Raw genomic sequence first — 144179 nt, forward strand, 5'->3', positions numbered from 1 at the left:
CATATGAACAGCTGCACTCATAAGTAATGATAGTGATTATGACACCCTCAATAAATAAGGACAATTATAATTCACATTTGGCAAGGGGTCTAATTTGCATTCTGTTGAGGGTCTCTATTCAATTCTTTTAAATTGCATTCAGTCGAAGACCTCTGCCATTCCTTTAAAGATTTCAAGGCATTTTACAGGCATTTCAAAATTCCTTATTACATCCTTATTATACCACTATAAAGAAGGCAAGGTGGATTATTTTATATCAATAGAATTTTATTAGAAGGTAAGTGCCTTTTTATGTATGATGAAGCACTCTCTAAGGTGTCTTTCTTCAGATCACACAGCACGATGTTAGTAGAACTGGGAAAGAAAGTCCTAAATGGGTATTTTGCTTCAAGGAACTATCTAGAATAGGCCTTTTGTGCAGAGAAGTCTGTCAGTCAGTAATAAAACTGCACTTGAACTCTTACAGTCCACCATTTGAATACAAAAGCTCTATTTTGAAGTTCAGTGGTGTTTCATACATGTAGAGTGGGCAGAATTTGGACAAGAAACTGTAATTAATGAATTTATAGAATGCAAACATGGCCTCTAATTTCCATGAAGATCTGTATAAATCTCGGTTTAAATAAAGTCATATGTCTATATTTGAAACAGAGATGTAATAGCTTGGTTAAAAGCCCCAGCTACGAATTACTGCAATTTTTGAGATTAAATTTTGTTTGTTTTCAATTTATCTAAAATATTAATAATAAAATTGACCTATATTTCCATTATTATACCTCTTTTGTGGCCAAAATCAATATAGCTTCAAAAGAAGCATGAATTGCTTAAGACCTTAAGTCCAAAATTTTGAGGAAGCCACCTGACTGAGAGCACTGCAGTGGCTCTCAGAGATCTCGACTCCATTCTTGACTCTGGCTTTGCAGAACTTAGGAAGACAACCTCTGGGTAGATCACATATTTCATATATGAAAAAATTACTGTGCATCTCTCCAATGGGCCTTATAATAAACACACTGGTTAATCAAATGGTAGATGTTAAAATGTCCGAGGAAGAAAAATATAATTATTACTCAAATTTCAGACTTTAAATTATTCACTTTATCCTGTAATGTAAAGTTATTTTCATTAAATAAATATTAATAATAGCATGCTAACTTGTGAATGGGGTACCTTTTGTGATAAATAGATCTGTGGTGGCTAATTTTTGTTTAATAGTACACGGTGCGTTTTTATTCTGTGATCCCAAACATTCTGTCAATCTAATGATGCTTTTGTAGTGACACTAGATTCGTCGTTATTGTGATGTGACATATTACAATGTGTGCTGTAATTTTAATAGATTGTTACATATTCCAATGAACAAATAACCAATTTGGATTTGAATCAGCAGTGTAAGAGGCACGATTCATTGTACAATCAATCTGTGCCTTAATTGCAATATTATATGGGTAGTGACTGCTATGAAGACAGACTTTGATCAATGACAGTACTGTCTCTTGCTCGTATGTAAATATTGAAATTTATTTGTAGGTATTTTTATATTTAAAAGTTTTTCATTATAGTATTCTTACAGTAGCATTTAGAAGTAATCCATTAATTAGAGAAAGGGAAGCTTAAATTGACTTGTCCCAAAGAATAGGAATCTATTTGACAAGGTTTTTCAATTTGTAATTTTATTTACTAGCCACGGTTAACACAAGGATCAACAAGCAATCCATACATCATTTATAATTCAGAATAAATCAACTAAAATGTATACATGCCTGCCACATACATACAGTCATTCGCTATTTGCTAACTATTTTATGAGATGGTCCCATTCTTTCATATAGTTATTACAACAACTTCATGTTGTTTCATGGTAGTTGGTGGTATTCCATTACTTCATACAGACAGTACACAGCAGAAACATACTATGATATGAATTATAGGGACTCTCAGTATCCCTTTTTTTAAAAAAACTTAACTTTGCTAATTTAGGTACACATTTTTGGACTTTACCTTAATTTAAAGGAAAAGTGAAAATAATGTGTATCAATACCTAGTAATTAGCTTTAGTAGAGATACTTCCTAAGTGTTTCATCATTTCTGTAATGTCAAATGTTTTCTGAGAAAGTCAACAGTAGAAATACATTTAAATCGTCAATATATAATACTACTTTTGTAAAAATTATAATGATAAAATATATATTAAACTGATCACTAAATAGATTTATAAATAAACTGTCTCTATATTGATGTACCTTAAAAATATCAAAGACATTATTAACTACCAGGAATTACTGTCACAGTAACTTGAATACAGAAGGGTCATAAAACAATATTTTTGAATACATATAGTATACTTTTTTTCTAAAATAGAAAATGTCCCGAGTAGTGGGTTTTTCTGAGTTTTTGAATAATTATTATTTTATATTAGTAAACCAGGAGTCAAAACAAGCATTATATACCTCCTAAAAAAATCAATAGTAGGCGTACCTGGGTAGCTCAGTCGGTTAAGCATCCCATTCTTGATTTAGGCTCAGGTCAAGATCTTGGGATCCTGAGATCAAGCCCTTGTCAGGCTCTGTGCTCAGTGGGGTATCTGCTTGAGATTCTTTCCCTCTGCCCCCCCCCACTATCTCTCTCTCTTTCTCTAAAATAAATAAATAAATCTTTAAAAAACCAATAGTAAAAAATACTAAAATGGTTCCCTTGAGGAGTAATCATTTCAACCCTTTCATGCATAAGTTTAAGGATACAAACCCATTTGCCATATGAATTTGTTATATAGATAATTTAAAATTGAAGATGGCATAACACAATTTTCTAAATTTTTCCAAAGAATACATACAATGAGATAATATCACTACTAAATTAAATTTCCGAATAATTGGTAAACCACTTAAGTTCATGAAAATATTAATCACAAGTGATTAACATTTGCTACATTTTATTTTATTATTTTTCAACGTCTGACCTTAATCTTATTGGTCATCCATGTCTATTTTTATGAATGCCACATGAGTATCTCCATAAAACTCAAAGAAAATGTTTGAGTTTTTGGGTATGTCAGTATTTCCTCAACGTAAGTAAAACTGGACATGGAATGATTTGACATAATTACGAATCTTCGAATATTGGAAGTTTATAAATATTAGATTCATCATTGACTATTACTTCATCTATTTATAACTGTGCTGAAATAAACATATGTAGAAAAAAATACAAGTATCTGTCCACGTGAGCGATTCATGATGTTTCTGACCACCTTCTCCTAATATGCACCCGGAGAGTCTGCAGCAACATTTGAAAATGCATCTTGGAGTTCTTCCAGAAACTCTGAGTCAAAGAGCAATGTCTGCATTCACAAAGAAGCATTCACAGCTGTCAGAAGTTAAATGTCCATGAGACTCATAGTACAGCTGCAGTCCTTCCAATACACTGACAATATCTGTGGAAACTAGAATTTGATAACTAGTTCTTCCATGGGAAAAATATCACAGAAGAATGATTAATCTTTGCCTGACTGATAATGAATAATTATGCATTCACAGTACACGAAGCATCATTGTCCTACATTCCTTAGCCTGCAGTGCTTTTGCAGCTATTTTTCACTACCAGAGAAAGTACTCTCGCTACAATAAACCGTCAATGAACTTCTTGTAGGCAAACACCTGCAGACACCTGCTAGCAGCGGGTGCGTAAGATCCAGGATCACAGAGACTGCAGCACAAAGTCTGCAAGGCTGCACTGACTGTGAGTGAGTGTGTGCGAGCGTGCATCGCTACAGAAATGCATGCACAAACAGGTGTATTGTGTTTCCATTCATGCTTAACAAAATGCATAAACTGAATTTTTTTCCAGAAATGTGTGATACAGTTGAGCAGGGTAGTAGAAAAGCAAGCTACATCTGCAAGTAAGGTTTTCAATTTGGAATGATCTATCCCAATTTATTATCAGGTGTTTCAGGACAAATGGTTACTATGCTGAAAATGTTAGCCATATATGCTCTATGGCCATATGGTGGATAACAAGTCATGCAGAATTGGATTACTTTTTTTTTTTTTAAAGCTTAATACAAAACTTTTTGAAAATACCTGAAAAATTCTGAAAAAGTTATAAATCTGTTTCTGGAAGGGTTAGGTGAGGTCCAAATGGAGGCAAGAGGACTAGCTCATCTTTGGCTAACTATTCAACTTTACAATTGAATGGAGAAACCCATTTGAAAGTGTATCAGTTTTATAACTGTTGAGTCACTTAGAAGATCAATAGTCCCTAAAAATATAAAGATCTGGTTCCTGAAATCTAGTGAATTATTGAAGATGTACTTCAAGGAACATTTTTAAAAGCACATCTAAGAGCAGAAACAGGGGCGCCTGGGTGGTTCAGTCAGTTAAGTGTCTGCCTTCAGCTCAAGTCATGATCTCGGGGCCCTGGGGTCAAACCCGAAGTCAGGGCTCCCTGCTCAGCAAGGAGTCTGCTTCTTTCTCTCCTTCTACTCCTCCCCCTGCTCGTACTCCCTCTCTCAAATAAATAAATAAACTTTTTAAAACAAAAATAAAGCAAAAACAATTAGAAGCTTTTTTATGTCAGTTTTTGAGTATGTTTTTAGAGTTGTGGGAATGAGAAATAATGAAGAAAAATGAAAAGCGAATCACATTAAATTTTAAAGTGGCAGGAAAACTCGGGGTACTACATCCTTATTTAAAGGACCCAGACAGTGTAAATGTTTTAACCAAAGTGCACCTCTGGTTATTGGAGAATTAGACGGGTCTCCCAGTTTTCTGACTCCTTAGTGTCCATCAGAAGGAACAGAAGCGTGAGTTAATTTGATGATTAACTTATTCTGGAAAGCCCAAAATAAACACTAAACACCAACAACCACAGATTTCACGCTACTAGGGCAGCATTTCAACTCATTTGCGTGAGACCTTCATCCACATCTACTGAATGGATTTTCGTCAAAAAAGCTTGAAGAACTTCAGTATACAATGGGACCAATAGGTAAGCTATTATGTTGTATTCTTACCAAGTGTGTTCACTGGCAGAAAAACGAAGCCAAAAGATGCGTTAACTTTATGGGGATCAATAAAGTTGGCCTGTGATGAAGGTGTCCCACAACTCTGGTTACAAGCCCGTTAATGTATGTCTGTCGGAGTGTGCTCTGGGTACTTATTCCTATCAGGGGACTCATACTGTATATTTCTAATACCGACTAACGTACTACCAGGACGTTATATTTTGGAGGTTTTTGTGAACTTGATAGCATTCTAATGGAAGACATAATTAAAATGCAGAATATTTCCCCAAACATCATTCAGAGAGGTACTTTGTATAAGGAACCCGAACAAAAATCTGAAGTGTATTTTCTTTTATTCCTTTCAAATCATTGTTTAGGAAAAAATGGGTTGAATTCTTTTAAAAAATACATTCACTTAATATTTTAGAGCGCAGAGGTATGGGTCCTTTTGGATTGCATTGATGCCTTTTACTGTGTGATGGTCTTTTTCACAGATAACCCAGGGACTAGAAACAGGGAATTGAATAGACATTGCCTAGGATTCTGGTTCCACGTCTGCCTTTTAGTGACTGCCTAAAATACTGGTTAATTTATTCATATCAGCTAATACCTACACTTGTTGTGAGGATTAAATGAGTTAGTTCATACACAATGTTTAGCATACTATAAGCACTGAGTAAGTATTAGCTGGTTTGTGTCATATTATTAGTTGTTAAAGGCTCCGAGTCTACTCTATAAAGCGTCTACTCTATAAAGCAAAGAGTTGGAGAAGGCCATACGGGACAGCAGTAGAGTTTTTCCCCCCAGAATAGAGGTTGGTCAAGACACCTTGCGTTCATTCTCAGCTGATCCTGATTAGTTATGGATTTACAGCACCCGGAGCTTGCCATAGATTAAGTGGTAGCTGACTTGCAGATTTCACCAGCTCTTTTTGGCTACTGGAATAAGAAAATGGGAATCATTGCTAGACAGAACTTCCTAGTGTTGAGTTTTGTAAAACTCATGCGTGTACATTGTTCCAAAAGATCTGGAGGATAGAATAGAGGAGAAACTACAGGTTGTTTTTTTTTTCCCCCTCATCTAGAATTTACAACATAAATGATGAAAAATTCTAGTAAAATTGTAAGGAAAATTAAGTCAGGTTTGTATATGAAACATATTTACTACCCTAAAGAAATTATAAAGCAATTTTTGTAACTGTCTTCATGACGAATAAATAATTTGGATATATTTAAAATAAGTCTGTAGTTATACAGACAAGAAAGTAAAAGTTGCTTTTATAAACAAATACGGGACTGTCAATTTAAGTTACTAGGAATATTAAACTCTAGTGTAAATTAGTTTATCATGCTTTTAGAACATTATATATGCATACCATTAATTCATATTAGTGCTCTGCTGTATTATCTATTAATTTTTGATGGTATTATGCAAATATATATCAGGAATATGATGGTTTAATTGCTACTTTAAATATACATATTAATATACATACTTTTTGCTTGTATATTTTGAATGATTTCTATCATCCCTGAATTTTATTTGAAGCAAACCTTACTAACTTTGAAGTCTATTATTTAATATGTTTTTTTTTTCTAAATGCCCCTATTAAAGAAGTACTTTTGTTAAGGTGCAATTTTGTAACCCAAGATTATGATCTTGAAAGTCACATATAAGGAAATAACTTGTTCCTTCTTGAAGAAAATATTTTGACCATAGGTATTTTGTTTGATTCCACAAAGATTGATTTTGGTGCATTTCACTGATAGATACTATTTTTGATATGACAGCAAACTGTGTAATAACATAGCTGTGGAGATGCGTGGCTTAGTTTACACACACACACACACACGCACACACGCATTCTAGCAGAGAGTGAAAATGATAAATGTATATACTATACGTGGTGTATTCAATTTTCAAATATCAGAACAACATAAAATGCACTCACCATGAATGTCATCCTGAAAACAGTAATTAAAAAAATTGCTGCCAATTTTAAAAGACACTTGCCACATGTATGCAAATACACGGTTCACGTGTTCTCAATAATTGGTAATTTCTTCGATGGGAGTTTAATATTTAATAATAATTAACTTAGTAATAATTTAAATTTAATAGGTAGCAACTTTATTGTGCTAATATTAATATCTCCCAGTAGCTAGGTTACTTGTTGACTTTCACATGAAGATTGTGATCTGCTTGCTATATCTGCCCGTCATTTCAAATAGCAATTATTAATATATCCAAATATTAGTTAACGGATGCTTTTTGCTGAGAGAAAATCTAATGACTCAGATTGTACTGAGTTCTGGAAGTTTAGATGTTATAAATATTTATGTTGCTCTAATATACCAAGGTCATATGTTAGGGCCCTATTCAGAAGGCATGTTTAGACAAAGTCCCCAAGGCTGTTTTATCTATCTCTTGCTCTTTCTTCAAACCTGAGTGGAAGGATTTGTGTGTTTGCTTTTATTTTGCTGTTTAAAATTCTATTCCCTATACCCCCAGCTGTATTCTTGCAGAATGCAGAACACCCCAGGGCTCAGAGCTTGATTGAGCACACTTGAGAGGAGGAGCCTGGGGCCACAGTAGCTGCAACTCTTGGGGCCCAAGGACTCCTCTGATCATGCAGGGGGCTTCGGCCAGAAGAAACCCTTCAGAAATAGAGAGCTACGTAAATCCTGAATGGTTGACCAGGCAGGTTGTAGCTGACCACTAAAGCCGATCTGTGCTAGCTTTGAAAGACTGTAGAATCCTTCAGGCCGCTGTTGTAGAGCAGTTATTTCTAGAAGCCCTTTCGTGTCTGTAAAGGTGGTTCTCAAGTGCTCTGTGCTCTGAAGTTCCTGAATTTGCCCTGTGAAGTGTTAGGAGAGTCTGATGAATGTTCTCACAAAATAAAACTCTGAAATGGGTTTTAGTTTGTTTGTGTTTCTTTGTTTGTTTTAAAACCCTTCTGACAGTGAGATCAAAATAAGAGCTGGGTGTCTACCGACACCTGGAGACTTTATAAAGAAATTTGTACTTTAAGAAGAAGCATAGTGAGTAGGTGAATATATTATTATTTTAAAACTATCTATTGCACTCATATTAGCAAAAGATAATGAAATTGAAGAGGGAAATGATTATTAAAGAAGGAATTGTGGGTAAATTCACTAGTCAAATTCAAGAAACGCTCAAAAATTAGTTGCTTTCCCAATGATAAATATTTAATCTTTCTAACCTAATATTCCTGAAGTGTTGGATAAATGCTACCCAACTTAGAACAGGATGTCTTGGAGATTTTACTTTTTGCCTCATTTGATTTTAATATGAAACTCTTAAGCTTATCCTCAAATCTCGATAGTTCACCCTTAATCTGTCCTCATTTCATGTATTTGCTTTTGAGCAGAAATTATACAGGAACTTCTCTTGGCATACAATGCCACTTGTAGGCCCCCACCCCTCAAAGATATGTATTTCATTATTCCACACATAATTATTTCATTTCCTCAATATAAATCTTAATTGACAGGGTCTTTCTTTATCTTTTTTCTTCCTTATCTTGAAAATTATATGTTATGTTAATAATACAAGCAAGTTTTATTGGTAATTGTTCATGAGAGCAATGTCAAATCTACATAATCAACGGTCCATGTGCTATTTTTTGTATTTTGTCTTATTCCATTCCTATTTTGTAATTAATTTAGATTGTGAAAGTTTTGGGGGCACCTGGTGGCTAAGTCGGTTAAACAACAGACTCTAGATTTCACCTCAGGTCATAATCTCAGGGTCCTGAGATCGAGCCCCATGTGGGGCTCTACCTGGGCAGGGAGCATGCTTGAGATTCTCCCTCTCTCTATGCCCCTCCCTGCTTTTTGCTCTCTTAATAAACACATAGATAGATAGATAGATAGATAGATAGATAGATAGATAGATAAATAAAATTGTGAGAATTTTAAATTTAATATCTGTTTATTTACTATCTGTATGTCGGACTCAGATATCTTTAGATATGTTTCATATTAGGTGATTTGATTAGATATATATTGTTAATATTTGTTTATGGGTTTTAATTTGTGCAATGAATGAGAAAATATATTCTCAATCTGAATTTATGAATCTCTCAACTTTGGATATGTTCTTTATCAAGTAACACTGTTTATGTGTGTTTATGTCTTCAAAAATTAAATTTTCTATTATATTTAAACATTTAACAGTCATTTATTAAACCCTTAACATGTGTAAGGTTCTTTGTCAATTTTCAGAAACAGATAGCATTGAGAAGGATAAAATTTCACTTTCAGATGGAACATACGAAAAAGAAATATTAAAGTGTAGTGAGTTTGTACTTATAGTTCAACTGTGACAAAAGACAATAATTTTGAGAAGACTGAGTTAAAAGCAAATGTGGATTAGACCCCTAATCACTAAAAACATCTTCCAATAATTTATGAACTGATGGAAGAACCAGGAGAGTCTCTTCTGCTTTATGCTGCTATAAATTTAATGAGAATAAATTCTGGGGTTGGTATTTCAGGAAAGCAGAGCCCTTGCTTTTGACAGGATTAGAACCACCTAGGATTTGATGCATAGTGAGCAGAAGGAAATGTGTCAATTGTTGATTACACATACACTTATAAATCAGCATTCTGGAAGGGACAGAATTTTCACTTGCACCTTAAATTAATTTGTGATTTATTTTGTAGGTTCAATTTGTGATTTATGCTTTGTTGAGGGTACACCAAATTCTTCTCCATAAGTAATTTAAGATGAAAATCATACTCAAGTCCATCAGGAAGTGTTAGAAGCTATTTGTAGATGGTAGCTGAAAAGTAAACCAGTGCAAGTAAGAAGCAACAAAAGGAAAATAGGAGAGAATTCATAGAAATTCATAGTGAGGCACCAGATACCTCCTCTCCTTCTTCCTTCTCTCTCTCTCCCTCTCCCTCCCACTCTCTCTGCCCATCCCCTCCATCTCCTTCTCCATCGTTTCTGTCTATCTGTGTCTCACCAAATCTAAGATGCATTGGTCTTGGCTCTTGCTTCACCTTAACAGAAGACATCAGTGGAAGTTTTTATATAACTTTCTAACAATAGTCACCTGACTGACAGTCATTATAAGACAGCATTGACTGCAAAATGCACCCTCATTTCCATGATGTAAAAATGTGAAAAAATATGTATCTTAGAATTGATAAAAATTGTAACTGTCTAAGTGGAATCTAGGCTATGAATCAATACTTGGGCTCTGAAGGAAGGCTTTCATGTCTTTTCACATGCTTTCTGCTTTGTCTGTACTTTCTCTCTACATCTTTACCTAGCAACTCCTCCTTTCAGATGTCCTTCAAAACTTAAAAATATCAGCTCCCTTCGGGAGACTTTCTCTGACCATTCCACAACATTTACTATTGCCTTTCCTTTGTTTTAGAGAAACTGTGCATACCTTTGGGATCATACTTATCACACCAGGACATAATGATCTGTTTGTCTTACTGGCTTATTCTAACATAAATTCTTTGAACTTTAAAATTTAATGACAATTGTGTCTCCAAAATCAAGTATCACATATAAGCAGTTTACAATAAAGGATCAATAAATGTTACCTCGATGAAAATCCAATAAATAAGTGGACAAGCTATGAATGTTAAGTATTTTTATTATTATGTCACAAAAAAGAAAAATGAAAACTTAGGGAGGTTGAGTGACTTGTCCAATAATGGTCAGGCCTCAAACCTACTTCCTCCATATTCTAGCCCCAAAGCTCTCTCCTTTGTTCAAACCTAATATTGTGCCTCCTCTTTGCTAATTATATGACATCAAGTGAGCACACACCAATTAATGGCTTAGAAACAAGGCACGGCAAAGAAGAAGCCATATTGAGAATCAATGTTTCGGCAAATTAAGTTGTGCATGAATGTTGGACAATTATGTCCACAATAACCATGGTAATAAACCCGGATATTATACAAACAGTTTTAAATGGATAGATCTTTAGAAGTTACTCTTAGTGGATTCCATCATGTAAGGCTTATTTTAGAATAACTTTTGGGCCAAAAAATCAGATATTAGAATATATTGACAGGAATATTTGGGACTTCTTTTAAATAATAAACAATAATTTTAAAGCCATCCTAAATGTTTGATATTACTTAATACATTTCCCACAATTTAACTTAGGCCTAATTTAAGAATTCCTTGGATCAAAAATCTATGTAAAATTGCACAAATTCACAAACATTTGACTTCCCAATTTCTCTCTCTGTTTTTATTTAGAATTCTTAGCTCATAGTGTATGTCAATAACATAAAAATGCTATCATTAATATTGTATTCCTGAGCAAGCAGTAATATCTCTTTGAAAACTCTTGAGGTTTCCATCTGCATAAAAAAACATGTAAATTACTAGAAGAAAAGTGAATAATTTTGCTTTCATGGTAAGTTTCATATAAATTATAAACATCTTCCATCATAATTATTGCTTGAGACAAGCAGGTGCAACCCATGGAACCGTTGTAACATTAGCCTGGCTTGTCTTTAAGGAATTAATATACATGGGTCCATAATACATTTTCCAACATGATTATCATCGTCTTATCATTAATACAAGCAACAATATTAGTATAAAATTATATGATGACATGACAAAATGTTTAAAAAGTATAGATTGATTAGAACTTGTAATTTTGGAGGTTTGGTATCTAATATATAATTTCAAAAATTTGAATAAAGCAACTTTTCTCCAAAATTTAAAAACATTGTCACAAAAAATGTGTAATCTCCAGAAGAGGTAATTGGTATTAATGGGATATTTTTGTTTATTAATATTATATGTTGACTTACATTTTTAAAAAAAATTTGTTACATCTAAGTTATATAACAAGATATAATGTATAAATAAAGCTGTCAATAAGTTAAGTTAGAAAAAAATTTAGATAGGCTTTTGTACAAAAGTGAAGCCGTAATATTATTTGTAAGTAGAAAGATTTCACTTGCCCCTGAAAAATAGTTCTGGAAACTATACCAGAATTTAAGTAATAAAAATGAAACCCAGTTTGCATTTCTGTATTAGCAAATATGCAGACCCCCTAGGGATCCATGAATTTTTATTGAATGAATGTGAGTGAAAGAATGTAGCCTTTCTTGTTTTGGTTAAGTTCAAATCTATGATTACAATTTATATCTTGAGGCTGTGTAGTAAAGTTTCTCTGGTTATATCCTAAAGGCAGTAAAGGATTCCTTGGGCTTTTCAGAGGAAGTGTAAATTGAGATTAAACAGGCTAATAAAGAGAAAAATAAACACGATATGTAAAAAGTCATGTTCAGTATATGGTCAATGAAATCTGAAGCACTCAAAATGCTGACTACTTACATCAATGCTTTATTTGTGCCAAAGGACCTTGTCTTTTAAGCTGTCAATTTTAGCATATATGAATCAGGTTTAGCATATATAAATCATGTATTAAACTAGATTGAAATTATCTTTAGGGTAAAAATTCCATGTACTATCTTTATCAACAATATTTACTTTTAATGAAGTAGATACATTTTAACATTTATTATTGAAAATTTGAACATATATCCATAACTCATGGCCTTTCATAATTTTCCTAACTTTCATAATAAATTTTTCATCTTTACCCCTACCCATTCAACCCCCAGATATATATTGTGGTAAATACCACACAACATTTCATATCAGTCAGAATATTTCAAAGTGCACGTGTAAGATAAAGATTCATCTTTTAAGTAGAACAATAAAATCATTTTATGGTTTAAAATTAACGGTAATTCCTTAGTGCTATCAAGAAACCCGAGTTCAAATTTTCTTGATTTTTTTTTCACAAATTTTATTGTTGTTTTTCAAATTAAGATCTAAATAGTGTTCATACAGACTTTGTTAATATGCTTTTTAGCCTCTTCTAATCTATATGTTTCTATCACAGCATGTTCATACATGCTGCCTCCTCCCTCACCTGCCCCCCACCCCAATCTCTCTCTCTCACCTGGTTTTATTCTTGCAAAATATCTAATGAAGAATCTGGATCATTCCTCTGATCTGGATTGTACAGATTGCATTCTGTGGTGTCATTTAAAATGCTCCCTGTTTCCAGAGCACCAGGGTGGCCCTGTTGATTAAGCATCTGACTCCTGATTTCAGCTCAGGTCATGATCTCAGGGTCATGAGTTGGAGCCACAAATTGGACTTGGTGCTAGGCATGGAGTCTGCTTAAGATTCTCTCTCTCCCCCTCCCTCTGCTCCCCCCCCCACTGCCCCCACAGTGCATGTGCATGCTCTCTCTCAAATAAAAAAGCACAATTTAAAAAAATGCTCCCTGTTTCCCTACATTTTTGGTAGATCAGCAGTTACATTGAGAGGCTAACGTGGGTATTTTGAAAATCCACCAATACCATGACAAAACGGAAGGAAAAGTAACCTGTAGATTAAAATATTTTTCAGATGCAAATGAGATGTATAATCTAATCAACATTTTTTATGATGATGGTACGAGATCCAAAGATATTTTAAAAGTCATGAAGCTTGTACATAGCATAGTTTCTAATAGAATCCAGGTGTCCCGAATAGACAGGACAGGAATGAAAGTTTCAGGACACAGAAGGTGCCCCGCACCTAATAAAGAGCCATAGGAAGTATTCACAATCAAGTAGCAGTTGGAATCAGATTTTTGTCTTCCTTACTATATACTGACTGTGTAAAATGAGGCAAGCTGTTGATTTCCTGAACCCATAGCAGGTATCAGAATAGCATGACTTTTTTTTTCATAGCAAAAGCACAGAGATACAAATATTTAGCCAAACAACATTTAATTGGGCGTTAAAAGATGCAGTGAATTCATCTGGACCATAGGGGCCTGGCTGGAATTTAACCTCTGTCATTTAGAGGGGCAGCTCTCGGAACACCTACACCGGCAGAAGCCAGAGGACAGGCGTCTTCCTGTTGGTTTTCCTTAGAGGCCAGAAAGACAGAATTGTTCGGTTTTGAGATGGGCGGGGGGGGGGGGGGTGGCTGCTCGCTATAGCTCCGGTGCAGGATCCTTCTGTCATTCTCCCCTATTAAATGTGTTTGTAACAGGAAATCACTTGTGCTAAGCAGTTTGTCATCTAATGATTAAGAATTGTCACTTAAGGCTGATAGAATTTCTCCTTTTAGGTTTCCTATTGAAAGGAGGAGCTTTCTTAGCTGGATAATCATTCAGGAAGTTGGCCTTCCTCAGACATCTCCACTGCATGAAACCGCCCCAAGGAACCCTGCTTGTGTTCCTTTACCTGCGCTGGAGGCCGGCAAACTGAAAACACCCCGAGGCCTCTAGTTGTGACAACACCTGTGCTTTCTCACCAAGTGAAGAATACACTTTATGGAATACAAAATAAAAAAGGTAGGGACCAGTGCTGGAAAGGCGAACGCTGGAATTTGAAAGGTCAAAAAGTTCAGGCTGCCAGATATTTTCCCCAACAACTTAGATTGCAAGACTAAACATTTCAATAATTTATGTTACAGTGTTGTTTCCAAAAAAAACCCCCATTAAAATTATAAGTAGTCACTTAAAGCTCCTTGTCATTGTTTGTATCACAATAATATTATTGGGAATTTCAGATTAGTAAGATGGTATACATTCGACCCCTGGGGACCCAGAAAGTAAAAAAAAAATGACTGAAAAATGAGATAATCTTATACCCTGAGTTCTCCCTGTTGACATGAGAGACGGTCAGGTAACTGAACGGCACAGGGTGTGAGTATAAGGTAGAGCAGAGCTGTCAGATGGCTGGCCAAAGTTGATAAAGACAAGGTACATGGGTAATTTTCATCAAATTTGCCGCCTTCATATAACATTTTTATCTAAATCCAGGCTTTACCTTTCTAGGATCCCTTTAGTTAAGCAGAGCTGACTTCATCGACAGCTTGCTCTGGTTAATTACTGAAGTGTTTTAACGGAATGCCCCAAGGTATTGATGTATTCAACCACCACTTCAAGGCTCAGAACCCGAGAAATCTTGGCAGAATGCTGGAGACAGCTTTTTAATATCTAAGGTATTTATTATTTTTAAAAACCTACACAAAGTCTATAGATACATGGGTAATGATACTACAGTGTTTAAACAGTATGGTTTAACTGAAGAATTCTTAAAAAACTGAAAATCATTCTCTTGCTTATACTCAGGCCATGTACTTTGAACAACTATTAACATACGCCTTTTACAAGATAAAGCTCAGATGAGTATTTCATGGAGCAATTCTTAGAATATTATTTTGTTTTTTTATTTTCTTTATTTTTTAAAGATTTATTTATTTGTTTGAGAGAGAGAGAGGGCATGCACGAGTGGGGGGAGGGGCAGAGGGAGAGACTCTCAAGCAGACTCCCCGCTGAGCGCGGTGCCCAAGGTGGGGCTGGTTCTCACAATCCATGAGATCATGACCTGAGGCGGTCGCTTAACCGACTGAACCAACCAGGCACCCCAACAATTCTTAGAATTTTAATATGATACATAATACTTTATTTTTAACAGTTACTTGGAACATTTAATTGGGAATCATGATTCTCAGAGTATACGAGACACATCCTTGGTCTGGGCTTCAGGACGTACCAGCTTGTAGTTTCAACCACCTGTGATCTGCGTGGCTTTGGGGAGATACCTGGATCACTGTGAGAGGGACAGGTTTTTCTGCCCTATCTGTGAAAGCACTTTGTTCCCCTGCTTGCCTTCAGGTGCATCTCTTCTCTTGCCACCAGCCATCCGCCAAAGTCCAGGCCATGGTACTCCAGGCTCATAGTGTGACTTGCGTTGTCTGATCTGGCAACGGGCTCTCTCGCTTTTAAGCCTTTATAGCTGCTAACCAAAATATATAACTTAACAGTTAAATATAATATTTTAATAAGTATGTTGTTCTTTAATTCTTTATGGTTATATATAATTACATGTAATAGATTCTACATATGTGCATCTATTATACATAATAGATGTACCTGTAGGTTATTATTAGGGTATGCATATATATCCCCTAATTCTTTAGAAGGCATTGAAATGGAAATCAATTTACAATTTATGCAAGCACATTAGAGTATTTTGCAGAACTTTTATATAATATTTTGTGAAAGAACTGGAATTGACAGCAACCATAAAGAAAAGAAATCTCCGTATAATAGGCATTCACAATATTTAAGCTCTGAATCCAAGAGAATTTGAAAAAAATGAGTTGTCGTTTCTTAACTTGATCCTTTCTCTGCCCACCTCCACTGCAGAGACAGAAGTCTGAATGGCTATTAATTTGCTACTCTTCCATTTTACAATATGGTCTTCATTGAATAAATGAAAAATGCTATCCAGTTTTAAACTGACAAAAGAAGGATCCAGTATGACATTTCATTCAGGCAAAGTAATTGCATAGTAATAATAATAATTCTAGGATTTATATTGAATTTATCAGTGTAAACTTTTTCTAATTATGATATGAAAACATATTTCGTTATTATGTTTAGTTTATGTTTAGTCTTATAAAACATTTACAAGTATTTGAAATGATTCCTGGGGTAGCAAAACAGATTACATGTTTTATTTATCAATATATTTAAAACAGATACACTGTTTTAACATCTTCACATTTGTACTAAATAAATATTAAATTATACTGAAATTAGGTCACTATTACTATTTATGCTGAACAATATAAATACATATTTTCATCTAACATTGCGTACAGGTAGGTCACCATTTAGGGCAAGCCAGCAGGGTTTGAGGAAGTGTGCCAAGTTCTTTTTTATTTATGTATCTACAAGACATAGATAAATGTGTGCTTAGATTAAAAGATATATTTGTTCACTGTCTGCATTTCAGTTACATGTTTAACTTAAATTCATCCTTCATGAAAAGCACATAACAAAGGACATATGGAGCATGGTATGCTTTCTTCCTTCAAAAATTTCGCACATGTTGCTTTAGCTGTTCTGTCTACCACTGCTTCTCCTAACTTTCTCTGAGTCTACATTTATCATGTTCTTCCTGAAATTTCTTATATATGGATGGATTAAATGTGTGTTTAAAAAACAAATTTCTCCATGGAACTCCATGCTCACGAGAGCATTTCTGGGCTATACATTATGACGGTTGTGCACAGATCGCTGTCTTCCCTCTTTCTAACATTCCATATATGTCTCTCTATATGTCCTTACTAACGAAAATGCTCTTCTTTCTTCTTTGGGCAGCTACACTTTTTCTTAGCCCTTGATTTATCACCACTACCGTTCAAAAACCATCCCCAGACTCCTCTCATCTCTTCATTTGAATCTTACTGTGCCCTTGAAAAAATGTGACATGCACATTGTAAAGAATCTAGCTTTTAAAACTTGGGAAGTTAAAATCTGATTTCAATATTCATGATCTCTTTAGCCTTGAACCATTACCTTTAGTGCGTAAACACATTTTTCCTTATCTTTAGAATAGATTTAGGAACTCATGACAGTTAAATAAATGAACGTATTTAAAACACCTACCACAATAGTGGCACAGAGGAGTCATTTAGTAAGTGAGAGTTTACTCTAAAATTTAAAAAATATATAAATTTTCTCCGCTCATCACCATGATCTATGATTATTCATTAACCACCATAACTTCCAGACACCAAAGTAGATACTATAGTCAGAAAGCAAGGCACATCATGTCCTTGACCTTGACCTTGGGCACTCATATTTTACTATATAAGCTTGTCTAAAACCTGAAATCGGATTTCTGTCTGTCCTCTTTTATTTAAAGTTATCCTCAAAAGTCACTATGAGATCCCATTTATTCAACATATTTATTATCTGTTGAACATAGGCATGGCAAGTGCCCTCACCACTTCCCTTGACTTTGCAGCATTTGACATTGATCTGTATCTCCCATTTTTAAATTCTCTTCTTGGGACCTTATGGCACTTTGAACCACATTCTTTTCTTCATGCTTCTCTGACTGATTTTTATGCTCTGCCTCACTGTACTTGATTCCTTGCATCACCTCTTACATATTTTTGGGCCCTGAATTCGGTTCATACAGTTAACCCTTTCATCAATTGCTTTGCTCTCTAATTTCTCATTGAGCTTATTCCTGCATTTCCAGCTGCCTGCTGGATATTTCTATATTTCATTATCTCAAACTCCATGCATCTTTAAAAGAATTGCACATTTCCCTTGACATTAATTCCTTGCAATTATGATTGTCTTTCTATTATTAGCACTTATCTCAGATAATCAGCCTCAGTCCCTGTCTGTGATACTCTAGAATTTATGTATCTGAGGGCGTTACAGAGAATGTCTGGCTGACATTGGAGGAAAGAGGAACATAGGTACAATTTTTTAGTTTTCCATAGCAACCATTTTATATATTATTATTAAAAAAATAAAAGTTAATACAAATTTAATAAGTTCTTTTCTTTCATAGTTTATATAAAACTATGAAAATGTAAATTACCGTTATATTATTATTAGGAATATTATTACTATTAGTACTTCAGATGACTTGAGAAAGTTGGTGGATATTATAAGGAGCGAAAGTGTCCTGCCATCCCCACCTGAACACACCCCGGAGGACCATCAGGGATACAGGTGACTTTTCTCTCTGCTTCTATTTTCAATTGCTCACAAAGCTCACTCAATTTATTTTACACAATGCCTCAAATCTGTCCCTTCCTTTCCATTACCACTGCCACAAACGTGTCTCAAGGGTCCCATGAACTTTCATCCAGAGAATTACAGTAAACTTTTATATGATTTATTTGCCTTCAAACTTTTCTCACTCAATGTATCCAATATATTACTTTCAGATGAATTCTCTCAAAGCAGGATTTTGATCATATGAATTTTGGGGTCAAAAACTGTTATATCTAGTTTGACCAACTGATAAATTCCAAGTATTTTCTGGAATTAGGAACCCTACATAATCTGGCATTAATATCTGTAATTACTTTCAACTACTCACATGTACGAACACATCACACTAGTGTACTGAACACGGTAAATGCACTTTTTGTCTTCCTGCTTTTTTACTCCTGCCCATAAATATTTGTTCCTCTTTGTCTCTTATCAAACTTCATTCACCTTTTAAAACTTAGGGAATATTTTTTTCCTGACCAGTCTACTTAGAACTTTGTGGTCTCATAGGACAGCAACAGGAAATCTTATTCTCATCAGGATTTTATACATTTGACATCATTTTTAAAATATTGTAGAACATTAATGCTAAATGTGTATACATACATAAAAATAACTTATATAAATTACATACATACACAAGGGAGTATATAAATTAAAAATCACCATATAATCAGATCATCCAATTAGTGGTACAGAGGTTTAAGAAAGTGTTGATATTATTTATGGAGGCTGCAATTTTATAATACTTATAAGCATATCACAGACACTAATCCTTGCAGTATTTTTAAATAATAATTTCTCCTTCGCTGCTGCTTCTTCATCTTTACAAAGAAGAATGTGGATTTGAAAGGAGAACTACAGTAGAATAAAATGAAGTTCATCATTACCTTGGCAACAATTGTGTAAAATTCAAGTATACAGGAAAGCATTACTAATGGCCCTCTCAAATATGGAAAACTGATGTTCGGTATATCCTGATTCTAATTGAGATTAAACATTGAATAAGTATTTTATTTTATTTTATTTTATTTTATTATTTTTTAAAGATTTTATTTATTTATTCGACAGAGATAGAGACAGCCAGCGAGAGAGGGAACACAAGCAGAGGGAGTGGGAGAGGAAGAAGCAGGCTCAAAGCAGAGGAGCCTGATGTGGGGCTCGATCCCATAACACCGGGATCACGCCCTGAGCCGAAGGCAGATGCTTAACTGCTGTGCCACCCAGGTGCCCCTGAATAAGTATTTTAAAAAAGACTTCTTGATGACATTTTAAAATATTTAAATTAGCCAAAGGGATATATTCTCCAACAACCTATTTTAATTACAGTCTACTTAATTAATACTGTTAATAGATTTGGGGCTTTTTTGCATATCATTTTACATACACCTATTCAGAGAGTTAGTCACATTATCTAATATTCAATACTTTACATAAAATAATGTCATTACTTTATTATTTTATTCCTCTTAATACATATAAATTAAATTTAATTTATGAAATATTTGTTAGTCTCAATATGTCACTAAAATTGACAATATATCATTTTCTTGTCTTTCCTGAATTTGTACAACTAAATTTCCTTTTTATTACACTAAGCTTATGTACCATACAATTAAAGTTTGCTAAATGTATGAAACATTTCAACGTTCATTGGGTTGGTTTTCAGTAATTTTCATATTTGTGATAATCATCAAAGTAAATAAGTTATTTTTTCTTTTCATGATCAAATAATTATTTATCATGTATAAGTTTCCATTAACATAATGAAATACCTGGATAAAATATTATTTCATTAAAGAACAGAAGGAAGAAAGAAAGAAACTGAGAAAATAAAAAACAAGCAAACAAAACAAACTGAAGCAAGAAATCATTGTCTCTTTTCAGATCTATGTTAATGAAAAGCAAGTAGGCAATATAGTATTTATTTTACAATTGAGACAACAAAGTTTTTCTTCCAATTCTTCAAAATAAATAAATCTAGTTGGATTTTTCTTGCATTAACAAAATATTCAGTTTGTTTTGAAGAACTCTCAATGTCTTTACTGACTGATTTTCATACCTATTATATTTCTATTATTTTCTAATTTTTTTATAAACAGAGCTCTCTTCCCCAACTTATTTTGATAATGATGATTATCATGGTAATGTTTAATATATATTATTACTGATTTCAAGATTTAAATAAGAGTAAGATTTTCAATTTGGGGGTAACTTCAGTATCTGATATGCTCTCAGCTAGCTTACAAATACATTTAGTTAGAGAAAACAATCCTTACACCACCTATTATTTCGAGATAATCACTTCAAATTGATATGAGCCCTTCATTTTAAGTTTTATTTTACTCTGACACGGCCAAAATAGAATTCAAATGTAGTGAAAACTTAAGCCAGACTTCTGCTTTCAACTTCTACCCTATTTACAAAAAATAAGTTATATTCATTCCTCTTTTCATCTAAAAAATTGTTTTAGTAAACATTTAAAAATTTTTTTTGTTAGTATCAGACCCTGGGCTAGGAGGTTAAAGATCTAGCTTGCCTTCAAACCATTCACATTCTAATAGAGAGACAAAGTGAATAAAAATGAATTACTAGTTCAATGCAATGTGGAGAATCATTGATACATTTTATCTAGTTTTATGGAATGATCAGATTTGATTATTAGGTAAGTTACTGTTGTAGCATTCTCTGAATAGATGGACACCAGGGGAGATAAAGAAAACTAGTTCAGAGTGTACTATAGTAATTCCTACAAATAAGAACATGGACTTGAATTTAGATAGATCTGGGAATGCTTTGGAGTGAATTGATTAGGGAACTACTAAGAAGATAAAATCAATAGAATCTGGTAGAAGATTTGAATATGAGGGTCAGAAAAGAGGAACTTCCAGATTTCTAGCTGTGGCAATGGGTATTCACCTCATAGGAAATACAAGAAAGGGGCAGATTTATCCATTTTGAAGGCTAGGCAATGAAGTGAAATTTGTACATTAATTTTTTTTTTTTTGGCTGTGATGCATGCAAGTGGAGATATCTTGAAGAAAATTAAGTGGCGCAATGTTAGATTAATACATAATTTACATCTATAAAAACAAAATTTAGAAATTGATTCAGTCGCTTTTACATTTGTTTTTTGTTCGAGATACATGTTCCTTTTTTTTTTTTTTTAAGATTTTATTTATTTATTCATTCGTTCGACAGAGATAGAGACAGCCAGCGAGAGAGGGAACACAAGCAGGGGGAGTGGGAGAGGAAGAAGCAGGCTCATAGCGGAGGAGCCTGATGTGGGGCTCGATCCCATAACGCCGGGATCATGCCCTGAGCCGAAGGCAGACGCTTAACTGCTGTGCCACCCAGGCGCCCCCGAGATACATGTTCTGAAGGAAAGATTCATGGCAACCCTATTCTCTGCTTTGAAGGGGAAAAAACACTTTACTGATATTATAAAAATCTAATAGAAACAAAAAGAAGAAAAGGGAAATCTCCACGTAGATGAGGGCAATAGTAAGCAGTAAAGGAGAATAAGACAGAGTCACATCAGATCAGATACTTAAACCTCCAACCTCATTAGCTGGGGCAGCCCCGTGGAGACAGCCTGGCTGGAATCCCGATGGAGAGGGCTGGGCGACGATCCTCCCCTCCGGTGAGACTTCCAACTGACGATCCATAGAAGGGCGGTATTTATCGGGCAAATAAATGGGGGTTTGAAGTTCGACTTAAGTTTGCCTCTGTGCAGTTTGGAGCGAGCCACATTCCGATATTATCGTGTCTTTACATATTCAAGGAGCCTGGGCTAGGTGGGCTTGCCTCGCCTCCCGGATTCCATTCCAGGGGGCCAGCCCAGCCTGGAGCCGGAGGGAATGCAAGGCAAAATTTACAGCTCTTGGTATCCAGACCCCCAGGGCCAATTCTGACCTGGAGGTGGGCTAAGGTCCACTAACCAGGCTCCCCAGGTCACTTATGCAGCACAAGTCTCACGAAAAACATTCCTCAGCCCGCCTACGTTCGTGCAGCGCAGGGTGGTGGGTTATGCAGGACAGATCACAGAAACCTCCTTTCATACAATATAACACAGTACTTAGCCTCAGCATGCTGCATTTCGTTCATGTGTATTCCAGCAGTCTCATGGATAAAGATCATTAATTTTATTAATACAATTAATGTGTTTCAAACAGCCCTTGCAATGTATGTGCTCAATGAATGTGAGCTAAAACAACAATAAAAAGTGATGTCTCTATTTACATATGGTCTGGGGTGAAATTTTGTTCTAATTAAGTTGTTCTGGAACCAGATGGTCTCAAAGGAATGTGGAGCAGCTTGTAAGAAGGAAATAGAAAAATTATCATAAGTTTAGGTATCTTGCAAGAAGGCCAAGTCCTGGACTCAACTGATGGGAGACAGGGATGCAGTAATGGGATATGAATGCCTACAATTTGTTCAAAACCATGTAGCAGATAAAGAGAAGACCAAATTAGTTCATCTGATTCAGAACTATATTTAGAAAAATTTAGTTCTATATGAATCCAACTATGTAAAAGTCATAGGCAGGTTTAAGCAACCTATGTATTTTTGGTCTCTATTGTTCCACTGACCTCTATTTTATGCCTATTTCAGGGTCCTGATTATTATAGGTTTAGAGGTACCTAGAAAAAAACAGAATTATTTTGTATGTACTCTACCCGATTTAAGTTGTATCTAAATATTATATACATAGCAGAACCTAACTCATTGTTCCCTTAATTAATACAATTTTTAAGCCTTTGTAAATGTATGGAACCATGTAGCCACAATGGAAAATTATATAATATCCCTATTTTACTGTTAAGTCTGAGTAAGATATTGAGGTCATCAGGTGACAGGAAAAGCTGACAAATAAGTGAGAAATGAAGAATATATTACGTTTTCTGTTCAATCAGGATCCATTTCACATACAGTTTTCATACTTAAGATGTGTCACATATAGCTTTGGAGAAGCTGCAGGGAACAGGAAGACAATGTCTCTAGCTCATGGAGGTTAAAATCTAGTAGTAGCGACAGATAATAAACACATACGCTAATGCAGTTCATTTCAATAGTAATACGTGATATAAAAGAATAAAATTGGGCACTGTAAAAAGGAGGAATTGCAAGGGGAACAAATTTAACTAAAATGATTAGGTAAGTCTTTTCCAAAGAGGCAGCATTCAAGCTAAAAGATGAGAGGGAACCACATAAATCAGGGAAAGTGCATCCCAGAAAAAAAAAAAAAAAAGATAAGAACAAAGGCCCTGAGCTGGAGGAGTACTGAATTGACTGAAGACCATAGAGAAAGCTCTTGGACCTGCAAAGTACTGAAAGGTGGTAAAAGTGGAACTAAATGAGTTTGCAAATGTGACCAGAGTTCCAGTCAGGAAGGGCTTATTAGGCTCTGGTAAGTAATCTGAGTTTGTGGCTTGTGTTTCCAATTCATCTGGAAATTTTTGGAGGGTTGTAAGCAAGGACATTATGTGAAATGAGTTGTTCTCTATCACACCACCTCAAGCTTATTGGCATAAAGCAGCAACAACGTGTTCTTTGGTTTACGAATTTGCAGTCTGGTGAAAGGGGAGCTGGGTCAGCTCGATGGGGAGCTGGGAGATCCCTTATATGGCTGCCAGTTGATGCTGCCATTTGGCTAGAAACTCAGCTAGAGATGACAGCCAGGGGCTTCTGTCCCTCTCCATGTGAATTTCTCTTCACAGCTTGGGAGTTGGTTATAAGGTGACGGTCTCAGGAGACAGTCCTGGAAACTGGCACGACTTCCCTTCTACTGTAGACTATTGGTTTGTGTATACAGCCCTGATTTCCGGGAGAGGCATACACTATTTCTCAATGACAGGAGTAACAAAGAATTTTGGGGCTACATTCTCCCTTTTGGCCACTGATAATTTATATTCCTCCCCCATGTCATATATATTCATCCTGTTCAAAAAGTCCCAGAGATTTCACCTCATTATAGCATCAGGAACAAGATCAAGGAATATCTTCATCAATAGAATCATGGTATTCAGGGGCGCCTGGGTGGTGCAGTTGGTTAAGCCTTGGACTCTTGGTTTTGGCTCAGGTTGTGATCTTGCAGCTGTGATTTTGTGGTCCTGGGATCAAGCCCCAGGGTCAGGCTGCATGCTCAGTGGAGTCTGCTTCAGAATCTCTCTAACTCTCCCTCCTCCTCTCTTTCCCCTTCTCTCTCCCTCTCCTTCTCCCTCTTTCCTCCCCCTCCCCCCTTCCTCTCTCCATCCCCCTCTGCTCCTCAGGGCACTGCTCTCTTGTGCTCTCTTTCTCTCAAGTAAATAAATAAATAAACTATTTCTTATTTATTTATTTATTTATTTATTTATTTATTTATTTATTTAACTTATTTATTTGGCAGAGACAGAGAGAGAAAGAGCAAAGCAGGGGGAGCAGCAGAGGGAGAAGGAGATTCAGGCTTCCAGCTGAGCAGGGAGCCCAATGTGGGATTCGATCTCAGGATGCTGGGATCATGACCTGAGCCAAAGGCAGATGCTTCACTGACTGAGCCACTCATGGGCCCAGTAAATAAACTCTTTAAAAGAAAAAAACAACAACAACCAAGAAACACATTAGTACTGCTTTTAGTATTGCCCTTAAGCTTGCCAGTGGTCTAGGCAAAAGGAGTGCTGAAAGCTTTACACAGACTAACCCAACTCATGAAGCCACTGAGCCTTGGACCAAAGCCATAGCCAGTAATATAATCTGGCCATTACCTGTTTATATCTAGTGGCTAGCTCCTTTTTTTTTTTTTTTAATTCTATGGCTCTAGAAAATAGATGGTTGAGGATTCAGAAATTTTACATAGAAGTCAAATATGGTTTCAGTGGTGAATAACATGCAAATGTTTCTGTAAACCTAAAGAATAAGGATTGTAATTCACAATCTCTAAATATCTCACGTAGTCTACTCTAAACTTAGTGATACATGTGATGTTAGACTAGGAAGTAGAATCTGTTGGGTACAAATATATGTGGTCTCCATGTTATATTAATTTGCTTTTGTGGCAACAAATGATCGCATCCATAAAAAAGAGCCTTCTTTTCTACTCCAAATTGTTCATGGTTGGACTTGATTTGAGAGAAAGAAGCATGTCCTGAGAAATCAGAGCTGAAGGAGGTACGGCTTTGTGACAGATGGCATTTGGGTACGAATGGGAGAGAAAGATGGATTTTCAAGGTGCTGGAGGTGTAAAAGGCAGGTGAAGGCTTATAGCACCAAGTGAGTAACTCATCCCCTACCTGCCTACTGTGGGTGGGTTGAGGCTCTGTCATAATACAAGCACCACAGGCACGAAATTCCTCTAAGTGTCATTCCTCTTTCTTTCATGTTTTACTAATGTTGCTGCAAAAGGTATGAATTTTACTAGTGCATAAACAACACGGACTCGGCTTGTTTCATAGACTGGCTTGACATAGGCCTGGCAGGATTGTTGTAGCCTTATCTTGTCTTCCCCTCTGGGAAAGAACTGTTTACAGTAAATGTTGTTCAGAAATTTTCTTTTAGGATACTCCTAAATACATTGCTCACAAATTTAAAAAGATACACATGCAGACTATAGTAAAATAAGACTGGATTCTGGTAGACCTCGATTTTTTTTTTTTTAGCTATTTCTTTCATTTTTCCGACTTTATCAAGATTTATGTGCTTTTCTCTCCTGAAGTGAACGCTGTATCTCTCTTCACAAATCAAGGGTGTGAAGCATGGGATTCACTACAACCTGCCTAAAGTATAATAAAATTGACCCAAAGAAAGCCAAAAGTTCACTTTGGCGAAATATGAATAATGTTACAGAAGAGAGTAACACTCATCCAGGCTCTCTTTCTTACAAATGTCCCTTAAAGAATTTATTACTCACGTGGATGACTAGTCTAGTGGGATGCAGTTTTCCAGGCTAGGATGTAAAATATCCTAAGAACATTTATAACTGCTTGACTGCACCTGAACCTCTTTCAAATGATAGGTCTGCAAATCAGAGGTATCACGTCGAAAAAAATAGTTTCTATGAAATTTGGAGGATAATATAAAATGAGATTAACCTATTTGAACTATCATTTATATTTTATCTGATCGACTTCATACCCTCTGAGAATTATGAGTACTCTAGCTAAATATACACCAACAGTGGCCTTAAACTGAGAATGATATTCATTTGGTTATGCCGTTTTAGTTCTTTCTTAGAAATGCTCTTTAATGACTGCTATTTCCAGAAAGCGCTTTGACAATACTACAAATCTTTTCAGATAGGGTTCCATAATAAATATGGCTTAGATGACGATTCATTCCCTGTTGATACCTCTAAAAGAAAAGAGCAAATCTACATGATTCAACCCTTTACAATATTTACTCTAAAAGTAGGAGCAGTTCCCAACTTAGCCAAATAATTCCTTCTACCTTTCACTTCATTTTGTCTGTATATTTGCAGACATTGCATGGCATATGTGAAAAATGTATGTATAAAGTTAGCATTTGAAATATTGTGGAAACCAGTGAGGGGACATTTATCAAAATGTACATGTATTTATACAAATGGCTAACAGACACATGAAAAAATGTTCAAAATCATTAGCCACCCGGGAAATTCAAATCAAAACCACACTGAGATACCACCTCACGCCAGTTAGAATGGCAAAAATAGACAAGGCAAGAAACAACAATTGTTGGAGAGGATGTGGAGAAAGGGGATCCCTCCTACATTGTTGGTGGGAATGCAAGTTGGTACAGCCACTCTGGAAAACAGTGTGGAGGTCCCTTAAAAAGTTAAAAATTGAGCTACCCTATGACCCAGCCATTGCACTACTGGGTGTACCCCAAAGATACAGACGTAGTGAAGAGAAGGGCCATATGCACCCCAATGTTCATAGCAGCAATGTCCACAATAGCTAAATCGTGGAAGGAGCCAAGATGCCCTTCAACAGATGACTGGATTAAGAAGTTGTGGTCCATATATACAATGGAATATTACTCAGCTATCAGAAAGAACGAGTTCTCAACATTTGCTACAACATGGACGGCACTGGAGGAGATAATGCTAAGTGAAATAAGTCAAGCAGAGAAAGACAACTATCATATGATTTCTCTCATCTATGGAACATAAGAACTAGGATGATCGGTAGGGGAAGAAAGGGATAAAGAAAGGGGGGTAATCAGAAGGGGGAATGAAACATGAGAGACTATGGACTATGAGAAACAAACTGAGGGCCTCAGAGGGGAGGGGGGTGGGGGAATGGGATAGACCGGTAATGGGTAGTAAGGAGGGCACGTATTGCGTGGTGCACTGGGTGTTATACACAACTAATGAATCATCGAGCCTTACATTGAAAACCGGGGATGTACTGTATGGTGACTAACATAATATAATAAAAAATCATTAAAAAAATGTAGATGTATTTAAATAAGTTACATAGATATTCATGTTGCACCTATACAACTAATTTTTTAAAAAATTATAGTTGCACTCAATTACAAATGGTTGAAATGTTGAAAAAATGTATCCATTTTGTGCATTATAATTTACTGGTTGGTTGAGTGCACTTTCATTTAAAAAATATACATTTGTAGTACTGTAAAGCCCAAAGATTAGATAGCAAATTAAATTCATCCCCTTAATTAAAATATGCAAAAACAGATGCCAAGTTTGACCTGCACACCATGAATAGCCAGCTGCATTTTAAAAACTCACGTAGAGAAAAATAGGCTGTTTTGCAACCAGGTTTTCCAGAATAGTTGCATTGTCCCAATATATTAACAATTTGTTCATCTGTACCTTTCCATTTTTGTTATGAATAGATAAAACCATGAAGCAAATACAAAAAGATTAGGAGATTAAGAAAACTTGAATGTATTTTGTGACGTTGCTTTAAAATAAGTATTCAGATTTAGACAAATATATGCAATGGACAGTTATAAAATTATTATTTGGGTTGAAACCCCAGTAATTTAACTTGAATTTTATTTTTATCTATAAAGTGAGTCTCTTTCTACATTTTCTTTTCACAGGAATTATTCGGAGTTAATTTTTTTTATGTTTTACTATTTAATTTTGATCTAAGTGAACAGCTCTATTTCTTTAAAAAATATGATTTCTTATCAATTCACAGTAGGGACAAGTATTTTTAACATAAGCCAAATAGAAGTTAATACTGTTAACCTACACATAACATTATAAATTATAAGAACTGAGTGATGTTCTGGTAAAGAATGTGTTTAATAAGGGAAAAGACAATTATGAAAGAAGAAATGTAAATGACCAATAAAATGGTCAACCCTTTCAACAATGAGATATTGTTTTTTACCTATTATATTAACCTTTCAAAAAATATAAGATCCATTGTTGGAAAGGTACATATGAACACTGTAAGCAACGTTGGTAGGGATCTATATGTTTTGGTGGAAAACACAAATGAATTTGTATAATTTCCTTTCTTTATACATTTGTAAATAACCTAAACCATTTAAGCCTCAGTTTTTCAGTCTGTCAAACTGGGGTGATAATATTTATGTAGTGGAACTATTGCATGGAGTAAGAAAATCAGTCATATAATATTCTTTGTGTAATGCCTATGTGTAGGAAATTATATAAATGGTAATCATGATAACGGTGATAGTTTATGATCATGTCCAGGTTTTCTAAAAAGGACTTTGGTAATCTTCATTTGGAAACTTCAAAATGTTGAGATCTTTGGCCCAATAATTCTATTTGTAGGAACTGACCTTAAAAACATTATCAAAGTTTCTCCCTCTCTCCTCACACAGGTCTATAACATCAAATTTTATGATAAAGATACGTTGAGTTTATAAAAATATCTATCAATAGAAGAATAGTGAATATCTCCAGGTTTTTATCAAAGCTAATTTTTGTATATTGTTAATAGGCTAAACTATTTTGGTATAAGTTTCAGGGGAAAGTAGAATGCTAACCCATGGGAATTTGCTGATCGTGGTCCTTGGTTAGCACCCCCCACCTTCCCTTCGGTTGGGGAGGTATCTACAGAGCTCCCCTTCTCATAGTTTGTTGTAGAGATGGCATTTCTTTCTCCTTTATTCTCATATGCTTCACATTTATTAAGGAAACTTTAAATTTTTTTCTTTCTGAAACGGCTACTTTATTTTTCTCCTCTTTATGTAAATATTTTCTCTTCCATCTCTTCTTCACATTTACTATAAGCATGAATATTTTTACCTGCTTAAAAAATACAATGAGCAAACAAATATCCAAAATCTGATTTCACAAAGTGTTGCTATTTCCTATGTTTGCTTCACTAGCTATATATGTATATTTACATTGTAAAATAAATTATAAATACCTTGACGCTTCGTTCCTAAATACCTCAAGCATGCATCTCCCTTGCAAAAAAATCTATTTTACCATAATACTGTATCACAGTTAACAAAATTGAAATAGATTACCTAATATTATTTAACATTAATTATATGTTTGAGAATATTTAGATATTCCAAAAGTGTCTTTTATGGCTGATATGTTCACATCTGGAGTCAAAGACAACACATTATTGCACTTCATTGTTTTGGCTTTTAAACCTCTTTTAATCTAGAACAGATACAATTTCAATCTCTCTCTTTCTCATTTTTTCCTTTTATGAAATAGTGTAACACTGGGAATGGTAAATGTTCAAAATTTTGACTTAGAATTGCTGTCCTTTTCTTTTTTGAAGCATATTACATTGCCATTTTATATGCCAGCTTCCTTAATTTATTCAATAAATATATACTGAATGCTGAATATATCTCAGCCATTGGATACATTGTAGGTATGGCAGTGAAAAAGACAGAAAAATCCTTTATTCTTTCTTTAAATATGACTTTTCTTCCTTTTAGAATGCCACTTACTCACTCAAAATAGCTGTTTGGATATAAGACTTTAAAGGACTATAACTTACGAAATTATATTGGTGGGTCCTCTCTTTTCTTAAGAAGAGTACATCAATAAATTCTGAAGAAACATACTAGATACATTTTTAAAAAGCTGAAGTCCATTCCAAACACTTCCAGTTCCGTTTCCAAAAAACAGTTTTTGAATGAGGTTAAGACATAGGAATCTAAGGCCATCAACCAAGGATGGATGTCTGCTGACCAGCTAATTATTTATGGGACAAAGAATAAGAATTTAGAGGGTCTGTGTCTGGCCTACTCATAGGTAAATGGGAGTGGGTGGCATCTATGAATCTTATCTAAGTCATGTGAGGAAGACTGGTTCTTGCGGTGAGCCATTTCCTGAAACACAAAATGTGGGGGGAGTTTTAAATCTTCACTGTTTTCTAAGAGTACAGAATTCAAGCCAAATTCAGCATTGTCAAAAAAAGCCATGGTGATAAGAATAACTTGTATATATGACCACCTTTAATGTAACTGGTGGCTGTGTCTACAACAAGCAGGCAGTGACTTCTCCCTAAAATCTTAATCTTCCCTTGAAAACATGGTACCTGCCGGGAGAAGCAATAAACGAGTCCAGCAGGTGTATTCTGCTCAGGGGCTGCCTTGCAGGTACAGCACATACGAGCTGGAATGGTAGCTTCCTAAACACATTTGTGAGCACCCAGAAAATATGCCTGAGTTAAACCAAACAAAACAAATTAAAAAAGCAGGGATTTACAAAGGTATAGACTTCCTGGAGAGCTCCTGGGAGCAAAACCCAATAAGACATGGATTATTCTATAAATGTAACTTGATTTTTATAAAGTTTGGAGAATGACCTATGGAATTCCATAACCTGCGGAAGTATAGGCGGCAGTCACATAGAAAAAACTTACCCCTTACCTGAAACACATGGAAATTGTGATCGAGAAAAAAAACCCCAATATTTACTTATTTCATCTTGGAATGACTTGAAGTATAATGTATGATTGAGATAATTCAATTCATAAATGGTAAAATTCCATTAATTTAAAGCTCTGTTTATATTATCTGCTGTTTTTACAGCAAGCATGTTTTGCTTTTGATATTAGGGGAAAATAACCATTATGTAAGCAGAAATATTTGAGGCGTCTAAAGGAGTAAATTCTCCCTAGTGACTTGAGGAAATGACAAAGTGAAAAATGGCACACACTACTTCTCTTCTTTTGTTAAAATAGGAACTCAATAACAGATAATAAGCTTCAATCTAGTGCTAAGGAGATACTACCCTTAAGGAAAAATGAGTTGCTAAGTAAATGGGACTAACCAAGAACTAGTAAGGTGAGTATTTATGGCTCCAACTGTACCCAGTAGGTTTTAGCATTTTCACAGAAGTTCTGAACTTGCTACTTCAATAATTAAAACTTTTCCTCCAGCACCTGCATTCAACATTAACTTTAAAAATACCCAAATATTACTCTTGAGCTTTTGTTTAATTATTATTATTGCATTACTTAGAGAAACTACTGTAAAGCAATTTACATAATTTATATTCATATACCAAAAAGAAGATAGTGACTTTGCTTAAGTAATTTCTATTATCTTTATGAAAATGCAGAGTTTTCAGCTCAATTATGAAGTAAGTTAAATTGTTTTGTAAAGGTTTGAGTCCATAACAATTATTTTATCATTCTCTTCTGGGGAAAAAAAAACAAAACAAAAAACAAAGTGGATCCAGATTTCTAATTAATCAACTTACAAATGTTCTCTGGTAAAACTAAATGGTTCCTAATACCATTTGTGTGACAAATGGTGTTTTTCCTACTGTATAGTGTTTCTCAAACCTGTTACTCTAGGCACATGGAGATCTGTTTACATATTTTTAGGTCCCACAAGTTCTTTACTAAACTTTTTATTTTAATCACATCTTTTCATTTTAATCATAATTTAATTATAACTTTATATAAGTATATTCAGTATCATTTATGTAACCAAGTACAGGTCAGTTATTTCATGCCAAGATTCCCTTTAGCTTTATGATTTCATCGGCTCCAAGTAATACTTTCATCATGACAATTTCATTAAAAAAAATGAGATAGAAAAGTCACAGAAACAATGTGTTTGTCCCCTGCAAAAGGTCAAATTACATGCACAGGACACTATAGAAACAAAGATTTGGTGGTACCTTAAGGTGAGAAAAAAGAGAAATTGAATCATTGCATGGCTCAAGGTTGACTACGCTTGTGAAACTTGAGAATTTTACCGTTGAAGTCCTATCACATTCAAACGAGGCTGGAAATTTACTGGTAGCTGTACAACATGATCCATTACCCTAAATTTATGTTGTTAATTTAAATTTTATGTGTTTTATAATTGTGCTTGTACTTCATTTGTAAATTCCCTTTGGTTTTATAGTTATAAATCCAAAGCATAACTTGGAGTTTATTGCAAGATTTATGTTTTCAAGTATTTAATCAATACCATAATGTAATTTAAATTGATACAGAGATCACCTTTTTTTTAATGTAAAAGGGGCCTACACATTCTTTAAACTTGAGAAACAGTTCATTGAATTATATATCTTCTTTTACTTTCATATTTGCAGGATAAAGGAGGAAAAGGGGAGAAAATTCACTAAATTAGGAGATTTTCAAGTATATGGTTGAAGTTACTTGTTAATGTTATGCCAATCATTCAACACATTTTTATGAGCTCCTGTTATCCCAACATTTGCCACTCATGAAATTTATTAAAACTTGATAGAAAAACAAAACAAAACAAAAAACCCAAAAAACCTTTTTAGGGCCTCAAAATGTTATAATTTGCTATCAGACAGGAATTACGTATCACTCCTGGAAAATGTTTTAATGAAGACATAACCAAGGAAAAATGAATTTACCACTTTGAATTCTTTTAATTTGTTGCCATGACAACAAGGTAGACTATTTCTCTTTCCTCCTCATCTGTCTTTTAACATGTGATGACATTTATTCAACACGTAGCAGTTACTGAGGCAAGCATTTTGCTCTGTGCTGGAGATAAAAACCTAACAGACCACCACTTATCCCATTGGATTTTGCGGTTTGGGTGCTGAGGAGAATCCTGCAGTAAGAATTAGGACTTAAATTGGTTATTTCAAAGGCTCTGATAGTTGGTTAAATTGTTAAATTGAAACTCATTATTTTCAGTTAACCTTGTGGTATTTCAGAAAGATATATGTATATACATATGTGTGTGTGTGTGCGTGAGTGTGTGTGTGTGAGTGTGTGTGTGTGTGTGTATGTATTCATTTTATGGTGTAGTTAAGAGAAAAAAAATGCCATTAAGCAATAAAGAACTAAGTTTTCTGAAGTGAGGGAACAGCATAGAGATCAAAGACATTTGACCAAAAAGGATGCCTCTGAGACTATAATAAAAAGATGGGGTATAAAATATGAGTTCCCAACCTACCCCCATTCTGCACTAGCTCTAGGAGAAATTTGTAAAACGTGAAGGAAAAAGTATTGCTTTCAATGTTCCCTTTGTGCTCCTATCTATTTACTTGTAAGATGCCATGCACATGATTTGTGAATCCCACAACCTCCTTCTCCCTTGTTAAACTTTCCTGTTTCTTTTTTTAATTTATTTTTAAAATTTAAATTCAGTGAATTAACATATAATGTATTATTGGTTTCAGAGGTAGAGGTCAGTGACTCAACAGTCTTATAAAATACCCAGTGCTCCTTACATCACGTGCCCTCCTTAATGTCCATCACTCAGGTACCCCATACCCCCACCTTCCTCCCCTCTAGCAACAGTCAGTTTGTCTCCTATAATTAAAAGTCCTGTTTCTAAGAGTATCCTACTGGATCTTAGTCTTCCTCAACAGAAAGCAGTTCCTTGAAATGCTATTACTGACAGCCAAAGTTATGTGCACTTTCTCCTGTTCCCATAATTTCTTTTTTTTTTTTTAATAATGATTTTTTATTATATTATGTTAGTCACCATACAGTACATCCCCGGTTTTCGATGTAAGGCTCGATGATTCATTAGTTGTGTATAACACCCAGTGCACCATGCAATATGTGCCCTCCTTACTACCCATCACCGGTCTATCCCATTCCCCCACCCCCCTCCCCTCTGTAGCCCTCAGTTTGTTTCTCATAGTCCATAGTCTCTCATGTTTCATTCCCCCTTCTGATTACCCCCCCTTTCTTTATCCCTTTCTTCCCCTACTGATCTTTCCCATAATTTCTTACATGCCTCGTTGGAAGCTATGTTTTAGAAAATTATTCAGTGATTTCCCTTCCTTAGGTATAAATGGTCAAATCATCTTAAGTGTTGGAGCTTTAGGTTGGGCAGTGGGTGGATAATATTATCTTCTGTGTTTTATTACAGTTTTTTTTTTTTTTGCTAAGAATATACAATATAGTTGACACTTAAACAGTGCAGGGATTAGGGTCACCAACACCCACACAGTCAGAAATCCACATATAACTTTCAACTCCCCCAAAACATAACTACTAATAGACTATTGTTGACCAGAAGCCTTACTGTTAACATAAACAGTCGTTTAACACATATTTTGTATATGTATTATCACTATATTCTTGCAATAAAGGAAGCTAGAGAAAAGAAAATGTTAAAATCGTAAGGAAGAGAAAATAAGTTTACAGTACTGAACTGTAAAAAAAATCCCCGTGTAAGTGGACTCACGCAGTTCAAACTCATGTTGTTCAAGGGTCAGCTGCATATTAAAACTTTAATCTATAGTTTTAATATCCTATTACTAGGATTAGGATTGTTGGAATCATCAAGAGAATTTCAAATCAAATATATTGTGATATATTTGTAATTCTGAATGTTTCACTTTTTCATTCATTCAGGATCTCAAAACTGAATTTTAAGGCAAATTTCTTACTTCTTCACTCCCTTATGCAGTCCTTTAAAAAATATTAACTCTTTCCTGCCTTCACCTTAGGTGGAGGTTAATTTATTTCCCTTTCCTTTGACTTGTTTTAATTTACATATGTATATTTATTGCATGTATATAAGCTGCAGTTTGTTGAATAGGATAGTATAAAATTTAATACATAAATAAAATATCAGAACATTTTCTTTGGTATTTAAAATAAATTGTGTTTAATTAAATGCATTATTTAGTTGAATAGTACCTTCTAAAACTTGTAATATTGAAAGGCTTAGCACTATGTGAAATGTGAAATTTGTTTTTTTCCTCCGAGTTTACAGTTTCAGAACAGAAACAACACCACCAACAACAAGAAAAACCCATGAAAATCAAAATGATTTAGCAACTTGGGGCCCCTGGGTGGCTCAGTTGGTTGGGTGGCTGACTCTTGATTTTGGCTCTGGTCATGATCTTGGGGTCCTGCGATCCAGCCCTGTGTCTGGCTCCCTGCTCAGGGGGGAAGCTGCTTGAGGATTCTCTCTGCCCCTCCCCCGCTCATGCCCTCATGCATCTGTGCTATCTCTCTCTTCCCTCTAAAATGAATAGATAAATCTTTAAAAAAAAGTTTTACCAACTTGACAGAATGTGTTATTCTTATAAAAAAAAATATCAACTATATTTCTTCCTGTGAATGCAATGTCTACTTTGAATTGTAATCACTCTGAAGAGTAAATATGTAAATAAAATATATAAGTGATATAAAAAGCTGTCTTTCATGCTGCCTAGTTCACGAATATATTTAAACATCAATCCAAATTAAAACATAAAATATTGAACATTTTAAGGCTGCAAAGTCATTTTTTGGGTAAAATATTAACATTAAGTCTGAAGAGTTCAGTTAAAATATTGACTAAAATAGGGGTGCCTCGGTGGCTCAGTCGTTAAGCGTCTGCCTTTGGCTCAGGGCGTGATCCCGGCGTTCTGGGATCGAGCCCCACATCAGGCTTCTCTGCTAGGAGCCTGCTTCTTCCTCTCACACTCCCCCTGCTGTGTTCCCTCTCTCACTGGCTGTCTCTCTGTCAAATAAATAAATCAAATCTTTAAAAAAAATATTGACTAAAATAAACAAGATTAGGATTTCAAGATGTTGAGCTGTGATGAACTCTGTCAGTGAAAAGGTTCCAACTCTCAAGGCAAGTCCTATGACCGTCACAAATACTAATTATAGAGATTATCCTGTCCATTCATTTAAGCCCCAGATGTCTTACTAAGAAGTGTTATATAGTGAAAAATAACTCAAATGTGCATACAGTTGTGACATCATAAAATAAAAGCCATCATTTACTGAGCATTTCCCATGTGCTAAACAATATATGAAGGAATTATAACATTTCTCACACGCTCAGAAACAAGGGGCATAAATTCTGTCGGCTCCATTAAATTTTTCTCTTTGCTTATAAGCAAGCTGAGCTTAAATGACGTTAATCAAAGTGGCCAAGGTCATAGGATTAGTGGTGGACGTGGATTCAAACACACGCTTGGAAATTCCCATCTCTTTCCACCATCAGAAATTCCTTAGACAATAAACAAGCACTCAAAATCCAGTTGGGCAGAGTGTTCCTACTTTTCAATGGCCTTGGTCTGGTCTCATAGACCTCATATTCTTTATTTTGAAAGTGAGAACAGTATTTGTCTGACTCACAAGAATAATGTGGGCAGCCTCCTCAAAAACTTTTGTGTACTTTACTTCTCTGTTCTCTAAAAATGTTTTTCATCCATTATTCATAATTTGTGTGGAAATTTAAACCTGTATCTCAGCAGTTTTCAATATGTTGTCTGAGGCACCTCAGAGGACCCCCAAGACTCTTTCGGTGGGCCTTCCCTTTTTTCAAATACGCATTTGTAGAGGGCTGGATCTTCTCCACATACTTCGACCAAAACAGTGTAACCCAAGAGATTGAGTGCAGAAATAATGGAAAATTCAATTGTCCTCTATGAAGCCATACATTAAAGAGATTCACAAAAATATAAAAGGGCATTATTCTTCTCACCAAACTTACTTGTGCTTTGAAGAATAAGTTTTTGTCATCAAAATGTGCTATTTTGTTTCAATTTTATGTGCATTATTATTTAAAAGTACTAGTAAATATTTTTAAATTTCTCAGTTTTAATTCCTAACACAGAAGTATCAATAAATGTAATTCACTTTAAAAAAAGGTCTTTGGGGTCCTCAATAAAATTAAGAGTGTGAGTTCCCAAGATAGAGAGGTTTGAGGACCACTGCAGTATATATGTGTGACACTCTTTACTTTCTTGTATTACCATTTGATATTTATATAATTACTATTTATTTAAGGTGTAAACTTCTTGAAAACGAAAATAATGTTGTTTCTTTTATTTGTCCATGTAGGCAATACCATGATTTGCACATAATTAGCACTTACAAAATATATGGAGATTGTTGATTGGTAGAAGTTAATTAATTTATCCCCATCTTTATACATGTACTTAAGACCAAAGCAGAAATTCAAACCCAGTATTATAGTATTATTTGGAGTCACAGCTAGAAATAAATCTATCTCTAAAACTGGAAGATGGCCTATTTTATTTAACATTGGAGAATTATTTCCCCATGTTAGAATATTCCAACTTTCTCCTGGTTGGTGCTCCATTTGTTTTGCAACCCAAAACCAGGACATAAAATTATGTTTTATGTCTTTTTACCGAATAAAAAGAACAAATTTTCTTCATTTTTAAGTTGAAACTTATTTTCAAAATATGAGTTTTTAAATACATACACTTAAGTACAAGCAGGAAGAAACAAATTAACTTAAATTTATTATAAGTATAGAGGGAAATAAAATAGAATTTAATTTTAGAAAGTATATTTAGGCTTTTCAATGGCTGGAAAACCACCTGTCTTTCTCTTAGGGTCTTGGATTCTTATCTTTCTCATCTTATTTCTGTACGTGGCTGCCTGAGATTAGCATGTGGCAAATCAAAGCATCTCTAAAATGAGAATTTCATAGACAGATAGGGTGTATATAGCTTAACAGGTCAATCTTGGGTAACCAAGTGACTCAGCATTGTTCTGTCTCCAGTATAGACTCCCCAGAAAAAGAATCCAGTTGTGCTTTATCCTCTATACAACTGTCTGAGCCTGTAGTATATTTGGGTTGGGAGGGAGAAGGTTGTTTCAAATGGAATGTAAGGCTGATTTGTGTCCTTTCTGAAGGAACAGAAAGGGGTAAATATATAGGAAAGGTCTCTAGCTTTAGGACATGAAATAACTAAATCCTTCAAAAGATGTTAGATCTTTAGATAAAGTAATAGAAAATCCCTACTGATTTATTAAAAATCCATTTCAAAATTATATAAACTTTTGCTTCAATGGTTTTAATATTAGTTGTCATGAGGCGTCTGGGAGTTTTGATCAAAAATGAAAATGTTATTATAGCTAGAGTAGCAAGTCATATATAATGCCTAAATGGCAGTTTTAGTTGGCTGCCCTCAAAAATAACATTATATTCCACATAGATAAGTTTATTGGTTTCAGAATGAGATAAATGGGCCTATCTTTTGAAACATTTTTAAATGCAGCTGCATCCTTAACATATTGAAAGTTTGCATGATTTTTTTTATGAAATTGCTCATCTGAACTATAGAGAAATAGTAAAACATTGTTTTTTTATATAATGTATAACATGGGGATAAAAATATGTAATTTCAAAATAAACTCTTAGTGCCATTATAATATGCTTGTATAGAAAAGTTATTCAGAAAACACAGAGACTTGCCGTCAGCCCTAGGTCAACAGGCAAAAAGCTTGGTTTGTTTTCCTTGAACTCTTGTGTCCAGAAGTCACATAATAGCTAAAAATAAGCTTAGAGGAAGCCTCTGAAAGAAATGATTCCAGGACCACAGATTGTCACTACAATATCCCCCAGGAGTTCACAGGTCTGTTATCCTGCAGTATAGACGGTGTTAACAAATTTTGTTCCATAAACAAATCTTGCAATAAAGAGAAATCAATGTACATTATTATATATTTTAATAATATTCTTAAAAATATTCATGAAGTAAATATCTAAGTCAAGTTATTAAGTATAAAACTGACTACAAAATACATTGAACACTGATCCTGTTCACTATTTAAAAATCCAGCTTACTATGGAAAAAGGAATGTAAGAACTCTATAGTATAAAGTATTTACAGTAGTTCTTATGTGTGGTTCTCACTGTGTTCTCATTATAAGTAGTAATGGTTACAGTATGATGTAGTTTCCTATTAAGACCTGGAAATGGGAAGACCTAGGCATGCCCAATTTTCCTTTGTGGGAGAGGTTAGGAGGCTGAGTAAATGATCAAAAGTGCTATAAAACAGTTTTAGATGAGTCTGGAAAAGCAAGATAATCTGTTGTGTTCATCATCAGTACCCTTTTAAATTGGATGGGTACAAGTTTGAATTTGTCACTGGCTTGAAGAATTTTAATGAATTACGATTTCAAATTATTTTTTAACAATACAGGCTTTATTAAGGAAAACAGTTTTTGTGTTTCTGCAAAGAGGAAGAAGATAAATCTTTTTACCAATTACTAGATACGAGAGGAAAAACAAAACTGTGTATGAAGGAGACTAAGAATCAAGCTGGGGTATAAAGGGAAGGGAGGTCAGCTAATGGCCCTGATTTAACTTCACTTCGATGAAGAGACAGTGGACAGAGTTTTCCAACTATGTGATGCTTAATCTCACATCTGAAAATACGATAAGTTTGAACTTGCCAAAGTGGGTTGCATAAGATGAAGGTTGCTTTGTAAAACCATTTGCTCTGAGCCAGGGTGAGTAAAAGATTTTTCTCCCATTTTCTTTGAATCTCCCATGCATGGTCCTACATTCCATGCGTTTCCAATTTTGAATATCACCTCCTATAATGGTCCTGCCATTCCAAGCTACTAGGTAGCTTTGCTCCACAAGGATATTGGGGAATCAGATTATCTTCATCCTGAGGTCTATTGTTCAATAGCTTATATCACTGATTACACGGTCAAAATGTTGCTTCCACATCTTCATTCCAGCACAGGAAAAGCAGGAAATGGTTGAAGATGTTAAGCTGGAGCTGTAGATGTGCTATAGCATGGAACATACCAACTCACACTCTTGGCCCAAACTTAAGGCCCATTTGCACACTTAGCCAGAAAGCAAACTGAGGAAATGGAGGTTTTAGCTGCTTGGCCAAATGTCTCGATAAAAGTCAATTTCTATGAAAGAAGGGGAGAATAAATTTAGGACAGACAACTGGTTTTCTTCCATTACCTTCTACTCAAGTTGGCTCATGAGCCTTCTGTCAGTGGCATTTTTTTTTTTTTAAGTAGGCTCCATGCCCAGAGTGGAACCCAACACGGGTTTTGAACTCAAAACCCTGAAATCAAGACCTAAGCTGAGATCAAGAATCAGATGCTTAACCGACTGAGCCACCCCAGTACCCCATTGTGGTGTTCTTTCTTTACATGTTTCCTGACCTTACTCTCACACCTGACTTTACTTTTACTATCCTGTTACTGTGTTCCATACTCTTCTTTGCTTTTTTTTTTGTTATTTTCTGATCCTCATTCCCCAGTTTTGCTCTCAGCTCTTTTAGCTCAAAATCATCTTTATATCCTGTGCAGAAATATGGTAAATGTGAAGGTCCCATTTAAGGTCCAAATAAATTATTGTAGGAATTCAGAAAGGAGGATTGTTTACAGTTAATTACATTGAACAGATTATCACGTACATTGTGTATTTGATTTGGGTCTTGAGTGTTAAATAATGTGTAGGATTTCTACAGTTGAAAAGAAAGGATGGTTTTAGTTGGTTGCAAAGGACAATGTATTAAAAGATGCCATTGTTAAAAGTTCAGGGTTTCTACAGTAAAGTTAAAGTAATGCAATTTGGTTGAATTCTTATGCATTCAATAAATTTTTATTAGTGTTGAGTACATTCTTGCTTTGGTTGCTTGAATTCATTTTTGATCAAAACATCCCAAACTCACTGTCCATGTGAATCTAATACTGGAGGGAGAGATATATTTAATTTAAAAATGTATAAACTAGGTAAATTATATAGTAGATTAGGAGGCATGGCAGACCATGCCTATTTACCTATCTATCTGTCTATCGATATAGTTGTATATATTTGACACATTAATTAGATTAATCATTTAGGAAATGAAAATGGTTGTCCATAAAAGTAATGTTATCTTCACTCTTTTAGGATTCATAATGAAGCAAGGACTATATATATATTATAATTACTATTTTAGTTATTACTTTACTGAGTCTTTACTATTGCCAAGCACTGATCCAAAAACTTTGTGTTGAATTCATTCATTTATTTATAATAATGTAATTTATTGTCCAAGGTACTCTTATTATTAGCCCCATTTTTCTGTTGAGAAAATCAAAGCATTGGTTTGGACATTTCAGATTCCTCATATGGTGTTTTTGGTTTTGTTTTTCTTACTTATATATTTATTATTCATTTTTATTGAAGCATGATTGACTAATATTATATTAGTTTCAGTTGCACAACATAATTATTTAATATTTGTGTATGTAGCAAAAGTCTAGTTAACATCCATCACCTCACAGTTACATCTTTTTTCTTGTGATGAGGACTTTTAAGATCTACTCTCTCAGCAACTATCAAATATGCACTATAGTATTATTAGCTATAACCATGCTGTACATTACATCCCAATTATTTAATTATCTGATAACTAGAAGTTCGTATCTTTTGACCCCCCTCACCTATTTCTCCCACCCCCCAGTCTCTACCTCTAACAACCACCAATCTGTTCTCTGTAACTATGAGCTTGGTTTGATTTTTGTAGTTGTTTTTAAATTCCACGTATAAGTTAGATCATATGGTGTTTCTCTTTGTCTAACTAATTTCACTTAGCATAACGTCCTCAAGGTCATAGGTATTAAGCAAATAACTGAAGTGAAAATTTCTTCTTTCTGGCCCAAACAATTTCGGTGCAAGGAAGACATTACAATCTCAAAGAATAGTTGAGAGTCCTGAAAGTGAGGGTGATATGTGATTTTCAAGAACTGAAAGAAATCCATAGTGTGTAAAGTAGGGAGAAGGAAGAGGGAGGCATATTCCAATTGCAGAGGCAGCAAAGTCAAGAAATCTACAGTTCTTTAAATTCATGCTCAACAGTAGAACCAATAAAAATCATTGACAAAGTGGATGGAGACTAGGAAAGAGATAAGCCAGGATGTTTACCAAATATATCAGCTTTGAAATTGAAAGACACTGGCATGGGGAAGACTACAGGTGGCAAAGTTTTGAAGGGAAGACTCAGACCTTGTTTTTTGACACATTGTTTAAAGGGTTTATCAATCAGCCAAGTGGGAGGTCTCAGTTATGTGTTTAGGTGTAGAAGTCTACAGTTCACGTTTGAGGACCATATTGGACATACACATTTGGAAACTTCAATGCTTAATTTTAAACTTAAGAGATGGGATGAAATTACCAAAGGAAGGGGTGAATATAGAAGGGCTATATATATAAAGTTACGTTGAGAAAAATGTGACAGTGAACTTGGCCAATATCAGTTCCCATCAGAGAGTTAACTATTCCAGACCATTTGTGAAGCTTTTATACTGGCTATTTGATTTGGGGTTTGGGGACTTGTGTTTATGTAAAAGGAATTGTACTCTCCATATTGAACTGCAGTTTGTTTTGGTCTGTAAATGACACGGTGAAGGAAACTTTGTTTTTCAGTATGTATAATTCGGTAGGATTACTTTTAACTGCTTAATCATTTTTAGTGATATTAATGTACCACAGTTTATTTAATCATACTTTTATTTAGGGAATTTTCAATTTTTAATATTTAGCTACACATGGGATGAAGGCTGTTTGAATACAAAGGAAATTAAATTGATAACGATGGAGGAGTTAATTTCAATATTACAGGTAACGCTGACTGCCATCTAATTAATTTGCATATGCTTGGATGTGAATATGAATTTTCACGTGGATGGTTTATCATCTCATTGGGTCTCAATCCTACTTCTAGCCCTACTAACATCCTACTAACAGTAAGAGAATCTTAGTGTCACGATGAGTGGGATTCTGATGTTCAGAGGTAAGAGTTTTTAAGTATCACTGGGGTTCTAAATTCCAGAGCACAACTTCATTGGATGATCGATTGGCTGAAAGCTATTTGTTAAAAGCTAAGGGAAAGTACAGTTTTCAGGACTGACCGAGAGGTGCTATGTAAGCCTTTTGATGAAAACTGCCTTGAGGTTTTAGATAATGCTCTTATTATTTAATATTCACCTCACGTGCTTCTCTTAAAACCCAAGCCCTGAATAAGAGGCCACACCACTCTGCAAGCGATGATGGACAACCTCCCCAGCGCGTACTGTATCTCGTAGTGCACAAAGGCGTAATTCTGTGTGATATATTTCCAAAAGCGGAAATGCTGTGTCTAAGGGTTTACAAAGTTTTAATTTTTCTCATACTCCCAAAGAGTCCTCTGGAGGCTAAAAGAGCTTATACTCTTTCCAGCATTTTATGAGAATTCCAGTTACCCCACTCCCGATAGCGCAGATATTATCAATCTTCTAAAATTTTGCAAATACGATCATTATTGTTTTGATTGTCATTACTCTGGTGGCTTTGAAATTGAATACCTTTTCATATAGTTCCTTCCGTTTACGTATTTTTACATTCCTATGCATGTATTCGTCTCATTTCAAATGGTTTTCAATTTTCTTTACAATGATTTTAGCTGCCCTTTATATTTAACCCATATGAATTCTTTATTTCATGTACTAAAGTTCTTCCACCAAGTCTGCCTTTATTCATATCTTAAGTTGTTTACGGCATTGCTTATCATGAAGAACTCTTGTTGGGGCACCTGGGTGGCTCTGTCGGTTAAGCATCTGACTAGTGATTTCAGTCATGACCTCGTCGGTCCCAGGAGCCAGCCCTGAGTGGGTCCTACACTCAGCGGGGAGCCTGCTTGAGATTGTCTCTCTGCCTCTCCTCCTAACTCACAGGCTCGCTCTCTCCCTCTCTCTCTAAAATAAATAAATAAATCTAAACAAAACAAAACAAACCTTCCAAGAGCTTTTCTTTTGTGAGTGACTGGGTGCTTTGTGAAGTGTGTGTTTATTGCAGTCAAATAGCATTATTTATTTATTAGATTTATTTATTTATTTGAGAGGGGGATGGGCAGAGGGAGAGAATCTTTCAAGTGGACTCCCCGTAGAGCACGGAGCCCAGTTTGGGGCTTAATCTCAGGACCCTGAGATCATGACTTGAGCCGAAACCAAGAGTTGGCGCTTAACTGACTGAGCCACCCTGGTGCCCCTATTTATTTATTTTTCATTCTACATCTTACTTAGTGGTCTTCTGGGTCTCTGAAATGAGTTGGGGAGTTTTCCAATATTTTCTCTACACTGTCATACTTTTAAACGTATAAGAATGATCTATTCTTGAAATTTTGTTAGCAGTACCATTAGTACCATGTGGGAAGGTTGAGTTGAGGTGTTCTTTCTGCCGTGGTTCTCACTGAGCTTCAGCCAGAGTACTTGGCTGGGCCTTTCTTTGAGTTGTGTGTTATTCTAGACAATTTGCTCATTCTCAGGGCTCTTTTCTTTTTCTTTCTTTCTTTCTTTCTTTCTTTCTTTCTTTCTTTCTTTCTTTCTTTTTCTTTTTTTCTTCTTCTTCTTCTTCTTTTTTTTTTTTTTAAACCTCACAGCTAGAGAGAAACATTGAGTTCCTGCCATCTACAGTCTGTGGTTGGCAAGGTTTCCTAGTCCAGAGGGACATTTCACATTTTTCTTGGTTTTGCTTCTCACCTCAACTACTCAGCTTCCCTCTGAATGAGAATTTAACTATGAGAATTAACACACAAAAAATTGTTCACTTTTCTTTCTCTTTTCTGCTTCTACAGAGATGATTAGGAGATGTACGGAAGGGGACAATATGGTGGTTCAACAGATTTAACCTTGAGGCAAACTGCCAGGATATGAGTTGTGACTATGACTTTGATTAGGTTTTCAACCCTGCAGTTACATAATGTCACTGAATCTTGATTTCTTCATCTATTAAGGGGATAATACTTCCAACCTCAATAGGTCGGTGTGAGCTTTGAATGAATAGATATTTGTAATGTTCTTAGAATACTGCTTTCCTTTATAGTAAGTGCTCAACAGGTATTGTCTAATATTACAGTTATTTAATAGGAGAGCATAAAACTGAGTGAAGGTAAATCATTTCACCCATATAATATGTGTGGCACATATAAATCTTAACCCTCAAACATGCTTGTAGAAATTGATAAATATTATTTTCTGTAATTTAACTGCATTTTATATTTTTTTACTTTTTAATTGAAGTATAACATATAAATTAAAAAAGCAAAGTGCACATGTACAGTTCAAAACACTGTAACAAAGAAACCACCTATGTAACTACAACATATAACAAAATAGAATATTGCCTACAGCCCAGAAGCTTCTTCATGCTTTTTCCCAATTGCTAACCACTTCCTGCATCTACCTCACAGATTTATTTTGACTTCTAACCCTGTAGTCTGCTTTTGTCTGATTTTGAATTTTATTTTTTTAACTTTTAAAATTATTTATTTATTTATTTATTTATTTATTTATTTACTTATTTATTTATTTTTGTGTGTGTGAGAGAGAGAGACACACACGAGTGGGGGGAGCAGCAGAGGGAGAAGCAGACTCCTAGCTGAGCATGGATCCCCATGTGGAACTCAATCCCAAGACCCCGGGATCATGACCTGAGCTGAAGGCAGATGCCTAACTGACTGAGCCACCCAGGCGCCCCTATACTTGAACTTTAAATAATGGAATCATATGGTATGTATTCTTTTGTGTCTGGCTTGTTTAACTCAACACTATGTTTACCCCAGTCTTGCGTAAAGCAAGGTGATAAGTGACTCCGAACTCTCCAAAATGTGCCTCAGTTTCTATATGTGGATGGAAGCAAGCTAGGGAGAAGTTCCACTTTCAAGGAAGAGGACACACCAGCCAACCTTTTAATGACAGCACAGGCATTGTTTTTGAGTCAGAAAATGACAGAGACTCTGATGTAAAAACAAATCAATTGCACCAATGATTATTTTTTTCCTCTACTACCTCATTTTTTCCTAGACTGGATTTCTATTTTAATCTCTTAGTTTTCCAGACTAAATTGTTTCAGTAAACTCAGGATTTCTTTTTTCATTCCCCAGAGCAGTTGCTATGTTCATGGGATTTATGTAGTTACAAACCCATGGGGTTAAGGGATGGAATGAAATAGTACAACCCATTGTCGCCTGCTGCACAAACATTGCTTTTATATCAGCCTTGACTTCTGGACACTGATAGTTTTGGCTTTCAGAAATTCAAAGGCCAAGACGTGTAGACAAGTTTAGTAACTCCTCTGTCATACCCACACCCGAGACAGAAAGAAATTATTTGCTATTTCAAAAACATTGTTCTATTACATGTATTTTTTAAAAGATTTTATTTATTTATTTATTTATTTATTTATTTATTTATTTATGTATGTATGTATGTATGTATGTATGTATGTATTTGAGAGGGAGAGCACATGTGGAGGGGAAGGGTGGGGAGGAGCAGAGGGGAAGGAGAAGTAGACTCCCCACTAAGCAGGGAGCCCAACGTGGGGCTTGATCCCAGAGCTCAAGGATTATGACCAAGCCGAGAGCAGATGCTTAACAGACTGAGCCACCCAGGTATCCCTCTATTACACATCATTTTAATAACTAATGAGAGTAGGTAATCATTCCTCGTAGCCCCTCTTTTTCAAATATAATTTTGACTACTTCCACCAGCTTCTTACAGATGGTCTTTAGAATAACGTTGTAAAGATCCATTGTGACTGTTCTTTTTAGAAACATGGGTCTTCTTAATGACAAGGTGCTTTTTTTCTTCTTCTTCTTCTTCCTTTTTTTTGCTAAGTCATACAATAAGATGATGTGAATTTGGTTAGAGGCAGATTTTAGGATATAGCAACATGTTTTGTAAATTTTTACCATTTCTTATTCTTACTAGATTTTTGGAAGTTTCTTCTAATCCTGCAGAGTTGGCTTGACTTTCTCTGTATGCTTAGGAGCTTTCTGTAAAGGCTTACTGTCACTGTCCACAGAAGCCAGAGCAGGAGACTAACTGTTGGGGAGGTGGACAAGGGGGTGTTCATGGCCATTTGAGGGACGTCTGAAGCAGCATGTTCCAAGCTGTTCTGGGCAGGCTTCCTGGTGGAGTTCGCACAGAGATTAGTAAGATCTGTGGTCCTTTGATGAATTTTGAGTCCTGGTAACTGTGCTCCCAGACTTTTCCAAACACTCAGCCCATACCTATCACGTTAGCATTCTGCTTGAGACACACAAAATAGGTCTAGAGGGCAGTGTCCTATAAGCCTGGGGACATTGGGCTGTCCTTATGCTCTCACTTTTCCCCAAGGGAGAAATTCTGGCCTAAGCAGGTATCTCTTAGACTTGAGCTGTGCTCCATAGTCAGTGTAAAGTAGGTAAAGATGAATTGTTCTTTTTATGCTCTTTAATGCATCTATTCTCAGATTTTATGCTTTAGTGATGTGCCAGAACTTCTTCCCCGAACTCCCAGATTCCCACAGAGGTATTCTTGTCCATAGGTGGTTGTCAAAATCAATATTCCACAGGGACATGATGGTAAAAAAAAAAAAAAAAAAAAAATGCTATTTGGCCGTCTTGCTAATGTCACTCCGTGAATCAGATTTTGATGTTTTAAAATCCCCCACTTGCAACTGCATATAAAATTAGTAGTTCAGATTAGGTTATGACATGCCCACTTGTCCTTTACTATGGATTGTGACATGGATTATCCAAAATATCCTATCACATGTCGGTTTTTCTCCTCCATTTTACATCTTAGTGAAGGTATCCCTCCTAAACTCAGCTACCAAATAAAACAAACTGGGAGTCATTTAGATTCTTTCTCTTGCTTCAGGATCCATCCCAATGTTATCTCCTAAATAATTCTTAAATGAAGTCTCTGTTTTTCTTTCCTGCACTTGTTGTCCAGGATAGGCCCTCAGCATGACTTTTCTGGCTTATAGATTCAATCTCTTGACTCTACCTCTTTTCTCATGTTCTGACCACTTCAAACTTGTCTTCTTGCCTGTGGCCAGGCTGCTTCAAACTATCATGCTACTTAATAGCTAAAATATGCTTTTTAAAACCTACTGATGAAGATCCCTCTTCCTTGTGTCACCAAGCTTCGGGAAGGAGTTACAGTTGTGGTTGGATATTGATGTCGCCGCGTCTCAGGGCCACTGCGAGGAGACCATGAATTCTGCAGTGCCGCTCTCCAGGAGAAGCTGCACGCTTACCTCATCACGCGAGCCTGCTCATTTTCTGTTCTTACTGGACATGAATAAATATGGAAGGGACTAAACCAAAATACTGAAAGTCCTCTCAGTCAATGACATATAAGAACTTCCTTGCTCAGCTATACCATATAATGTGCCTGTGCAAAATTTTAAAAGCATATCCCTTGGCTCCCAACAGGCGATTTCAACGTTACCCTAAGCGAACAGCAGGCTTACCCAGTAGTATCTTTATGCTTAAAAAAAGAAATTGTTCCTTTGCAATAGATACAGCCCTGCGTCAGACTGCAATACTGGGGCCAGTTTCACTGTGTACGCCTGAACAGTGGCCCCACCTCCCTTTCCTCATCTCTCAGTGTAGCTCCTGTCTTCTTTTGAAGTGTCTATCATGTTGTTTCACAAATAATATCTTTAGTCTTCATGTCATTACTGATTTAGAAAACCCTCTCTACCCTCTTTTCTTTGACAATTTTTATTCACCCATAGGCATTCAATTCAAATGTTACTTTTTTTGGAAACTGCTTTGCTCCCATTGAATTTATTGTACACAGGTATCAAGGTCATTATCACCCCATTGCCTGTTTCTAGTATTTGCCTTTTCTGATGGACTAAAACTTCAGAAAATTAGATTACTTCTCTCCAGAATTTTACTCTTAGGGATCTACATACATCCACACAGACTTGATCACAAATGTTCTTACTGGCATTGCTCATAGCCAGAGGGTGAAAATAACCTAATTGTCCACCATTGTTGAATGGATAAACAAAATGTGTGATAACTATGCAATAGAACAATATTTGACTGCAAAATTCAACTGCAAACTAAGGATACATGCTATGATATGGATGAACATTGCAAAACATGCATAGTGAAAGAAGCCATAGACAAGAAAGCACATATTGTATCATCCCATTTATTTTAAATTGTCTAGAAGAGTCAAATATTTAGAGACAGAAAGTAGATTGGTGATTGGCTGGAACAGAGGAGAGGAAAATCAACAGTAAATATGCATAAGGGATTTTTAGAGTAATGAAAATATTCTAAACCTGATTTATGGTGATGGTTGCATAACTTGGTAAATTTACCATAATATCCTTGAATTATATACCTGAAAGGGATGAATTATATGATATGTAAAATATTCCTCAATAACGTTATTTTTTTAAAACTTAGATTACATCTTTATTCATCTTTGTAGTTTTAACTACAAACCCAAGATCTGGCCCACACAATTTTTTGATGCCTTCAGTTCTACCAAGTATTCAGCTTTCCCCTTGTTTCTACATAGTTATTTGTTTTACTCAGTTATCACATCTTCATTTATAGTTAGAATATAGAAACGTTATCTGCAACCGGTAAAATTTTAGTTGATGACATTATCACCCGTGGCTCTAATATAGTTCCATACAATATTTTGTTTACTGTTCATTAAGCACTTTGCATTTTTCTATAGTACTTTCCGCTGAAAATGAGTCGGGATAATTCCTGAAACAAAAGTTCTATAATGAAATAGAAATCTGTGAAATTGCATAATATTAGCCTTTCTTGAAAAGCTCAGAAGAAAGATGCTGTTATATAGTTTCAGGAATCTTGAGTTAAGAACTCTGTTTAAGTTTGTGTTGTTCTACTAATGCTCTGATAATGTTATATCTTAAAAAAAAAAGCCAAATTCTTGGTGGTTTACAACAATAAACACGGGCTTCTCACTCACAGCTCTTAGGATCGGCTGGATGTGAGTCTAGTCACTTCAAGTATCACTCTTTCTGGGACCTGGGTGAAGGGGCTGAACGTTTCAGGGCAGGGTCTTTTCTCAAAACGAATGACAAGGGACAAGAGGCCATGCTAACCCACACAGACACATACGAAACCTCTGCTTGGAGGTGGCGTATGTTAAGCCTACGAATCAGAGGCCAAAATCAATGGTCTGAGGAAACAGACTTTATCCACAGTGAAGTCACAGTAAGGGAGGGAACGGAAGGGAGACCTGTGACTTGGGAAGCAGAGTTTTCTTAACGTACAAATGGAACTCACTCCCTTACGTGTTGACAACAAGTTTAGAATCCCAGATTAATGGGCCATATACTGGGGACAATGACAGCGTGAAATTGTAATTCTTAGCTCTGGCTACGTATTAAAAGCACTGGAAGTGTTTTTAAAAAATACTGATGCTCAGACTCGATGTAGACCAGTTGAAGCAGAATCTTTGGGGTTGGCGTCAGGCATTGGGACTTCAAAATCGCCTTCATTTGATCCATGCCTATATAAGGAAAAGTTGAGTACTACTGATGCAGAGAAATGGAATATGGAAGAATTTTTGCATATTCTTTATCCGTACATCTCTAGGTAGATTTCAGTGTTTATTATCTCTAGCCTTAGTCCATTTTACTTTGGGCATATATGGATGTTAGTCTTCTAGTTACAGAAGGAGTGGTTATTCTTAAAATTGAGGCGGTCTTTATTCTAGTCTTGTAGCCTTATCAGGATTCTAAATTCTATTTTCCTGGGGGTGAGTCTGTAGAGAACAGCAGACCATGAATCTCTTTGTGTGATTTTTAGTCTCCTATCTTTCTCTGTATATTCTTATATGGAAGAGAGAATATATTTTGAGTCACAGATACATTATGATTAACTATTATGTCTTCCAGGAGGAATAGAAAGCACAATATGGTCCCAATGTTCTATATTTGCATAGTTTTTAAAATGCATAGCTAAGTAATTGCAACATTGTTTTAGAAATGCCACAGGATATTAAATCTTTTTGGCCTCAAACATTTCAGTCACCCTTTAGGAGACTCTTATTTTTACCATAAACTAAGGATCTGTTATTTGGTTTGAGTTCTATTTATTGCTTTTTAAATTAGTTTTCAAATACTTTGAATATAAAACACTGTTTTATAACCGATATTTAATGAGTTAGAAGCATTCCATTTATATTATCATTTTATTCATAGTTACGATTTGAAATTCTTGAGTATATGTAACAGAGCAATTCAGAGTATGGAATAAGAAAGGAATGAAGAAGTCTAAATCATATCAAAGCATATTAGCAATAAAAAGGCAAGAATCAATACAAAAGAAAAGCAGAGTACATAAAGCAGGATGAAGTAATCAATAGCTGGGGATTATAGTGTACAATTGCGGATGATCGCAGGAAAATCCACTTGCGTTATATAGCGATACTAAAGAGGTACAACAAATATCCGCTGCGAATTTGCTTCAAAGGACAAAGGAAACCCCAAACAGTAATGGCGGAGTTTAAAAGAATACTACCGACAAAAGAAGAGAATATCGAAATTATAAAAATTTCTGAAGCAATTTAGGAAATAATTTTTGGAAATGCTTTTGCTTTCAGGCAGCCAAAAAAAAAAAAAAGTGTCTGGGTCTTAAAACACATCACAGGGCTAAATTAGATATTACTCATTAGGTATTACTTTTGTAAGGAATTAATATGGGTTGTTCCAATGATTTATTTCTGCATTAAAAATAATCACAGAATTAGTGGATTAAAACAACAGTAATTGTCTTTTCTTTCCTGGTCTTGGAAACTGATTGGTCTCGGTTGGGTGGTTCTTAGGGTCTTTCTTATGGTGCTAGTCAGATGGAGATTAGGTCTGGAATGATCTCAAAGGTTTCTTCTCTCATGTGCCTCCATCTGACCTGGGTTTCCTCACATCATGGAGGCTGAGTTACCTCCTCTCAGAAGGAGCAGGCAGAAGATGCATCCCCTGTAATGACCTAGCTTTTCAAGTCCTATCATGTCACTTCCACTAAAGTGCAGAGATTCAAAACACAGATATGTAAAGCCCATATCTCAAATGGGAGAAGAGTCAAGGTCACATGGTAGAAACAGGTAGGATGGAGGGTTTGTAAACACAATTGGCTGCAGGGATCTTAAATTTCCTTTAAATTTCACTTTGTTGTGGCAATAAAATTTTACCCAGCCTTATATCATGCAAACATCACAATTTACCCCAAACAAGAATTTTAATATGGAGGCTGAAGTTTTAGATTATTTATAAGACATGAATAGTGCAGGTATCTCAAGAGTTTATCTCGCTGTTGAAGGTGTAAGATAAGTAGTCACCTGTGTCTCAGGCCTGAACACATATTACTCTCCTTCTCATCATTGCAGTTCAGCCTTGGTCTTTTAATGCCTCTGAAATTCCAAGCTGGTCATCCCTTTATCGTCTGTTTATTTCGTTCTTTAGCTTTGCACAGGTAGCTTCTCCTCCTTAGCGCTCTGCTCATATATCAGGCCTTCCAAGACCAGTATCTGGCCACCTCTTCCCCAGGTACTCTTCACTTTTTATCACCCTACCCAATTTCCTTAATTTTATCTACATCCCATCCTCACTTGCGCATTAGGTAAAAATCTCAATGAAAATAGCCCATCATGTTCATGCTAGCTCCTGCCACAGAGAAAGCTTCAGAAAAAGGTCCATGAATCAATGAATGGCTGAATTGACTTTGGTTGAATGCTTTAGGCAGCTTATTTTGGGGGGCATCTCTGCCTTCCTTAAAGGGGTCATAAATCAGACAACCTGCAGCTTTTGGGTATATGCTCCTCACCTGTTAATCTGAAGCCGTGCAGAAAACAATGAATTCTTCCACATGTTAGATTATACTTCAAAAGTTTGAGTACAGCATCCCGTCTCATTTATATCATCACTTCACTTTAAAGGTTGTGTATGCTTTTCAATACTTCTAATGTGATCGGTCTCTAATCCTCTTGTCTTCTTTGACACATGTCTCTGGAGGTTTTTAGTTTTCAAATGACCCTTTGAAAGTGTATGCTCCCGGTAGAACATAATACTTTAGGTAATGTCTCACCAGCTGAAGATATAATATGACAGCACCTCCTTTGTTAGGGGTTTTATATTTTTATTGTTGCAGAATAAAATGTTTCGTTTCTTCTGAGGAAACATGTTTCACAAAATATCAAATGTATATTTCCATTTTTAATTGTATAATTTTTGCCAAAGTGAAAATCGAAGGTCCTTATTTTGTCAAGTATCAAAAATTTTAGGGCCTTTTACAGCTGACGTTTAGGAACCAAGAAAACAAAAGTTATTCTAAATAGGTTACGCTTCTAAAATAAATCCAGAGGATTGACACAAAATGAGATCATGCTGTTTTCACATCCGAGATCAAAAGAAGCTTCCAAATAATTCATAAGACTTCTGCTTTAATGCCATATGGCTGGCATCTCTGAAATAACCAGCCTGAACTTCCGATTTAAAAACAGTAAAGACCTTCAAAAACAGAAGAACACAACAAAGCCTAAACTTGATTAACAACTAATTATTAGAATTACTTAACTTTGTAATTATTTGGCTTATATGGTTGGATTAAGGCTCTCTTTTCTCAGAGCCCCATTCATGTTTGGACTCTAAATTCTGGTAGGAGTATCAGCACAGTAGTCAGACTGACTTAGATTCGAATCAAAGGTTCATCACATATTACCCTATTGATTTTGAGACAAGTTGCTTGCCATCTTCATGCCTCAGTTTCCTTATCTGTAAAAGAAATGTAGTAATAGAATCAAATCAGAAATGCATATAAAGTACTTAAAATACCCAACGCAGAAGACTCCCTAAGCATCAAGCAAGTACTCAACAACTATGGGCTACTACTAGTCATGCTCTTCTTATAAAAGTTTGCTTAGAACTATTGAGACATGTAATTCTTCCTTCAATGTTTTCTCTGTTGGCTAAAACATCTACATTTTTAGCACCAGAATATTGAAGTTCTGTTGCTCCAGTGCCAAGAATTTGCCTTTGGAGGCATCTGGGGTCACCTTCTCCACCAGCATCACCACCACTATTGTGCCTCAAACCCCTGATCTCTCAAGTAGACCCTTATTATTTAAGTTTGTGTCTGTAGACTGGCAGCTTGCGTATCACCTGGAGATAGTTAGAATTCAGGACTTCAGCTCTATCCTGGATCTACTAATTCAGAATCTTCATTTTAATGAGGTGCCAAGTTTATTCATATGCTTACCAATACATAAGAACTGTTACACATTTATTTGAAGACCGTAACCCCCAGCAAAAGACTTGTCAAAGGAATAGGTGAGAATGTGAAATAGGATCTCAAGAATCTACTTGTAAATCCAGGTGTGCTGGCTTGGAGTCAAAAGCAAGTGATACACTCCAGAATTTACAGGTTTTTTTCTATCTATTTTATCTGGACATGGTTGGATATACACAGGGGAATGCAGAGGGATTAATGGTCCAGTGTTTGGGGCTAGAAACGGAATGTATCAATTGACCTCCAGCTCCAGATATAGGAAGAAGATTTGAACTGAAACCAATTACATGGGAAATAGAAAGAAAGGACATTGAAAAGTACTGTTTGTATTTAAAAAAAATGCTTTGATACATTTCTCACAACAAATGAAACATTTTTAAAGAAATAACTGGAGGAGAGTCTAAAACACAGGAGATAACAAATAAATAAATGTTGAAGCCAACCCAAAGAGAACATAAAGGGAAAATGACGAAGAACAAGATGATCTTCCAGGCTTCAGGAAGCTCTATTTGGTGGCAACAACAGACAATTACGACAGGGTGCCGTGAGTGCCTTTTGCATAGGACATACGAGAACTCTTATGGGCGTCGCATCCGACCTATGTACACATGTGACAAGGAGGTTTGTAAAAGACAGCGGTTCGCCTGAATTTAAAAGGCACAATTGCTATTTCTGGGGATGGAAGGGAAAGTAATGACATTCCAGAAAAATCAATGTCGCCTTTCCCATGAGTCACATAGGATCAGCAAGCAGCAGGAGATGCCTTTGGAGAAATAGACTCCACAGCATGGAGGTCCCTGCAGGAGACCCAGAAGAGCTTGTGTACAATGGGGGGGAGTAGAGGTAGTTTTAAATGAGGCTTTGAGAGGACAAAATATTAATGAGTTTTTATTTTATATAATGATGATAATAAGAATACCTAACTGTGTACTGACAGTGCAGTAGGCGTGAAATATGTGTGTTTGTGTGTATTTTATCTTAATAAAACAAAACCCTATGTAATAAGGGGTGCATTTATCCTCATTTCAGAGGTGAGAAAGTGTAACCTTAGGTAAGTTAATTGATTTTCCCCAAATTATGCACAATGAAGCCTTATATACAATAATACATACATATGTGTGTGTGTGTGTGTGTGTGTGTGTGTGTGTGTGTGTGTGTATTTATATATAAAAGGGACTTACCGTTGTCAGAACACTGGACAGGACTATAGATTGGATCACTTTTCATCCTTTTCATGAATGAAAACACATAATCAATGAAAATGAGTTTCTTTGTATTTTTTGCCTCTCACTTCACCATGGACTACCTTCAGTTCTCAGGAAAAGGAAAAAGCAGACATTTCTATGTGATAAAAATGAGTGATCTCAAGAGATGTAGGCAGTAGTGCAAAGAGAGAGATTGGACTTTATCAATACATGGTCACCACAAGCAAAGTGCAAAACAGAATCCTGGTCTGGCTGAACTGAGTATTTGGTCCTCAGGATATGATATAACAGCACTGAAGATCTTTTGCAGTCTTCAAACCAACAATTTCTGGGTGGCACTTCTCCAGTCTGAACCGGTCACCTTCCATTGTCCTCCATCTCTGGGGCAAAGTGCTCAGCTTGGGTTCTCCATTGACCATCCTCCAAGGAATTTGACTCACTTTTCTGTGATTCTTCATGTATTTTCCTTATGCCATTTCTTTCTTTCTTTCTCAGTTTACTTTCTTATTTGAAGAACACATTGTCCAAAAACTTATCGATAACTGCTCCTTGGGGGAAAATTTTACTGAGATCTTGAATTTCTGAAAATATTCTTATTCTACCCTCATACATCATTTTCTATTACTATTATAATCTATTATTATTTTCTGGGTATAAAATTTTTTTGATTTTCCATCAGAGTATTTTAGATATTGCTCCATTGATTTCTTGCTTCCAGAGTCACTATTGAGAAATCTCAAGTCATTCTGAGCTTTCTGTGTGAACTTTGGTGTTTTTCTCTAGAAGCTTCTTAAATCTTCTCACCGTGCATAGCCCATTGATATTCCACAGTCCTGTGCTTTTTGCAGTGAAAGTGGTATTGGTTTACTTTCATCAATTTTTGTTATCTTTTAGTAATAGCTTTCAATCTTATAATGTGCATTCTTTGGTTTTAGGAAATTTGTTTATGAATTTCTCTATTCTATTTTCTATGTAATCTCTTTTTGGAAGTGCTAACTCCTGAATGCAAGATTTTCTGGTGGAATCCTCTAATATAATTTTATTCTCATATTCTTCATCTTTTTTTGTTCAATTTTCTTTAATATTTCAACTTTATTATTAACGCTTCTATTTTTTTCATTTCTAGTACCATGTTTTAAATCCCTAAAGTTTTTTTTAAAGTTCTTTTTCCTTCTTTTTTTAGAGAGAGAACACGCACGGGAGAGAGAGAGCAGGGTAGGGGCAGAAGGAAAGGGAGAGAGAGAATCCCAAGCAAGCTCCGCCTCTCCAGTGCATAGCGCAGTGTGCCGCTAGATCTCACTACCCTTAGATCATGATCTGCCCCAAAATCAAGAGTTGGACGCTTAACTGACTGAGCCACCCAGGCACCCCTTCTTTTAATTCTTGAACTATTCCTTTTATAATGATATCTGGGTTGCACTATCTTTTCTTACTTTTCTGAAGGTATTTACAACATATTTTAAGTTACTGCATAGTTTCTGTTTCCACCAATTGTCTTCTTTTCTGTTGATTTTGCTCTTTTTTCTGTGTAGTTAGAGGCTTTCCTCACATATCCAATAATTCTTGATTTTAGCTTATATTTAAGGATAAAAATACTTTAAAAAACCTGACACCAAATTCTGAACTCAGAATGAAGTGTGATAACCTTGGAATTTACTGTGGGCTGATCTGACAGGAGTGTTTAATGGGTAATTTCTCATTCCAGCATATTCGAGTCTTTCTTCTTGACGGATCAATATTTGCATTGAAGAGGGTTCCAAACTCTTGCTTGGAGACCGAGGTATCCCTTCTAGCATTCTGCAGGAACAGAGAGATGGAAGGAATATGAGGTTTCAGCATTCAGCATTCACATTTTTTCACCTTCTAGAAGTGGTACTTAAATATGCAATTATTCTAGGAATCTCTCAGCCTCAGATAATGTTTGACTTTGAGGAGAATGGAGTGGGGGTCATGAAGGTTGGCTTCTAAACGTTTCTCACATTTTTTCTTTCCCCATTTTTTATTTCAGTGACATCCCTTCACCATCAAGTGTGGCTGGATGTGTTGTGTCTCTTATTAGAAAGAGGCCTCTCAGAATCAAATCTATTACTGTGAATAGTAAAAAAGAACAGGTTCTCTGAGGGTTGACATTTAATAGAAAAATTATGTTTAACAGAAATATTTGTAACTGTGCATATGTATTTAATTTGTAACAATTTCACATTTATGCTACCTAATTTTCTCTTTTTTACTTTAGAGCAATCTTATAAATGTGAACATATTTTATAGAAAATGAATACACAAAAGGCAGTGTATTTGTAAAGCTATGGAAACAAATACTAGCAATTTAGAGACATGCTGGTTTTTTATGAATTAATTAGAACTATCAAAGACACTAAGAATTACATGAATAATATTGACTAAAGTGTGAAAATGATACATTGGTTAATATCAAAGTCTTCTCTGTCATTAATATGGAGAATTGTGAAAGTGAATTGTGTAAATTTTCATTTGAAGTGCAAACATACTAACCGTCTATATCATGGCTGTGCAAATTATAGAACATTTGCACGTTATGGAGTTTTTAATTTAAAAGAAGCTATAAATAAAACTGTGTATAAGGGAATATTTAAAGAAACACAGAAAATACTGTTCTATACTAAATTTTAAGTGACACAGATTGCTGATTAAACAGAAGACCCTGGAAGTTATCATTAGAGGTGGCAGACAATGTTCTCCTCTAAGCAATCGTCGTAACATTGTGCAAAGGGGCAGATGAATAGGGAGTGAAATTAAATGAGATTGCACATCTCTCTGTATGTTTCAGAGAGATAGGCATTTTAAACTGGATCATGAAATGGATTGGGAGCTAAAAGGAAATCTGTGATAAATGAGAAGGCAAGCATGAGATTTAGCGTAATACGGATTCGTACAAAAAGCTCCTGCACAATTTAGAAAATGGGAAGTTGAGATCTGTCCGTGTTGCTTCAGAGCAAACAAAATGTGAATTTGAAAGGAGTCAAAGTCGAGGAAAGAGCATACTTTTCAGAGTACAGAGAAAAAATGGCCACAGGCGTGTTTAAAGATGTGTAATGAGTGGAGGTAAGCTGAATTTTCTAAATGAAAATGATCAGGAAAAGTTGATCAAAGGGATGTAAATGTGATTAGAAACCTGAGCTTGGAAATGTTCCAGATCAAGAAGAAGTTGTGATTTTGAAGGATATAAAGAATAATAATTATTATTGCTATTATTTAATATCTAAATTATTTTAATGAGCTTTTGGGTCATCCTAAAATTTTCAAAGAATATGGAATCAATCAGATATGATTTCTCACAATCAAATTGTACCTTCCAGAAAAATAAAATAGACACATCATGACTGACAACTGGAACCATGATGAAAAGCAATAGCAGCAAAGCCATAAAACGTCCCTACTCTCTATAGAAGAAGGCAGAGATTTTTTTTGGGGGGGGGGGGATATAATTGCCAGAAACTCCAATTCATTTGTAGTGAAGAGAAAGTGCGTATTTATTAGTTCATATTAAGTGGTTTGAAAAGAAGTGGGATTAGATCAGGGCAAGGTTCCGTCCAGACATTAAGAACATATTGGGACTCTGTCCCCTACTTCCTTCCTTCAGGCCCTCAGCTTGCTCCTGTCTGTGTTGCTTTCACTTTCTGGGAGGTTCTCTCCATACAGTGGGGACATACACCTACTTTCAGAATCAAGCCTTATCTTCATGGCTCATGAACGAATGGATGCTGGAAACAAAAATAATAAAGTGACAAATACCACCATCTGAATGGTTAATTAAGGAGGAGAAATGCCCTGTTCTATTTTCTTCAGCTAACCCAGTTCTGTTACTTTCACCACTGGAGAGTGGTAGGAGCGGTTGGTGGGATCAACCACTCTCCACAAATGGGACAAACTGCTCTCCACTAGCAGGTCAAGGCCTACCTGCAGCCAGTATTTAGGGAACCCCCACTCTGAGCCAGGTACCCCGCTATAAGTACATCAGTGCAAAAAGAAACAAGGATTTCTGTTCTCATGGCACAAAGGAAATCAGAAAATAAATAATACACACACGAATGAGTACATTATGTAATATTTTAGGAGGTGATAGGTACTTTGTAAAAATGATAAAAGCTAGAGTAGAAGAAAAGGGCTTGGTACTGCTGGGATCTGGGATACAGCGGAGTTGGTACATTTAACATACAGTGCCTAGGGTAGGATTCACCGAGAAATTGATGCCAGAGCAAGCCTGGAGTGGAGTGTGGAAGTAAACAGTGAAGATATCCAGGAGAGTGGCTGTCCTTCCAGCTCTAAGGCAGGAACCTCTCTAACATGTTAGAGAAATAGGATGAAGGCTATTGTGGTTAGAATTGGAGAGTGAGAGGGGTGTCTGTGTGGCTCAGTGTGTTAGGCGTCTGCCGTTAGCTCAGATAATGATCCCGGAGTCCCCAGATCAAGCCCCACATCTGGCTCCCTGCTTAACGGGGAGTTTGCTTCTCTCTCTGCCCCTCCCCCTGCTCGTGTTCTTTCTCTTTCTCTCTCTCTCTCAAATAAAGAAATAAAACCTTTAAAAAATTGGAGAGTGAGAACATGAGGTCAGAAATTATACGTCATTTTTGACCTTGACTTTTACTCAGAGTGAAATGTGGAGGCTTTGGAAGATTTTGAGCAGAGGGGTGACATAATCCAAGTTGTATTTTAAAAAGATCACTCTGACTACTCTGTGGAGACTACATTGCAAAAGGGCCGAGCAGCACAGAGACATTAAGTAATCTAGGATAGAACCGATGGCATCTTGGACCAAGATAGCTCATGAACCTTCTGGTCCTTCAAGAGACACCGAGCAGGCAGAGAACATATGTCTACCGAAACAGTTTGGGTTATAACTTGTGTTTGATTTGGCTAAAGCTTAATGGAGAGAAAAAAATGCAGCATTACAAGACTTTATTATAATACATGTAGTTATCAATACTGTAGATACTGATGGCTTTACTAAAAGCATTCTGTAGAATTATACAGGTCTCTCCTCTGTCACTTATTTACCTGATTATATTCTTCCATTATTCTGTGAAATAAGGAATCCAGGTGTTATCAATGCCTTTTATAAGTAGATAAATTAATGATAGAGAAATAATTGTCTTGCTCAGCTCAAGAGATCTTTGAAAATTCCAAGTGTCAAGCAACAATGAAAATGCACCTGGTTTATCCTGCTATTTTCTCTAGTGAAGTGTTTTCCTGTTTAACATGTTATTTTTAGTGAAGTTGTGTGGTTGTGTCCATTTACTTCCCACTCACTCCTTTTGATACCCACAGATTCTACTCTCAGTATTTTGATTGCTGTTTGAAGAAGAACCCCCTTGGTCAGTGTTTCTCCCTCCCTTCTTTCCTCCTTTACCCCTCACAGAGTTTAGAACATGTGATGGGGAACTTTTGTTTTCTTTGTGTCCTCAAATTCCCTCACCCTTTGCCTTTTGTCTTGGTTCTAACCATCCTTGGGTATCATAGGATGCTGAGTTCTATATTTTCCATTGAAAAAAGTGAACACGGCCTACGTTATCTCAGGAAGAGTGAAAACATTAAGAAACCAAGAGAACTGAAGCCAAGAGTGGTCCCAGCTGTGACTGTTAAAAAGAAGAGTCACTTTTGGACACTTAATGGAACTGGAAAACATGGAATTCCCACCATTAAGTATATTGGGATTTGAGTCAGTCTCATTTGAATATGAGAGGACAGGCTACTCACCCAGATCATGGAACAGATTCTCCGTGGGTGTAGCCACTGTGTGCCACTGGGCCATTCCACGCCAAACTGGCCCTGAGAGTTGCCATGTATCCAAGCACAATCTATCCGTATCATGAGGGAACAGCACCCATTTCATCACCTTATTACCATGAGGTAAGAGGAGCACCAGTCCTGAAATCCTGCTCACCGAGAGAATTTCAGCGTTTTGTCATTAAAAGCAACTAGGGTGATTGAAAAAACAAAAGAAAAGCAAGCAGGCAAACAAAAACAGACTAGTTAAATCAGCAACTCTGAGGAAGGAGAAAATCTTTTACAATTTTTAAAGGTTTTCTAGGTGATATCAATTTAGTTAAAGTTGAGAACCAGTGTTGGATGGCATAGTGGACTTTAATACATGCCAATAACACTTTGTGGGTATTGTTTTCATAGCAGTTAATAACATGTATGAAATACATATTATTTTTCTCTTTTTTTGAATAGATTACGGCACCTTAAGAGCAGAGATTATTTTTTTTAATGTCTGTTCCATCCTTAATACCTAGTGCATATACTAGGTTCTTAGAAATACTTATTTTATGAATATTCATGGTTGAATACTGATTGTACACTTCTATAACTTGTTTTTTGTTCCCACTTGTATTAGCTCCGACACCTACTGGCAGGCTCTGTTTCCTCTTTTTTTGTCCATGACTGGTTCCTTTATCTGTTCTACAGAGGCTAGGTAAGTTGCTATAGCAACACTAATAAAACAACTCTCTGGAGTGTCTCTTGTAAGGCTACCCTTCAAAGCAATCCTCACCAGGTGTATTAGTTTCCTAGGGCTGCTGTAACAAAGCATAGCAAATTGGATGACTTAAAACAACAGAAATTTGTGCTATTACAAGTCTGGAGGCAAGAAGTCCAAAATCAAGGTGTCAACCTTACTCCCTCTGAAGTCTCTAAGGAAGAATCCTTCCCTGCCTATTTCAGGTTCTGTTGGCCCCAGGCACCCCTTGGCTTGTGACAGCATAACTTTAATTTCTGCCTCCATCCTCACATAGTCTTCTCCCCTTTGTTGTATCTCTGTGCCCTCTCCTTCTTTTAAGGATACCCATCATGGGATTTGGGGCTCACTCTAAATTCAAGATGATTTAATATTGAGATTCTTAGCTAATTACATATGCAAACCCCCTATTTCCAAAAAAGATCACATTCTGAGCTTCAGTGTGGGCATGACTTTTGGGGGGTGCTATTCAACTCACTACACTAGGATAGTTAAAGAATTAGTTAGAGATTGTCCCTGTTGAAGTGTTAAGGTTGGGATTAGTCTTGTGACAAATATCTAATAGGACAGCTTTGCAAAAACAATCAGGGAATTTCTACTTTGAGTCATAAACTAAATGTGCAGCATTTCAAGAGCCAATAAAAAAGTGGAAAAGCATACCAAATAGTTTTATCTTATTTCTGAAATTCTGTTTTGCTTCAGGGGAAAATTAGAATTTTTTGTTAAAAGTTATCATTGAGTATTATACATGCAGATGTAAATGTTGTTTCTGTGCACAATAACTTCATTAGACAGATTCTAGATTCATCCTAATGACTCATAACACAACTTTAGCTGTAAAAAATCATTTTTACTACGGCAGGAAAGCTCATTCTTACATAAGGAAAGTGCTTTTAAAACAGATTCAGGTACTGTATGGTGACTAACATAATAAAAAAACATTTAAAAAAATAAAACAGATTCAGGAACTCAACGTTCAGGAATTTTCAGGTTTGTAGACTATGTTTGTTATACTAGTAAAGATGTATGCTTTACCATTAAGGATTCTAGTAAGATTTCTTCTTAGAAATGGAATGTAAAATTATAAATAGTATTATATAAAAACTTACTGTCTTTTATCTTGTAAATATATCTGTGAATGAAGAATAACTGGAAATCCAAGGAACAGTTGCTCTGTTATTGATAGTGCATAATTTGTGTTACAATTCAAAGTTTGGGACTTCTTAGGTCAAGAAATACCTTCCTATTAATTTAATTTATTCCACAGTATCTGTAAACAACAAAAAAAATGAGGGTATTGACTCTTAATTGGGATATACATTTCCTTTCACAGTTTATTTTATGAATATATTAGTAAAATCAAATCGTTCCTCTTATCATGTATAAATGTGGGTGTTTTTGGCTATAAAATATTATGTGAATTGCTCTTAGATATTTCTATTATCATCAACAGCAAACATGCATAACAGTAATAATAGCAGTAAAGAATATTACAATGGATTTATAGAAAATAATATACTAAAATCATGCACATTTTAAATAGTTATGTTTCTCATGTGTAACTTCAGAATATACCATTTATATTCAAATTTCAATTTAAGTATACTACATTTACAGATATATATTGACAATTTTAATATGTAGGTGAATTAAGTAAATCAAGCTGTAGCTGCTGAGCAGACCTTCTCTCAGATGCATGACTTTAGGTTAAGTCTACTCCTTGATGTCTACTCTAACCTGTGAAAAGAAATAACTGATGGGTTGTGAAGCAAAGGCAATAAGCTTTAACATTTGCCTAAGAGCATTTTGATTAGGAAGAACAAGGAATTCTGTTACAAACTCTTACAGCCTAAAGCTTGCTATAAATACGTAGGCAGTATTCATTTAGAGGAACTAACAAAATCAAACGGTGACTTTGCGGGAAATCAAACCCATTGTGAGAATTGTACAGATTGTAAGATAAAGTAGGACATACTTTGCTTGCCCTGCAGCCTGAAGTAATTCCTAGTCAGTGTTCAATAATATCTTTATTAATGATCAGACAGAAGAGATAAGTAGCATGTGAGACCTAAGAATGTTATCATTTTCGGAAAACAAAACAAAACTAGGAAAGACAGCACATTGCATCAGAAAAAAATAAAGGTGTAAAAAAGTAAGTAAAGGATAAAACCGAACTTTAAAAATGTGGAGTAACATATGTGGAATTTAAGAAACAAAACAGAGGATCGTGGGGGAAGGAAGAGAAAAATAGAACAAGATGAAATCAGAAAGCGAGACAAACCATAAGAGACTCTTAATCATAGGAAACAAATGGAGGGTTGCTGGGGGGGGGGTGGGGGGATGGGGTAAAAGAATGATGGGCGTTAAGGAGGGCACGTGATACAATGAGCACTGGATATTATATAAACCTGATGAATCACTAAACTCTACCTCTGAAACTAATAGTACACTATATGTTAATTAACTGAATTTAAATAAAAAATGTGGAAAAAACCCACAGATTGTTCATTGTCAGTTTTAAGTCAACATGAAAATCAAACCTTATAACTTCATAAAGTTTATTTAACAACAAAAAAGAGACAATTGAATAAGGACAGTTTCTTTCTTCCGTTTAAACATTTTTAGCTAAATGCATTTTCTCATTCCTTAGGTTTATTTAGTTTTCCTTCTCTCTCTCCTGCTTCATTATTTACATTCCTATTTCCATCTGCCTTTATGATTTAACTTTGATTCTAGTTCCTTACTTCTGTTTTTCTCCCTTTGGTAGGATAAACCAAATAATTTTCATCCTCTTTTTTAGATCCATTCCCAGAAATAGGAATTGCCTGATGAAATTATGAAGGAATATACTAGAAAGACTATCCATTGCCCTATTGCAAAAGTCAAGCCAAATCTGTATGAGTGCGTGCCACATAGTAGATATTTATTCAATGAGGATTATAGACTATTTCAAACTTGCACACTCTTCTGTGTGTGATCTCTTTTAATTGTAGATTCGGTACCATACCTCTGTCCAGCTCCCTCTCTCTTCTTAAAGTCTCAGCCCAAATATTAGGTTTACATGTAATTTTCATTAGTTCAAGATATTTTAATTTATATCTACCTATGTGCAGAGGAGTACATACATATATATAAATACATATATATTTTTAAAAATTTATTGTGATTAAGAGTTTCTGCTTCTCTATGGGATGAAGTAGTTTGCACCAGGTCGGCATTCCAACCGAAGAAAACGAGAAAAGCTGGATAAAATAGGGTAATCATCTCTTTGAAGGTATCAGAGATTTGGAGTGGCAGTAAGATCAGGGCGGGGGGGGGGGTGTGGGGTTAAAACCCCAGGGCTGAAAGAACCTCTGAGAGGTGAACTGACAGCTGCAGCCACTTTTATTCTGGAAGACTTTGCTATTTCTAAGCATGAACAGATGTCCGAGAATGGAATCTTTGTATTGGCAGAAAGCTATTGGCCATGGAGAGAGTTTGGTGGGAATTTGGGCTCAAGCATTCAGGGTATGTGCCAATATGGGTTTTTACAGGGAAGGAACCTAAAAATCTGAGCTGACTTTTAAACTCAAGCAGTATTCTCTCAGTCTTGTGAGAGAATTCTAGAATCAGGTATTGATCAAGGGAGGGGCCCTCATGGATGTTAGACTTAGAGTTTAAAATCCTAGGTGATCAAGTACACATCAAATGTAGATGGCTGTCCTGGGTTTCCATGTAGATTGAACACAAGCCATTTATTTTTGGGTTAAGGCGGTCAGCTTCCACCCCATCTACCTAGCAGAGGAAAGGCTTCATCATCTGTCCAGGAAGCTCATCATCCAGAGACTTTTAAAAACACAATATTTACCATTAAAATAAAATTGCTAAGCACACCTAACCATATGACCAAAATGAAACACACACACACACACACACACACACACACACACACACTCTACTCTGCAATGATCTCCATATTGGAATTAGCTGGCAAAAATTTTAAAATGGACATAATGAATATGTTATAGAAAATAAAGCAAAAAAGTAGGGAATTTCACCAGAACAGCGGCATCTCTGAAAAAGAATCGATTAGAAAGAAGCAGATAAGCTAACAGAAAAATAGACAAAAGCCTTGCACAGGCACTTCATAAAAAGACTTTTGAAATGACCAATAAATATATGAAAGTCTTCAACTTCATTCTCATCAAGAAAATGCAGATCATGAGATGCTACCACCACACACCCACATGGCGAATATGAAGAAAAAGTCAGAAAATAACGACTGTTGTTAAACATGTGGAAAAACTGGTATAAATTGGTACAATCACTTTAGAAACTATTAGGTAGTATCTTATAAAGCAGAATATACAAATACACTCAGGTCCAGAAGTTCCACCCCTTAGTCTAACAGTTATCCAACAAAAGATACATACACGGCATTCAACACAACTTTATTCATGATACTCAAAAGTTAAAACAACCCAGAATGCGTGATTACTGCAGAACTGGTATAATGTATAACAGTAGTAGTCTACAACAAGCAATGAGAATAAAGACTACACAAATCAGCATAGAAGAATTTCTCAAAGATAATTTGAACAAAGGAAGCAGGTAAAAGAGTCCATACTTCCGATTACATTTATGTGAAGTTGAGATGAATGTAAAATTGATCTATAATGTTCGAATTCGAGATGGGCATTTTATGATTGAAATGGTGCACCAGAAACAACTTTGGGATAGTAATAATGTTCTGTTTCTAGATTTGGATATTAGTTAATGCAATTGTATTAACTTTGGCAACTCACCCCACTGTACACTTACATTTTGTACTCATTTCTTTTGTTACACTTTAATAGAGTTTACATGAAAAATAAAAATAAATTTTATTTCAAAGTCATGCAAAATTTTAGCAAATTCAATGGAATTTATACAGCCCAGATAACATTGACCTTTAAAGTACTCATCGGATTTTACACTGTTTCCATCTCTAGCGATGAGGCTAATATTACATAATTTATTGCCTATATTCTTGGAATTCTGTTTTAATTCCTTTGTTTAAATTATTTTTGGAAATTCAAATTATTACTGTATTTTAACCTTATTTGCCTATATTCAGTTATTAAAAATAAAAAGGTAGTAAATGATGAAACATCTTATATTAAATTACTCTAACAGTGATAAGAGAAAACAGTATTCTAGAAAGGTAGAAACTTAGAAAAATTGCTTAAAACACTGTGGTATTGACAATGACTGGTGTGTTTTCCAGATGGCATTGGGATACTCATAAATCTAACACAAAAGCAAGGTAGGTAATTATGATGACATTCCCAAGGAAAAGTAAGAATGAAATAAGTGATTTTACTCCTGTGGCTTGTCCCAGGGCCTTGCTATGACAATCTTGTTGATAAAAATGTAACCTAGTGAGCAAGACACTTTATTTACAATAGTTGGTATGCTCAGATGTTACCACACAGGTATCATAAATATGACATTTTAAGAAGCTTTTTATAAATTAAGTCAACATGCCCATTTTTAACCAAACATAAGTACAAAATACACAGTGACTAGGCTATTTAATGCTCTTAATTATTGAAAACGATGTTTAAAGCATTCTCTAGCATGCTGAAGGGTAGATTTCTGATATCTTTGTTAAGGTTATGCATTCCAATTTAAAGGACAAATATAAAGCCCCAAAATATCTGATTCTTTTGCCTAGCATTGCTCTTGGAAACTCTACAGCAATGTGTCATTTATTGTTTTAAGTTTTTATTTATTTATTCAACTTGGACAAGAGACCTTGGATTTCCCATATAAGGCAGTTTCAACTCGCATTTCATCGTACTCCCTCAGGTTGCTTTAGAATCATCCTCTTAGGTATTAAGCTGAATTACAATTTGATGTGGATTTTGTCAACAGTCCAGTGATCAGGAGTCTGATGTTTCCCAGCAGGAAACCTCTGTTTATATGCAGAGCTTCCCCGCCCCGCCTTTGCTTTTGGTGAAGCTGCTGTCCTGGGGCCGATACTTTATTTGTAGGCCCTCCGTGTAAGAACTACCCTTATGGCTGAGTCTGGCCTGCATTTGGGTGTTGCTGACCAAGGAATGGGAAAGTTATGCAGCTGGGATTGGGCTATTTTTGATCCGTAGCAACCAAAGGGATTTCGTATTGTGTGTTCACGCATGGCCCCCGACTTCCAACAGTCTTAGGGGTGTTCAGTGACCCTTGGACAATTTGCGCGCTGTGTCTCTCCCCGGAAGCTGCCATGACTTTCTCAACAAGAGGAGCGCTGGTGGCCTTTGCCTGCTTCCTTTCATTCTGGTGGGCTCAGTGTGTTGCGATGTTATTGGTTGTGCTGATACCTTTTCCTGTTTACCAACTATAGAAAAATCCCACTTGTTATTTTCAGTGGATTTAAGGTTGGGGTAAATTGTTTAAGCACTTTGAGAGAAGTAAATTTTAAAAGCTCAGTATTTATATTATAATCAATAATTAAATTAGATAAAAGAACTGACTTTGAAACAAACATCTCAGTTCAAGTTCTAGCTTTGTCAGTTCCTAATGGTAAAATTGGACAAGTTGTATCAGGCTCAGAACTTTAGATTCTTCGTCTTTAAAATAGAATAATAATAGTATCAGTTTCTCAGGTTTGTTGTGGGAATGGAGCCGATTGATGGATAGCAATTAGAAGCATGCTTCACAGGTATTACACACTGTATTAAGGTCAGTTGTTATTGTTAAAAATATTCTTAAACTACTTCTAATATACTACTTGCTACTTCAGAATTTAAAGTGTTAATATCTAGTTTTACTGATATTCTCTATGATTCAATACTGGGTAGCATAACTTGTTTTGTTTGTAATAAAAATATAATGCAGGCAAAAGCAATAACTACATTTGATTTCAGTGGCTAATAGTTCATTTCAGCAACTGTTAAATATTTGCTGTATACCAGAAGAGTTACAAAATGTAGGATATAATCCTGGTCTTTAAGAACCTTAAAGTCTAGTAGTGTTTACATTCTAGTCAAGAGAGAGAGGGAGGAAGAGAAAAAGGGAAACAGACAGAGAGAAAGAGTTAGGGGGAGAGAGGGAGAGAGAGGGAGAAAGTGTCACATGTAGCTGGTTAAGAACTATATCCGCAGTACATAATTCCATTTAATTAAATTCATTTATGTATTTATTTGCTTAGTGTTTTGATCATTCATTCATTAATTCATTGTTTTATACATTTAAATGGCATTAACTAATTTCCCAGATATATTTATAAAAGATCGATACTATTTTCCATAAATGTAAAATATAAATACTTTTTGTCTTAAGCCAGAAAAAAACAAAACAAAACACCTGAATTAGAAAAAGAGAGAGAGAGAGAGAGATTCTAGGTGTCCTGGGATATGGAAAAAAAGTATATTGTCTCAAACAAATGGGTTTCCTGAAAATAATGTCTGCAGAGACTACAGGTTATTTATATTGTCAAAGAAAATTTAGACCAGACAGGGTTAAACAGTCAAGGAAGACTTTATTCGAATAAAGAATAGTGTAATAGGGGTCAAGACTATTATATAGTGGGAAAGAAAATAAATTAAACTCCACTGAAACAGAGGGAAGGAGAATTTTTAAGCACTGGGTGAGCTGGTGGAAGAGTATCGGGAAAGGTTGGCCAATGTGATTAGGCCATTTGATGTTCCCTGAAAGACTTCATGGAAGTTGGGCTCCCAACCTCCCACAGAGATCAGGAGACATGGGTGCTATTTTTCTTGATGATTATATTCAAAGGCATAGCTCTCAGATCCATAAGAAAGGTGTTCTTGGGTTATAAAACTAGCAAGAAATGAGGAGAAGATTTATATCTCAAAGAGACAGAAAATGAATTTATACTTTTCTAAATTATTGTGTTTTCCAAATTAAGTGTTCTAGAAAAAAGGGCCTATGGTCAGGACGAGTCTGGCTACAGTATCATCAAGCTGAGGGTTACAGTGAGACTGTCTTGGTCAACATCCTACTTCAAAATATGTATTTGCAGTATTTTTTTAGACTTGAAAACAAAATAGAAAGGAGAGAAAAAGCAACAACCACCAAAATGAAAAATTCCACAATAAATACATATCTAAATATGTGAGAAGAAAGTTCCAATCTGTGACCATGTTGCTAATTCAGTGTTGTCACTTAATGGCGAACAAGACTCACAGATAGTGATGCTGAGACATCACAAAAGGCCAGACAAGCACTTAACATAGACCAGTATCTCAGTATAAAGAAAATTACATGTACACCAGTTTTTTGGATCTTGATCTTGAACTTAAACCTCGTGCTGTGTTACTGCAGAGCATAATGATTCAAAGGCTGACCTTATTGGCCAGATTATATTTCATTCAATATGGACAGATGGTCTCTCATTTAGACAAATTGTACCTCAAAACAAAAGATTCAATTCCTTGCTTATAGAAGATACATAGTCTGCCAACTATTTTTCTAAGTAAGCATGATATTAGTTAAATAAGAAAAACAGTTGTAATGATGGCGAAATCACCTGTCAGCACTGGTGATTTCCTTTGGACCACATTTTCATTTCTAGTCTTGGAAGCAGAATATATTTTAAATTCTATCTCATGGATGAAACGCATTTTTAATGCCAGTGACACTGACATTTCAAATTTTAAATGATTATTGCTGAATTACAGAGACTTGCAATTAAATTATAAAATGAGACCAGAGAACTATATAAAAGCTGTACTCATTAACTTCCTAAACAGCTCTAAAATATTTAAAAATACAATTCGCATTAATTTTTGAACAGTTGCAGGTAATTATTTAGTGGAGGTGAAGGATAAGGAGGGCAAGTTTCTCTCAAGAGGTAGAAAATGAGGGTTTAATGCAGATTATATGTTGTTTTTTTAACTTAAATGAGAAAAACTGCCATCTCAATATGGGAACAATTACATAATCATGGTCATCACAGTACCATCACCATCACCATCATTATAATCATCATCACTGTCATATCACCGTCATCACATATTAACCTGGGAGGGAAAAAAACAGTTGAAATCACTGCCCTCAGCTCCAAATGCTCCTTCGACTCCTAAGTCTTTTCTTTTTCTCATGATCATTTTATGAGCTTCCTACCTTTGCTTCTCTTCTGTTCATCAACATTTGCTGCAATTCTCCACAGAAAGTGCCCTCGTTAACAGCATCCAACACATACGTGCATGTTTCCAGAAGAGATATTTGCTACTTTTCTCAACGACCTACCATCATCACCTTAAACATCATTAGTTGTCCCACTCTCTGTAAATGATACCACAATCCGAGCTTGTTCCGATTATGCTTGTTCTCTGCTCTCCATTTCCCTGTCTACAATCCCTAGAGAAGTTATATACATTTGTGATTGTATCTCTCCACTTCTCTAAATGTCCATGGCCATTAAACTTGTGTCCGTCAGTATTGTCTTGATTCCCGCCGTTTCCCCTAACTTCTCATCCTTTCCTCGTGTAACCTCCAGTCCATTCTCTACATGATTTGCAGAATTACTGTAAGAAGAAGAGGATTGCATCACTCCACTTAAAAATTTCTGATGACTTTCCACTGTATGTTGATTGAAACTAAAACTTAATTAAATGACCCTTTCTGTTAGAGCCTATAATTTTATCATTCTTCTTCCCCATTTAGTTCCGGTTGGCCTGGTCACTTTCCATTTTCGCAAACATAGCCACTACCTTCCTGTCTGAAGGTCTTCACACATGAGATGGTTCCTTCCTGGCTGTTTTCTATCCTCATGTTTGCATATGCCCAAAGTCATGACATTGAATACGTTAGATATGCAAACTTCATTGTATGTCAGTTATATGTTCATAAAGCTGTTAAAATAAAAGAATCAGTTTTAAAGTTATCTTTCCAGAAATACTTTCTCATCACTCAGTCTTAATTTTTCTCCATCTCTTTACCGTATTCATTTCACTTATATCCCATATTTTAATTTGCAATCAAATACCTGCTTGCTTATTTTTTTGTTGTTGTTGTAATCATGGTGAAATTACCTATCAGCTATGGCGATTTCCTATGGGACACATTTTTATTTAAATTTGTAAGCCAGAAAATAATTTTAAAAATTCTATTTCCTAAATGAGACTTAAATTATGCCCGCTAGTGTCACGCTGACTAGAATATGTGCTCTGGATGAGAGAGATCATGTATGTACCGTCTACCACTTTATATTCACTGACCCATAGGGCTCTAAGTTGTATATAAACACATAACTTTTAAATCAATTAATGAAGTAACACAAAGGGTTACTCTTTCCCCACAGAGAAGCTTTTGTAAATTTCCACTTTAACCATAGTCTAGATTTTCTTTTATGCTTTTCTTCCCACAAAGATGAAAATATTTTAAGCGGGAGTCTGCTTTTCATTATGTCACGTGTAATAGAAACGCCTATGTAGAAACCCATATCAGCTTCTATTATATTAAACACTAGTTTTTGCTGGTGACTTTTTTTCTGACGAGCATGTTCCTTGGTGGAATAGGCAGTTAGCTTCATCTACCAAGGAGAAAATGTAAATTACAAAAATAAAATGAGAAGACCCCGTGCGCTTTATCTGAGGTCGCTGCCTTGATTTCATACATGCTAAACTGTCCTACAGTTTTGGAAGGAACATGACATAACACGCATATTGATGGAAATTTCTGAATATCATCAGTTAGATGTTATCAAGGGAAAAATACTTTATATCAACTGCCCATGTCCGCTTTTCTTTGGAGGAAAGGAATAATAAAGAAAGAACTTTGAAAAGAGGCTTGTACCTGGAGTCCTCAGCTGAAGGGGAAGGAATGTCTGCTCCACTCTTCTGGAGCACAGCTGGGGGCCTTAATGAATGAGAACATTGAGTTCTCCTTCAAGCAAGGTTAATTTAGAGCTTTTCTGCCTTCAGAATCATCCATAAATTAATTTCTACAACCTATAATATTTTTATTAGCTCTTTCGGGAAGAAAATTTGAATGTAATGTGCATAAAAATCCTATAATCTCACATTTCCTGCTTAAGACTGAGATGAAATACCAAACAGAAATGTGTAGTGCTGTACCTTATGCTTCTCAATCAGCAGTGTTACCAAAACACATGAGTTTGAGGAATGTACAAAAACTCAACTGTGGGCTGATTAGAAATTTCTTCTCTGCTCTGATAATTTTTTCGATGTGTCTTTCAGTGCTTATTTTTAATATAAGATGTTTTTTTTGCCTACAAATTTTGCTATAATCCATTGTGAATTACTACTTGTCAAGAAATAGGGTTTTTTTTTCACTCCTTGTTTTCTAGTGCCTGATTATATGAACTTTATCACTTATTTAACCACTTTTCCTCAATTAACCAGGTTTCCTAAGCAACAAAAGGGGTTTTGGACTAAAAATAGTTGCTGACAGACCATCTATCATTAACAAATTAGTCTTGGCCTACTTTATTATTAAATAACTTATGACTAGCCTTTTCTAACCTTATCAAATTATACCGTGGTATTTAGTCAAAAAGGCATTCCTTTTATAGAACTGGTTTATAATACACTCTAAGTTCCTTAAGTTGCTTGAACAGTGACAGTGTGGAATCCCGCAATTTCTAAATTGTGATAGTGTGCGAAATTACTATACGTTATAATGCCTATAATTGACAATACTGTGTCATATACTTAATATTTGCTAAGAAGGCAGATTTTTTTTTTTTTTAGAGAGGGAGAGAGAGAGAGAGAGAGAGAAAGAGAAAGAGGGTTGAGGGCAGGAGGAGGGGGCAAGCGAGAGAATCTTAAGCAGGCTCCACATCCTGCATGGAGCTTGAGGTGGGTGGGGCTCGATCTCAGCCCTGAGATCATGACCTAAGCCAAAATCAAGAGTGGATGCTTGACCGACTGAGAAGAAAGTGGATCTTAAATCAAGTGTTCTTCCATATACATACAAATAATAATAAAGGAGACAAGGGGATACTTTCAAGGTGATGGATACGTTTATGGCCTTGATGATGGTGATGATTTCATGGCTGTGTACCTATCCCCAAACTCATTGAATTGTATACATTAAATAATGTGCAGCTTTCTTTATGTCAACCATACTTCAATAAAATGGCTTAAAAAATAAATTACTTCCAAAAAGTGTTAAATATTAAGCTATATTACTAATACCTACTATATTTAAGGAATTCAGATAGGAACTTAAAAAATTGTGCTTTTAATTTTTCTTTTACTATTTAAATTTAAAAATAATACACATATAATGTGTATATGTATATATCTATATATACACATACACTATTTTTACCATCATTATTTAATACATATATATATATATGCACACACACACACATATATGAATGTTAGCAAAAAATACTGAACTAAGCATCTGATTAAGAAATAAAATATTAGGGGTGCCTGGGTGGCGCAGTCGTTAGGCATCTGCCTTCGGCTCAGGGCGTGATCCCAGTGTTTTGGGATCGAGCCCCACATCAGGCTCCTCTGCTGGGAGTCTGCTTCTCCCTCTCCCACTCCCCCTGCTTGTGTTCCCTCTCTCGCTGCCTGTCTCTCTCTCTCTGTCAAATAAATAAATAAAATCTTTTTTAAAAAAGAAATAAAATATTAAAAGTAATTTTTAGACTTTCCAACAAGACCAACATTTCCCTCTCTCCTTTCCAGAATCAAACTTTCTTTTGAATTTTATGTCAAACATTTTGTTGCTTTTTCCTTCCTATGTATGTACCTCTAAACAACATATTGTCTTGTGCTCAATATGATGATGTAAACAGAATCACTCACGTTGAATGAAGCCCATGACTGTAATCGTCTTGTTTTTTCTTGCATAATAATCTATTGCATGGTTATAACATAATATATTTATCCTTTGTGACATAGATATATCCAATAGATATATCCAGTGCTTAATTTATGCAAATAAAATCCTACAAATATTATTGTGCATGTCTCCTAGATACACATAGAAGTGTTTTCAGGGGTGTTGCCTTGGACAGGTATTTCTGGGTCGTAGAGTTTGTCCATCTTCAAATTTGCTATATAAGACTAAACTATTTTAAAAATGGCTTACAAATTTTGGGGCGCCTGGCTGGCTCAGTTGGTTAAGCGTCTGACTCTTAGTTTCTGTTCAAGTCATGATCTCAGGGTCAGGAGATCGAACCCCAAGTCGCGCTTGCGCTCAGTGTAGAGCCTGCTTGCCCCTCTCCCTCTACTCCTCTCCTCGCTCACACTCCCTCTCTAAAATAAATAAAATATTAAAAAATCTTAAGTGGTTTACAAATCAATGTACACTTGTATGGGAAATGACAACAGGTTTATTTATCTATAACATAGTCAAACTTGATATTGCACAACATTTTCCAACCTATTTGGTATGTAATAGTATTATTTTAATGTACATTTTTAAATTTGGCATTTTCCCCCTACATTCATAACACACTTGTGTTTTCTCTTCTATATAATGTTTGGCAGGATTTGCTTATGTTTATACTTGCATGTTTCTCCTTTCTCAAATTATTATAGGAGTTCTTTCTATATTTCAGGGTTTAATTCTTCAGCAAATAATCTCATTGAAATACTATTCCTGATTTGTGCCTTTTTTTCCCTCTGGCACTTCTTTAATGTACATTTTTAGGAGCACATTTCCTAAATTTAATAAAGTTCTATTTGTCAATTTTGTATTTTATGGTAAATTGTTTTAGTCTTATTAAATAATCTTTTTTTCTCCCAGGAACAGGAACATCTATAAGGTAATTTGAATTACTCATTTATATTCTAAAGGATACTTCAAAGTCTATCAAATCATATTCACTAATCCCTGTTAACCTATATTATTTCACCTTAAAGTTAAATCAGTTTGAGTATGATGTGTGATAAGAACTTTATTTCATTGCATTTTCACAGAAAAAGCCAGTTTTTCCAGAGTCATTTCATAAACAGTCTATCCTTTCCCTACTGACCTTTAGTGCCCACTCTGCTTTATATTACAGTTCAGTAGAGGTGAACTTCCTCCTGCCTTTCTCTTCCGTCCCCTTCCATGGACGCTTCTGGCCCACATTTGGACTCTGATGCGCAGAGGTCCTTCTCACCTGGCCCAGCTCTGACAGGCCATCCCACACCATATATCTCTTACCTGGTTGCCCTTATTCTGCTTCGGATTTGACAGTGCAGACCTCTAGGCATAATCCTCTCACACTGCTTGGGCTCCCACATTTCAGGTCAGGTTCTCCCCCACCCTGTTTGGGCTCTGCCACTTTGACAAGGATTTCCCCTAACTTGCAACAACCTTCCTCATCTCATCAGGCCCTGACATCCGTACCATGTAAGCTCCACATGAAGCTGCTCTCCTCACTTTGCTTATGCTCTAACCCCCCAGCTGGGGCATCTATATGCTTCCATGACCCCGCTCAGCAATCTCTTCAGAATCAAAACAACAGTAAAACTGTCCCTGAGCTCAAAGGGTGGGTGTCAAAGAACAGCGTAAAAACAGCAGGGCCCAAAAGTGTCCTGGGGACACCTGGGAGGTTCAGTTTGTTAAGTGTCTGCCTTCAGCTCAGGTCATGATCCCAGAGTCCTGGAATTGAACCCCGCCCACCCAGGAGGCCTGGGCTCCCTGCTCAGCGGGGAGCCTGCCTCTCCCTCTGCCTGTCCCTCCCCCTGCTTGTGCTCTCTCTCTCTCTCCCTCTCTCTCTGTCTGACAAATAAATAAATAGAATCTTAAAAAAAAAAAAAGTGTCCTTCTGTACTTCAGCAAATAGTTACTGCATTAAGGAATATCTTTCCCAATGGATAAGCAGGGGAAAAACAAAGAAACAAACAAACAAACAATATACATACATGCCAGACTCTAGCAGATAAAATAATGCTAAGTAATTTTAGTGACTAACTGAATGAGTCATTTTTAATGAATGATTAAATGAATAAATAAATGATTAAATACAAGATTAAAAGTATTAGAAAACATCACAAATTGTAGCTATAAAACTGGGTGAAATTGGATGGATTTCCATGAGGGTAATTTAATTTGTGTTTAATTTAATGATTTCACTTAGGATTTCTTGCAGATGGATACATTCTTCACATACATATTTACTTTTTGGCTCCACTACTCTTCTGTTAGGGAATAGATAATCCTAAGAGAACCGGTCTTAATAGAAATGATGAGCCTAAGAAGGGTAGGAAAGTGATTCAGAAAAGTACAAAGGTACATTTAAATAGAGTTTATAATGTGGGGGGGGGGGGAGTAGGAAAAAATGTTAAAGATGGGTCTCAGTAAGAAAAATGGCCTCTTTGAAGAGAATTTTAGTTGGTAAATAATAAAAGCCTAGAGTGAGAATAGGTACAAGATTTGGAAGTTATGAAAGCCTGAGAAGTAATGCATATTTAATTTGCTGTGAAGGAGAGAATATTAACTTGAGCGAGAAGATGATACAATAAAAAGTAGCATGCAGGGTGCACTAAACTGGAGTAAATATCACATAAACCAATTTTGGAAAAAAATTAGGTAACTACGCACAAGGTGTTCCCAGCGTATTATAGCAGCAGAAGAATAGAATGAGGGTTGACAAATAACCGCATACAAATTTATGATTCTAATTATTTAACAAAGTTTTCAGAGATTCATGATTATTACCAAATTGGAATGTGGTAAAATTAGGTGTTTTTTTCCCCCTTCTTCTTCTTTTGGATCTTCTCCCTCTTCCAAATTTTACCCACCGGGGAAAGTAATGTGTGCTGAGATGTCTGTGTAATGTGAATTTGAAGTTCAAAATGAGATTTTAGAAGCTCAAAAATAAAATTAGCAAGTAAAATAAGTGCATTTCTAATGGAACTCTGGAGACCTAATACTCCGTAATGGAATATGATGATAATTGGTTTTTTGAATAATTTTATGCTTTTATGTCTATTTTGAGCGTTCTACTGGATTCATACAATTTTATTTTCATGTTATCAGGATATTTCTGCTCAATACTATAGCAATATGAATATATTCCATTATTTTATTAGTTTGGTCAAAAAGTAGAATTAGACATTTTCTTGGCTGTGCTGAACTGTTTTCATTACTTTATCTTATATATCTCCTATCACTTATTTTTAAAAATAATGTAAATTCTCATCATTAGTTTCCACTTAAACAAGTTAGTGAAAAATACCTATGCAAATTTGTAGATTTTATCTATCATGTTTCATCTAATTTTCAGTGCTGTTCAGATAAAAATAACACTGATAATGCTAAAAATATAACCCATTGCTTATATATGATCTCAAAAGCCCTATATAAAAATTTCTCCCATCCATTGCCTATCTATGACAATGGCATTTTAAATGATTTTGCACTTGACAATACCAAGATTTAATTTTCACATTTGGATTAAGAATGGACAACTCAGTATATGCACCAACCTAAAAGATTTGAGAACATAAATGTGATAAAACACAAAAGCCTAGTTACAAATGACCTTTTTTGATCATAGAACAGACATTTGCTATTTATTTGTCCTTTATAAAATAGCAGAACTTCTTGATATGTGTTGATTTAACTTGTTACAATCTCATAATAACTAGGTTGAATTATTAAAATTTTCAGTTATATATTAGAATTATTAATTAATAATATACACTCCGATACAGTGTATTTTAGAATCTAGATACACACAATGGTAAGCAAGCAAGTAAGTATGTGTGTGTATGTGTGTAAAAATAATTACCAAAATTTTCTTTGATATTAATCAGGTTCTATTTGTCAGTTCGGAGTAGCTATTTCTACTTTACCATAACCCTGTAAGGTAGATATTTTAATGCATAATTTGATCCAGGTTGTATATCCTACATATCCTAGAGCTGTCAATTGGGAGAGGCGATGTTCAAATGCAAATCTGTTACAAATTTTGATGTGAAAATCATCGTAAATAAATTTACAAATACATTACATGTATTTATTATAATTAAATACTATTTTTATTGTAAATAATCTGTTTAGAACCTTTTTGATGAATATTAATTTATTCATTTTTAGTTATATCTCAATTCCAGTAGAAATCTTAAAGTATTTTTATGAGGCTACCTTATGAAAATATCTTCCCCTTGGCATTCTTTCTTCCCTACACTCCTTGTTTTTCCTCCATAGTATTTGTTATCTGAAATAGGGTGGTAGCATGAAGGATCACACTTAATGACAACTGCTCATAGTACAACAGCTGTCATTTACACAGGGCTTGCCACGTGCCAGGCTCTGTGCTTAGTGTTTTGTGTATAATTGCTCACTTACTCCTCAAGACAATCCAGTGAGGTAAACAGTATAATGATTTCCATTTTACAGAGGGGAAAACTGGAGTGCAGAAGGATTAAGCAAAATCTTGCCCAGATTCACACACTAGTGAAAAAGCATAGCCTGAATTTAGCCCTTCACTATTCTGTAGTCACTGATTTCTATTCTATACTGCATTCCCAAGGTGTTCAACAACAGTGATGTGCTTCCCCATACATATAATTAAAACATTATAGACTTAAAAAATCACTTAATGGTCAGTTACTTTTTGATCACTCACAGTTTAACTTACATGAAATTTCTGAAGTCATTTCACTTCTGAAATATTTAATATGCAGTGGAATGTAAAGAACAGACAGAACATTTTCCCCTTTCCCTTAAAAGTATTGTTCTAAATAATGCATCCTTAGCAAATGACTTGGGAACTTTTTAATAAGTCTTTTTATTTCCTACTCAATAGACATTTATTTCTTGATAGAAAATTTGAAAATTACAGTTGGATTATCTATTATAGTCATTTTATTACTGAATGTAATTTGAAAAATATTTCTAAAAGAGACTTTTGGGAAGTTATTTTAATGTGTTGCATTCTTATAATATCAAATGTAGAAGATATTTAAAGTAATATGTATTATAAGGATGAATTTATAAAGAATTGGAAATAGCCCTAGTTCATTGTTTCACTTTATACAATTTGATTATCAGCCAAGAAGCATCTTGTTGGTTTAATATTTTTGAAATGCAGTATGTTGACCCTAAAAATAGAAATTTGACTCATAAATGTACAATAGTATACTATACGTCTTAGTGATGTAAATATGTGACTCTGATACTTTTTGTAAGTTGTTATAGTGGGAGATACAACTTGTCCCATATAAGCCATGTTTTGAACAGTGTTAAGATTCTCAGAAAACACAAAAGAAGATTGTTTTCATGCATTAATTCATTTATTCATCCACTCAACTAGCATTTATTGAGAGGTTACTGTGTGGCAGGCAGTGCTCCAGAAACTGTCAAAACAGTGGGGAACCAAGCAAAGAAGGTTTCTGTCCTGTGTTTATCTTTTCATTGGAGGAGACAGAAAAGAAGTCTAATTCATGTATACGTAGATTAAAAATTCCAGAAAATGAAAATAGATACAATGACAGTTAAAATGACAATGTGATAAAAATGAGAAATGGAGGTAAATTCCTTAATGAAGTGCTATTTGGTCTGAGTCCTGAGTGGTGGCGAGAAAGAGCCACGCGTGCATCCTATGTATCTGTGAGGAAGATTATTCTAGATAGAACAGATAATGAAGCTTAGGACAGAGTGTGGAAAGGAAAGCCTTCAATGTAATCACACATGTTGGTACAAGGGGAGGCAGAATGAGATTTGGCTAGAGATGATGAGAAAGCAATGTGACAATATAAAGACTGGAGGGATGCACTTTGAAGAAGGAGGAGGGGACCACAAGCCAAGGAATACAGGCAGCCAAGAGAAGCTGAAAAGTGTAAGGAAATGGATTATTCTCTCACAGCCTCTGCAAGGAAACAGCCCTGCCAACAATTTGAATTTGTCCTGGTGAACTGATTTCAGATTTTTGACCTTTAGAACTCTTAAGATAATAAAGGTGTGTTGTTTTAACTGAAAACAAAAAGGGAAGAAAGAAAGAGAAAAAAAAAGTTCACTGCAGCGGGCTATAATAGGGCATTGGAGAGTGCAAGTTAAAATAGAAGGATTGGTTTTTTGCATACTAGAGTCCGAGTTTGGATTATATTCTAATTGCAATGATAAAAGTTTGGAGAATTTTTAAGTAGAGAAGGGATATGATGAGATTTATATTAAAAGGAGAGAGAGAGTGAGAAACACATCAAGATGCAGTGAGACATATTATTCAAATGCAATCTGTAGACTTTATTTCATTCAAAGAAACCAACTATGTAAACAAACTTTGGGATTTTTAAGATTGGGTATTTAATGAAGGAACTTATTTTTTTTTTAAATGTGCTAGAGGTTTTGTACTTTCATTTTCAATAAGAGTCCCATTTTTAGAGATGTATATTGAAATAAAAAGGTGTAATGACTGTTATTTTCATATTGTAGGAGAAGGCTAAGTAAGAAATAACTAACTAACTAACTAACTAACTAACTAAATAAATAAATAAATAATTCCTAAGTTTATATTTTTTGAAGTTGGTTTATGAGTCCATGATGATTCAGTTCTCCTAGGAAGAGTTCCTCTCTCTCTCGAGTGTTGGTTATTCTAGTATTCTTTGCAAGAACATTTCCCCCATGTCCTCAAAAGTACGATATACAAAATTTACGTGTTTTTATTTTGGCACAATGGGATTGATGGCATGCTTTTACCTATTCTATCCTACTTGGGGAAGGACATATCCTATTCAAAACTTTTAATTCTAGTTTTTTCTAATGTACAATTTCTAGGGGTGTCAGAAGACTCCAGATAGTTTCACATACACAGTGATATATATTCAGGAGACTTATAATCTCAGGAGATTTAGGAGTACTATGCCACCTATTTGCTGCTAGAATACTCGGTGATACAGTATTTTTAGTGGGAAGATCATATGAATCTAGCCCTCAGAAGAGGAATCCAAGACTGAGTTTTTTTCATAGATTTAAGTAACAGATTTCTAGATCCAGGATTTTATTGATCTACAAACACCCCCACTCGCCTGAAGGTAGTTAGAAATGATCACTATGGTTGCCCTAACAATTAAATACCATACACATTTGTTCTAATGCTTTTCCTTCCCTCTTTGCTACTTCCTATGCCAAAATAGTGATTAGGAAGTCATTATTAAGCATATCCTTAATATGCAAGCAGTCTAATGTCAGATTCTTACTTTGTGGGTCTATTTTCCACAAACTTTTCAAGTACCTATTACTAAATCAGTCAATGATTAATTAGGGAACAGATAGCTCTCTCAAATTAAAGTAATTCCAGTAGAATTTGAAGGAGCAGAGACCTTCAATAGAGGGCAATGCCACAAGAAGGAAACCATAGGGATAAATATCTCAAATTTACATTTATCCCTTTCACTCATTTTCTGCTGGGGCTCCTCTTTGGAAACAAAAGGGCAAGAGCATTCACTGATTTAGGACATACTTGTCAGCCTTTCAAGGTAGAGAGCAGGGTGGGAAGGATTCTTCTTATTATTAGATTCATAAACTAGTCACAAGTGACTATACTATAATGTATTCATTTTAAAGAAGCTTGGTCAACTTTAGGTACCCAAATCAACTGTGGGTTTAGATAATGAGAAGTAGAGAACAAGATCTCTGATTGTAATCATATCACTGAGAAATATTTCTCTATCCATCCATCCATCCATCCATCCATCCATCCATCCATCCATCCACATGTCCATCCATCCATCCTCTTCTCTTTGTCTCCTCTTGAATAGATACCTTCTCTTTTAAATCCAACTACACTAACTATATGGGTTTTGTTTTATTAGTTTTTCCTGCCAGCTCTTTAACAATAACCAGATAAACATTAGGATAACATGAAATAGTGAACAGATTTTTTTTCTTCTGCTCCTGATATCAAATATAGAAAGGAGATTCATCTGAAAAAAATCAAACAGAACCAAACCCAAACATAAGTAACACCAAAAACTCAATGTATAAAGCAAAAATCTATGCAGTTCATCATTTATTATTTAATGTATGTCTTCAGCTATTAGTGAAATAAGACTTTACATGGCTATAAATGGGGGAAATTATACTTATTAGCCCTTCATTTCTTCCACACATAGATGTCGGTCCTTGAAATGGATTTAGATCAACTATGAAAGTTAATCAAATTGAAACATAACATTGATGTATCAGATTCAATTTATACATAATTTTAAGGAATTTTAAAAAATCTAACCATTTAATTTGAAGAAGAAGTACAGTTTGGTGTGAAATCAGAGTTATAAAATTTGTTTTAGTCTATATGAATTTAAAATAGTATGTAAAACAATCAGTGTATGAATACTTTATCTCATTACGATTTGTAAAAAATTCCAATAGGTCTTAAATTCACATTTACAGTATATTTGAATGAATTGAATGCTTTTGGATGCATCAAAACATCAATTAAATGCTTTTAAAGACTGTGTAATTTCTGACAATATAACTTATTTGTATTGTAGATGTTTGAGGATTATGCAAATAAAGTAATTGTTCTGGCATCATTCTTCTGCATCTAAGTCCCAAACTCTTGTCTTGTCTGGGTGAACTGAGCTACCTGAGAATCTCAGTTTCATTCAAAATTCTTTCTCCTCTCCTCTATTCCTGAGGACACGATCTGTTGTATCAATCCAGTAGCATAATTTACACTCCTCCTTTACACTACCAAATGCACGAAGCTTTCTCAGGTCCTCCCATATAGTGATCAATTCCTGCCTTGTTCCTTCGCACCCAGTTTTTAGCCACAATGTATCACTTAAATGTATCACACTCGCTTTGGCACAAGATCTAATTCCCCAAAGCACAATTCTGATGATTTTCTTCTTTTGCAAAAGACTTCAATTTTTCCTCATACCAATAAAACAATATTATTTAGCATAGATCTTTAGGCTATCCAGAATCTAGCTTCAAAACATATTATTTACCTCTTCTTACGTGCAGTTTAACTCCAACCACACTGGAATGTAATGTCAGTCACTATTTCTATTTCCTCTGCCTTTGAGTCTCCAAACTTTATACTAAGTAGAGGCTATGGAATTTCTCTATCAGAGATGTAGGGTCTACGATCTGGAAGTAAAGGGAAGAGCACAGACTGAAAGTGGACTTCTCACCATAGGTACGCTGTGCTTCAGATCAGCAAAAATCATAATGTTTTAGAGCATACAGTGTATATAAGAAAGAGAAAATATCAGGGTTGTATATTGAAAAAAAATATGGTAGGTGTGAGATGGGGGCTGCTAAGACCTTCCATGTTAGCAGCTGTGCTGACACTAGGACACCCGATGCACGGATGATCCATCAGGCTCCTCAGTCAATCCTAACCGAAACAGCAAATCCCAACTCACTGCTACCACCTGATGAGCCTTATTTCAACTTATGCTTTAAGAAGAAACCATTTATTTGCAATAGCATTTTAGTGTATTTTAAGTATGTGATCTAAAGGCAGACAGGGCAAAATTTAGATAGGACATAAATGAGAACATTGTGTTGATGGACCCTTTTGCATGAAGTAAATTAAGACTTATCTCCATAAGAAATAAAACGATTTCTATTTAAATAAAAAAATTTTTACAGATGGAAGTTATAACAGTATCTAATATTTCCAAAAATGAACACTGTAAGCCAATTCTAAAAATAATTGTACCACAATCTCCATCTGTTTCCACGCTCTGTCACATTGTAGGATCCATACTTTTGTATCATACATAAGCTACGGTACGTACGCATTCCTGTGTAATTTTACTGTCCACAAACTTAAGCTAAGGAGTTCTTAGGTATTACCTTAGGTTCGCAATCAAATATATCACACTTCATGGAGAAAAACTATTTCTTCTTAGGTTAAGTAACAATGCTGTGTAATAAAACACCGCAAACCTCGGTGGCTTCTCGAGAAAACATTTTTTTTCCTTGTTCGCTGTGCATAGCAGTTCCCTTGGAGAAGCATTGCTCCAGACTGTGATCTAGCCGGGCTTGGCCAGCCTTCTCAGGGCTTGGCTCCAGTTACCTGACTTTGGTGTATGAGTCAAATCTTTTTCACGTGTGCTTAGGTATGAGGGGTCAAAGCTACATGGAACATGCCATTTTTATGGCAGACCAGCGGAGCACGAGATAGCAGTTCAAACTGCAAACTTCATTTGCAATTTCTGCTCATACCACTTCTATGCATACTTCAATGCACAAATCAAATTATCTGGATAAATGGAAAACAATACTTCCGGGGAAAACAGATTCTTCCTGAAGAGTGAGGGGAGTGGATAACTGCTGAAGAGTAATTCACTCTGTAACAGTCTAACCTCTTGTTTACAACACCCACTTACCTTGTGTATGTAAAATCCATAAACATCTGCCTATGACACACTCAAAAGCTTGTCTACTTACAGCAGGAGGCTGGACTGCCAGGATCTGTGATCATCTTAAGTGTGAATTTGGCTTTTCTTTGTCCAGATATCCATGAACTAAAGACACCAAATATAATGGTCACAAAAACAGGGGTGGAATTAACAAGGGAAAACATAAAGTGTTTGAGCCTCCAAGAACCTACGGGTCTACAGCAACTGTGAAACATTGCTGGGCAATGTTTCCAGTTCCCTCTACCCTGAGCTTAGATACTGTCTGTATGAACGTAAGCTTCTTTTCTTCGTGTTTAGAAGAAGTTCCCTTGTTCAGTAATATTATGTCTGTGGTTCTGCTTTCTAGAATGCACTTCTTCTAAGATCCTCTTTAGCCACAACTGAGGAGGAAACTGGAGAGCCGATTAACCAATGAAGCGGGAATAATGAATTGATGTAAATCTTAACATACTGGCTTTCTTTTCATCCACAGTGATTCCAATTAAATGACTAAGTGATAATAGTCTTGTACTTTGTATGTTCTTCCCTCTCACTCCAAGCAAAGTGTTTTCTTTGATATCTGGTTCAGTGATTTGATGATTTGCTAATTAGATATTGGCTGAAATAATGCATGTTATTTAATTTGAATGGTTGGTTGATATAACAAAAATATTTGAATGTATTTTTTGTAAAATTGTTTACTGGATTTTCCGAAGACAATATTGGATATATCTGAAACACTTTGTGGTTTCCTTATCACAAAACAGGTTTCGTAAGTACACTTTTTTACTAGCAGTACAACTTTGTAACATCGTTGGTATGATTTATAAAGTTAAATATACAATCATAGAAAATGTATGCAGACATACGTTGCATGGTAAATTACATTTTCTAAGATTATTTTTTAATATATCATTAAATTGGAGGAATCATTGTATATTACTAGTGTCTCCTCTCTTATATGATTCAAGAAAATGTTGAACATTTGCCAAATATAAGTTTGCATTTATTATCAAGGATTCCTTAAACACTGGTCCAATGTCCACAGTAGAAGCTTAAAATAAATTTACTAAAATTTACTCATTTGATTAGTAAGTCTTGTGATTAATATGCAAATTGAATAACATATAGTTAGAAGTATTACAAAAACTGGAATAAGGCTCTTGTCTTTATAATACATATTTTTATTTATTGCTATTAATTATAGCATGGATTTTAAAATTTAGTTTTCTTTCTACTATCCCATAAGTGTATTATCTCCTGCATACAGGGTATTATCTTTTGGAATAGAGACAACTTACATCTATTAATCGGTCATAAATCACTAAAAGGCTGTTAACCAAATGTAGTAGTTAAAATTATCAGTACGTTCAATGCAAACAAATGTTCAGTCATGATTTACTAATTATTAGAAATTTATTTAAATTTGTGTAGAAACAAGATTTATCAATATTTGCAAAACAGATTAGCAACCACACAAGATTTTTTTGTGTTGGCGTGTATCAAATCGTAACTACACAAACACACACACACAATAGTAATTTGTTAAACAGCTCAAAGTATTATCATTTCCTAAATGAGAGGCAAGTGATGCTTTGGTATGAAATAGCCTATAAATTCTATAGCCTACAAAATGTATAAAGGTAATAAATAGGCAAAAATGATTTGTTACCAAAAGTTTTGTTACTCGATAAAAAGATTAATCAACAAAATAAATGAAATATACACCATTTACTTTTCTACATGGTAGTAATGGTGGGTAAGTAATAGCTAATACATACTTCTATTGCACTGATCCAGTAAATATTTTAAAATATTTTTTATGTATCAAGATGGACATCTGTATCAGTATCTATCAATCTATCAGTTGAGATTGTATTTTGCTTCATACAACAGAGAAACCTGACCACCTCCCCCCCCAAAAAAATAGCTTAAATGAGTCTATAAGTTAGAGGTTTGTACCAAGGTCATGTACCACGATGGTTTGAGTCTGCAGCTCAGTGTTGGTGGAAAGATCATGGAGGTCATCCAGGACTTAGACTTCTCTCCCTTCTTTAGTTTACAGCTTTTATCCCTGTTGTAGCAGTAAGAGTAATGGTAGATGATGTAACAAGCCTCTAATATCAATGGTTTTAATACAGTAAATTTTCATTTCCTACTTTTCCCAAGTCTCATGCACTACTTTAAAATTTAACAAAACATAGTTAAATTCTTAGTATAATGTTTTATTTTCTTAGGGGAAAGTATTGTACTTTATTTATCTTTAGAGATCACCACTTCTCATGGTACTTAAAAATGTTTATATGCACAAGAATGGGTGTTGGGCTAAACTATGGTTCCAGTAATGATGCCATGTGCTCCTTATGCACCAATTTCCTACACATTGCATAAAGCACGAGGACCATCGTACTGAATGCCATCATTTTGTAAGTTAGTAATACTTCTGAATTCTTTGAAAAACTATTCCCTGTAACTTGTCATGAAAATGGACTTAAAGTGATGAGAAAGAGAGAGAGGGAGAGAGAAGGAAATTTTTTCCTGGTCTTGACAAATTTCAAATAAACTTAGTAGGTGCAGTTTAATTCTTACAAAATTCAAAGTGAGTGAGAAAAAAGTAAAAGTACAATTTGAAATAAAGAAATAGTTATAATAAAAAATGAATACTAATTGAATATTCTTTAGCAGATTAATTTAATGATATACATGTAATTCCTGTGTGCGCACACCTGTGTGGGTGTGTGAGTAATTATACAGTTCTCCGTATGATTGGTACTGAACAATAGCTCGGATTACTACTGAAGATACCTGGTTTTATCTCTCTACATAAGGCAGAAACTCAGGGGTGCCTGTGTGGCTCAGCTGGTTAAGCTTCTGACTTGTGATTTTGGCTCAGGCCATGATCTCATGGGTAGTGAGATGAAGCCCCGCCTGGGGTCCATGCTCAGCACCAGGAGTCTGCTTGAGATTCATTCTCTCCCTGCCCTCCCTCACTTGCACTCTTTTTCTCTTTAAAATAAATAAATAAATCTTAAAAGAAATAAAGCAGAAAGTCCATGGAATTATAGAAATTAGTTGATTTTCTGCTAAATTATTAGGTATTAAATGTGGTGGGCATAACTTAAAGTTCTTAAGTGTTGCATTCTTCTTGTCCTAGGACACTAGAACTATATAACTATGATTTTTTTTTTGTTTGTTTCAGACATGTTTACATAGACAGCAAAAAAACTACAAACTAATCCCTTGGAAAGGGAACACTGGATGTGTTCACCACTAGTTCCAATTTAACTTCATGAAACGATTAAACAGGGTTAATAAATACCTTTCTTCCCTGTCAAAATTAAAATTCCAGAGGATTTCCTCTAAGCCATTAATGTGAATAATAGTAATAGAATTCTTTGTACATCATTTGTATGTTATTAGAAACAATGCCAAGTTATGTATCTCAAATCTTTATATGAAGAAATGATCCTCATATGATTTTTACTTTGGTCACCAATGCATAGTGTACGCATTTGAATATGAATGTGAAAAAGAATATTTTTAACATATTTTTCAATTCAGTTTTTTTACTACTAAAGCTACATGTTGCATTCTTTAGTTAATATTAGAAAGAAATTGTGTTTAGTGTTTTTATTAATTTAAATAGAAATCTAAGGCATACCATCCTGAAAATGTTTATTTTCAGAGGAATCCTTTGATAGGACTAACATACCCTTAACCCATACAAAAATAATAGTAAACTTTGAATATTTGCATATTTTTATAATATTACATTATAATTATGTATATTACTCCATGTAGTTCTCCTGAGCAGATAATATGACCCATTACTCTTTTTCTTCTGTTTATAACACCAAAAAATAAACAGAAAAATAAAATTTCAATGTTTTCAAAATCGAACATAATCATTTGGATTGAAAACAAAATTATATATCTATCAAGGTAAACAAGAGCCATATCATAAAATACATTGCAATATAATTCATTCTTAGAGTAAATACTCACATTTTAAAAAATATGACAAATTCAAAACTTATTCAACCTAAATTGAAAATTAATGAAATCCAGAAATTGTCACCATTATTATGCTATTGGCTCTATTTTATTTTATTTTTTAAAGATTTTGTTTATTTATTCAAGAGAGAGAGAGACAGCATGAGTGGAGAAGAGGGAGAGGGAGAAGCAGACTCCCCACCAAGCAGGGGGCCTGACTCGGGGCTCGATCCCAGGACCTGGGATCATGACCTGAGCAGAAGGCAGACACATAACCGACTAAGCCACTCAGGCACCTATCTATTGATTCTATTTTAAAATAAGTGAGTTATTCACAAAAACTTTAATCCAGCATACAGAATTCATGTGAAGTAAACAATAATAAAATAAGTATAAATTATATTTACATATGAATATATATCGTATACATAAAAATTTAAATTATACATGTATAATAAATATATTATCATTAATAAATATATGAATGAATCCCTCATAAAGTTTAGCTGGAATCGAACTGAAAAGATTGAGCAGTATTTGTCCTCTAAACCATTTTTATTTTAACTGCAGGAAATCTGTACACCAGTTCGGAAATCAGAAGAATACTTAAGGATCAGAACAGCTATTTTCATTTTATGTTCATAATTTTGTTAAGTATATCCATTCTTGATTAGATCATTTTCTTAAGTCAACATTCAGGTAATTCACAATTTGTTCCAAACTTATTGAGAAACACATATTGCTTTGCATTAAAGTGCTGCATAGATCTCAGTTTTTAGATGTTGAACTTTGATCATACAGCTATGGGTTATTATGAAGATTTTGCTACCCACAATATGCATTTATTTGTGTATATGGGATGATACATGAACTTACTGAAAATACAAATATTGCATATATTCATTTCTGTTATACAGTCATTCTGACCTTTTAGGAAGCAGGGAGGAAATTTTTTGTTAGCTATCCTTTATTGACCTGTAAATCTGTAAAGTTCCAGATGAACTCTAATGAGAACGTGTAAAATAGAAATCAACTATTCAAGGTCAGGATTGTCTAAATGGAATAATAATAATGAGGAGCTTGTTCTTTAGAGCCCATAGACCTGAATCAGAGGCTGAATGTGAAAAGTATACTTGTTAGGCACTTTTAGACAAAGGAATTTACCTCTCTCAATCTCAATGTTGTAATTTTTGAATGGGTAGGGAGCATAATAATAGTTAATATTAATTGTATGTCAGATTACCTCTGCATTAACTACTTCGTTCTTATAACAACTTAAGGGCTTTGCACCATTTCCCCCAATTTACAGAGAATTCTGAAGATGAAAGATGAAATAAAAATAGTCCATTTACTTATAAAAATAAATATTCAAGTTATAAATAGCAGAGCAGTAAAACGATCATGAACAATTTGATTCTAGAGCCCAAACGTGTAAAGAATACATTGTTTCAAGGAGTTTGTTTCAAGGAGTCTGTTGAAGATTAAATTGGAGCACGCATGTAAAATGAGAGTGAAATTCCTGATACGTAGTAGAATCTCAAGAATTATACATTGTTTTTGCTATTAATATGTTATTAGTTTGCTTTTATAGACTATGTCTGAGTAATTTTGGCATAAACCCACTTATTTTATTTGAGTAGAACAAACAAATGTCAGTTAAAACAAGGAAGCATAAATCATCCCTTAAATATAAAATTTTAAAGTAAAACATGCTATCACAAATTTACTAAAAATATCTTTATGTAGGCATAAACTTTTCATTCATCCGTTTTGCTATTTTGATCATATTAATTGTATTTCAGTATTGCATTTTTTACGTGTTAGAATCATGAATGCATAGTCATAAAAAGGTATTCTAGTCTTTCTTATTTTTTCCCCTTCTGGCTATTATTTTACTCCTATGGCTATCATTCTTTTGGTTGAAGCAACATTTATGTTTTACTTCAAATAAAAATATAGACTATCATATTCACATGAGGAATTATGCAGATAAATTCAGATTATAGTCAAAAACCTTCAATTTACCACATTCCTACTGATATTTTTGAAATGGTGTCCCTAGAAATAATGAAGATTGATATTTTCTTAATATCTCATCAATTTTACAAAATATTCTATTTATCCATAAACTATATGTATATGGGATTCTTTCAAATGCTATGCTATTTTGACTGTGTATCTAGAATTAAATACTTTCAAAGTGATACCAAGTAGTGATATTACCTTCTTTTCTAGATAAAAGGAGAGAAGGAACACCATGGACTACATGTTAATTACTGCAACAGACTCATTATGCCAAGTGCTTGTACACAAGCAAAAGTTATCTGCCTTCCTCTCTCCTTCTTGCATTCATCTGTCTTTCCTTATCTGTGTTCTTTTTTTTGTTTTCTCTCGCCATTTGGTGGCATATTCATTTTTCAATCACTTCACCTTGGCATCACTAACAAACCTTACTCTTTATTTTCTCCCACATCCAGGCTGTTCATCCAACACATTTCAGAATTTTGTTATTTCTTCCTGTTCCTGTCTTTAAAAGCTGTCACTTCCTTTCTGTTCCCAAAGACAAAAATCCTCATCCTAACGTCTTTATCTACAACGGCGTGTCCTCTTCTCCTCAAAATGTACTCGGTGGTTAAACCACATAAATTAGCAAAGAAAGTTCCTGTTTTCCATTCAAGGTGATTACACAGTTTTACACTAAGCTGCTTGCGAATTACTTCTGACAGTACTGAAGTTGAATTCATTTGGACTGACCCGGGACTTCCTTTTCAGAGAGTATCTCCTGCCCACTTTGCTTCTCCACATTGTTTTCATTGCCGGACACAATTCATTTATAAATGTTGTCATACTTGTGAGGTGAAAATGTCTCAAACTCTATACCTTTGTATAAATCAGCATCGAGTAGGACATGCTAGTGTAAGAAATGCCCTCTGAGTCTCGGTGGCTCACAGCAAGACAGGACAATTTTCTTTGAATAATAATCTCAGGTTGACCACTGTCTGAATCACGGTTGCATGGTGTCTTCACTTTCGGTCCAAGCTGACAGAGTAAACTCTGTTTAGAAACACTGCAAGTTTGCGGTAGCAGGACATAGGAACCATGTACAGGCTTTTAAAATGTCTGCTTTGGTGGACAAAGGTCACTTCCGTTTACACATTGTTGAACATAAGTCCTATGGCAGTGCTCAAGTTCAGGGGCATGGAGATAGAGGTTTCCTGCAGGTTCACTGAGGCAAGGGCACCAGCCTATTTGGCCAATAGCAGTTAAGATTTACCACAACCTCACAATCACTACTGCAACCACCAAACTTATACATGCATTCTGATGAAGAAAATTCAGTTGATTTGGAAATATGAAAAGCACAATCTCTCATCATTCCTCTGAAATTAGGTTGTCAGCTTGAAACAAGTCTCTGTCAGATTGTAAGTCTGAGTGGCAGAGGCAGAGCAAAATGGATCTCGGAAATATGAGCTCCAGAAGGACAGATGAGAATGATAAAAGGCTAGAGCAGCTCCTTCTGTACAGTTGCACACAGAAGCATTTTGTCACTTATTTTTACTCAAATGTAAGGGCAGTGATGTAGGGTGTGAATGTCACCAGTTTAAAAGAATAAGTAGATGAAAAGAACCAATTAGCAAATGCATCAGGCAGGACGCCATTGTGGGAGAAAATATTGACTGAGTTCAGGACCCTTGTCTGAGACGTAAGAGAGAATGGACTCAAAAGATATTTGACTCACCATTGAATCTGAACACCATCAAGGTGAAAGTCCTTATTATAACTAAACATGTAGTTACAGTTGGATTTACTAATTGATTTTTATTGCTGTGAAGTCTTCTTAACTCTATAATAATTATTTTAAATAAAATACAAAAAATTTAATTTTAGTATATGCTCTAAAAATATTCCATTAATTGAATACGTCAGTTAATTGTTTAAAAAGTCTGGTGAGTTACAATAATTCCTTTTCTTGTTTGGAATTAGATGAGATATCAACGAATCATAAGATCTCCACGCAATAGACGTTCTTAGAAATAATATAATCCCGATTTGCAACTAATGCAGAAAATGTCTTTGGTGTGATCTGATAACTATTCTTTCTCTGTTAGGTCTCTATTTGGGACCTTGATAGACATCACTTGTCTGCTTATTATATTGTAAACTCTCCCACCTTTCAGGAAACTCTTCCTTCGTGTTTACTTGAAGTTTATCTTTTTGAAACTTTTAGTGTTTTATCATGGTTCTACCCACTGGAAGAGACTAAAACAGATCCATTTTGTCTTTTATGTATATAACTTCAAGCATTTGCAAACTAGTGTGGATTCTTTCTTACCTTTTCCTTAACTTTTCCCAGAATACATAACTCAGGATCTCTGATGTTTTTCAATATGGCAAAATTTATGGATCCCTTAGCAATCTGATCAAATTCTTCAGGGCTCTTTTATTCACTGAAGAAGTGTCTGTTGTCTGTGTACTCTACACCATCAGGAATTGTGCTAATAAAATGTTGATCAGGCTAAAACAGTTTTTCTCTTATGAAATTTACTTTTTAGTTGTAGACAGAGAATAAGAAATAATCACATAAGTTCATATATAGTCACCAGCATGAAACATCATCTGAAGGGAAATTACTTAATACCTTCCATGGAACACACTCTTCTCTACAAGATGTTACACTGAGTCTGATCAGTTGGACTTGTCATATCCTAAATTACATAGACTCTATTTGCAGTAGCATTAAAATAGTGACAAGTTACTGGTCAATAATACACGATTGCAGTTTTTTAACAAGCTGTCATACAGAGAACTTTTGATGAAGTTTTTAATTCTACCTTCCAATTTATATTTTGCCGTATGATTACCTATTAAAAAATGCCCTAAGGAAATATTCTCCTCAAGAGAAGCCATTTTTTTCTGGGTTTGCATGTATTTGGTTGGAATTATTTAGATCAAGTTTAAGTTAAATCTTCATGCAATGTGAAAAGGGAATAAGGTGTTGTTGTAGTTGACCTTAGAAATCTGTGGAAAGTGTCAGGGTGGATCCCAAGAGACGATTGCTGTTTGTACCACTTTGCTAAGGGTTGACAATAAGCCAGAGTGCAATGACTTACTGTTTTCATCCAGCCAAGAAGTAAAAGTCTCTTTTTATTCTTTTTACAACTTAGTAATCATAGAATGCTCAAGAAAAGCCTAAGGTAGAAAATGTATCGAACTAGATAGAACTTAGCAATTTAAGGAAAACTGCTGTTCTTGTCCTGTAAAAATGAAAGAGATGATTGAAATTTAAGACATTAGGAGGTAAAAGAAATTGAATTCTCAAGATTAATTTTTTAAAGGACCCAAGGAGTTAGTTCTGTTTTTTTTCTTTTTTAAAGAAAAGTTGCAGTTATAACTTGCTAAAAGAAAATGAAATCTTCAAATTCCATTACATAAGGAAAAAAAAATTCCAGTATTTGATCTAGATAATTTATGTATAGGCAAGGTCCATTAGAGATAGTTTCCTAAAATTTGTCACCGATGAAGAGAACAAAGGAAAAGCAAATGTTTCCTAGATTAATACAATTTCAGATTAAGGATTTTATGAGTCTAATTCAAAGGACATATTTTTGAAAGAAATGCTATGTTAATTAATGTTAATAATAGCATAGTGGTTTTATCTGATCAATTTTCTAAAATCTGAAATCAATACTCCATTTAGAAAAAATATCAAAAAAAATGTATAAACTGTCAAATAAAAAGTTGATGCATTTTCTTATCTATAGTAAATATGGGGACAATGCAAATATGACAATGACAAGAAAGATTGTCAGGAAAAGCAGTAACTAGCTGTATAAAGTTACCTTTTTTTCATTCATACCCGAGCTTCATGCTAACGCCACTGAACTGCAGTAAAATACTTTTCCCTGAGTGTCTCTGTGTTTCTCGGTAAACAGAGGTGTCAGTTTATTATCCGCTTCTGTATGTGTACCCTTAAAGTGGACCACAGTCGACTTACAAATCAATTTTTAAAATACCTGCAGCTTTGTCTTCTTTAACAGTCCTTTTGCTCATTTTTGCTCAGAATGTTCTATGCTGTATGGGCCTATCTTGTAATTGACCCTGGATTTGAAACCGACAGCTGTGAACTAACAGGAAAATGATGTGGCAAGGGTTGCTATTCCTGAAGAGAATTCAAAGAAAGTTCTATTTGGGCAGATCGTAATTCATGACTCACTCATAGAGCACAAATTTTTGTCTTCTGAGTCCCTTTGGGCCACATGGATTTCAAAGTGCAAGATGTATATAGACACATATATAAACACACATACGTGCATACATATAGATACATAAAAATACGTATATATATAGTATTGGATTTACTTTATTTTATATAATATAAAATAAATATAATTTACTTTATATAAATATAAATATATATAATAAATATAAATATATTTATAAATAAATATAAATAAAATAAATATAAATACTTTATATAAATATAAATATAATTTCCTTTAATTATATTATTAAAATTTTATTTATGTTATTTGCTTAAAATGCCTCTATTTTTATATATAATATAAAAAAGTATTGCAGTATATATACGAAATATTATGGAAGACTCTAAATTGGTTCTGAGGCAGTACCTCATAACCACATCCGTGAATATTTTTGTACCCACGAGATACAGCAGTCACACTAAGAGAGAGAAATAACGATTATAAAACATGATACGGCCATTTATGTTATGGTTAGAAATGAGGTAAATATTTTGAAAATATTGGGTTTTTAAGGCATTTTTATATTTTGTTATTTGTATGCTATGTCGGTATTCACAAAATTTGTATTCTGAATCTAATATGTTCCAGGTAACCTATTAGGCATGGAAAAAGAATGTCAGGGAGTAAGAAAGATAAATCTAAATTTTTGGTTTCACACAAGTTTCAAGAAATCTGAGGTTCTGACTTATTTATGTAAGAAAGGATTGTCTGCAATCCTTTGCAGGAAAGGATCCAAGCACTGATAGACACTTACTTCCCTTTTTTTTTTTTTTAAAGATTTTATTTATTTATTTGACAGAAAGAGACAGCCAGCGAGAGAGGGAACACAGCAGGGGGAGTGGGAGAGGAAGAAGCAGGCTCCCAACCGAGGAGTCTGATGTGGGGCCACTGGGGTCACGCCCTGAGCCAAAGGCAGAGGCCTAACGACTGAGCCACCCAGGCGCCCCGACACTTACTTCTCGACACTGTAAATATTTTTATTCACTCTCTCTCTCTTTACTAGACTGTGATGTCCCAAAAGCAGGAGCTGTATTTTACTCATATTTATATTCCCTGTACCCAGCCCATTGCCCGGAATATGCAAAGCACTAAATATGTATTTAATAAATAAGTACAATGAAACGATTTTCACCCATATTTCGGGGAAATAACCAAAACACTTACTAATTCTTAATTTTATTTGCCAGATTATATTAGAACTTCTCTTCAGTCTATCAGAGAACGTTTATTAAGAACATACAAATTCATTATATGCGTATGTGGAAAACAAATCTGAGTCCTGATCCTGGTTTCCAGTATTTGATAAGTCTAGTTGGAAATATAATGTGAATGCACGCACACAAAAATTAAAGTAAAAGACACAATATACTTGTTACATAGACATTCATCAACAAAATATTGTGAATTTAATTTGAATGAATGAATATTTGCTGAAGAAATGGCTTTATTATTTTCGGTCACTACTTTCCTTATCCTTTAAATAAAAATAAAATGGACAATCTCTATACCATCACTCTGTACGAGGATTTGAAAAGCGACATTGTCACGGCAACAGTATTTAATACAGGAGCTTAGGAAAAGAAATAAATAACACATTGAAAAAATAAAGAAAAGGATGCTTTGGCATATGTTGAGAGATTGGAAAGAGCATTTACGGGAAGAAGAACAGCCTCTTTAAAGATGCAAATTAATGTTGTCTAGAAGAGATATAGTGATAATTAAATATACATAGATAGGCTTGGGCTGTGCTAATGCCTAGACATGAGTATTAAGAAGTAGTACAGTTAAAAATTAGATCTGCTTGTTGTCTCCCATTCTGATTTTATTGATAGAATTTGATAAGAGGCCATTGTCTTTAATCCAGTAAAACGTGTTTTCAAAGCTACTACCCATAATTATATTGAAAATGTACCAAATTTCAGCTGACAATGACCATGCTGATATGGATCACTCCAGATTTACAGATTTTGAATCATAACGTAAAACCTATTTGCAAGAGTTTCAGCAAAATTAGCTTTCAGGAGAGGAAGGATTCAGAACCAGACAGGACTGGAAACATGATTAAGAATTAGGAAGATGCCTCCGGGAAATGTGGGGCATTCAAAAGCTTGGGAATTTCTGCTTAGGAGAAGAATGGTGATACTCAGATAGGCCCATGTCACCATCTTGGTTTCAGGAGACCTGCCTGATTACAAAGACTCTCTAGGAAGGGTAGTACCATAGATCATAGGCTTTAAGAAAAGGAGCAAGCACTGACTAATGGAGGCCTGTCATCGCAAAGGCTGTCTTATCTCCTGGTACTGTCTTTTTTTAATCTACTGTGCAGGAGGCTGAGATCAGATAAGGGCAAGAAAATATCCTAGGTAAGAGCAAGTTCTATGATGCTTGGGGACCTCAAGAATCAAAAGACTGTAGCAGGGCAATCAGTAACATATGACTTTTATAGTTAGAAGAAAGTAGGGAAACATGAGCATGGCTAGGAAGAAAAGAGAATTTTCTTTTGGTTCTTGTGTTGAAACCAGATGGATCCACCTTTATATACTCCTTGGATGGCAACTCTTTTGTGTTTTCATGTATGGGGTTATTTTCTATGCATTTGAATCGATACTTCTCCATCAGACCTTCCTCGATCTACATCTAAGATTCCAAGTGAAGTTTTTCAGTCATACTATAGGCATCATTTTCTTCCCTATGAAGGGGTTATTTCTGTTCTAATAACTGTTTTTTTTTTTTCTTTAAACTAGGGCTTTAAAAAATTCTTACTTTCCTTTGGCTACTAAGAGAGAAAACCAATGTTTAACCATACAAACAATTTTGGGCCATCTAAAGCATATGTGATGTTATGCATTGCCTAAGAAATTTTTTGCTAATAGACATAAAAATATAAATTGTAGACAACCAACAGAAAAAAAAAATAGAGAGGTTAGGAAGAAACATACCAGGGGAAGTCTTCAAGACCAGTAACACTTACTGACCTCACTTCCCTGTAGGCAATTTATTTGTCTTAATCATTCTCATATAAAGGAAGAGCCTGGAATAAAAGTAAGTATTAAGAACTGCTGGGAATCCATATTGAGGATGTAAATCTGATCTTAGAACGCCACGAAAGGTGGCTTAATTGGCAGCATCATTTTTACACTTGACATAAAATATCCACATTATTTCACTAAATATAATTTTTTCTGGGATTGTTTTTGCCCACTCCCACTTCCATTCCTAGATATATCCTCACCACAGAGCTTTTCGAACCATAAATTCAGTTTATGATTTTTTTTCAAATCTGTTTCATTATTTGTGTTTTGAGCAAGAAAAGAAGTAGAATGCTGGGAGAACAGGATGAAGGCTAACTCTGACAGAAACGAAGTGAAATTTGCTTCTCTTGTCACTCCATCTGACTCTTTATTCCTTTCTCTTATTTATTAGTAACCTTTTTGCCCTCATTAATTTATAGTCCGAACTTAAGGTGCCTTTTGACCGATTGTAATCTCTTTATTGTGCTCCAAGTAAAGTTATTTGACCCCAAAGGACCTGCATTATAAAATTTCCTTTCTGACAATATCTGTGCCGCTAACTTTGATAATTTCTTGAGAGGATATTAAGAAAAATTAAAGTAGATTAGATAAATTTCTTTATTTTCTTTGGGCTTATTTTCTACCAGAAGTCCATGTAGTGATTGATGAGGTTGTAGAATATACGTGAGGTTCAGTGGGGTGGAGTCCGGAGCCGACGACCAAGAAAGAATTCTTGAGGCGTCTTTGGTGCAAAATTGGTGGTTTATTAAAGCACGGGGACTGGACCCGTGGGCAGAAAGAGCTGCTGCCCTGGGTTGTGAGGGGTTATATACCATGGGGTTGGGGGAGGTGAGGAAAAAGGGAGGTTGAGAAAGCACTTTCATATGTTAAAGAAGACTCACAGGCTATTGGAGTCCTTGCTACTGTCAGCCAAGGCTGTCCCTCCCTCTAATGAGGCTCTAACAGGAAGACAGTTGGGAGTCTCCCGGAGGAAAGATCACAAGTCCTTGTCAATGGGCTTCAGGTTTAAAAGAAATTCCATTTTATTTACATTTCCTTCTGCCTCAGTCTCCCTCAATTTTATGGAGGCGGTGGTAACATTAGGGCTCCAGGAAACTGAATTATGGGTCTCTGGAAGTTAGGCTATTGATAAGAAAGCTTCTTCCATGTAAATCACTAGGACACGTGTAAACTGAGGGAGAATTATGGGTCTTGCAGGACTGTGATCTCTGTCAGTTAACCATTTGTTTTTCTTTTCCTTAGCTTTTGGGCAGCCGGGGGTGCCTGAGGAATGTCACGTACATCCCATGGGGGGGGGGGGGTTGCAGGGCGTCAGTTTCTGCTTTGTCTTCAGCTTGCCTTCTGTTCCCTCATCAGTGATAACCACATTTTAATATGGCATAAATATTACTGGATTGTTTCATGCTTGTGATGTTATCTATTATACTCAATATATATAACTTACTTGAGTTTTATTAAATGTTTACCTATCCATCTTATTGGTGTTCACATTAAGAAAAAAGAAAAGACAGGCAGAAAAATAGAATGAATATTCTTGTTAGTAGTTGTTATTGGGACTTTTGATCTTGATAAAGATTCGTAAGTACTCAAACTAAATAAATTCAATAACTATTTAATACCTAATTTGTAGAAGACACTGCATAGGAAAGAATTTTAAAATGGAATAATGCCTTTTCTCAAAGGTATTTAAATCTACAGCAGGGCTGCAAGAGCACTTGGTTCAGGGTCCCAAACCCCGTTCGGGCCTCTCACCACAGATAAAAGGACAAAATCCAAAAGCAGAGAAAGGACTGGTAGTGAAACAAGAAAGGAATTTATTTCAGTGAGGCCAACACAGGGAAGGCAATGGACTAATGTCTCAAAGACTGCTTCCAAAGTGCCAAAAATACTTTCAGGTTGATACAAGCAAAATGTGGGACAAAGGTGGGTGGGTGCATGAGGCCGGCACTGAGGGGCAAAAGATTCCTGTCTTGGAGTCAAGCAGGGGCAGGGTCTTGCTGGCTCAGGGCAGCCTTTTTGGCTGAGGGAATAGTTTCAGTTCCTAGAAGGGGATGCTCTGCCCTCGGGGTCTTCCGTCTGGCCCAGAGACAGGCCCGGAACAAGAATCCATCTAGAAAGTTTGAGGTCCAAATGGAGGCAACTGAAGTCCTCTTTCAAATCTACAAGAAAATACAAATGCACAATGACAATAATATATGGCTTAAAAGTATAAGAAAATTAAATTCCTCCCCTATTATCCAACTTTGCCCCAATAATCATCCATGTTGGCCTAATCTGAAAACAAAAACAAACAAAACCTTTTCTGAGGCTCTTGGGTGAAAGGAGAATACTAGTTTTTCTCAAAAGATTAAAATAATATTATTTTAAAAAGTAGGAAGGAGAATTTTAATTATACAATGGCACAGACATTGGAAAAGAAACAGAACGGTTACCTATGATGTTGATAAGTACATATGAAATGGTGTGGGAGAAGAATTTTTAAAGAAACAGATTTCACATAATTTTCTTTCTTTTCTTTCTTTCTTTCTTTCTTTCTTTCTTTCTTTCTTTCTTTCTTTCTCTCTCTCTCTCTCTTTCTTTCTTTCTTTCAAGATTTTATTTATTTACTTGAGAGAGAGAGATGAGAGCACAGGCAGGGGGAGCAGCAGAGGGAGAGGGAGAAGCAGGCTCCCCGCCTGAGCAGGGAGCCCGATGCAGGACTTGATCCCAGGCCCCTGGAATCATGACCTGAGCTGAAGGCAGATGCTTACTGAGTCATCTAGCCACCCCTTCACATAGTTTTCTAAAACAATCCACACAACTTACAGGTTTCCGCTTGGAGAACAGGGAGCTGGAAAGGGTACTGTTGACACTCTGACAATTCACAAAAAGCTGAACAAACTGAAAATTAGGTATTTCTCCTGAAAATATTAGAAAACTGAAATTTCAGTGTATGGAGTAATCTGAAACCTGGGGAGAGAGAAGGCCAAGATTTTGCTGACCTGGGGCTGAGCTTTGAAGACCATAGAAGCCATTAAGAAGATAAAGCTTTCAAATTTTAAATTGATAAAAGTTGGCTGGCAGACAAATGAGAAACCACTTAGGGCCGGATGGGAGGGAGGGGAGCTGTCTTGCCAGGAGCTCACAGGGAAGATCAGAGAGCCTAAGGACACTTTTCTTGTGGTGCTGACTATAGCAGGGAAAGAGAAGCCACTGGGGAAACTCCACTCCTTCACCTCTACTATCTGCCCCAAGGGAGCCAAACCCTTAATCCACAAAAGTAAGAACCAGGAACACTCTCCCTTCAGAGCACTAGTGGAAAACCATTGCAGGTGGTGGAAATGAACTACCCCTGAGAGGGGCAGGTATGCTTTATGTAATTGTTAGTGGGGAGACTTGGTGGCCATGTCCAAATGCAGAGATTTCCGGATTGTAGGTCACAATGAATGTGGAAATTAGTGTATTATAAAATGTGAAATATGATAATGAGTAGGGGTAATCAGATGAAATATGGGAAGGCAGGGATTTGAGTATCTGTATTAGAAGTAAATGGAGCAGAATGATCAAAAACATGGAAGCAGGTAAATCAGGCTTATGATTTATTTATTATTTGTTAGAACTTTAACAAGGCCATACTAGAGGGCACCCGGTAGGAAACAGGTAAGGACCTTTAGAGCAGCAACAGTGAGAATTCTAGCATACCAGAGTAAATTGGATCAGATTGTCTTTGAATAATGGCCAATGGACCTTCTGGGGAATGCAGTGGCCGAAAATATGGAGTTGACACTTAGCTCCCTGTCATGAGATTAAAACAAGTGGTGAGACTGAGTCTTCATTATCTCTAAACCTGTTGAGAAATGTGATGGTGGTGGGGGATCTCACCATGAAAATGGATATATTCTAGATGCAACTTTCTGCACCATGGAAAGAGGTGCGCTAAAGAGAAGTACTTGGCCTACTAAGGTACTTCTTTGTGGGGCATGGCATAGTATCTAAAATGCATTTATCACATTACAAAAGGGGTCTGGGCATTAGGAAAATGTAAAAGAATAAGTCAGAAGAACGATTTGTTACATAGGTAGAAAGCTCATCTTTTTCTTCCTTGTTAGACCATTTGGGATACAAATGCTTCAGGCGAAGCAAAGTTCAGAGACAGATGAACAACATTCAGTGACAAGTCTACTCTACTCCTTTTGTAGGGATGCGATAATAAAGTTCTACAAACTGCGTGGCTTAACAGAACAGAAATTTAATCTCTCACAGTTCTGGAGACTAGAAATCAGGAATCAAGTTGTTGGCGGGGACATGCTCCTCTAAAACATCTAGGGAAGGGTATTTCCTTTCCTCTTCCAGCTTGCAGAGGCACTCAGCATTTCCTGGTTATGACACTCCAATCTCTCCTCCATCTTCATGTGACTGTGTTCCTTTTGTACCTGTGTATCTCTGTGTCTTCTCATGCCATTCTCTCTGTGGAGTCTAAACTTCCCCTTTCTTATAAGGATACTAGTCATATTGAAATAAGGCCCACCATAGTAATGACTTTATTTTAACTTGATTAAATCTACAAAACCCTATTTTCAAATAAGGCCACGTTCACAGGTATTGAGAGTTAGGACTTGTACATATCTTTTAGGAAGGGGTCACAATTCAACCCATACCAACTACAAGCTCCAAAGTAATTTTAAAATTTTTATATTATTAGGAAAGCAATAATAATAATAACTAACAAAAGGCAAAATGATGCTAGTTAATCTTTCTTTAGTCTTTTACGTGTTCTAACTACTGTCCTAAGCAATCTAGACAAGTGTTAATTTAATTACTCCTTCAAGAAATCTTTTGAAGTAGGTACTATTTTTTGGCTCAAGACCACGTATCTGATAGGTGATAAGACCGTATTATCACATGGGCTGTATTACTATGTTGTTAGTGGTAGTGAGTTATTTGGTCATATGAATACAGGAAAGAAAATCCATAAGTAGAGCTTTGGCATTAGCATGGTCAGAAATAATTAGAAACTAAGATCAAACAGAGTAACATCAGCATGACAGCTTTTACTTAGAGTGAAGGACACATGTTTTTTATAGTTGGGAGAACAACTCAGACATTTGTAGTGAGACACTTTAGGAGTCTAAAGAGAGAAGAACTCATTCCTCCTAAGATCTTGAATGAGAATTTATAAACTTGAGAATTTAATGTTTCAGAGATCTCAACTTATAAGATTAGCTTAAAGACTATTTGGAAGACTTTTTTTTTTTATTGTTACTTATATCCTTATACCAGCTTGATGTGGCCAGGAAAATTATCATTACAAATCATTATATTATTTATTCAAAAAGAAATGGAAGAAAAATAAAGAAAAAGCTTGGAAAGAACACAGAGAAATAGAATTCATAAGAGCAGACTGTTCTTACAAAATTAAACAGACCTTAACCTATCATCCAACAATCACTTCTTTGTGTTTACCCAAAGTAGTTGAAAACTGATGTTCAGGCGATAACCTGCACATGGATGTTTATAGCAGCTTTACTTATTGTTATCAAAACTCAGAATCAAACAAAGTGTCCTTCAAAAGGTGAATGGATCAATGTAATGTGGCAATTTGGACACTGGAATATTATTTAGTGCTAAAAAGCAATGTTCTATCAAGCCATGCAAAGACTCAGAGGAACCTTAAATACATATTGCTAAGTGAAAGAAGCCAAATTGGAAATGATTCCAAATATCCAAATTATGATTCCAGTAACATGACGTTCTGGAAAAGGCAAAGCTATGGAGACAGTACAGAGATGAATGGTTGCTAGGGGTTGGGGAAGGAAAGCTGTGTATAGGCAAAGAACAGAGGATTTTTAGGGCAGTGAAAACACTCTATATGCTACTCTAATGGTGGATACATGTCATCATTATACATTTGTCCATACCCATAGAATGTACAACACCAAGAGGAACCCATTTTATTTTCCTGGATTATCTGATGAACAGTCTGAAAGGAAATTACTTTGTTTGAAACACAAAATGTACATTAAAAAGAAACAAATAAGCAAAAGAAACTAATAGTTTGATTCAATTTAGTTTTATGTTATGTTTAAAACAGCAGGAATTTGAAAACTGTTTCTTATTTGATAAATTAATTTACTTGCCAAATCAATTCCTCATGTGACAGAAAATAAATTTATTTATGTTATATGTAAATTTATTTATGTTTTGTACTGTAAATTATGGTAAATTACTGAAGGCCAAGAGGCAAACCAACCCACTCCTTTGTAGCCATGCCTAATTCACTTGCAGTAGAACTAAAGAGAAGGCCAGACAAGCTTTAAATTCACCATGACCCTTTCACTCCTGCGCTGTCCATGGTCCTAGGACACAGCCTATTAATCTTGGGAGTTATAAAAGAATTAAACATGTTTGGTTATTCAGAAAACCCACCTTTGGTTGGAATTCTACAAAGTAATATAACCTCATATGGCTGAGGGTCTTTTTGATTTGTAATTCATTAAATATCATACTTTCAAGTAGACCCTCTTTTGTTGTCATTCTTAGAACACTTACTTTTCAGAGCATTTTTCAGAATGTTCTCTTATTTTCCTAATTGCAGCTGAAATAACATTTTCAAGCATCAACAGTTGTGTTGTTCCTTACACATTACACTATACTCTTCCAGGAATTAGATTTTATTCCTGAACATAAAAAAAAAGGAAGCAATTTTATCTTTTTTTTTTCCTCTCCCATATGTATCTTTACTCAAGAAATGAATTTCAATATATTTCTCTGGAAGCATGGGTTTTAATTATTTTCTCAGGGACTGACAATTCCAATTTCCCAGATGATAAGTTAAATGTGTAATGTTCGATTATATATCACATTTCATTATATGCAACTGGATAATACCCATGAGAAAGTTATTCCCTGGAAACAGACCACTGAAGTACCATTTAGTACACTGTTGATTTAGGACACAACATGGCACTTCAGTGTACAGAAATAGTTAACAAAACATCGAAAATTATGACATTTACTTTCTTGAAATATTTTAATAATGCCAAATTCTTTATAGTTTGCAAAGCAATTGTAAAAGTGTTCTCATTTTGTACTCATAGTAAACCCTAGAGATAACTATTGCTGTCTCCATTTTCCAAATGAAGATATTACAGCTCCAAAGGATTTTCTGTTCCTAAAGTATCTGTGGTTGTTATATGGCAGGGCTGGAAATTTTACACAGACCTTCTGACAGTGAGTCCTGGCTGGTTCCTATCATACAGCTTCCTCTAGTTCTGGATATATGAGGGTATTTAAATCCTCTTCTGAGAGAAGGAAATAGTCTCAATATACAATATGAAGCTACCAGCTTTTAGTGCATCATTTGCGGAATGCATCACACAATACCTTGAAGAGCCCAAAACTCACGTTTTTAAATAAGATAGTGATTGAATGAAAATAAAATACATGTGCTCAAATAGGGTATAAATTATATTTTTCTGTGTCTAGGCCCTCTGAAAAAATGATTGTTAGTTAGCAGAACAAGTATTTCTCTAGCAGTGCAAGCAGACGTTTTCTTCCTGGTGACATGTGAGAGTGGGTGGTGAGTATTTCAGATCAGAACATTGAGTTCTCGTGAACAAAAAAATGTATAATGGCTGGATTTACTTTTTTTCCCTTTTTCCCCTTAGATTGGCCATCATACAGCCTTTTAAAATTAAATGCCAGGCCTTCTTCAAAAAAGAAAACAAAAAGCAATACTAGCTATCTTGACTACAGATAACCTTTATAACAGATTTCTTTATGCTTTATTTTCTCTGAAGAATAATTCAAAATGTTTAATCAGACAATTTTGAAATTACAATTTAATTATAAATAAATTATCACATAATTAATTAAGATAAATTAAATTATAATGTCTCCATTCTGAAGATAAGGTAAAATTAAATTATTGTTGGTTATCATTAAATGCATTTATCACAGCCTCAGGAAATATTTCTTCTCTTAGATTCTACTTAGAAGAAAGAACATGTAAGAGTATGGAAAAGGTCATCTCTAAAGTCAGGAACAGTTGCACATCTTCAAAGAAGACAAGATTCAATATATAAGTAAAAAAAAAATGGTTCAATGTTTTTCATTTGTATGAGTAACGTGTATAGTAAAACAAGAATTCACTTTGAGACCACATGATTTTTAAGCAAACAAGGCATATATATGTGTATATATATGTGTAAATATATATGTATACATATATATATATTTAACACAGGTCTTCATATTTCAGAGATATTACATTAATGTTTCAATCCAAGTTTGTAGAATTCTGAGTTAGTATCTTCTTGTCAGGAAATCTGAATAGTTTGTTTTTATCCTTGCTGTAGTACAACATGTTAGGTATGTAAATATGCTTAAGTAATTCACATTTCCTGCATCATTTTTCCCTTCTGAAAAATAGGAAAAATAAACCTAAATTATAGAGTTAATTTGGGGATTAAATGATGATACTAAATAGCTTTTCAGCTATTTCTGATAATTTTATTGTTTCTCCAAACTAAGAGGATAAGTGCTAATGGATGAGCATTGTTCTTTGTTTTTTTTTAATAAAGAAATGTAAATTTTTTTAAGATTTTATTTATTCATTTGACAGAGAGAGAGACAGCCAGTGAGAGAAGGAACACAAGCAGGAGGAGTGGGAGAGAAAGAAGCAGGCTCCCAGCGGAAGAGCCTGACATGGGGCTCGATCCCAGAACTCCACGATCACGCCCTGAGCCGAAGGCAGATGCTTAACGACTGAGCCACCCAGGCGCCCCTTGTTTTTTTTAAAGAGCAAAAAGGTGTTAGAAGAAATACATAGTCAGTATTTGCTAAAAGGTGCTCAAAATCCAGGCCTGCCATCCTGACCTCCACACACACCTCTAAGTTTATGTAGTAAAGACTAAAGATCCAATGGACTGAGCGAGGAGGATGTCTTGGACTTAAAAAAGATCGTCAGTCGTTGGCTTTTTACCTCCTGTTGCGTTCTATGAGGGTGGAGATTTTTCCTTATTTCAAGACTAGCTCAGGGAGTTTCAAGAGGTTTGATGAGGTCCGAAGGGGCAGCAGTGTCCAAGGACACAACCTTGCCATCTCCTTGCCAGCCAGATGCTTTCTTAGCCAAAAATGTTTGGCTTGTTTAGGTTATTGTAGAAGAGAAGTGTACTGAGAGTGGTTTTGTGAGCATATGGTCTGTTCCTCTGGAGAATCTGATCAAGGCAAATACACATTTGTGTCTTCTTTTGTCTGGAAAAGTCTCAAGGTATTAGACTGGTTTGGCTGGATTCCATCCGTGGGGCAGAGCAGAGGGACCTGTTGCAGGTGGGAGGCTCTGGTACATTTCTGTGCTCCAGAGAAGAAACAAAATCTGTGTATTCAGTGGTTAACTTGAACGGCTACATCTTTACAAGGAAATGGTAGTGTGAGCGGTCTCCATGACGGAAGAAGCTTGCATCCCAAAAGCCACAATGTACTCCATGAAAGAATAAAAATAATAATAATTTGAGTATATTTGCCATTCAGAAGATGCCAATGGTGGATTACAAAAACACTAGTCCAATTCCCCCTTCTCCCCCAACTGTCTCATCTCCTTCTCTGTTCTCTAGCCGGGGGAGCCGGAGGCAGCCCAGTCAAGAGGGGAAAAGCAGTGACAGGAAGTTAATAGTGCCCTATTTCACTAATGCCTTGCAGAATTCTCAGGCCAGACTTGAACCAGAGAAGGGGACATGCTTACATTGGATAATAGGTCATAACGTTGACACTAATCTTAGCTAGGCTTTTTTTCAATGTTTGAAAATGGGTTTTCTTTTTCTTTTTTTGAAAATGGGGTTTCTAATACATGAAAGTAACCAGGAATGATTTTGCATCTAAATATACTATCCAGGGGCAAGAAGGCAATATCTGACAGACTATTTAAAGTGAAGGATGACAAGGGGGAAAAATTTTTATACACCGCACACCACTGAGTCCAGCTTTGTAATAATACGAGTTCTGTCTTATCAATGATATTTTAAAAATGTTACCCGAATCTGCCCTTTTAGCCTTGTCTCTATTGATATCACCTTAGTTCAAAGCACCATCTCTCTCACCTGAGTAATGACACCAGCCTCCTCTTTGTGCTCCCACTCCTAAGGTTTCTCCTCCCCTATTCATTTCTGCAGAAGAGGAAACATGGTTTTCTCAGAACATAACATAGGTTATGTTTACCTTCCTTGCTTAAACATTTCAATGGCTGTATTGCTTTATGACAAAATCTAAACTCCCTCCCTTGTCCTACAAAATCTTGTTTCTGCCTATTTCTCCATCTTCTTTTGGAGCCATTTTCAAAACCCCAGTTTAACTCTGCTGTAGGCTTCAATCTCTTATGATCGTCTTCTGGCTCATGAAGGCTCTTCTGTGCCCGGTGCCAGCAGGACCTGCCCCTTCCCTCCATCCCTTCCCACAGCCACGCCAACTCACCACATCTCTCCAAAGAACTGCTTGACCTTCCTACCTAAACAAAGTGTCCTATGCATCTCTCCATCTCCACAAATCATTTTCTCCTTTATAGCATTGATTTATCACTCACTACAACACTAACTAAAATAGCACTCATATGTTCAATGTTTTAGTGTTCGTTTCTTCTCTCAAAAACATCGTGTCCCCACATCTCAAACAAGATCTACACTTGGTGGGTGTTTGAATATTCATGAAATGAATTATTATGTTATTGTTGTTGGTCCTATTGTGTCATTATCAAGTCAAAAAATAGGAAAAATGTACAGAGTAAAAAGAAAAGTGGGAGAAAGAAAATAATAAGAATCAGACATTAATAAAACAAAAATGTTACATTTTGTGAGGCAGGGACTCTAGAGATAATAATACAAAAAGTTGATTCTTTAGAAGAGTGAAAACACAACATGATCTATCAAAGCAAACTAGGAAAAAAGAAAAAGCACAGAGAAGGAAAATTAGCTTTAGAAAATAGAATAATTACTTTAGTAGAAGCTATTTAAATCTTTTAAGACAATGAAAATGTTAATGACAATGTATTTGAAAAGGAATAATATATTTTATTTTATTTTATTTTTTAAATATTTTATTTTATTTATTTGACAGAGAGAGAGATAGCCAGCGAGAGAGGGAATACAAGCAAGGGGAGTGGGAGAGGAAGAAGCAGGCTCATAGCAGAGGAGCCTGATGTGGGGCTCAATCCCAGAACTCCGGGATCACGCCCTGAGCTGAAGGCAGACGCTTAACGACTGAGCTACCCAGGCGCCCCATGAAAAAGAATAATATATTTTAGAAAATATATTCTCAACTAACATAAATGAAATATGTAAGTATTAGTGTAAAATATGAATCAATGGCCAAAATATCCTTCCTACAAAAGTTTTAGGAAAGAAAATGATGGCCAATAGTTTTGGAGATGTTTTAAAAAGCCTTTGAAGAAACACACAATCCTCATCTTACAAAAGCTGTTCAGAGAGTAGGAAAAGAGGACTGACTCCCGAGCACATTTTATTAGACCCGTATAACCTCAATTATAAAATTGGACAAGAATAGTACAAGAAAATAAAATTGCAGAGCAAACTCATTTATGAACATTGATACAGAAAGCATGAATACACTCTTACCAAATTGAAACCTGCAATGTATGTATATAAAATATATTACATTTAAATTTGTTTTGTTCCAGCCATAGAAAAGAACTTAGTATCAGGAAGTGTAACGGTGTGTTTATACATTTTAACAAATAAATTAATCTCAGTTGTTGCATGGAAATATTTGACAAAAATTCAGCCCCTGTTCATGAATAAAAATAAAAACAGAAACAAAACACTTAGCAAATCCTAAGTCGAAGGTTCCTTCACCTGATGAAAGGGTATTTGTTAAAACCTGTATCAAGCATTATCTTTATTGACGTAACTTTAAAAATATTATAAAGGCCTGTAGTAGTCCTCAACTCAAACTCAAAGTGATCTGTACTAAGCACTGTGAGATGTGTCTGGTGATAAAGTAGAGGTGGTCAGAATACACAGAGCTCATCCACAAGGTGAGCTGGTCGGCCACGTGCATTTACTGAATATGCAATGTTTCTGGGGTAGCCTTAATGTTTCTAGGATAGCCTCTCCATAAATGTAGTGTTGTGCATATTGTGAGAGAGGGAACACGCACGCAGTTCGAAAATTAATTGGAATGGGAATGCACAGGGAAATACCCAAACATCTTTTGTTGCATTCAATTGAGCCCAAGAAAAATGAGTCTAATTCGTGAAGGCTATTACTTCCCCAACACGAATGCTGCTTCTATTTTATCTTGACAGGAACGCCTCATTTTATAGCCCTTCGCAGATGCTGCATGTTTTACAAGTTGAAGGTTTGTGGGCACCCCACATCAAGCAGATCTATCGGAGCCAGTTTTCCAACAGCATTTGCTCACTTCATGTCATCGGGTCACATTTTGGTAATTCTCATAACATTTCAAATGTTTTCATTGTTATTATATTTGTTCTGGTGATTTGTGCTCAGTGACTAGGACTGGCTGAAAGTTTGGATAATGGCTAGCATTTTTTAGCAATACGGTATTTTTTAATTAAGGCGTATACATGTTTTTAGACATAAGGTTTTTGCACACTTCATAGACTACAGTATAGGGTAAACATAGCCTTGCGTGCACTGGGAAACCAAAAAAATCATTTGACTTGCTTTATTGCAACATTTGCTTTATCTGAGGTGGTCTGGAAATTAACCCACAATATCTCTGAGATATGCCTCTATGTCAGATAGTAATTGTTCAGGTTCAATAAGTTATATTTGATGTTACTTTTTAATTTCCATACAGCCGAAGGATTTCCTTCACTCCATAACAGGAAGTTCCACTAGTTACTATTTCAATATTCTTTCAAATTATTGTTTAAAAAATGGACACCCATGCTAACAACTTCCTAGGCATTTGCAGATTTATATTTGCACTTATGTAAAATTTCCTGGAATTTCCATGGCAGTTAAAACTTTCCAATGTATAAATATTCGAATAGCTGCTAGATACTCTAGATATAAACAGATCTCACCTGAGGGGAACAAGGCAAAATGGTGGACTAAGTACATTATCGGGGCATAAAAGTTTTGTGAACAAATCAAACCTCCTTTTACATGAAGGACCATATTATAAGTGCACCTAATCACTTAGCAAAATATTGATTTTAAATATTAAAAGGGGGACAATGTCTTATTTAAATAAGAATGTTGATTAAAATTTAGAAGAAATAATAGAAATAGAAAAATCACTATTTAATAGTCATTATAGTAATAACTGATTCAGGCAAAAACTGTAAGTTAAGGAAAAATCACTAGATTATAAATGTTGGGATATTCAAAGCGTCTGAAATTATTACATTACAGATTAATAATGACAAAAGGAACAAAAGCTGATCTTAACCAACCAAACTTAATATTAACAATATGGGACCTTAGAGAATTACTAATGTTAAGTATTTATGTTTCCCCTGCTTTCCTGAGATAAAACTGACATATAATATTGTATCAGTACAATGTGTCCAAACATGATGCTCAGGCTTATGTCTAAGATGATTGCCACCGATAAGTTTAATTAACATCCATCACCTCACAGAGTTATTTCTCTTCTTCTTATGGGAACTTTTAAGATCTAATCTTTTAGCAACTTCTAAGTATACAATACAATATTAACTTTAGTCACCATGCTGTACACTACTTACCTAGCCCTTATTTATCTTATAACTGCAAGTTTTTACCTTTTGAACACCTTCACTCATTTCCCCCAACCTGCACCCACTGTGCCTGTCAGCCATTTGTATCTTTTCTTTGGAAAAATGCCTATATTTCTCTGCCTATTAGCTATTTATTCTATTCAAGTAGTATATTTTTGTTGCATTAAAGAATGATGACTTTTTCTCTATATATGATTGATTTTCATGGATCTATACCAAAACTAAAGCAAGGCATAAAAAATTTCAAAAGAGTGTTTTTTTTTGTTTTAACCAGTGGAATATTTTTTCTTCAACAATATCCATAGGTTCTTAAAAAGAACATCCAGCAAGAACCTCCAGCAAATAAGCATTTTTTTCTTTTTATGTAATTGTTTGTTTTATCTCCTGGTAAAGAAAGATTGGGAATTACGATACCATGTACTACTACTAATATTTTAGACTTTGGTGGGGAAAGGTAATTATTCTTAGATCAACTATGTAACATATTTATAAATAGACATTGATAATACGTCTGGTTTTCGAATGAAAGTCTCTGAACTTTTCACACTAAAAGACACTTTGTGGACTTGAATTCTCAGTCCTGTGGAGTTCATGTGGCTCTAAACTAACACTACTATAATTAAAATTAAATTAACAGATTTAAAAAATTTTAACCTAACATCCAGAAGACCCAATGTTAGAAAACTTCCCTTTATATTTAAAAATTTGTAATCTAGTAGCTTGGCTAAGACAAAATCCCCAAATTTACACAGAAGATCAGAGTTAATGAAAATGTTGGTTTCCCTCCTCCAGCTCCACTGACCCACAGTATCTGCTTTTATTAGAGTATCTCAATCTTTGTATGGGAAGATGGTGCTTGATCTTAGATTTTGGTTTAACCCAAAGTGGCAGAAGCAGTTACTTTGAAAATCCCAACTTACTGTAACCAATTGGTGGGTTAAAAAAAGGAAAAAAAATTAGCACGACTCTGCCAAGTGACATAGCATGAAAACATCCACAAACAAAGGGGAAAACTTTGACATTTTTCTGACAATAAATTGGCATCATATCCCCAGAGCAGGAACTTTGGACGGATAGGAAAATATTTCTCTCGTGATTTTATATGTCAGCGCATCTGAGGCTCTGTGTGCTCTAATGCTTGTGTATATGGTTAGTGGATCTAATTGTTATCTAATCTCGAGAAATGTCAGGAAGCACTTGAGCTATCAAGCCAACAGAGAAAGCTTTAAAGAGATGGGGCTTAGATTGCCCTCCTAAAATGTCCTGTGCGTCTTGAAGTGCCAAGCCCAGCCTAGGGCTATCAGATCCCTTAATATGTTATTCTTGAGTATATATTTCAGATCTGCGGAAATGGGCTAATGAGGGCAAGGGCCTAGAGCCTGGCTTAAAATAAAGCTATGTAGGTAGGGTTATATTTCTTCTTAAAGAATCAACATTAAGAGCTGTATGTTTGGAAAACAATGCATTCAGCTGGGAAGGAGGGGATTCTTGTCAACATGGTGGAGTGAACTAATGAGAGTAGTTGCATTAAAAAAATATAAAAATTCTAGTTAATAATTAAAGAAGAAAGAAATTAATTCCAAGTTACAAGTAGAAAGAGGATGAAGTAGAACTGTGAGTGGGAATTAAGGCTACACATTTCCGTGGGTATCAAAAGGCGATATGCACATAAATTCCAGTGAGAAAACTGGCCGTGCCATAGACCTTCACATTCAGCAAATCTCACCGAGAGATGACGCTGGGCTTCATATGTTAGATCAGCATTGAGGAAGGGCTGGTTTATCTTGAAAATGAGACTATGAAGTCTTACCACAGTGTCTCAGACATGAGATGATGAAACAGGATGTTTATAAGTCATGAATGAACTGTACAAACTCCAGATCAAAAATTAATTTTGAGAAGTGTTTAGAATTTAGACAAACCATATGGATTACAAAGTATAAATAAAGTACTTTATAGAAAGACTTCATTCCAGGGCTCTCAGATACAATAGAAAACAATGATACGCAAAAAAAATATATATATTATTTGTAAATAATTTACAAAGAACTAGACATAATAGGAAATATGAAAGGGATTTTAAAATAAACATGTTGAAACTGAAAAATGGACTAGAAACTGTGAGAAGAAAGGAGATCATACAAAAAGAGCAGAAATACTAAAAGCTCTGTAAAATGAAAAAAAAATTCTGTAAACAAAAATGTAGTCATTGAATTAAACAAAAAAGCTAAAAAATAGACAAAATCAAATGGATGATGACTCATCACCTAAGAGAGAATACATAAATTGGACATAAGATATGGAACCGAAGGGAGAGAAAGCAAGTCTTGAAACTGGGGTTTGACAGCACAAGCAATCATATTTAATGTTTTAGTCTGTGTGCATTTTTATGATCTATGAAAGCAACTTAGAAAAATTCTAATTTTTTCTCTTTCAATTTAATTTTTCTGAATTATGAAACCACTGCAAAATTTGTACAGATGACAAACTTGCACATTGCTGTTGTGCACACTGAGATTGCAGGGTCATAAAGGAAAGTGAACCGGCCACCTCTAAGTCTCCACTGGTGTCTTCTCGGAGATGCTTGTATCACTTTGGGAAGGCTCAGGAAGCGTTTGCTCTGAATAGACTTGCTCATCATGGAGTTAGAAACAGGGAACAGAAGCATGATTTGCAAAATAGCAGGTGCCTGGAATGATGTCAGACAAATGCTAGTACGGCACATTCCTTTTTATGGGAGGATGACCTTTGAAGAGGGGAATAGGGCCAAGAACTTTGGTTAATGTCTGAGTCCCAAAAGAAGACGTGGAGTTGTATGGAAGCTTAAAGGATGGAATCTTCATACGACACTGAGTTTCTATGGACATTTTACTTTTTAAAGATTTTATTTAGTTATTTGACAGAGAGAAAGCAGCACAAGCAGGGAGAAGCAGAGGAAGAAGGAGAAGCAGACTCCCTGCTGAGCAGGGAGCTGGACATGGGACTGGATCCCAGGACCCTAGGATCATGACCTGAGCCAAAGGCAGACGCTTAACCGACTGAGCCAACCAGGTGCCCCATGAGTATTTGACAGAAACATGGCATAATATGTCAATGTGTTGACAAAAAAAATAGCAAAACAAAGATATTATGCAAAATGAAGAAGGAGATACCATGAGGAATGGCACAGTCTGGACTAGAAAGAATAGACCGTTTCCTTTAGTTGACTCTGGAGGAAAAATGGAAAATTAAACTAGGGAAGTGGAGATCTTATGTAGAGACATCTTGCAGGCAATCCAAAATTGGGAGTGGAGTTTTAAAGAGAAATCTAGGTGGTAGAGATAAAAATTAAAAATTGACTACACAACACCGAGTAAGAAAAACAGACAGCCAAAGAGATCTAGAGCTTGCGAAAGTGAGGGCAAAAACTGGAAAAGAGAGGAAGAGTTAAAGAGTTGAATCTCTGATAAATAAAGAGAGAACAGATGCTCAAGATATGAGGGTTATTGTCCAATGCAGAGGTGTAAGAAAGAGGAATGAAAGAGTAGGAAACGAGTTCAGGGAAAGAGGATTTGGGCAAAAGGATATTATTGATTTTAATCATTAGGTGACCATCATTGACCTTTGCAGAGTACTTTTTTGCAGTGACAGTGGCATTTCAGTTTTTAAAGTTAAAGTGTTATGCCAGTTATTATCCCCAAATACACTCCCCCAGTTTTCCTGGGCATATGGTTGCACCTAGCTGCTGGCGAGACTAGAAATTTTAGTTCTTTTATTTATGTTATTATATTTGGAGACTTCTTGCTACTGCCTAAACTTTAGTCAAAACAAAACAGACATTAAAATCCCAAGTGGGTTGCTGCTATAACAGAAACCTAAAATATGTGTGGACCCATGAAGATTGGAAAGGTCATGACCCTCGTGATGCCGTCATCATTGGTAACCTGCTGTCTTTGGTAACTTGTGAAGCAGAACACATGGGTATCGAGCCTCAGCTCCCCAACCTCTGGGGAAATGGTTGTAAAGAGCCATAAAGTGATTGTATATTGTCTGAATCTTGCTGCTTTATGCAAATTATTACAATCAAGAAAACACCTCAGGCAAGATTTGACTTACTTTCAAAACAAGAAGAAAGGGAAAGTCCAGAAATATGAGGCTTTGCAGAGTTTGAAAATATAACTTATTTTGTATTCCTCAAACACAGGAGAATAAAAATGTTATTCAGAACATTTATCAAAGCCTCTGTTTATGATTCCTCAGCCAAGAAAAGTTACCTAAACTCGGGGTGATGGTAAGAAAATGAATGTTGCCTTTACTCTAGCCCTATTGTATCAAGAAGTCTTCAAGGTACCTTCATTCAGACAAGTTAGGAAGAAATGGTCCCACAAAATAAAATCTCAAGCCAGACCTGGAACAATATTCATAAATAAACACTGTGGTTTGTTCCTCAAATGCTGTACTAGGGGGGAGGTAATAAATCAGAAGCCCAATAACTTTTGAGAGAATAATTACAAAGGAGTTACAAGTCTGGCCTACAAAAATCTGATTGTTTATTTCTAAAAGAGTTTTCAGCCTCCTAGAATTACAACAGCAAGGCGTTTGTGAAATTGCATCTCCCGGAAGTATAGACACTTTCTTCAGATCAGGCCACAGGAGATTATGGACACAATGAAGAACCTCCCAGAAATCAGAGTCAAGTGCCAAGGAAGACTGAAAACAAGGTGGTTTTTCTCACAGATCAGAAAGAATCTAACCAATGAATTTCTGCAACATTCAGCAAAACCAGCCTTTACCGTTTCTGCCCAGGATCTCAGCATTGTCATGGACTGATGGACTTGTTTTTCATTCTCTTTTCTCGGTGGACTTTTTTTTTTCAGTAGCATTTGTTTGTTCCTGTTCATCATCATATATTATTCTCACTGTCAGTTTTGGACCCAGGCAAGAGGGAGTGCTGCCTTGGGCTCCATGCACTGGTGGGCCTGACTCCTTCATCCTTCAGCCTTGCTCCAATCATCAGGGTGAGAAGTCTACAGGCCGAGTGGCAACGATGCTCAGCGGGAACCGTGTTCCATCCTAGACTACGTCTCGCATACCTGGGACTCCAGGATACCCCGTCCAAACAGTCTCACACGGGCCTCCAGATTTTTCACAGACATTTTATCCACATCCTGTTCCTGGGAGCTGCCCGCCCCACTGTGGGCCTAGCTTAAGCCCAAGAACTGGCTAACGGGCAGCTCTTCAGGGGAGTTTGATTGTACTCTGGACTTGCGGGCCGAGGGTCATGCAATTGACCAAAAAAGAGGGATGTGAAAAGATGGAATGGAAAAAAGGGTTAGGAGGTGGGGGCATGTATGTCTGTGTTACCACACTCGGGATGGACAAATGAGTCTGAGAATCCTGAATTTCTCAAAGGTGGATAAAAGTTATTTAATAATCCATTTGCTTGATTTATAATTTTTAAGGATTTTGGCACATGCTATGTAAGCTGTTTATATTCGTGCTTCTGTCCCCAGGAAGGCTGGGGTGTGTACAAATGTGTGTGTGGCGGGTGAGGATGAGTAGAGAGGGCAGATCATTCTTCTGTTAGTTTGCAAGTCGCCAGGTAGGAGAGAATCCACAACTGGTCATAATGGACAGCAATGTCCGTTGGCCACGTGGTAGAGGCTTTGAGCTGAATGTGGCCGTTGGACAGGACCTTGGGTTTTGTCCCTCAGCTGGAGAGTGAGTTAAATTTGTTGGAAGAAATGTGCTCAGGTATTCGGTGGCCACAGGAAGGAAGGACCCTGGCAGTCTGCAGGCTGTGCCACCAAATCCATTCCCTTCTTTCTGGGCACAAGGCTGCGCAGCTGTAAACTGCTTCTCTCATCCTCATACAGCTTCTGTACTCCAGTTCTCATCGGTAAAATATGAACACAAATGAGAGGCATTTAGAAGATCTTACCCTGTTCCTCCTCTTTTTTTCCTGCCTAGGGACCGAAACGTGGATGTGGCAGAAGTTCGTCATCAACCGTCCTGAGGAAGGCAACTTCTGGGAGAAAGGTGGAGTATTCCACGGGGAGAAAACGAAGCCGTAGGAAACAAATCACAGAGCAAAGCCTCACTTGCCTAGGCTCTTTGGACTTTTAATTGTTCCATGTGCATGAGCTAAACTTCCATTAACCGAAGGCATTTGTTTGTTTGTTTGTTTGTTTGTTTGTTTTTGTTTTCCAGCAGTTCAGTCTATCGTAATAAAACTGCTTGGGAAAATATGGGTTGATTGTTATTTTTTTTATTGCTATTCTTTTCAAGCGAATGGGTCAACAGAATTGTAATGGTAAAAAAAAAATCTGCCTTACACTGGATAAGAGATGGAGTGCGTAGAAATAATTAATTTATAACATTGTCTTTTTGTCACATGGTTTCTATATGCTTAAGAAGTATGATATTAATCACAATTCTAAGAAGAGGCAGGTTTACATGGTCCATATATGAAGTCTTATCACGCGTATCTTCTCTGTCAGAAAAATATTGTATTATATATATAATATCTATAACAATGTATAGAGTATAGATAATATAGATAGTATAGATTATAGGGTAAATCGATTATACAGTAAAGAGTATATAAAGTGCACAGCATGTACAGTAGAAAGGATAATATTATATACTACTCTCCATGTGTTCACAAATAGATTTATGTATATATCACTTTCCACACATTCACAGAAAGTATGTTTTCTGAAAGTATAAGAATATTGAATTTTCACAAGTCACAAAATAACAGAACTTCCAAGGTGTTCTAAAATTAGGTAGAAAATAGTTACTTATAAGAAAACATCCAGAATGCATCATTAACTCTCTGAATGTGTAAATAAATCTGACATTTGCTACAAGCTAATGAGATACATGGTTGCTGTCTAACTTGTCAAGCATTCTTTTTTTGAAATCTTAAAAAGAGAAGCCTTCTAAATCTGAGTCATTAAGGTGAGACTCAGTCAAAACATACCAAAAATCAGAATCACATTCCTGTCCTCTAAGAGTATTTCAGAGGGAAAAGCAAGGACTCCACTGTTGGCTAGATTTGATTTCAAAGCCTCATCCTGTAAATTACTGGCTGCCTCTTAAGCAGTTTACTCCATTTCCTGGAGCCCTGTGCACGGTAGGAACTTAAGAGTCAGAACCAACTATAGTTTGGGGTTAGCTATTGGCAACGCTGTAAATGTACTTGCCCTTTCTGCTTCCCCCTGCATTTTCCCATTTATTTTGACTGCTGTCTTCCTTCCGAATGCAAAACCCAGTGTCCCAATCATCAGTTTAGATTTAGACCGCTTGTGTCCTAATGCCTGATAAAGCAGTTTGGTCTATACTCCATACAACCAAAGTGGATGGATTCTGGATTCAACTCCATCTCAGATCTGTGCCTTTAAGGAAATATACTTGAATTTTGGTATGTGCACAGAACACCATGCTGTTTGCACTACTTCGATCCAGAAGGTTGGGTTGAAGGGAAGAATATATATAAAGCATGGATGGAAGAACACAAACTGTTATTGTCGCTTATGTGTCCAAAGGAATATTCGCAGAAAAATAATTCGACAATGACATTATAAAATTGCTGTTCGCAAACACTGATTTATAAAGAGCAGTCTTTGGCTTTGTTGATCATTCCCATTATGTATTTGTTTTCTATTTCAGCTACTTTCAGTAATTTACTTACAGTTTCCTTCTTTAGGTATAGTTTATCTTTTTCTAGCTATTTAAATCAGATTTCTATTTCATGAATATATTAGCCTATTTGTTTTTCAAATGTAATCACTTAAGTGCAATAAATTGTCCTTTTTTATAGAGGCTTTTAAAAGTATAAATATTTGTCTAAGTACCATTTGGGCTGCATCCCATAATCTACAACAGTAGTATTTGCATTATTATTCAGTATTAAGTAATCCTGCATTTTCATTGATATGAAAATATTATGTACTAAGATTTATTTCTCCCATGATATTTTTCATTTCCATGTTATTCTATTTTTTTCTGCATGCAGATTACATGTTCATTACATGATTTTCTTGGCATCATGGAAACTATATCCTCTATTTCTACCTTTTATGTGGCTATTATTGAAATTATCAAATCCATTTCACTAAAAGTTTAAGTGAATAAATTTCTCCACCTTCTCTTCAAACAATTTGATGTCCTCATAATACTGCATCTAAGAATGTCCCTCTCCTGTCTCTTACTAACGGATATTATCGTCCACTCTTCTGATTTTAATCTTCTAGTTATCACTAATGGGAACATTCCAGTTTTATAGTGTCAACATGGGTTTAGATTTACCCACATACTTACAGATTGTTTTTGGTCACAGACGACACATATTCAATCCTTTTTGTGGGTAATTTTCTTTCTTTGTGAATTACATATAAAAATATATTAGAAAGAATTAATGGATGGCACAGTCACTATGTTTTTGTATATATGTATGTATATATATACATATCTATATATAGGGAAAAATGATCTTATTTTGGTTTCATTCTGGAGTGAGAATAAAGATAATTAACTCATGTTGTGTCCAATCTAGATTGAATTCTGTGCCTATAATACTTTAAATTTGCATAAAGCTAATTGGGCATCATAAATTTATATACTTCCTTACATCTAAGTTTAGTATAATTTGCAACCTGAAACTACTTTTAACCATAGTTTAAAAAAAAGAGCTGTGCATTTTCACAGTAGCTTGTTTCATGGCCCTTGTGCTGTAGAGAATAGCTTGATGAACTGACAAAGTACGGAAGACAGTGACTACATGGTTTGCAATGATTGTTGTAGGATTTATATTTAACATTTGTCAATGGCAATAGAGGGTATTTAGCTTTAAGAATGCAAATGAAAGACATAGATTTGAGGGAGGTGTAAAGGAAACAATGTAGCTTCTTACATTATAGACTTAGCATCCACTTCCCTTTTGCCACTTAACTCAGTTTTAGAAGTTGCAGGAGTAATTGGCCTGCTTCAGAAGTTGTGAATAATCAGCTACATTGATTTTAACGTATTAATAATTTAATAATAAAAATACATGCTTTAAAAAATGTGTCTAAGGAAATATAAGAAGGGTTCCATCTGAGTGTGGCATTATCAAGTCCAGATTCTTCACTCAGCATTCATGAGCTGTTTCAAATGAGCCTTTGGGGTCAATCAAGATTACCTAATAGAAGCAAAATGTTCATAGCTTTGTTTATAGATGAGATGGTACTTTGACTTTGTTTATTTTTTTAAATAATCCTCCAGATAATGGTCCTACTTCAATATTTTTGCCAATGATATCTTTACAACTTAACCCACAATTTTCGCAATGTTGAACTGCTGTTTTGGTGATCATAATAATTTTCCTTTAAGTTACTTAATCGCTCAATATGGATTTCTATTAGTGAATTTATTCTCAAACTTTACTTCCAGCCACCACTGGATATACTAGGAGGCAATTTAAAGGCTTAAAATCCAATTTTGACTTCAACTCTCTGAGAGTCAATTCATTCATTACTAATAATAAAATGACTACTCTCTAAAGCTAAATACTTCAGCGAACATATACGAAGGGTTGGGCACACAGTAGATCAAGAGAGAAGTCCCCCGTTATCTGCAGCGGATATATTCCATGACCCCCAGGAGATGCCCGAGTACTGTATATACTATAAATTTTTTCCTACATACACATACCTATGATAAAGTTTAATCTATAAATTAAGCTCAATAAAATATTAAGAACAGTAAGTTATAGTAAAATAGGACAATTATAATAATAACTTGAAATAAAAATTATGTGAATGTCGTCTGTCTCTCTTGTACTGTATTCACTCTTCTTGTAAGGTTGTGAGATGATGCAATGCCTACATACTGAGATAAATTGAGGTGAATGATGTAGGCATCGTGACCTAGAATTAGGTTACTATTGACCTGATGATTCATCAGAAGGAGGATTATCTGCTTCTGGATCACAGTTATCTGCAGGTAACCAAAACTGTGGAAAGCAAAGCCATGGGTAAGAAGGGAGTATTGTATGTTACACTTGTTCACATTCCCCTGCCTTTGTACTCCTGAATTTACATTTATTATTTTACTTGTAGGCCTAAATTCTTGGGATACCAGCAAACCTCTAAGATGTCTTGTGGCAGGTAGGTTTCTGCCTAGGATAATATTTGTGAGAAGAGGGGTGCCTGACTGGCTTACTTGTGACTATTGCTCTTGGGGTTGTGAGTTTGAGCCCCACGTTGGGGGTAGAATTTATTTTAAAAAATATTGTTAATATTGTCAAGCTTGTTAAATGCTTGAACGTGTTTTGATTATTTAATCGAATTGCAAACGTTGACCCTCTTTGAGAAAGAAGACTCACTGATCTCGAGGAGCACACAACACAGTGAAGACAGGGGATGAGTGCTCCATACATTGTGTAATCCAGATAATAAAGTATGGTAAAGGCCCAGGCAGGCCTAATCACTAGGCTCTAAGAAAATCATGGGTGCTTCCAGGAAGGCTCTTCATATAGAGTAAATTATAGGAAATCATTATACTAAATGGTAGACTTGCTTCTGTGGCTAGAAACTGAGAAGGGAGATTCAGCAATTCTGTTGTACAGCTTTTTCTATTCCTTATTTGTTCCAAGAAATGAGCATATAATTTGGTGTTGTAGCAAGCACGTGTCTACACGATCCTTTAGTGCATGATAGCTTCTTATGCCAACAAACAAATAAACCAATGAAACAAACAAATAAAGAACACACAAAAACCCCAACCTTGCTATTCTTTGGTCAAGAAACTGAATATGAGTGAATGGGGAGAAGAAACTTTTGACTCTTCGGTTTTCGCCTCCCTGTCCCCAGGCTTGGACAAAGCAATTAGAACAATTTTACTCTGAGGCTCCATCTTAGAGCAAGGCTTAAGATTGTTGAGAGAAATCCAATCTTGTTAGAGAATGGAAAAAAATCATACTTCGACTTTAAAGTGTGAATCAATAATGACAGCGAAGGTATCTGGAGAGAGGAGAGGACAGAAAATGTGAGCCACTGACTAGGGAAAGGACAGGAAAAGAAGAGTCTGGAGCCCGAGGTGGCAATTTTATGCAATATGAAATTGTGCTGGCCCTTAATTCAGAGTCTAGGGGAAAATAACCAAGCCTCCTAAAATGTGCTTTAAGGCTCATATATTCCAGGAATAGCATATAAAAAGAGTCTGCAAGACAGAACTTCAATTCTAGTCTTGCAGCATCCATGAGAAAGCTGGATATCATGTGGCGTTAGCCTCTCTGTCATCTTCATCTTTTCTCCTCCTCTTCCTCTTTTTTCTTCTACTCTTCCTTCTCCCTTTTTTTCTTCTTCAGTGACGCTCACAACACTAGCCTCTGGAGGGACCCTGTGCCGAGCACACGGCGCTAAATGTACTTAGTCTCCGTGATTGCACTTGAAGTGTCTCATCTAAAACAAGGGATTGGGGAGAAATGAAAAATTAGGTTAATCAACTTGCTGAGATAAATGGTAGTTAACAATCAGATCAAACAATGAGAACCAAATCCGACGCCTGGCAGGCTCATAAAGTGTTAAACATACAAAGAGGAGGATTTTAATCTGGTGTGAGAGATGCATCCAAATGTTTTATTTTTACCTTTGAAAATGCTGTGCTGCTTCAGGTAATTCAGTAAAATCCAAATGGAAATTCTTTCAAGAAAAGTAAATACAACTTCTTTTATCAGGTGCCAATTTTCTGTTTAACGATAAGCAAAATGGAAGGCGTCTGTTTTAAAACTCTTGGCATAGGAAAATAATCCCTTCTCTTTTTTTTAACAAAAAAAAATTAGACTTTATTCACCTACAGGTAGGAGTCAATTTTTAGCATATTATAATAAAATAGATTTTCAAGAATAAATTAGGTTATTGATTTGTCCAACAAAAGAAAAAAATTCCATTTAAAGCTTATCCCATTCAGGTTGAATGTATACTGACTTGCAATAGATTATACGCTGAGATAACATGACGTTTCAGATCGTCAAATCACACACAAGAATCTGAGATCTTACACAATACTGTAACTATAATTTCAAAGACAGGAGTAGTCGTGAGGCACCAGGTTCAGCAGCAGTATATCTGGACTACAGACCTAGTTTCCCATTTTCATACTTACCTCATTAGGAAATACTGAGTTCCATATATAATATATCCGTTTTCTAGGTGATACACGCCATCATTGATTACAGAATCTGGAGAGCTACAGTAGCTCTTTTCATAATGAGGCATATTCAATTTATATGTCAGTAGTTTCTGTGGCAAAATCCAGGGAGCTATACACAGCCCTCATCTATGGATTATAGGTTTGCATGTCATTCATTAGCGATAGAAGCCAAACCGGGCACATTCTGTTAGGAAACACCATTGATGCATTTGTTAAATTTACCTGTCATTAGCATATTTTCAAAGAGATTTGACCAGAATGAGTTGTAGATCTCTGGGTAATTCTTTTCTTCTCAATACACTCTCTGACTTCTGTCAATATACCCTTGACACAGGGGCGCCTGGGTGGCTCAGTTGGTTAAGTGTCTGCCTTCAGCTCAGGTCATGATCCCAGGGTCCTGGGATAAAGCCTGGTGTCATGCTTTCTGCTCAGTGGGCAGCCTGCTTCTTCTTCTCCCTCTGCTGCTCCCCTTGCATGTGCTCTCTCTCTCTGTCAGATAAATAAATAAAATCTTTAATATATATATCCTTTTATCTATCTATCTATCTATCTATCTATCTATCTATCTATCTATCTATCTATCTCCTTGACACATATGTCTCAGTTGTCTTTTTATAATTTGTCTTAAAACACTTTCTGCAATATTTCTTTCAAAAGAATAAGCCTCTTAACATCTGGATTCGAAGCATATAATGGGCATCAGGAATTATTACTACTAAGAATGGTGATAGTAGCTGTATTCTTTCTGAGGACTTTCACAGTTTATTTAAAGCTCAATTTCTTTGTTTTTATTTTTTGTCATCCAAAGTTGTTTGAACATTTGTAAGATTGTACTAGATTAGGTAACTTTTCTATAGTCACTTTTAATTTTTTTTGTGACCAATAATTCTCTATAGGTTTTATATTCATTAGAGGCTTCAAATGAGCTTCCAGAAATATTCTTACATAAGTTTGATTTTCATTCAATTCTAAGCAATAAACTTATAACCCTTTTGTTACAATAAATACATACTGCAGAATGATGAAAAGTATTATTTCATGCATTAATCTTCAATTAAAATTACAATATCATTCTTATTTTTTTCTAGCAGAAGTGACCTTTGGCCATTAACTACATATTTTTAGTGACTGGGTAGAAACTAGATGCCATTGATGAGTAATTCTACATTGTAACAGTTTGTGAACATGTCCATATTCCAGATGTCTAGAACATGCTTTATAAATGGTGACTTCATGTGATATAATATCGCTACTCATCAACTTTCACAATAACATGAAATTATTCCTTTCTCTGCCCGATTCCAACCAGCTGCTCCATAGAGAAGACAAACTCCCTTTTCAGTCTGTGTTGCCAGTGCCACTTGAGAATAAAGGTAAAGACCACACTGTCCAGGGATGTCCTTCACTGAGGGACCATAAATGACCACTTTTACCTCTTAGCAATTCTAACCTTTGAAAGCATTCTGTTCGACACTATTTAGAATAGCAATAGTCTTTCCTGGGTGAAGGTTTAAGCACACTTCTGGCATTATCAAAGGGTATGATGTTCCATTAGAGTAATCCCATTGGTTTATTTACTCATAGCCTATAGATGAGAACTTAACGGCAGCTGTAGTCAGACACTGGTAGTTAAGATCATGGAGGATGGCGGGGGCAGGGGGTAGTGAAGCTGTTTCTTTTTGTTGAATCATCCAGTGGAATTTTTAGTTGTAAATATCTCTGAGAGTTAGAAATTTTACTCTACTTGCAACAAACATATTTGCCATAATTTCATGGATTCCAGTAAAAGATAAGAGACTCCTTGGTCAGAGATAAAGGAAAGGTTATTGTTCACAGCAAAGGCAATAGCTTGAGCATCAGGAGTTTTGCTTTTATTCCTTGAGCCCCAGTTCCTACAGGGTGATGGAAGGACAGCCAGATGACACATGTCCTTGCAGAGGGGTTTGTTTTAGAGAAGAGGAATTCTGATCTCAGAGAATCAGAATATTTTATTATGAATATGATTATCCTTAAACTTTGCTCCAAACGGTTACATTATCTCCATCTCCAAGCCTATAAGCAAATATCTCCCTAGTTACTGAGGGAGATGCTATCTTCCAAAAGAGTCCACTATACGAATGTTCTTGAACGGGTTTTGCAGAACAGAAGGCAGCTGGTACCTTACTTGTAAAACATGCAGACATGGGTAAGGTCTATGGAAAATTTTCTCTCCTAAACTTCACTTTTGTTGCTATACTGTCTTGCCTTCTGGAGAATTTTTCATTTTGTCGGCTGCTCTAATTTGTATGGCAGAGATGGAACAAAATCCATTCAGTTTGTCCATAAAGTATTTAATTAAGTCTACTACCAAAAGGTCTCCCAAAAGCATAAGGTCAACTTGCATTTTTTACTTCAATCATGCATTTCAGGGTCTCAGAGCAAACTACCCGAACAAATCTCCTTTTAGGTCATATGGATTTACCTTAGAAAGCCAGATGCCTTTCTTCCTCTTTCTGTGTTGACCTTTCTGTGGACAGAAAGGCATTAATCCATGTATAGCAAGATGTATTAACAACCAGACAGACTCTGCCTTGGCTGATAGGGAGGAAGTCTAAGACCATTCTTTCATCCATAACAACCTTATAAACTAAGCTGAGTATGAGCTAAATGTCTCCCAGGGCCAAAGTGGTGTCATTTATCATTTCATTTAAAGTCAGAAGTAAAGGTCTACTTGGGTGACTTCTGTTGTAAAGATAGGGTGCACATCAGTAAATCAGTAATCTCTATAGGAAACTCTGCCAATTAACCAAGTGTAGCCTTTGTAAATATCTTTGTAATCATTTGTAGGCTACATAATCTATTAATGCTGTTTCTTTAAATAACTGAATCTCTCTTATAATCATACTTAAGAATAAGTCATCACGTTTCGGGGAAGGAAGGAAGTTAATACTTGGCTTCCACATGAGAGGTACAACCCAGGGTCACACATAGTACCCCTGGAAAGAAGCTGTCATTTAAAATCGCTGGAGCTCCCCAAAAGGAACCTTTGTAAGTTTGGGTCACTGCTCATGACCATCTTCAACTCAGCCTTCTAGCTAGATGGTAAGCCTTAGAATCCTGGTTGGGTTCGAACAGATTCCAGTCTTTGTTTATTGTGAGTCTGCCTAAATGCTGTCGGTCCAACTTATTCTGTTTATTCACTCCACCAGTAGGTCCCATTCCTTCTGATTACCAAAAATCAATGTGATTTCCAATAAAGACACTCTTGCTAGTTAAATAAACAGCTTTTTGCCTTAACTAACAACAAAATATAAGGTTCAGACCACATATAGTAATGGGGGCAGCGAGGTTTGTGGTTGGCCCTATATTTGGTCCCATGGACAATAAAGCAATTTGCTTGTGTATGTTTTGATCCCTTTTACCAACTTTGCCTTATTAGAGATTTTTGACTATACTACTTTTACTTTACAAGGAAACTTTTTTGATATTCTTTCTCCCTGATTTAATACCTAACATCACACAAAATGCGATTAGTATCCCTGGCCTCAGAATTATCTGATGCCTTTACTCAATGGGAGCGATTTTGACCATGTCTAGTAACAAACTACCCATGCATGGTCTTTCAAATGGACTATAATTAGCTATATCAGCCAGCTTATAGTAAAAAAACTATCAAGTTAACATACTGGTGAGAAGACTGTTAAAAATAGTTTGTGGAAAAAAATAGTTACTATAACCATTTCCTTAATCAGAGCAGTGATCCTGGAATCAAGCCAAATATCTAACTTTTCAAAATTTGAAGACCATTTCACCCCAGCTACTCCCATTGGTTTTGTAGGCAAGACTGAATTTTGCTATACAATTCTCTAGTTATATATGAATCTTCCAATCTGTTGGTGGTCGTCCTGAACTTCTTCCCACTCTGCCATTGCATCTCGACTACTTGTGAGGTGAAGGCAAAGCAGGATAAGTTTGATACTGATTCCTGTGAATCAGGTTTGGCAATTTGACTATGTGTTATTTTCAGTTATCATTGTGTCCCAGATTTTCTTTCAGAAACATAAAACATGACAGCTAAAGCACTTTTGGGGGCAAGAAAAAAAAAAAGGAATGGGAAAACAGAATGAGAACTTGATGCCAAGATGGCTTCCTTCCCATCTTTGGTAGAAAATAGCAAAAGGTATGGAGCAAATTATGAGTGACAAATCTTATCAATAGAAATTGGAAGAAATAGATACAAGAAAACTTCTAAGTAGATGTATATGCAGCACATAACAAAAGGGAGATTCGTGAAAAATTATTTTCTCTGGTTGCTCTTGGTAGAACTGGTAAAAATTAGATCCCTAAAAAAAGAGACGAGAGTAGTAGAAGAAAAGCATATGTTATATTCACCTAAGCAGATGTTATATTTACTCCAAAAGTTACTCCATTATGACCACTGATTATTTTTTTAAAGTGCTCAGGTAGTTGAGGACCAAAGACATGTGCCCCCTGAATCTTGAGTGCACTCTATTAAATAGTTAAGACATTTCAGAGGAGTACTCGCAAAAGCCTGGTGAACAATCATTAACATAGATTCTTAGGATTAATGATCATGAGAAACCATCGATAATTCTAGATACTACTCAATTAATTAGATTATTTGACTTGAGATCTGACCTCCAAGTAGCTACAATTTTTTTGGGAACAGATACTTTCTGGTGGAATGATAACTGATGGGCTATATTGAGGAAATAGAGGGATTTGGCAAACTTAGTTTTAGAGGGTAGCAGCTACACACACTTGTAATCTCACAAATGAAGTGTACCTGATGTCCCAAGACTGCCTTTGAGATGGTCACATGGACATATTTCATTCAGTGTAATTGATGGAGACTGCTATAAATGCTGTGATAAGGACTCCCAAGTCTGCGGATATTTATGTATCTTTGTTATAGGAATGACATTTTTAGGAAGTAGTAACTGACCTAACTGACCCTGCTACTACCATGGGGCTGACAGATAGAAACAAGATTCATGGAATTTGAAGAAAGGGGTGAAAAAAAGGAAATGGGCGGGATTTCTACTGAGGACTTGCAAGTCTACTACCAAAATTTATAGGATGGAGTGGCTACACTGGCACCATGCCCACATTTTAAAATATCAAGACAACTTTTGGGGGTGCCTGGGTGGCTCATTTAAGTGGCTGACTCTTGATCTCAGCTCAGGTCTTGATCTCAAGGTCGTGAGTTCAAGCCCCACATTGGGCTTTGTGCTGGGAGTGGAGCCTACTTAAAATAAGTAAATAAATGTCAAGACAACTTTTTAAAAATCTATCATAATCTAGAGAAACCCAAATCAAATTAAGAGAATCATGATTTGGAACAGAATTATGTTAACAGTGGCTGAATTTATCCCCCCACTTAAAATCACAGTATCTGAAACAATTTGACAGAGGAGTCAAAATCCATTCTTCCAACCCTAATGGGACATCATAAGCTAAATTCAAAGGTTTAGGTCAAATAACCTTACAAAACTTGGAGCAGGTGTTATGCACAACTACTTAGGTTTGCTAAATATTGGAGCTCAATATACAGTAAGATCTATTTGTGGGTGACAGAGATGGTGTGAGTTTGAAACTGGAAGTTTACGCAGTTACAGAGTTAAAGAGGTTTAAGAGTAGGTAAAGTTTTTAATTACAAAATGTGACTAGAGATATTGGTCTGTAGGCCCATTGGCTTTATCTAATTTTATAGATTTTATTTATTTATTTATTTGAGAGAGAGAGAGAACACAAACAGGGGGAGTGGCAGAGGGAGAGGGAGAAGCAGACTCCCACAGAGCAGGAACCTCACGTGGGGCTCAATCCCAGGACCCTGGGATCATGACCTAAGTCGAAGGCAGAAGCTTAACTGAATGAGCCACCCAGGTGCTCTGCCTTTATCTGATTTCATAACTGCAGTGGATATTATGTAAAACTGGATCAGTGATGTCCCAGTCATTTTCATGGAGATTATTGACCAAATCTGCTCACCACCTAGTTCCAATTGGCCATGCTCTTAGGAATCTTTCCAATTGTTCAAGTCATCTACAATAACAATGACTAAACAATACAGAATTACAGGAAAGAAAAGACTTTTCATTATTAGAAGTATTCTTGTGTTCTAAGATCTCTAGTAAGTACCATCTATAAATGTTTCTTTTTTAAATTTGGATGTTTTCTTCAGGAAGAATTTTTTTTAAATTACAGAATTCCTGCATTTGTATAGATGGATTATTTATGTTGGAGTAAAGGGCAGTTGATGTTACATCTTTGTATGTGATATAGTCTAATCACGGAGAAGACTCCAATTTAATAACACAAATTCTGTGCATATTAACTAAAGACGTGGAGGACAGTTAATTTCTTAGCATCATGCCATAGCAGTTTTAGCAGTTTACTTATCAATAAGGTAATATATATATATATATATATATATATATATATATATATATATATATATATATATGTTTTCTCATTTACTATTTACAACTATGTTAAGAGCTGTTGTCATTACTCTTAAAATTCAAAGGAAGAAATTGATCTCATGAGGTAAATTGACCTTATAAGGTAAATCTTACACGAATTTTTAGAGTAGAGGCAGGAATCAAAATTTTCTGGCCCATGATCTTTTTATGGCATGATGCTAAGAAATAAAGACAAGAAATGAGTCAAATAGGGGCGCTTGTGTGGCTCAGTCGTTAAGCGTCTGCCTTCGGCTCAGGGTGTGATCCTGGAGTTCTGGGATGGAGCCCCGAGTCGGACTCCTCCGCTGGGAGCCTGCTTTCCTCTCCCACTCCCCCTGCTTGTGTTCCCTCTCTCCCTGGCCGGCTCTCTCTCTGTCAAAAAATAAATAAAATCTTAAAAAAATAAAAAAGAAATGAGTCAAATAGGTTAGAAGAATTAACATACCAAAACCATTTAAAAATTTAAATTTTATACATTGGAAACAAGGCATCCCTTAAACTTCAAACTGATTGTAATCTGGAAATGTTCAAATGTTACCATAGATAAACAACCCATATTTTTCACAATTATTCAGAAAACAAAATTTCATAGTATATGTGATTTGAAGATTTTAAATGATAAAAATAGCAATTACCATAACTATTCTCTCTGAAATTGAGGTGACACTGCAAGGATTACACTAACAACACGTAATTTTGTATGGTCAGTGAGATATATTTGTGTATTTTATATGCCCACAACTTTCTGACATACTTAGCTCATTTTGAAACTGCCATCTAAACTCATATGGATGTGAAAAATGTTTGATCAGTATTTTATTTCCTCTGGCCATATAAAACTTTTAAAATGAAGGAGTGGTAACCATTGTGATTCCACACTGCATTCGGAAATCTCATATTTTTAAAAGAAGATGCCAAATTACTCTGTAAGATCCATTTTCATTTATTCATGATTACAGGACCTCCTTCTGTTCTGAAATTCCTAGGGCTGGTATAGCATAAGCATAAGTGGAAAAGGAATATACATCTCTTGTGGATGGAAAGAATCATTTATGGATCTTTTGTTGGTATACAGATCCAACATCCTCCAGGGAGAGTCACAAATCCCGATAATGTCCCTCTGTGTACAATTTTGCATTTGATGTTCAGATTTAACTGACAGATGTGTAAAATCACAAATAATTGAATGACTCCCTACTGACTTCACAGCTGTATTATAGAGGTTGGAGAACGTGAATTACTGCAGGGACGGTCAGCAAGAAGCCACACAACATTGCCCATATCCATGAGTAAGACACTCATTTGTAAATATGAGCTTGGATTTATGCATATAAAACAACTTTTTTTTCATGAAATGTAATTTTAAGATATAATCTTTAGTTTAGAAAACTGGTCATAAAATTTTTAGTGGTTATGTTACGACTATTATGGAATTGAACTAACAGCATCAAATTAACATAAATATGCTTTTTTCATTGCTTTCAGATTTTATTCTCTTAATTGCTTATGTTTTTTTATAATACTCCACATATTCATTTTGAAATTAAATGGTGTATGACTTTTGTTTGAATTATACTAATAATTCATTTTGTGTATGTTTTTAAATTCCTATTTATTCAAAACTGCAAATCACCAATAACTGAAATTAAATCAGAATTAAATTTGGTTGAAAACTTTCCGAATTTTGCCTGATAACTTAAGTGAACGTTGGAAATTTTGCATACCAGTTTCTCTCCCTAGTCTCTGTATTTTGTATCTGAAGGTTGCAGATGGGTTCCTTTCCTATTGTGCTTATCATTTGGGGAGAAGTAGGGAACATGACACTGTTTCTCTTACTACCTCATGAGGCAAGCTAAGTAGTGTTAGTTTTTTGCTTTAACAATAGTATTTTGTATACATGAATAAAAACATGATCCAAAGAATATCATGTTTATCAATTTGATTAGCTAGTCCATAAAAAGGGAGACAAAGGAGTTAAAAAGAAAGACGAAACAGATTTTTCCTGCTCCGAGAAATGTCCCAAGAAGGCAGAAGGTCTTAGCTTTATAGCTCAAGGAAAGAATATGGAGATGGCCATAAAGAGGTTCCTGCTAATCTCCCTCAACCTATTGCTCTGTGAAACTATGTGGTCTGTAAACAGTGGTGGAGACTGATAGTTGCCTACCCTAAGTTATTTTCTCTCTCTTTTCCTTAATAACACACCTCATTTTTATTTTTATTTAATTAAAAAAAGATTTATTTATCTATTTTAGAGAGAAAGAGAATGTGCGTGTGCACGCAAGCAGGGGGAGGGACAGAGAGAGAATCCTCAAGCCGACTCCATGCTGAATGAGGAGCCCAACATGGGGCTTGATCACAGGGCCCTGAGATCATGACCTGAGCTGAAACCAGAAGTTGGCTCCTTAACTGACTGAGCCACCCAGCTGGTGGCTGGAGGTCGCCCCTACACTTCTTCTTTAAAAGGGTAAATGACTGCTTGTTGCGTAGATAAGATTTTCTAGCCTTCTTCTCTTGAAGGTGTGACCAAGCTCTAGTCAATGAGATGGATGTAAGTGTCATGTGCTCATTAAAAATATTTGGTGTCACTCATGACCCGCTGCTCCTTTCCTTTCTCCACCTATTTCCTGGTATGCAGATGAAATCATAGAATCCCCAGCAGCCATCCTAGATCATGATAATCAAGCTCGGAGATGTCAAGTCAGGATGATGAACTGGAAGGAACTGGTGTTCTTGAGTGCTGAGGAACTACAATCTCAGCCTCATTCTGCCAATTTCTACCCTTCAATTACATGAGAGAAAAATAGCTTCTATTTTGTTAAAACTTATTTTGGACTTCACTATTTCTTGCATCCAAGTTTAGTACTAATGAAGTCAAAATCAAAGCCTGCAGTCATCTCTTGGGAAAGCAACATATTAAAGGAGCCCTACTCTCACCTTCATAAAATTGTTAACTGTGGCCAAAAAAAAAAGAAAAAAAAATGCTCTGGGGACTGGTTGTGCAAACTTCATTTTGCCCTCAAAATGGTCTTAAGATGGTCATAATAGAATCTACTTAAAACCAAGAATGCACAACTATACCAGAGGGGGCTGCAAAATGACCAGCATGAACCATATAAAATATCCTGAAACAATGTAAGCAACATAAAAATATGCCAAATATAAATACAGAGTACTCTGCTTTAAATCCCACAAAAAATTGAAGTACAAATGTCTGCCCTTGTTAAATTTTTAATCCTGGTTTGACTGAGATTGATTCCAAGTTTCTTTTGCAATAGTTGCATTTACATTTAGCTCTTAAGAAAGGGAAGTAACTTCATTACTATATCCAAATATGAACTAATGCATTCCCATTTTGATTATTTGTTGCAACACTTTTAATGCAATTGAAAACATACCAACTATCACTGCATTAACAATATAAAACAAATTAGAAAATCCCAAGATTTTTTAATGTTTTTAATCCATATGATAATTGTTAAAAAAAAAAACTCCTATACCATGCAAGTAATTGAGTTCATTCTCCGCTCTTATTATTAGTCAGCCAGACACTTAGCATAGCCTTAATGTTCTCCTCAAGGAAAGAGAGCAGAAAACAAAGGAAAGAAAACAGAACATCTCAAGTTCAGCCTTGCCGGTATGCAAAATAGTCTATGTAGGTAACCAGAAATGAAAAGTGATGCTATTAATAATAATTAAATAATTACACTTGGGACTCCTCGGATTTATGGTCACTCTAAAAGGTACCTGCCCTCTGAAACAAACCTGTGAAATTAAACTCAATCACTCACTCATTCATTGAATAATGATTTTAATGCCAACTGTATGCTTCAAATAGCTCTAGGTCCAGGGATAAAATGATGATCAAGCCGGGCAAGGTAAATACGCTTAGCAATTTTTCATTATTGTGGGAAGGAAAGAAATGATATGCAACTATTAGAAATAATTTTAGATAATGGTCAGATGCACTAACAAACTAATACACATTTACATTGATAGAATGAACGTGGAAAGATAGACAGGAAAAGTGCCATTTAAGCTAAAGTCTTCATGATGAGAAGGGGCCATTGAAATGGAAGTGCCACAAAAGATTAAACTAGTTACACAGCACAGAAAATGCAAATTTATTAAAACAGGGATGAGTTTTCTCTGTTCAAAGAATAGACAAAACTGGGAAAAAATTAACAAATTCAGAGAAATCTACTAAGGTGAGTTTACTGTGGGCTTTCTGTTTACAATAGCAAATTAAATATATTGACTACTTTCCTATTTACTCTCAAAGTAAATTGCAATCCAGTAAGCACATGGAAAAACGGACAAGTTCATAAAAGCCCTGGACACAAAGGGTATCATCAGTTGGCCAAAGATGTTGATTAATGTATAAATGACAGAAATTAGGTGTTTTCATGCTGAGAGCCCACAGCAGAAATTGACATTGTTTCCAGAATAGCCCATGTAGTTTCTGAAATCAAAGTTCCTAGGTAGGAAAGGTAGAATTTTGGTAGAGAGCAAATATCAGGCACATCTCCCTGAGTCAATAACTGAAAGACACTAACAATATAGACAAAGGATTCAAGTTCTTTAAAGTATTCGGTTATTATACACAGTGAAAATCCCAATCAAGGCGCAAGCTACCTGGGCTTCAATGGCTCCTTTCGGAAATTAAGCCACGTAATCAGGGTAGTGGTCTCTGACACTCTTTCCAAAAAAAATTTTTTTAGCACTTTCACTAAAATACACACACACGCATGTGCGCGCGCACACACACACACACACACACACACAACTGCTCTTTGACTCTCCAGTAGACTCCCTCTGGCTATGTGCCTGACCAGCAGACGTGCTAATGATACCAGTCGATGACGGAGGGATAACAGAGAAGATGAACTGGAGCTCAGTATCCTAGGTATGTCATTTACCTGAAGATTCATGCTTGAAGCCTAATTGTCAACAGTGTATGTTGCAGACATTCATAAGATAATAATTTTTAAAAACTATACAAAATAGCTGTGATATATTTTATACATTTGTATTACCAGCCAGTCACAGAGATTTCCAGCACAGTTATTTACCCCAAGGCTAAGTTTTTTACAAAAAAAACTCTTGTATCTGAATATTGATAAAAGTCTTTTTTGCTTTTGTAACTGTTTATATTCTATCTATCTATCTATCTATCTATCTATCTATCTATCTATCTTACCCTATCTATGTATCTAAAGGAAAATATTGATGTTTATCTGTCTTTGTCATTATGGAGATGTGAACGAGGGGGGCAAATATCTATCCTTCCCTTGGACCGGTTGATTTTTGTCCCAACTGAGATTCCAGAAAACAAGTTCATGTTTTAAATGTGTATTTAAAACACTTTAAGGGATATAGGGATTGACATTGCAAGCAAGTGATAGAAATCAAGATGATTAGACAAACCTGAGAAAGGAAAAGTTGATCTTTTAGAAGCGAAAAATGATTGTGGAAAGTGTAATTCAATGAATAAGGTAAACCGCAGATTACTCAAAGCTGGAAAACCAGTTACATGGATATAGACATCAACAAATCATCTGGAACACAGCACATGGAGTGAGAAGATACAAAAAAAGTAAAAAGAACTTAAGAGACATAGCAGAGAGACAATGATGGGTGTCTAGTCTGACGTTGGAGATCTCCTCTGGTGGGTGGTCTTTTGTTGAGCATCCACAGGGCCATTCTATCTTTGCATATTACATCTTTCCATTCTCTTTGTTCTTTCTTTCAGGCTACAGATCAAACTGAGAGGAAGAGTACGTATTTGGTCAAAGTCAATACTCATTTGAAATTACAAAAATGCCAACTAGTAGTAGCAAGAAACATCCTTGAGGTGATGAAAAGCATCTACAATAACACTGCAATAAACCACATTTCCTCTAGAATTAGGAATGGCATAAAGATGCCTATGGTACCTGCCTCTATATAACACTATGCTGAGGCCCTAGCCAGAAGATAAGAATAAGGAAAGAATATAGAGATTGGAAAGACACACGAACTCTCATTAATTTTGCAGTTCTATTATTTTCTGCTAGTGAAGCCAAAGAAATCTAATAAAAAGTAGGGATAAGATAATTTAGCAAGTTTTGGGGTATAAAATCAACATAGTAAAGATAATTACATTCTTAGACAAGAACTATAAACAGAAAATATGAAAAGATATCATTTAGAAAAAAATCCATCTGTTAAATAAATAAATGAATCTACCATTTGGATATAAATACATAGAGATCTAAATAAATTGAGCTATATACCATGTTCATGGGTAGTAAGACTTGGTATAATAAACAGGTATGTTCTTTAGGAAAAAAACTATAAATTCAGCTTATTCCAAAATATATATGCATTGCAATGGACCAAATAAAAGGCATTATCGAAAGGAAGAACAAGGTCGTACAATATATCCTATTAAATATCAAAATACATCCCAATTACAAATTACAAAATGTATCAGTTCAGAGAAGGTGGCATAAATAGTTCCAGGGATGCAAATTAGCAATGTAAAACAATAGAGGCAAATACATGCGTATTACATTAGATGAGCTACTTAACAGTGAGATTGGGTCAATTATTTATCTTTATATAAAAATAAAAGAGACCTTTACCTTATCTCATACAAGGCTATCAATTCTACATGGATTAGTAATCTATGGATTAAAGTTAATTTAAGTGTATTATTTAGGAATAATTAGGGAACCAGAACCAGAGCGAGTGATACAGAAAAAAAAGATTTTTATTATTATTATTTTATTTATTTATTGTTTATTCATTATTTATTTATTTTTTATTATTTTAAGATTATTTTAAAGATAAGATCTTACCTATTTTGCTAAAGCAAAGGAAGTAAAGGCTCAAAAAAGAGCTATTAGAAGATAAGAGAAATGCTAGGACCCGGGGACTGCACAATGGTGCTGGTGAAGCCTGCAGAAGGTTGTTACCTTATCTCTGGTGGGTGGACGTGGAGTTCCTCTAGGACGGCTGCTGGTCAAGCAGAAAAGATGTGTGTGGTTCTGGGCCAGCGGGTCAGAATCCCAGGACAGCTTACTACAAAACGGTTGTTGGGCTCCAACTCCGGACTTCGTGATTCAGTAAGTCTGTAGTGGGAGAATGTGCATTTCTAAGAATTTCCAGATGATGCTGATCCTGTTGGCATGGGGTCACTTTTTGAGAGAAACTGCGCTAGACCAAGGCGAGCAAACCCAGCAGCACGAGCAGCACTAGGAGCTTGTTAGAACTGCAGAGTCTCAAGTTCAATCCACATCTACTGGATTCAGAAGCCATGTTTTTTTGTTATTTATAAACACACTTAAAAAAATACCTTTTTGTTTTAGAATAGTTTCAGACTTACAGAAAAATTGTGAGAATTGTAGTGTTCCCAAATATCTCACACCTGTTTCCCCTATTATTAACATCCAAATATTAGTATGTTTGTTACAGTTAATGAATCAATATTGATACTTAGCAATATTGATATTTCATTATTAACCGAAGTCCTTACTTTATTCAGATTTCCTTGCATTGTCCCCGATATTCTTTTCCTGTCCCAGAGTCCCATCCAGGATATCATAGTGTATTGAGTTGCCATGTCTCTTAGGCTATTCTTGGCTGTGACAGTTTATAGGACTCATGTTTTGATGACTTAGTGGTTTTGAGCAGGCCTGGTGGGATATTTTGTAGTATGTCCCTGACTTGGGATTTACTTGATGTTTAACTCCTGAGTAAAGTGGGGATGGGGGGAAAGGCCACAGAGATGAACTGACATCTTCTTCCCATCGTATCAAGAAGACATACTATCAGTAGGACTTATCACTGCTGATGTTAACTTTGACCACTGGGTTGAAATAGTATTTGTTAGGTTTCTTGACTTTAAAGTTATTCTTTTACCCTCCTTTTCAAATCTTCCTCTTTGGAATAAAGTCACTCTGTACAGTTCACACTTAATGAGTGAGGACTTAAGCTTTACCTTCTTGAGAGCAGAATGTCTGCATTTTTTGTTAACTCTTTTGTTAAATTTTTTGTTAACTCTTGCTTTCAGAGGTTGGAATTCTAGCATTTATTTCTGTGTAGGCCTAGACAAAAGGTAGATGAATGGTTTATTTCTGTCTAGCAATTTTCATACACCTGATTACCAATGGTTCCACAAATTGTGCACAACTGTTATGTGTGAGTGCACACTTTAACGCATGTGGACTCTAGCTGTATTTGGCAAAAACAAAACAAAAACAAAACAAAAAACAAAACAAAAAAAACTTCAGATGGAACAGCTACCTGTTTGGAAATGAATCAATTGGAAGTTAATGATGCCTCCAAGTAATTTACTCTTTTAGCTGAATCTACAGTATCAGCAGCAGCCCAGATGATAAAAGCTAAAATTCATACAGTACAAAAGCATCAGCCAAGGCCCACCTGGACTGCACCTGCACAGCCAGCTGGGGTTTGTTTGCTCTCACAATTTGTGTCAAGATTTCCCAGCCATATAGCATGGGAATGATGCTATATGCTATTATGCTTCAAAAGATTAAGTGGATGGATTTTTGCATAGGTATAATTAATTTCAGTATGTGCTTTTGTTTTTACATTGGCCCTATTTAAGATTTGTGACTAGCAAATATTAATGTGTTTCTACTCTCCAATCACTCCATGAAGTTTATTTCTAGTGGGTGTGCGAAATCATGTGGCTGATTGTTGTTGCATCAAAGATATGATATGGGACTCACACATATCTAATTTTCCATGAAAGATGAAGGATAATATGATACATAATATATGAAGAAAATCTAAATGGAAATGCTGTTTGTGGTTGTAACATTGATGTAAGTTATTGTGATATAGGTGTTCAGAACATCATTCTTCGCCATTTACTAAGACTAAAAAAATTATAAAAAATAAAACTAAAAAAATAAAATAAAAAAGTTTGCCAACTGGTCTTTAAGGAAAAACAGGTGGCATTCCATTAAAATACTGATGTATCTTCATAACAGCAACGGTTAGAAGAGATTATTAATGGATGAGGTTGAAATGAAGAAATTGTCACATTAGAAAAAGTGTGGAGGTCCTTTAAAAAGTTAAAAATTGAGCTACCGTATGATCCAGCAATTGCACTACTGGGTATTTACCCCAAAGATACAGATGTAGTGAAGAGAAGGGCATATGCACCCCAATGTTCATAGCAGCATTGTCCACAATAGCGAAATCATGGAAGGAGCCGAGATGACCTTCAACGGATAACTGGATTAAGAAGATGTGGTCCGTATATACAATGGAATATTACTCAGCCATCAGAAAGAGTGATTACACAACATTTGCAGCAACATGGATGGGACTGGAGGAGATTATGTTAAGTGAAATAAGTCAAGCAGAGAAACACAGTTATCATATGGTTTCACTCATTTATGGAACATAAGAAATAGGAAGATCGGTAGGAGAAGGAAGGGAAGAATGAAGTGAGGTAAACAGAAGGGGGAATGAACCATGAGAGATTGTGGGCTCTGAGAAACAAACTGAGGGCTTCAGAGGGGAGGGGGGTGGGGGATTGGGATAGGCCGGTGATGGGTCTTAGGGAGGGCACGTATTGCATGGTGCACTGGGTGTTATACGCAAATAATGAATCGTGGAACATTACATCAAAAACTGAGGATATACTGTATGGTGACTAACATAACATAATAAAAAATTATTATAAAAAAAAGAAATGAAGACATTGTCAAAGATATGAGAATGAGAATAGCTAGCTCTTTCCTAAAATGGCATACAATTGTACATCTACATTTTTTAAGAATTACCTCAGGCCTGAAAATCATGGTAATCTCTATTCCCAGATCATTATATCAGCACAGAAATGCTTTTTGAATGCTTGTATTCTGTATTTTGAGCAATGATAATACAGTGGATTTGAAATTCATAACATCATCTATGTGCGCAAATTTAATCTATTTTAATTAATAAAACACAATGCATATTACATATTCCCATATGGCAATATTAGGTTTCAGTGTTATGGAGCCAGTGTCTCTCTCTTCCACCCCTCCGGTTTTTAACTGATAAGAAATTATTAGGTGAGGTTTAAGGTATCAGGACTTTCAGAGTTTGTGGAGAATAAGAAGGGTCTTTCTATCTCATAAATCAACTTGAAGAACCTGGTAAGACTCAGTCATCATTCTCAAGGAGAAAAGCAAAATAATTTTTTGCAGTTCCTGCTTCGGAGGTCAGGGTGACTTTCCTAGTATACTTACTACATGGATGAAAAAAGTTGAAAGGAGCTTGTTAGCGATACAGCAGATAAATTAAGTAAAGCCTATTTCCTGCTTTTGACACAATGTAACCACACGAATGCTAGTAAAAATATGTGATCTTTTTGGATGAAGTCATAAAGAGTGGGGCAAGAGACAGGGGTTTCGTTCCCACTTCATCCCAATGAAAGGTGGATTGAGGAAAAAATAAGGTATTTCTATATGGTTTGAAGACAATACAAAACAGAATAAACAAAAGTTCAGAAGAGACAGAGAGTAAAAAAAAAAAAAAATGACAGAGTAATAGTCCATACTGTAAAACATAACTGTTATCATCAAAGTGCTTGACGATACTTAACAATGTATTAATAATAATTAGAGCTAAAAATAAGGAATTTCTCATAAAAATTGAAAGTAATATAATTTTAATGTTAAATTTAAATTGTTCATTAATACCATGATATACAATGGCTACAAATGATCTAGTTATATACATCAGTTTAAATCATTTATACTATAAGAAATGATACATGTGTTTGAAAAATAATGATTATAGAGAAAACACATGAATATTATTAAAAATGTATGAAATTAATTATAATCAAAGTAGCACATTTAAAATCTTCAATAATTCAAAAAAACCCACTTGGCATTGAAACGTTCCACTTCTGCCTCTGTCTCTGAAACAATGTTCAACAAGCAAGAACATAAGGATTGTGTGGTAGGAAAGTGAGTGAGTATTAGTGCAAAGGAAGTGTGCACACATCAAACGTAGACGTAAATGCAACTATTCCCAAGCTCATTTGGAATCCATAAAAAGGGAATATCTTTAGGTAAATAGTGTAAGGAAGAAATAGAATAAGTGCTTACATATAATTTCATACATATATACATATATATACATGCATAATTGTACATACACATGAATATGTATATGACTATATCAAATGCACCGTGAATGGAAGAAAGGAATATCATTTCAGAAAAAAAAAAGGGAAATTTTCCAGTACTATGGTGTTCCACTATTTGGGTCAATCACCAAACTGAATTTAGGATGCAATACGGACAATATGGGTTTTTAATCTTCTTATAAATGTGCAAGTTCTTTCAAATAATAAGGAATTATCTGACCAAAATTGTAAGTTTTTGAGACCCCAGAAAGGAAAGTGAGCCACCAAGCTGTTTATTTCCTGAGGATATTTACTAACTAGCAGAACAGGAGTTAGGTTTGAAGGAATAGAAATCAAAATTCCAGGAATGCTCTAACTAGAGATACTAATAGGAAATTTCTACTCAAGTTTAGGCACAAAATGGTGATAGCCTCAAGGCGAGCCAGAAGAAAAACCATCCTACTCCCTTAAGCAGAGGAATCCAAAAGGAAAGTTGTGTTGATGGAAGAGAAAAGAGTTATTGAGAAATATAACTAGAAATTGAGTCCTGTGTGAAATGACAGCCCCAAACCCACTTCCCGGGGTGCTCCAAAACACTGCAAGCCATAAATTGTGTCACTTTTCCCATAATAGCAATATCAATGGCAATACCAATTATTAACATGAATTCCCATAAACCTCAGTGGAGGGAGGTACCTTAAGTCCACAGTCAATAAATTCCCATTTAACATCATTAATTAGTTAAGAAAATTAAATTTTCTGCTTGAAAATTTCAACCAGGAGTTTACTTCTCCTATTTAATCATCAAAAAAAGAATAATGTGGTCTTTTAAATTTTACACCAGATTATAAAACAGCTTTGACACTATATTTGGAGAAAATTTTAAATGTTTGTGTTATCATAGGAGAGTCAGAAAATATATAAAATATAAAGCAAATTGTAAAATATCCTACAAATAACAAATATTACAACAAAAATTAAATTACAGTTGTATACTTTATAATTCTTATTCTGATACACCATAAAAAATTTTCCATTTTCACCTATTTTAAGTGATAATTCATTAGCATTCATTATGTGGCATTAATTCACGATGTTGTGCAATAGTCACCACTATCTATTTCCAAAATATTTTTAACCCCAAACAGAAAATCTGCACGCATTAAGAAATAACTCCCCATTCTCTCTTGACCCCAGCCCTGGTAATCAGTAACTAATTTTTTTCTCTATAAATTTGGATTAGATCAGGACTGGGACACTTGGCTAGTCTATTTACAAACTGGTAGAAAAATATTGTGATAAAATATTGTGAATTATAAAAATAACATAGAAGATATAGAAAAAGAAACAGTATATAAAGGATCAACAAAAAGCACAAAAAGTATGTTTGACTTAAAAATATCAGTAACTTTGTTAAAATAAAGACTCTAAAGTATGCAGTTAAGAGACAAAAGTCAGAGTCAACTAAAAAGAGAATAAAATTATTTTACAATTACGGAAGACATATCTCATATATACACATGCAGTATATAAAAATAAAATTCTGTAGTTATATTATCAATAGACAAATGAGATTTGGGGTGCCTGGGTGGCTCAGTAGTTTAAGCGTCTG

The sequence above is a fragment of the Ursus americanus genome, chromosome 10, assembly GCF_024610735.1.
Source record: "Ursus americanus isolate L20-20 chromosome 10, mUrsAme1.1.p, whole genome shotgun sequence".
In the NCBI taxonomy this organism is placed as follows: domain Eukaryota; kingdom Metazoa; phylum Chordata; class Mammalia; order Carnivora; family Ursidae; genus Ursus; species Ursus americanus.